We start from the raw sequence: 112,070 nt of genomic DNA, 5'->3' as shown, positions 1-112,070 counted from the left end.
GATAGAAAACAAAAACTGGAATGAAATAAAAAAAAAAGGATATACAGAATAAAAGGATAACCTAAAAGTATACAACAACAATACCAATAACAAACAATAAGAATAAAGAATCGGGCAAAAGGAAGAGAACAAAAAAAAATTCATTAAAAATGCAATTTCAATTTTACAACAGTTAATGGATTACTAATATGATGTGTGATGCCATATATATATATACAGTTATACCCACAGTGCATACAAATATGGAAGGCGCTGGTTGGGAAGGGGTTGGTTGAATTTTTGCCTGCGATGTTGATGTTGTCTCATCATCTACACAATATAAATTGTTAAAATTTTCAAATGATTTTTATTTTATATATAAATATTTATGTGGATGCAAAATTTACATAAAAAATCATAAAATCAGAAAAAGAAAATGAAATTTAACATTTAAAAACGATTTGAAAAGGTAATTAAATTTTGATAGGTTTTGCATTATTTGATTTTTTTTTTTAATTTATTTCTATTTTTTTTTTTTTGTTAACAATGAAACACTCTATTGTCCATTATAAATGCTATAATATATAAGATATATCACAATATATTTAAATAATATTGAATTTAAATTGAATTGATTGGGTATATGATATGGTAAACTGTTATACTGATAGATTAATATTGATTGATAGATGAACATCATAAGTTTATGCATTTTTCAGCATTCTAATGTAAAGGCTTTAGCTATATATATATATATATAGGTATACACATAATTATGTAAAATGCATTATTGCAAATCAAAATTAATTGAATAAAAAACGAGTATATAAGAGAATCGGTGGAAAAATTCTTCTTAATTTTTCAAAATAACTAATAATAAAAAATTATTTTTTATAGAACAAATTTTCTAATATTATACATATCCTTATAGTTAACGTAATAAATTAATAAATATTACAATCAATAGATGATTTATTAATATTATGAATATTCACTGCTGAATTTTCACAAGCAATATTGTATATAACGAGAATAATCATTTTAAATATTTCATTTATGATCCTTCTATGATGAATTCCAAATAACCACAAAAAAAAATATTTGTGAAGATTACTGTAGGCTGAGAACTGATCAGGATCAATAAATATAAAATTTTACATAAAAATTATTTTTAATCTGATCGTTTACTGGAATATTCAGTATAGTAGTGTATGGCAACTAAATTATTTTAAATAATTTTTATCTATATTCGATATTTAAATAGAAATATCAAAATTTTCAACGGCAAAATTGAATATTTTCTATACATATATATGAATTTTTGTATTCCTATTGAATTTCCTATATGAGTTGAAAAATTTTCTCAAATAGAGAGAAATCAGTCTAATAAAATTTCAAAAAAACTCATTTACTTTTAAAAATATCAGAAACAGTAAATAAACAGTAAAGTAAGTAAAATTGCATAATTTTAGGCTATTTATTTATTAAGATGAATATTTAATTATTTTTTGTCTTCAATTTTTTAGGTCAATTTAGAGTATTTTAATTATAAAAAAGAACGAATTCCTTAATTACTTTCTAGCCATATTTAATATAACCATTCATAATTTCCCTTTTATTCCGAAAAATATACTATAGTATAGATGCCGTGAAAATGAAAGAGAAAATAAAGAATTGCAAGTAAAGAATTAAAGGCATAAATTTTATCATTAATTTAATTAAAGAAATTAATAAAATAAAAAATTACAGATTTTTGAAAAATATTCAAGGAAAATAATTGTATTTCAGAGTTGAAAAATTATTAAGTTTTAAAATGAAATTATGTAATCCTTATGATTTACATTTATTAAATTATTCACACCTATATTTAATTAAAATGTTTAAGCCACTCTTTAAATTTATTAAGCTTATAAATTTAATTAACAAAACAAAGAAAGTGTTATTAAAGTTGCCAACAAAATTTATTTGCACTACAATAAAATTTATTAAAAATATTTTTGTTATAATAACGCTTGTATTCTTAGGCTTCTTTAGAATTATTAATTTCTTCTATATTTCATTAGTATCTTAGTAAAATCTTATACTTTATTTTATACAGCATAATTTCGAATATTTTATAACTAACTCATAGTGTTATGTGGCATTTTAGTACATTAAATTATTTTTTTTAGAATAGTTCTATAAACATATAACACTTTCTATGAGTATTCATCATTATACGACTATATATGTATATATTTTTTTGTAAATGCTTGGGCATTATAAAATTACACCATCATAAAAAATTATAATTTATACTTATGGTGTAAATAGACTGGCTATACGTACCGTATAAATAATATAAACTATTGTAGATAAATGTGAAAAAAAAAAAATAGAAATAAGATTGTCAACATTTTACTTATAATTTATATTTCATTTTAGTAAATGATAAAAAAATTTCTTTAATATTTGAAACAGTATTAAAAATTAGAATTTTAATTCGGAATATTTTAAAAATAAAATGTGTAAATTTGATATGATATTTTGATTATATAAATTAAATTCAAATGTTCTTCCAATATTTAGAGTTTCGTGATTGTAGCTGAAAAAAAATAAATTAAATTATAATAAGTATACAGATTTGAAGCAGTCGCATAGTATACATGAATTTCTTCGAATATGAGGAATATGAAATAACAAATTATAAAATCTTATCACAATAAATACGACTGTCATACCTTAACTATCAGCTTTTGAGCAGATCGCATCAAAAATAAATTTTTTCATAATTATAAATAGGTTACAATTTCTAGTCGATAAACTTTCATATAACATTTTTCTTAATTTAATTGAAATTTTTCTAAAATTTTACAATAATTAAGTTATACCCCTTATTTGTATGCTTGCATATTGAATTTTTTAAGGCGTATAAGGCAATGGAACAATTATCTACTCTTCTTTACTGTAGTCATATTCGCAATATTATTTTAGACCTCTACACTGTCTTTTTAATTATATTTACATTAACTCAGTTCCGTACAAGACTGTTGAGATAAACTACGGAAATCTTATTCAAAATAATTGCAATTATTAAAATTCTCTGTTTCTTATAATTAGCAGGCATAAATATTTTCATCTAGTTTTTTTCTCTTAAAAAAAATATATTTTAACTTATTGCTATAAAATATGTCATCAGATTAAATGTCATTTTTATTTTATATATTTTAACATTATAATACAAAAAAAAAGAAAACAAAATTTTGGTTTTTTATTGTAATTGAGATAAAAGTATTCAAGTGGCTACCGGAATAATAATTGCATTTTACATAATTTTTCATTGCACACATACCTTAATTTATATTATATGAAGACATAACTAGGCGCGTATTATGATATTTTATTAACGCTTCACAACACATATGTATATAATGTATGTATATTCTGTAATAATATAAATGTGAAAAAAGAATAAAATTTAGTCATCATAAAAGTTTACCATATATTACAAGATTGTCACTAGATAGAGATTGGGTTGAGATAAAAATGAAAATATCGTAAAAAAAACAGTGACATAAAATGTATATGATTGCACTTATAATGTACTCAACATGTACGTATATATAATTGAATTGTAAATTGAATTGTACTTCTTGTTTTAGTTTTAACTTGAAGGCTTATATGCATATACTTAGCCACCTAGCTTATTTATTGTGCAACTAAATTTATAGTAATAATAAAAGTTATAATATAATAAAACGTTTACTACCCCCTGATTTATAAATTATTTTAGTTCAGTATATTTATTTTGTAGAAATAAAGAATATTTTAAGAGAAAACACTATTAAGCAAGTATATATGGGAGTATATGGAATATATATATGTTTTGTCTGTTGGTAATTAACAAATAAATTGGGTGCAAACATTATTTCATTAAATTATAATTAATAAAATTTTGAATACAATTGTTCAAATGTTGTATTTAAAATTTTTTGAAAAAATTGAACAAAATTTGTTAATTACAATACATCATTAAAAAATAGTGAAAAATTCACTATGTAGCACAAATTAAGTGCTTCCTGTTACAAAGTTACTTGAATTATTAGAAATTTTACAATTTATACCGCTAGTGCCTATGTTTTAAATTCTAAGTAAATCATTGAAAAGTAATTATTTTACTGAAAAAATAAAGAAAATTATTCCAAATATGAAATTTTTTCCACAAGGGTGATTTTATTTGCGCATATCGGGCAATATTATACTCGCTCATGGAACGAATTTGCGTTCCGAGTCCTCATTTTAAATTTAAATTTTTAATATATGATTGTATATGTATAAATTTTCACTATAATAATAAAATTTTTCTATTACTATTTTTGTACATGTCCAAATTTCTTGATTATTTTAGTATTTCTGCACAAAAACTGCAATTTATAATGGAATTTATACCTTATATACTATAGGTTTTTTTAACATATTTTTATTACAATTGCTTTTTGTATGTGTCTATGGTAGAAATTTTGAAATCCTAGTCAATAATATAATAAATCAAGTTACGTTTTTTAATAAACTAAATTACAATTTGTATTATTAGAATTTTAGGTGCTTATTCTTATAATTTTTATAATTTCTGTTATAATTTATTCTACATTAACAATTTTTCTATTATAAAATCAAATTTCTTGGAATGAAAAATTTTCTTTGATCTTCTTTCACATAATAATAGGTAATAAAAAATAATGGTACTTGTTAATTTATTTCTAAAGTAAAATATAATTTCTTTTTTCACTGAAATAAAAAAAAAATTCGCACAAATTGTCCATCCAAAAAATACGTGGTTCCAAAAATAAAATAGGAAGCTGAAAACAATTAAAAAAAGCACTGTTTTTTTCATAAGAAAAAACTAGATTTTTTTTTTTACAAAAAATACATACTACCTTTACTTACCTATAATATTAAATTAACAATGTATGTGGTAAATTCTTTTTCTTACCGTTATTATAAATACTAACATTTAATCTTGAAAATGTCTTAAGTCATCAATCATGCTAATTTTCATTGGTATTGTTTTCATTTAAATTTTAAGCACATTAAAAAAATGGACAAAATAAAAATGCTATTCTTCTCTTTTTATTTGTTTTATACATGACCACTCAACTCAATTCTGGTTTCTTGAAACATATTGTATTGCTGCTCTATATTTCATCATCTTTGCCATAATTTTTAATGTTTTATAACCATACAAAATTTTTATTGGATTTTGTTCTTTTTTGTTTTCATTGCAAACTTTTTTTTTAATTGTTCTATGTTTGTTTTTTTAGTAAAATGAGAGTTTCCCTTTGAAGTTCATGTTTTGATCCCAGTGCATTTAATCGGCTTTAGTACATTTTCAAATTATTATTAAATTTAAATTTCATATTGTCCGTATAGCAAGAAAAATATGTGGGTATAATTGCTTCATAAGAAACTTCTTTCATATTTAGGATAATTGGAAATTGTGTAATTAATCAATTGAAAAGATCTATTTTATGATTGGAAGTGGCGAGACATTGACATGACACATATACTAGAATACTTAGAATCAAAAAGAACTTTAGTTTTTAGAATGTTAGCAAGTATAATTTAATTTTTCATATAGATCTTATGTCGTAATTTTTGAATATAAAATTGTAAATGTTTTAAAATATCTGTGATATCAGCGCCGGATCTATACCATATATGCAAAGTAAGCATTTGCAATGGGGACCGGAAAACAGAGGTGTCAGAGTGAAAAAAACTAAATTTTTAAAAAATCAAAATAGTTTCCAATTTTTTTCTATTAAGTGTTTTCCAAAAGTTTTTTTGTTATTTAAGGTTAAATTAACTTGAAAACATATACTTGTTTTACAAATATTGTAAAAAAAAACGTAAAAATTTTGATTCCCATATGCTTTGATTTTATGGTTTATCTAGCTTTCCGCATGATAAAGTCACAAGAAATTAATTTATCATGTGCAAAGTGCAATGTTTATTGCATATTGATTCGAAAGGGGAAAGCGAACTTAAAAATCTCAGATAGGGCACCGAACAAGTCGTGTTACGTTTTATCATTAATTTTATTAATCTTTGTTAAAAAGAGAAAAACTACTTATACGAGTACGCGAACTAAAAAATCTTTACTTCTGAAAAATTTTCAAGGAAATATGCCCTTTAGGTACGCCATTCAATAACAGCTTATTTTCAATTTGTCATTTTTATGTTAATTTTTTTTTTATTTGCTACTGTTTTTTCTTTTAATTTAATTTTGTCTTTTCATGTATCACCAAAAGCTTGCTGAAATCACATAAAACATCTTAAATTTTTTTTTCTTCAATTGTTAATTTTTTTAAATTTTTGTCAAAAAAAAATGTAAAGTTTCAACTTATTCAGAACATCTGATCTTATCATCAAAAATGGACAATTTCATAAAATAAATAAGAACAAAATAAAAGAAATTAAAAAAAAAAATATTCATACGAAAATAAAAAAAAAACTTTAAAATCTTATCTTAATTTAAAAGATCTTGCAAAAGTTTTGGTTTTAAAGTGTGGAGCGTTTCTTATATGTATGTAATGTTAAGGTATACCTTAAAAATTAAATAAAACAAAAGAAGAAAAAAAAAGATCTTAACAATAGAAAATGCAAAATTACGTGTTCTGAATCTTGGTGGACCAAATTGCCATTAACATACTTACTTACATAATAAACTATACCGTCATCATTGTTTTGCATATATGTGTACATTTGTGTTATTTTATATGAAGAAATATAAAAAATATTGTAACTAATTCTTCTTCTGCCGTGATATACTAACGTATATAGCGGTCAGCACAAAAACTATACACTCAATTCATTAAGCTTTAAATACAGCGACAATCTTAAATTTTTACATTTTTTTTATGTGTGTATGTATGTACCAAGTGATTTTTTAAGCGCTTGGTTTTATTAATTGAACGAAAAAAAATCTGGTGTGATCAGCACATAATCGACCGAGTTACAGAATATTTGCTTTACAGAGTTTTGCTTTTTGCCATCCGGATTCTCTTAAAAGTTCGAAAGTTAGTTTCGGTAAAAACCAAATAAATTTCAAGGAATTCCATCAACTAGTTCCATATAGATTTGGTAAAAAATGCATAACCCCCATATGGTCTGAACCCTGATTTTCCCAAAAAATTAACATCCTAAATTATTATATTAAATTTTAAGGAAATTGGTTGATTATTTCGCTTTATATGCGCAAAAATGTAAAATCGGCCAGAATCCCGAAAGATGGTATATCCGTGACATTACCGAAATAAATTCACATATAGAATTTCATCAAAATCGGTTCAGCTTCCCTAGGGAGGAGTGCGTTCCCACTCAGGAGAACATTTGACTTTCGTTTCGCCTTTAATCTATGCAATGTCTAATAATACTAAGTCGTTTTAACAGCTGCAATCATAGCAGATCACGTATATAGAATGAAAAAATTAAAAATCAAATAGAAAAAAAATCACCCGTTACATCATATCAACATAATTATATACCCACCATTGAAGTTCCTACATATATAAGATGTGGATATACGGTACATGTGATATTGTAGAAGTAAGCAAAACATTTTAAAATATATAGTGTTGAAACAGCACGATTCATTTTAATTGTTTCAAATGAATATTCTTAGGAATTTTAATTATTACGTAAGATAATACACTAAAACACTAGTAAAAAAAGAAATATATACTTTGTACGCAATTCATTACGAGTATAATAAACAGCGCGTTTAGGTGAATATGTATACATGGATGTTTAAACAGAGAAGAGCACGAAAAAAAAAATGTAAGTGTATGACGATCACATGATTGATTATTCAATTTGAAAATTTAAAATATGCCAATATTTTTTACCGGAGGATCACTAAGTCGGAATTCAGAAGGAAATCTTGTTAATTCTAATTATATTATCAACTAATTGTGGAGTAAGTTTTCAGAAAAAGTATTCGATGATCACAAAATTTCCATGCCTATATCAAATATTGGGAAAAATAAATGCAAAAATAATGATATTTGTCTTCTTTTGCCATATTCAATTGACTCTAAAATAATATTGTCATTCAATCCTTTTCACTAACCCCCTTTAAACATAAGTGTACAAATTTCAAAAATAATTTATTGATTAAAATTAATAGGAAACCCCATCTACCAAAATAAAAGTCCTGCAGTCAATTTTACGTTATTAATTTTGATACAATTTGCATTTTTAACAAAAGTTTAAGAATGTACCAAATGCACTATTTTACGATTATCTCAAAAAAAAGCGAAATTTTACATATTTTTGTAAACAAAAATTTCAGTATATATTGAAAAGAGAATTCAGTATCCTGCCGTCCGTACAAAACTTTTACACCCTTGAAGATAGAAAGCTGAAATTTTATACGTACATAGATCTTTACTAGAAATCCTTTTCCGTAGAAAAAAAATTTTCACCTCCCCGCCCTCCCTTCCTCTAAAAATTATACCTCCCTAAAAACCTAAAAACGGAATTTTTTAACGATTTATTGCAGTGAAGCCGTTAACATTTTTCAAATTTTACAAAAGCAGAAAAATAGTGATTGGCTTCTTCTATCGCGGCATACTATTTCTAAACTTTAAAAAAAACAAAATAGCGGTTAAAATTTACGGTTATCTAAAACTCGTTTTTTCAAAATTTTTGGTGCCGTTTTTCTATATCGTACGTTAGGGGGAGACTGAAATTTTAGTTTAGATATTCATAAATGGTTTATTTCGTGAGAAGAAAATTTTTTTCCATCTTCATCCCCTCTCAAGCTATCACCTCTTGAAATTTGTAAAATTTGAATATTTGGCACCTTATATTTGCGAAACCACAAGCTTTTTCAAATTGTTATAATCGCAAAAAGTTAACGGTAAATTCCGTGTCATTAAAAAATATAATTATTTCTCTTAACTCACACAATTAACCCTTCAAATCGATCATCATGCAAACCTTTCCTTAAATTTATTTTTGCTTTATTTTTAGACTGCATAAATCGTTCATCCTAAATTTATGCAATCCTAGAAATAGTTTCGTACATGTATGAAAATAATTTTAATAGTTTGGTATTTAAACATAGACTATATTAATTAAAAGCAGTATTTTCATTTGTTGAATGGAAAAATACTACACCATACAAACCCATTGCTATATTATCCAACTTTATTGAAATTTTTTACTAGCAATGTTGTAAGAAAATTGTAAAATCAAATTTACATGTTGTCATTCGAAATTTTCAAATATTTTATCAAAAATTTTATTATCAATTTTGAAATCAATGTTGATTCCAAAAATCAACCCTTTACACTTAAAGTTAATTTTATTCGAAATTTTCAAATATTTTATCAAAAATTTTATTATCAATTTTGAAATCAATGTTGATTCCAAAAATCAACCCTTTACACTTAAACTTAATTTTATGACCTTAAATTCTTTACAAAAAATTTTTCTTCTAATTAAAAAGGTTAAAATTTTAAAATTCTAATATTTTATGGTGTACTACTAATCAAGATTTAGTTTAATTTTAATTTGTGAATTGTGTATATGTGGATATGCAAAAATTATTATTACAAAATACCATTCATGTCCTTTAAAAAACAACAACAACAAAACACTATAAAAAGAAATTAGTATTAAATGAAATTATTTTATGTAAATGGTTACAAAATATGTGAGACAAATCACACTTTAATTGCATGTGTGTATACTTATATGTTGCATTTTTAAATCTAATTGGCTTTTATATTTTACAAGTACTTATATCGCAAGATATTTTGTAATTATTATTAAAAGATTACACAAATATTTAATTTGAAAATAACACGTATAACTATATATTGTGAATATTTTGCTCACATTTGAAAATTTATGGTAGAAAATTTTGTTGGCATAAGAAAAATATTTCCGTAATTTTGGTGTTTTCTTATTTTCTAGCTTTTTTTTCTGAAAAGATTTCTTTATATTATATTATTATCCTTAAATACATAAATAAAATAAAATTTCATTGTTTTCCTTTTTATCCAATATCCCTATAATGTAAATCTTAAAAATTTTCTTTTTAATATTTTACATTTTGAATATTTGGTTTGGTTTTTCTTTACAAATTTTCAGGATGACAAAAACTAAAATTCTTTTATTTTTATAGCTATAAATTTTTTATGAATTCAATCGTATTGTACTCGTAGACTATAGATATATGTATTTGTTTAAAAACTTTCCTAGTTTATTGAGAGTAAAATAAGGAGTTTTGAACAGGAAATGAACCCCACTTACATATATTTTTCTTTTGTATATTTCGGAAGAGTTAATTTATGTAAATTGTTCTTGTTTTCTTAAGTATCCTTTCCTTCTTATTTTATTGTTTTTTAATCACATTATTATTATATTATTATTGTTCTATTTACAGGACATTTTTGTGCTTTTTTTTTGTTTTTATAAAATGTCTTTTGAATTTTGTTATAAGACAAATAACTTTACATGACAAACAGAAATTACAGAAAAATAATAAATAATTCAAAGAAGTTAAATTTTCAAGTTTTGCTTTCTCGCAAAAAAAATTTAAGAAGAAAAGATTTAATAAGTAGGTGTATAACTTATATCAAAGGTGTAAGTAAGAAATGAATTTGAAATTATATAAGATTTTTCATAGTTTATAGAGAAAAATTCGTAAAAGAATGTTAATGCTTTCGCTACAAGTGGTTATATATTATGTATTGTGATAGTGATAGCGGATATCAAGGTTTTTCTAGAATATAGGAAAAGAATAAAATTTGTATGTTTATGAGAGTATTCACTGTTGGTTAAACTAGCCAAGTTAGTAAACTAAATATGTAGATGAAGATGTAATTTAGCAATTTCAAAGTTTTTTACTACATTTATTAGTAATTTACATTTTTCTGAGTAGAGACAATTTATTTCAAAATTTTAAATTGTCACTTAGTGCCAAAAAAAAGAAAATATTAAATTAATGAAAGGAAAAAGGACTTGTCTGGGAATTGTTTTTTTCACTACCAATATTTCTGAATTATTATGTATGTTGTTCAAGGTTTGGTTTTTCGGAGAGAGCAATGTCATTATTATTACTTTACCAATTTTCTGTCATATTTCGACGTCCCAGTGCTTGGCACATATGATATATGCATAAAGAATATAGTTCGTTTATTATAAAGCTGTATATGAAATGCACGCTTTTCCTTTTAATGTTTTTTCGGAAAAAATTTATTCAATTTTCGTAAACAATTTAATTAAATGTTAAGAAAATACACACTTAAAATATACATGCACTGTTTATTATTTAAAAAATATATATATATTAAAAAAATTTATGGAATTTTATAGAGAGCACTTATACGACATGTTCTAAATATAATCGTTTATATAGATTTGCATTAATTAATTTAAATAAAGTTGTAAGAAATCTATTTTATGCAATAATAAGGAAATTTAAATTTGTTTTTTAATTTTAAAATTATTAAAATTATTGTTTAATTTAAAATTTAATTATTTTCACTATAAATATTAAAAATTTTGAACAAAAACTCTTATTTCATTATTATTTAAACTGTTATACACATTTCAATAAAACTTTATTTTCCTCATTAAAAATATAGTTTAGCTTTAGTTAATTTTTTATTAATAACTCTAGTATTCGAATATTTTAAATGAATTTACTTTCATTCCATATAAATATTAGGTAATACCCGTGTAATATGAAAATGTGTATAATAATATTTTTTTTTTACAAATTATAATAATATCGAAAATTTGATGCAATTTTTCAATGCTCGAATATTATAATCAGATTATTTACATAAATATGTCTACAATTTCAGAAATATATAGACAGTATTTCAATAAAAATAACACCCATTTTAAATACAATAAAATTATAATAATAATATTAAACAATATTTCCTATATTATATACATATTCCATTAGAATATCTCCCACATAAAAACAAAAAAAAAATTCTAAAAGAAAAAAAAAAACAAATAGACCTTTTTTGAATAATTTAAGAGCATTTTACCAACTTATCAAAATAATAAAACCTATAATATTATATACCTTAAAAATAAATACTTGCAAAAAAAAAATCGAATCCTTAAAATCCTTAATTAAAATGTAAAGAAAATGATAGAGATCTAAGCATAAATCAAGTAAGACCTTTCAAATAAAAAACGAAAGAGAGAGAAAAAAAAATAAATTTTATCTATTTTAAAAAAATTTGGATATTTTTTTTTTTGTCTTCAAAGTATACTAAGTACTTACCTATGACATGTTGGTAAAGGTTAAAATATATAAAAAAAAAAATTTTTTCTTTGAAAATTTTTTAATATTTTATCACATTCAGGACCTAATTTACATTGTACACAGATTTTTAACCTTATATACTTTACCTATAAGATGAAAAAATAAAAAAAAAAGCAAAAATTTTTCCTTCTCTGACATGGATGAAAATGTTAAAATGCCATTGACATTTTTCTTTCGAAAATTTTCTTTGTTTTTTTTTGTATAAATAAAATTTAACAAAAAACTGAGTGGTAATAATAAGAATAATGGCAAAACAACAACTGAGCCAAAATTTCACATTTTTAATTTTTGAAGAGGGTTGAATCCTGTTTTCACAATACATACATATAATAACTATCTATAGCAATAAGAATGATAAACAAGGAAAAAAAAACAAGAAGAAAAGAACTTAAAACTCACCGCTTTGTTCACCGCTATGCCCTCTTTTTTATTATAAATTTGGTGTAGATTAAAAATGAAAATTCAGAAAAAAAAAATTTTTTAGCGTTATTTTTTTTTTTTAAATAAAAATTTTACCATCAAATGTCGCTAATAATTAATCCTAATTAGCTAGACAATCATGAGGCAAAAAAAAATGTGGGTAAATCGTCAAAAAAGACACTGTAGAAGAAGAAGACTGAATTTGTTGTATAGCTTTTTAAAATTTTATGTGGTAATCTGGGTAAAATCACAACTCATTTTGACATAGATTTCTTCTCGTTCACTCTCTCTCTCTCCATCTTTAATAAATTTTAAAATTTATTTTAAAATTTATTAAGGATTGAGAGAGAGAGAGATTAAGAGATGGAGAAATATAACTGAATAGGTGTGAATCTCAAAAATGACAATATTGTGGCGGTCTCAATTAGAATAATGTTGTTGTTAATTATTGTTATTTCGATGAAAATAAATATTTATATATATATTTAATATTATCCTTTCTTAATTTATATATAATTATTTTGAAAGTATTGTAATATTGTTGAATATAGTGTTAAATAAATTGGAGAACCTTATTATTTTAAAAATTGTAAATGTTAACAAATATTCTTGTTACCAGCAAAATGCCTAGCAAAGTCAGTTTTGTTGCGAGCCTTCATGCTTCTATCATAGAGAAATTAATGTAAAATTGATTTTCACTTATTCCAATATAAAATAATTTGCGTCAGATTGAACATTTTGAATTTCACTTTTAATTAATGGTGAAGTTAGTTTTTTAAAATAAAATTTTTTTTTATAATCTGTAGGTATTTTAATCGAACTGAAGAGTAGTCGAGTTCTGCAGTCAAGTACAGTAGCCAAATTAATTTCTTTAAGAAATCTGATATTATAAAACCTTTTGTGAGCAGTGATGATTTTCCATTATGATTCTCAACAATTTTAATATAAGAAATAAATTAAAATTCTTAAACTTGGTATGTGTACAAATCAATTTGAAGTTCTAAATAATTCCACAGCAAAAAATTATTCCTTTCCTCTCTATATTATTATTTCGAAACTAAAAATAAAAAAACAGAAAAACTTTTAAAGAAATTTTCAACTTTTTCTTTTAAAAAAGGAACTTTGATTACCTGAAAATTAAAATTATAAAAGTTTAATTTTTGTTTTTGTTTAAAAACAAAATTTCAAATGAAGTGTGGAATACCGCGAAATAAAATTTAAAAGATTACCCTTTTTTTTATATTTTTGTGCAGTTATTAAAGAATTGGGATTATAAGAAATTTCAATTTCCATTTGTAATGTTATTATTTAACAAGAACTTAGATTAAAATACACATTTTACAAGATCTTCCAAAACCTGCATACACAATCAATTTCAAGGTGTTAATAACTTTTGAAATCCATGGCTTTTAAATTTGGAATTATTAAAATTCACTGGAAAACAATCTCTTCGTAACGGAATGGATTCGACATACAAAAACTTTTCAGTTCAGAATAACGTTGATTGTTGATAAGAAAACCAAATTGGAATAATTTTGCTCTTTTTTTATGTATTTTCTATTTTTTTTTAATAATATCGTTGTAGTGATTAAAAAATTTAAAAAAGTTTTCAACTAATTTTATTTATTTGATTTTTTAATTTTTGAATGACATTTTTCAAATGAAAATAACAAACAAAAAAAGCAAAGCGACAGGAAATAATTTTGATTTTGAATTTTTTATTTTTTTTTCTAAATTTTATTAATAACACTAATTATTTTTAAAAGTAAGACGAAAATTGAAAAATTTAAGTGATTTACACCCATAATTAAAGCACTTGTATAAGAACTCAATTTATATTCTGGCATATATTTATTTCAGGCGCTCAATTAAAAGCATGTGCTAAATTATGGCTAAGGTTTTTTTTTAAATTTTTTAATGATTTTCATTATTTCATATAAATTTTTAATGATTGAAGCTGAATTTTGAAAAAATTGAATTATGGGGAGACCGTCATGCTCTAGCTACAATTATTAAATAAGTTCTCTTCTCTTTCATTTTCAGCATCCAATATAGCCCTTTGTATATTTTTCATAGAAATATTTTTTTTTGAATAAAATTATACTTACACATAAGATGAAAACATTTGCATATAACCAGAAAATTTAAACAAATACGACCATTTAATACAAAATTTTCATTTAAATTTAACTTGATCAGTTTGTACACCATATAAGTATCCTTGTACGCTTTCATTTGGATTGAGAAAACACCAATCTGACTATGATAAATTCAAATACAATATGCATATTTGAAAATTCATATTTTGTTTAATAAATGCTCTCTATCAACATTGAAATGTTGCTAAACATTTTAAAATTCTGGTATTATATGAAAATAAGTTTTTTTTTCTTTTATTGTACAAAATTTTCAAAATGATGTAAAGCACTTTTAATTTATTAAAATACTTAACATAAAAAAAAATGTTAGAACACTTTATTAGAATTGAAAGAACAATTTCGTTAATATAATTTTAAATAACTTTATAACATACTTGCTATGATATTATACTAATGTTTAGAGATGCTTCAGATTTTTGGGTATGGTATGCTAAATAATATACATTGCTCTTAAATACATATATAAGGAAGAATATTTAAAACAATATTCTTAAGTTTTGCATTAAATAATTTTGCATTAATCGCATATACTGTACTAAATGTTAGAATTAATCGGATTTTGAATTTTATTTGTCAGAAAATTTTTCATGTTCTATTGGCATTTTCAATATTAAATGAAGTACAAGAGTGAAATGGTGGGAAATTTCAAATTGAAATTTATCCGAAAATTTTAATACAAGTTACGTTTCTTTTCTCTTAAGTTTAACTAAGAATTATTCGAAATTTGAATGGATTATTCGAAATTTGTATACGTATTGAATTAATACAGCAACATTCCTTCATTATGGGAAAATTAGTCGTTATAGGGAGACATCATTTTTTGTGATACCAATTTACTATTATTTCTCTTCTATACGATTTTGGATATTTTTTTAAGGTTTTAATTTTTGTTTTTCTGTAGTATCATAAAACTATTAAATTTTGAGCGATGTTCTCTTTATCAAATATATATTAAATATAGTTACTTGTTAATTAATTTGTATATATGTTTTGAAATATTCTTTCACCTTTTATTATCATGCCTTAATCAGAAAATTATCCCTTTTCAGAAAGTTTTGCCTTATCAGAATAATTTTAAAAAACATTCTTTAGAATCTTTAAAATTTTCAATTACCATTCAAAAATTTAAAAATTTTCTAAATGTTTGTAAATTATTTTTCAATTGCATGTCCTTTTATTATCTTAAATAACCTTGAAATTCAAATCACTCAGCATTCACTTCTGTACAAATAAACTTAAATCCATTCAATCAAAATTACACATTATAATTGTTGTCATTGAATTAAATTTTATTGATATTTTGTATAACATTAGTACAACATTTGAGAAAAAGAATCTTAAATATAAAAATAATATAAAAACCTTAACAGTTTCTTTTTCTGCTATATTTTAATTTAAAATGATAAAAAAAAACCATATAACAAAATAATAAAGACAAACCCCGATGCATGTATCTATGTATATATATAACATTTAAATTTATTATACAACTATATAGAAATATTATTATTATAGCTTTTTGCCCGCTTTGAGTTTAAGAAAATAATGTTTCAATTCCTATATTGTACAATAAAAGAAAAATCACAAGAAAAATAATAATAATAATAATAATAATGAAAATAATAACAATAATAATAATATTAAAGAAAAAAAAAAGGTGGACAATATCTCAATTACACACTTGGGGTTTAAAAATGTGAATAATATGCAAATTTTTGTATATGAGAAGAGCACATAAAATACTAGTATATATAAGAATGAAAAAAATCATAATAAAAAACAAAAAATTAGAAGAATAAAAAATAAATATAAGAAAAATTATATTTTAAAAGGACAATAATTCTTTTTCTATATTATTTTTAGAAAACAAAAATATAAAGCCATCACAATCAAAAGAACAAACAAATAAAGAAAACTAAATTCTTTTTAAAGGATTATAAGGATATGAAATAATAATTTATAAAAAGAAAAAAAATGAATCCTTTCTTGTATATATTCCGTTTCCATTATTATTTTTATTATTTCTAATGCAAAATTAATTGTTTAATTTTATATTGTTTTATATAAAAAATTGCAAATTAAAAAATAAAATTGTTTTAGTGGCATAATCTACAGTATAGTGCTTGAAATCTTAATATTTTGTTGAGTGTTTAATACTGGGTGTTTTGAAAATTTTAAACAATAAAATATGAAACTTAAAAATTGAATTGTATTAAGAGTCGAATATAGCTTTTAGCTATGTTGTTTGCATGGACGATTCTTAATATTTTACAAAATTTATTTTTGTGTAAATTGAAAAATTTTCTAAAATTCTTGAAAAGACATTATTAAATTTAGAGCCTGATCATCTTCTTCTTCTTCTTTATTTAGGAAATTTTCCTGTTATTTTTACAAAAACTTCTTTTATAAAATCATCTATTCCGTTATATTACTCGGCAAGTGAGAAGAAAGTAAGTAACTATCATATATTTTTTTAAATAATTATCGAGTGAAAAAAATTATTCAATATTGTATATCTCGTTTTTCATTTTCTAAAATGTATACAAAATTTATTCACTTTGAATTCATTCACTTCTTATGAAAGTGAGACGTACAGTCGTTAATTTGAGGACACATGCAAAAATCCAATTAAACAAATGAGTAATCTTATTGGAAAAAAAAAATGAAATACTCATTAGAAAAACATAGAATTCCCATTTGAAATTGATTAAAAAGTGAGTAAAAAAGTGTGATAGACAATTAGGCTGTTAGTGTAATTTAAGTTTGCTTAAATATTCAATACATAATATTGCATATATTGTGTGGGGCTGTTATTGAAAAAATGAAGAGATCATCAAAAAATTTTGTGTTACGGTGAAAATTGCATTAAAAAACCTATTTGGAAAAGATAAAAAAATACTTAAATTTCAAAAAAAAAAAAAGAATTTATGAACTTTGTTTTAGAAATATTTCTAAATTTTGCAATAATTCCCACAAAGCTATACAAACCAAAGCTGTTCCATATATGTTTTAATGCTTCAGAATAAGTTCGGGAAATTACATATTAATTAACTTCGCCTTAATGCACCGCAATTATACACCATCGCTTCTTCCTCCACCTTGCAGTAAAATCTGTAAAATTCAATTTAAAATAAAATAAATAAATTTAATAAATTGCAATTATGTATTGCTATATATGAAATAATGCTTTGTTAATTGTTAACATCCTATATTATAAAAGCAGGTAAATAAAATATTCAATATATATGTATATAGAATTTCACGTTTCTTTTTTTTCAATGAGGGCTTATAGTTGTAGTCAGTATCATTCTAATATAGCATTCTATGCATTTTATTTATCCTTATGCTTTTACTTATATTTCTATATTAATCGATCACTGTTATACCGCTCTAAAATGTAATTTAGAGAATTTTCTAAAAAAAAAATGTACATGTAATATTTTTATGCGCCTGCATTGTATATAAACATATATACACCAACATATGTATATATATGTTATAAAATAACAATATATGCATTTTGAATCCCATATAAAATTATTTTATATATGTACATATAATAAATATAATAAAATAATATGTTTATATAACAATATAAATATTGTATATGAGTATATAAATATTATGTATTTACGTACACTATATAGTTGTTACTTATTTCTTATTTTTGATTTTTTTTTTATAAATATAGAAAATTTTCTCAGCCCAAATATTACTCCCTCGAAACCCATTAAACTTAAAGGAGCGAAATTTTATACATCAACAAAATAAAGAAGACAAAAAAAAAGAAAAAAAAAAGCAAAAATATAATAAGAAAATAAAAATATAACACCCTTCATCCCATCAGTACCATTTATATTAGAGAGAGAGATTGTACTCTATACACCTCCACCCATATCAGTGTCCCCATTTAATTTCCCCTACTCTAAAGTACAACCAAATAAAAAAAAAAAATTATTATTACCGTATGTTCCTATAAAATGTGTGCTATATACAAGTATATATATGTATATACTCGTCTATATCAATATTTTATATTAGAAAGGATTTTAAAACTAAACACGAAAAAAAAAAATTTACAAGAACAAACCAAAATATGAAAAAAATTCATTTTAAATTGCGAAATGAAAGTAAAGGATAATAATATACATGCATATATGTACATATGTACATATTATATATATATATATATATACATATACATATATATATATAATTTAAGGATTACATATGAGATTTTAAAATAAATTTATTTAAAAATTTAAAATATTAGAAAATCAAGAGAAAATAAGAGAATAAAAAAAAAATTTTAATCCTTTTTTCACTGTTTAAGAACAAAACAGAAAAACAGATTATTTTCTTATAACGGTTCTTTTTTCTTATAACTGTCCGCTATAATGATACGATTAATTATATTTTAAATGCATGTAATGTGTCATGTTCGTATGTCTTGTGTTATAAATGATATGGTATGTAAGACAAAACTGAAAAATGACATTCAAGTACATTTTAAACTGTAATTAATGATAAAATTAACACGGACTATGAAATATGGTATACGCAGACTATGTATACATTATATATCATACCTTTTATATATACGCTAAAATATATTCAAAATCTTAATTGTTTTGATTCTCTTTATCCTTAGAACAGAAATTTTTATTTAATTTTTTTAATTTTTCTTTTATCTCCTTTTCTTAAGTATTTTATTTTTTAGTTTTATAAAAATGTTCTAATGTTATGTATTTGTATAGTAGCAGTATGTCCGCGTCTTCATGTATAATATTAAATAAGCTTTTCCAAATAGTCTTTAAATTGCAAACATTCGTGTGGCATTTACACATCATACATTCTTAATTGCCCTAGATTTTATTCAAAAGAATATACAATCTGTCATATGTAAAATTTATAAGATATATTTTATGATGAATGATCTATTTTAAAATTAAATGGATAAAAAGGCAGTTTAAACGATCATCTAATAACTTCATATTCAGTGATTTAGATTTAATAAGTTTTATAATTTAATTTAGTTTGAAAATCGACGAGAGGATGAAAATTAGAGAGGAAAGGGATTCATTCGCATTCATGAACTGGATTCTTTTTATATATATTATATTTTAAATTAATTCGATTTGTATATTTAATTAATAAAGAAAAATTTAGAAAATAATAAAAAAAAAATTGTACTCGTATTGGAAATCAATGTAATATAATTAATAACATTTACAGAATTAAGCATAAGATAACATTTACATAATTATTACAACTGTTTCTTGAATTCATCAATATTTTTTAGACTTCTTTTGAATTAAGTCCTTATAGTATTCATAACATAAATCTATATAGGTTAGGACAGGTAAATAAAACTAAACTCCTTCTAAACTAGCTTCATATATAAGTATATGAAAATAAATTTTTATTTTTTATAATTATAGTATAATAATCTAAATAAGTATAACAATTATGTATAACACTATATTCAAAAAAAAAAAAATAATATAAGAAGAAAAATTCTCCAGAAACCTTAACAAAATTTTCAAAAATAGAAAAAATGAAAAAAAATACGAAAAAATAGGAACAGAAAATAATAATAAAAAAAAACAAAAACAAAAAATGTTTTCCATCTTAATGGTGAATCCTTGAATCCTTTATGTACCATTTCGTAAGCGTATTGGGGAATATACACATGAATATTAAATTTTTCAAAAAAAAAAAAAACATAAAAAAATAAAAATTAATATTACACATATGAACACAATTCTTCCTATATATATATATATATATATATATATGTATATATTAAATGTAAGACTAACTATATTAAACTAAAGTATGTTAAAAAATTCTACTTACAAAAGCACACAAATATTATAATGTGACATATATGGATGACACAATACGATAATATTATATAAGAAGACAAGAAAATTTCAAAAATATTTTTCTTCCTGTGATCTTGAAATAAAAGGATACACAACTAAATTTACTTATTCGAAAAAAAAAAAATTTATATTTTCTTCTGTTTTTTCTTTTTTGGCCTCTTTCTTCTTTTACTTTTTTGATAATAACAATTTTCTTTTTGGCATCCTTTTGGAATATAATATACACATACTACGTACACTATTATAATATTATTATGCCCTTATAGAGACGACGAAAGAAAAAAAAAAATATCAGGAAAAAAAACTAAAACCAGAAGGCACAAGGATTTTTCATAAACACAACATATATAATGTATGTGTGTATCTGTTATACATATCGTAGAAGAGTATGCTAATATCATATTAAAGAAGAAAAGACACAACCAAACAAAAAAAAATTGGAAATTTTTTAGTAAGTAGAAATGAAACCATACGAATAACAAAAAAAAAAAATAAAAAAAAACACAAAAAAACCATAATTTTTTCTCATTTCTCACTTATATGAGCACAAGAACGATATTATTTGTATGTATGTACATACATATATATACATATATATATATTAAAAGGTACTGAAAACATTTCAATATAATATATTTATATACATAAATATATATATATATATATTTATACCTATTATTATTATTATTAAGGTATAAAAACAATAGTGTAGTTTAATATTATATATATAAAGATATACACATATACACACATTTCATATTATATGCACATAATCTGTATATGTATATATACATATCATAAAATATTGAGTATAGGTATTAAAAAGTACACGTAGAAAATTTTTCCCTTTATTCTCTTGAGAATCATAGAATTGTTCTCTAGAGCGCCATAATGCTTCAAAGTGACCCAAATGGATACATGCAATTGGAAATTTATATAAACACATATATATATGTTTATGTATATATAATACAATATGTTGTTATGTTACCTAAAATAAAAAAAAAATATAAAAGAAAACTTTTCTTATATTCATATTCATTATTATTATATATAGGTGTAGAAATTATATAGAGAATATATAAATAGAAGAAATACATAATAATATACCGGCATATACGATTTTTAGGGTATACGATTATTATTGACATGCATACATATGCATACATATGTATATTATTATTCTCTTGTACAATAATTATACACATATATTTTAAAATATTAAATTTTGTTTATCAATGGTAGAAGTAAAAATAAGAGTAGATACATTTATAAATGTAAATATACTGTCATATCATAATATAATAATAACAATAATAACATTAATATCCTTTCTCTCTCTCTCTCCATCTCTCGTTCTCGTTATCTTTAAAATTACGTACATTTATAACATTAAACGCAACATAGAAAATTTTTTTTTTATTCATCTCACTTCTTTGCAACAATAGTTTCTTTAGCTATTTTGCAAAATAAAGGCATTATAAAATATATAATGTTTATATTTTATAGTTTTAATAAAATATTGTATTTTGTATAGTTTTATTAGAAAATTTCCTGTGAAAATAATAATAGTAATAATAATATGATCTTTTTAAGTTTAAGGTATACACCAATTCATAAGTATTGTGTATATATGTAGGATAACATGTGTTATGTGTATGTATATATATACAATATATATAATATTATTTGTGTTAAATCAGATAGTTGATGAAGAAAATAAGATGTATACGGTTTAGAGAAGAAAAAAAAAATGTTGTTTATAATTTTTCTTTCTCATTTTGTTTTCAAAGGAAATTATAATTTTAATGTCCTTAAAATACAAACTATTTTCATTTAAAACATAAAAATGTATAAAGCAAAATTTGAAATATATACTTGTATATTGTATATATATACACCATATATATAGAGTACACAAAATATTTATATTAATAAATTGGTTTGTACACTAAGAAAAAGATGAAAAATTTTTAAACTATGAAAGAAGAAAAAAATGAATAATAAAAATTAGAAAAGAGAAAACAAAAAAAAAAAAGGGACATAATATAAATCCATGAAGGATACATTAATCGAAATTTTATTTTGTTATTATTATTTTTATGTGTATATGTGATGGTTCATATATTAACTTTTGCTTATTGTTTCTGTTGTTTTTTTTTTCATTGTCATTAAACCCATGTTTAAATTTGATTTTGATTATTAACACAACTAATTATTTTTGAAAAATTTTTAAAATTTCAAAAAAAAATTTTGAATTATATTTTGTTACTATATTTTAATATATTAATGAATTTAGTAGAAATTAGGAAATTAAAGCAATAACATACAAGTCCAGCTAGTACATAAAAGAAAATACATATAAATAATCAGAAGGAATTGGCAAGAAAATATTTTATTAATAAAATTAAAAAAAAAATACAAAATTTTTAATAATAATTAACAAGATGTACAAAATTATTACAAAAAAATATTAAATACTCTATAGATGCATTAATACTATATGTGTTTGGGTACAAAAGTAGGTTAATTTTCAAATATTTGCCAAAATTGTGTTAAAACAATTATTGATGCTTATAATTGATAAGTTACCCTTGAAGTTTTAATTAAAATTATATTAATAAGATTATTGATTGATCAATCAATATTATTGATGACTGATAGTTTTTGAGTTCTCTCTAGAATTGTTATCAAACTCTCTGAAAGCGATTTTTTTAAGGATTTTATCAACGAAATTCGTTGTACGGGGGTGGATTTGGAAGGTGAACGAACTCGAACATTTAAAGCAAATTTTGGAGGATTAGAAAAAATCAGATTGAAAAAAATTTTATTTTAAAAAATATCGATAACAGTTTTGAACCTGTTGAGACTAGAGCAATATATTGCTGATAACTTTTTTACGCGCAGTCAATAGACCAACGTAATGTTGAAGTTAATAGTTTGATATTAGACTAACCGTTTTTGATTAATCACTATTCTATTAGAAACTGAATATTTCAATTAGATAAATAGCTTTCATGTTACTTATACAATTGGTCAGGTATATAATATGTAAAAAATTCATATTTTTCAATTTGAATTGACAAATCTGCGATCATTAAAAATAATTCATATAATAATTCATAATAATTCATGAAATATTAATTTACATATTAGTTTTCATTTCATTAATTTCATTATATCGTTTTTGAGATTATATGTCTTAATTATAACATAAAAATTAGTTCAATTTTATTATACTAAACTGCTAAATTCTAAATTACGTATCCTATATTTAATACGATGTGATGGAGATAGTGCATTAAGTGGCTATATGTAATCTAACTCCAAAATCCAAACCTTTGGTATTGGACTCTGAGTCGTGTGGTAGTTAAAACATAGTGAAATATACCTTTTTTCCCAATATACTTTTCATAAATTCCAACATTTTTAATTAATTTTGTATAAGTATAATAGATGAGATTTATTGCTATATAGAAAATTTTAAAATTTACAACTACATACATGTAAATCCACACATAGGAATCAAAACATATAAATGCAGCATATATGATCACTTTATTGTAAAAGAAATAAATAAAAAAAAAAATAAAAAATTTCAACTTATTATTGTTTTTAACTCTCTTTTATAAAACACTTAATAAATAAATACCTTCTTAGATTATATGAGAAAAGTTTCTATAAAATTATTCTTTTTTTTTTCTGTTTGAAGATCTTTACCCCATTCAAACTTTTATTTTTTGTTTTTATATCCTTGAATATGCAAGAGTTTCTAATGTTTTGTAAAAATATTCTCTGTTTCATTTTTATTCTTAGAATTTAAGATTAATGTATAAGGATATGTGTATATAAAAGATATGTTATTATTATGATTCTTATATTAAAATATATAGGGTGTTTCGTATCTAAGCTTAACGATTTTTTTTATTTTCTGAAATTTTAAGTAGAACTATGTGCCGGTATAAGACATTCTCATTATTATATATGATTTGGAAACCTTAGAATAAGGGCTTTCTTATGAATATCTACCATAGTTATAATCTGCTCAGATTTCCAAATTACATGACTTTAACGTTCGAAAAATCTAAAATTTTAATTTTTCATTTTTAAAAAACATTTATTTTCTAGGTGACGCAACACTGGAGTCCAACTTCAATTTTAGTACACCTGGCAACCTTGTCAACTTCAATTTGGTATACTATTGGCTTCATATACCATACTCTTCTGTTATGCAAATGTTCAACTTATCAACCAAGCTTTCATTACATCTGCAAAAAATAAATGTCTAGGAGAATATAATAAGGTGTCATTCATTAATAGAGCCATGTAAGTCAGTTTTGATTTAATATAATAAGATATATGTATTAGAATTTATATGGGCATGTGTATGAAAATATATATTATGATACTTATATTAAAGTATATAAGAACAAAAATAATAATAATAAATAGAAGTAGATGAAAAGCATAAGAAATGAAAATCATTCTTGTAATATTATTTTGTCTTATTTTAAATTGAAAGAATGTAAGAAAAACAAAAACAAATAAGGAAACAAGAAAAGTTTCTCATTTACACACTTCATAATAAAAATGTAGGTAACTAGAGAAGTTTTATATACAAACTTTCCGTATACCTACGGAATTATTTGGTATACCTACGGTATAGGTGAATTACCGTTAAAATACAATTATCTTATAAAAGCATAAACATATTTACGTATGTGCTAGGTAGAAAGTATGACAATATATGAGTTTATACGTGTATTATATACATATTTTTATAATTCAATTTGTATACTAATATCATACATGTAATAATATAAGTTTAACTTAAAAAAGTAAATAAACATTGTATACAAGGAGCATATAATTTTATAATCATTCAAAAAAAAATATAATAATATTGTTGGTATCATCGAATCCTTCAGGATTTTTTCTTGTTTTTCTACTTTTTTTTTTACTCTTCTTTACTCTTCGATTCATTTTTCTTCCTTCTTCTTATTGTACACTTTTTATTTTTGAATTCACATATAATAATTGTACATGTTGATAAAAATATTTGTGTTCCATTTACATATGTGATATTGAGGGTACCCTGAAAAAATAAATACAGTTAACATTTGCTAAAGATTGTTTAATTGGAGTGTTTTAATTCGTCATTCGGAAAAATTAAAAGACAATAATAAATTTGGATATTGATAATGTACAGTGCCTATAAATATACAAAAAAAATAATGTAATAAAGAAAGTTTTGAGATTATACAATTTTTTTTTTCACCAGTTTTATACAATATAGCTGCACACAACTTGACATTTTTTTTCTATACAAAAATAATTAATCCATTTTTCAGTATAATTGTTCGGCATTGTAACTGTTAATTATATACTCTCGTATACTCTAACATAGTCTATACTGTTATTGGTTCGATGATTGATTAGTTTGCTGGTGCAATTAATTAAAACAAATTATACGGGAAATTTTAACTTCAACAACATTCTTGTGTTGCTTAAAATAAGCTATCCAGCAATTTAAGTTGTTGTTTTGTGTCAGACGCAATTAATTTTATATTATTAAGGAATCTATTTTCATGTACAATACTGATATCCAATATAGTTAGTTCTATTAGACCCGCAACGTATTGAATTGATTGAACAAGAATATAGTCTAAAATTCAAAGAGATGATGTAAAAGGGTTTCTATTTTTATTATATATATATAAATGTTCTAATATTACAGAGTCGAAGTTCCCATATATATTAAAAATAAGTTGCTTTTGTTCAGGATTTTGAACAGGATTTTTATATAACTTTAAAAGGAACGTAAACTTTTATAAACTAAATATGTGAAAATACGAAATTTTTATATTTTCATTTATATATGAATGAATTTGTATATACGTACAAAATTGTCTACACACATACAAACAAACATACACTCATATGTATTGCAAATTTTATGAGAAATTTAATTTTTTCATCCTTTTTATTTATTTATTATTTTTATTTTTTGTTTTATATTTTTTTCTCAATTTTTTTTTTTTTGGTACTTCTTCTTTTTTTTTTTTGTTTCTCTGCGTTGGCTTTTTATATAGTAAAGTATTAATATTTTTCTGTTTTTCCTTATATTTTTACTTTTTTGATTATTATTTTTGTTTTTTTGTTGGTATTCAAAGGGCAGTTAGGCCATATCAAAATAGCTCTCTTGATACAGGAAGAGAGCACCCAAGAGTGTCGTGGCCAAACTGAATAAAACACCCCAAACACCAATTGGGTAAAAATAACATACAATTTCAGGAATAAAAAAAGAAAAATTAATAAAAAAAACAAAAAAAAAAATAAATGAGAAACTTTTTTTATATTAAGTATATAATAATATGTGTACATATATCTACTTTCATAAGTATATGGAAGTTGAAAAATAATTTCACATATATATGAATACAATATATGTGTATTAATTTTAAGTTCTTAAATGTGTATATAATAATATAAAGTATATAAGGATATTATTTGAGTATATACGTGTGGCTTTTTGTGATACTAAGTGTGATACTAATGACACCTTTTTTTTTAAAATGTTATAAGGTAAAAATTATTATTTGTATGTTCAGTTTGTTTGAGTTTTTACAATATGTGATTTTTTGTTTTTAATCCTCCTTCTTCTTTTATAACATGCACATTCAATAAGAAGTAGCAAAAGTTCATTTAAAATTTTCTTGGTTTTTGAGTTTTCTATTTTAAGTCATAAATTAAAAGTGGTGTACTCCTCGATTTCATTAATTTGTAAATTGGATAATTAAAATAAAAGTTTTAAGAATTTAAAAGTGAATTTTTTAGTGAACGTTCTTCATATCATGCAATTAATTTGTGCATCATTAACAAAAAACGATATTTGACCTAACATAAATTTAATGTATACCATTCACTTCATAGATAATTTAGATCTTAAGTAATATATAATTTTACTTGTTAAACAATATAAAAATTGCAGATAAGCTTGAATTAATTTGGAAGAGTTTCTATAGTCTTACATCAGAATTGTATAATATAATATGCTATATTATTATATAATTCAAGAATTTGTACTTATAAGCTGAATTTCTAAGTAATTCAGAAGTAATATATTTCCGATTCTGCACAATAATTCTTGTTATATATACGGTACTTTCAAAGAAATATAAAATCTTCCGGGGAAAATTTGTAAACGCAGTATTGTGTTATATATAGAAATTCCGTTAAAAGTACAATAAAAATCCCGTTAAATAAGAAAGGTATATATATATGAATTTTCAACCTTCAATTTTGAAGGTATCTTAAATATTGAAGATTTGCATTCAATATGAAAATTCAGAGAGGTTGTCTCTTTGTCTCCATATAATTTTCAGGATGTTAGCGATTCCACCTCAAGCTATATCTTTTACAATATTGAAAAACTCTTCTCGAATAATAATTGACATGCTCCGGTTCAGTTCTTAATATTTCGCATCCATGACATTTGCTTCCTCTCGATACCAACAACCAACAAGTAACATCTCATATTTCGGATTTCTCATTATATTTCCTAAAAATAGCTTACTTTTCTTCTTTTAATTGTTAAAAGTAGTTCCCTTTTCATATTTAGCCTTCTTAGAAACTCAATATTTGTGACTTTATATCGATATATGACATTATGAACATCCTTCGATAGCATTATATTTCGAATGCTTTCAACCTATTCATAGCTGAAATCTTTAACATTAAGGCTATCTACCAGAATATATGTGAATATCTCTATTCCTCTTAACTATATCCTTTTATAAAGGTTGGTGTATTTACGTTTAGATTATTATATACTCTTGAATGGAACACAATAAATTTAAATAAAATAAAAAAATTTCAATAATGTTGCTATACAATTGCTATATATCAGAAATGTTGCTAAATATTTTTAGAGAAATAATGAGTCTTATTTTATTGTTATTTTTAAATTGAGAACGTGTGAAATTTTTATTTTAATTTTTTATTCTTTTGCTTACATACTTGGATTTTTTATGAAAAATAATCAACATTTTTATATTCACACATTATTATTTTTCTAATTTTCTTAAATTTTGTTTATGATACTTTGTTTATTTATATACACGTAATATACTTTACTTTTTTGGACAATAGATTATTATATTTTTAATGTAAATAATGTAGATTATATAAATGCTTGGTTCATATCACATAGATACTATATATATGTATATATACGTATGTATATAAAATGAGAATAAGAATAAAATGAATAAATAAGGGAGTCCTTTAAAAATTCTTTAACATTATCACCTACCTTTTCTGATTGTACTCTTGTTGATAATATATTTGTATAATATATTAAAAAAAAAATAAAAACATGAGCAATGACAGGAGAAAAATTTTGGAAGGAGGTTGAATATTGAACTGAAAGAAATAAGAGTATGGAATAAGGTTGAATTAAAATTTATAATGTAAAAAAAAAAAATTTTTCTTTTTTTTGTTATACAAAATTATATAACGATAATGTGTCGTTGTTATATGAAAAGTTAATTTATTTTTACTTTTTATTTTTTTGTTTCTTAAATTTTTATAATTTAGTTTTAAATTAGAAAACGAAAGAATTGTATATAACAAGTGAATTGACCGAACAAATGACCAAAAAATTTTTTTAAATAGATTGAGTAATACATGAGAACATTAATAATGGTATATTAATAATTTAATAAGTATATGAAAGGATGTAGGTATGGACTCCAACATACTCCATTAATATCACAACATTCCTTGACTTGTAGCTTACATGCCAGATATTTCAACAATTGCAGCTTATAAGTGCAATTCTACTTCCTCACCTTTTCGCAAATTACAAATTTTCAAATTGACATTTTCATTTGCAGTTTTCGAATTTATACGCTGTTGTATTGTGAAGTTTTAGATTGGAAATTAAGAAATATTAAACAATAGTATTTCGCTTATTCTAACCAATATTCCAGAAAATTCTCTAACATGCTTTATTTTTTTGTTTTAAATTTGTGTTTCTTAAAAATTTTTTTCAATGACATCTTAGATGTCACTCACTCTCTTACTCGTATATCAATTTCTCTCTTCAAATGGTAGGCAAACTTTTAAATTAATAAATTTGGTTTCTTCTCAATAAAAAAAAATAAAATTTTGTAACATTGATATTATCTATAAAAATGTCCTTAATAAAGGGTTAACTAAATTTTTTTTTATTTTATACAAAATTTTACTATTATACATAATATATACAATTGTACATAGTTCGTTTAACTAAAAAGGATATTTTTAAATATTCGAATCAAATTTGAAAAACTTGTTGAATTAAACAATTTTTATTACTGATTTTTTTTTTATGTATTCTATATTTTGTATACATTTGTAAAATGTTTCCCTTTTGAATTGGAAAATAATAGAGAAGGATTAATGTTAATAGTGAATTTCGTATTCAGTATACATTTTTGAATTAGTAAGGGGAAATGTCCTTGATTTTAAAAAATTGACATAGAAAATGCTTTTTTTTTTTTTGTTATTAATTCTTAAATATCGTTAATGGGATTCGGAAGTGAATTTCATTTTAAATATAAGAATTTGGAAAATTTGTTAAATAGATGTTGATAAATAAAATATAAGATAAAGCAGCCAAATCGATTAGCAATTAATCTGTTGCATAAAAAGAAAAGGAATCGTTTTTAAGGAATTAAATCATTGGTATTACACAAAGATATTTAAATTTAAATCAAAATGACGTCATATTAATAAAAATCCTTCCGGATTATTCTATTTTACGCGATTCAGCCTATTGTAAATTTAGCATTTCATTTAAAACCCAGTATATATATATATAGTTATACATAGAAATTCAGTGAGAAACAAAAAGATTTTGCAAGAAAACAGAATGTGAATTCAAAAGTAGAATTATAACCATAGTAACATTGTCTGGAGTATATCAACGGAATTTCTATACATATTTGAACCCTGATTAGAACAATTTAATAAACTTTAATTTAATTTAAAATATGAGTAATAATATGCTACTTATTTTTCAATGGAAATTTGAAATTAGTATAAAATTGTAGGTTGCATTATAAATTTAAACATTCGAACCCGTTGCAGAAACACAAAGAGGACATAGGAAAAAAATTAAATTTTGAAAATTTTGTGTTTTTTTCTAAAACAAATTCAAGATACCTTAATTGAAGTAAATTTTATTGTATAAGGCGATTTTTCTTATTTAATTAACAATTTATTAAATTTGAAAAATTTTACATTTCATGATTTTTTAATAAATTTATAAAGGGTGTTTTTTGTTAGAATAAAAAGATGGATAGCGTAACCAGAAGAACGAGTAAAAGCAGAAAAATTAAAAAAAATATTTTCTTTTCGAACTTGAAGCGAACCAGTGACCTATCACTTTCTAGACGGACGCTATACCAATTGAGCTACAAAGGTATGAAGAAATTACCGGCAAATTGTTCTCTACATTGCTTGATACCGAAATGTTTTATTGTTTTTATTTATGAATGACATTTAATAATTGAATAACCTTTCTCTTGAACAGGATCCTTACTGTGTAGTTCGATTTTTGTAATTAAATTTGTAAAGAAAATCGAATTACATAGTAAGGCCCCAGAACTGTTTTACAAATAGTCGTTCCACCCCAAAAAAAAAAACGCTTGTTGCGAATTATGATCTGGTAATGTTACTAAATTTCTTGAAATTTTATAAAATGAAACTGCCGAAACCATTATAAAATTAATCATTGTAGACCCTTCTCATTAACCTTGTAATTAAAGGACTTGTAACTGAATTATTGAATATGGTGCTAGTGTGTTTCCAAAATGATTTACGGAAAAGCTTGTCGATTAAAATTGTAAAGGATTTAAAAAAAAAACACCCTATATATTACGTGTAAAATAATTTATTAAATAAAAACTTTTAAAGTTAATGACATTAAAAAGTTGCTAAAAATTAAAAAATCATTATAAAAGAAAATTTTATTTTTCGTTTTTGTGACCAAAGCAAATAAAACAAAAACAATTAAATTACTTTATATAACTCCAACTTTATTTTGGTATACATGTACATACTTATGTATATATACAATACCAAATGCTGTCTATCATATGTCATGACAATTAGCTATAACATTAAAATAACACAAATAGACATTTTAAAAAGGATTTAAAATTCATACAATATAAGAGTCAATCTAAGACCGACACAAAAAAAAAAAATAAGAAAAGTAAAACAAAACTCTTTTCCACTGTAAATGTGTGTATGTGTATAGCTAGTATAAACCGCTTATTTAACATTTTATCACCCAGAATTGTTTCAATTTAAACTTGTCCTTTTTGTAGGAAAAAGGAAAAAAAATTAGAGAACAAAAAATATGAGTGCATATTAAACGTAAATTTCTCGAGTTGTTACCTTTATAATTCACCCGAATTCAATGAAATATATTGCAAAATACAAAAGTGTATTACAAAATATTAAAGTGTTCGATTTAAGTAGTATGGAGGACATCACACCAATAAGAACAGTTTGTTTTTTGAGAAATTCACTTTGGAATTAGAAAAAAATCATAATATCTTCATAAAACTGCAGAACAGATAGAAGGTATAGACAATAAATTAACTCAAAATTCTTAATTTTATTAATTAATCGGGATCTCATCTTTCTTAAACATCAGGAACATCAGGAACAAGAATATCTAAAGAATTTTCTTAATTAAATATCGGGATACAAGAAGAGCATCCTATTTAATCTTAAAATGAAGAACCAAGGATTTTGTTTAAAGTACTCATTACAGAAACTCTTCTTTTCTTTCTAGTAATTTCAAAATATCATGTGAAAATCTCCATTTTTTCGAAGAAGTAGTACCTATTTAGAAAATTCCTTTTATTGTAGATTAAAGCTCGAAGCTTTCATTTCGATTAATGTTGACTATGAAAAGTTTTCAAAATTTATTTCTAAAATTTCTTAAATAATATGAAATTTCATAACCCGTTCATAATATTTTCCCTACCCAAAATAACAAGCACTAGTAAAAGAAGAATATATCATAAATGAAAATCAAACCATCACCATTCACTACTCTTATATGCAATATATACCACCATTTATATATGCTTATATATGTATGTATATCACATGCAAGCTTTTGATATAAATTATTGCTCTTATAAATTCTTAGTGAAATGTGATGCGGTAGCTATGATGAAAAGTAGTCCTTATTTTATTATGGTCATTTTATTGTTTTTTTTTTTTCTAAGTTACTTAAAGTTAGTTGAATGAAAGGATGAATGAATAATTTTAACTTTAGCTATTGTTGTTTCTATTACACATACATTATTATTGTTATTTACTTAAATGTCAACTTTTCACTCAGATATTAAACTTTTTTGAGTGATATATGGGAGTACATATTATATGAGAATAAGAAGAGGAATAAAAGAGGGGATGAGAGCATTAAAGTGAAGAAGAGAAAATAAATTTGTACTTGGTGAATTTTTCATTTGAAAGAGTAGAAATTTTTTTTTCTCATTCTTTTTGGATTTTATTTTTTTTTTAATATTTTTAACATTTGACTGACAAAGGACATGATAATCACATATGCACAAAGACAATTTTATCATTTCTAAAGGACTCATATCAGCTACATATTATACAGTTTTCGTTTTTTTTTTTTCTTCTGAATTGTTTTTTTTTTCTTTGGTCTTTTAATATGTATGAATGTTTATATAGGATATGTGTAATATGCTGCGATATGGTGGATACTTTGAAGTTTCTACGTATATGTACGCCGTATATAACTGAGAAATTTTTGTATTTAGGTGGGGGATGATTAACTTAAACACTTTTCAACAAAAAAAAAATTTTGAAATTTTTGAAATTTTTTTTTTTTTTTTGGTTCAATCATGTCATTATTAAAGGTGATGTTAATAAAAATGATAATGATGATGATGAAATTGTATTATGAAATTGTGCTCTGAATGATTGTGATAATATTGGTCCTGTTGCCATTTTTTTTTTTGCTGTTCTGTTTCTTTTATTTTACCGTTTTTAATATTTAAATAAAAAATTAAATATATGGATTTTCTTATTCACTTTAATGTCCTGTGTTTTGGGGATATACTAATAATTTAAAAACAAAAATATAATAATAAAATAACAAAAAAATAAAACAAAGGAATCAAAAAAGGCAAAAAGAGAAAATCTTTTCTCTTAATTTGAATTATTTATTAAAAAATTTTAAAGGACTCGTTTATTTTTTAAACTCACATTATAGTTGGGCAGGTGATGAGAAATAAAAATTTTTTTTTGTTTTCATTTTATTTTGTTTGTTTTGTTATTTTTTAGGACAGGTACATGTATATTGTATAGAAAATTTAAATCACATTATATGGATAATGGTTCCTTTGGAAGACGCGCAATGTCCTTTTGTAATTTTTGTAATGTAATTATTAAAAGGAAAAGTCAAAAAAATAAGTACAAAAAATAAAATTATAAAGAACAAAATTATGAGAAGGTCTAAAATTAAAATAGAACTAAACGTTTTTAAAAAAAAAGATGTAATAAAATATGTGTGTAGTATATGTATATAGTGTTGGGTAAAAGTTTAAAAAACAAAAATTCCAGGTTCTGTACAAGTACCATGTTTTTCTTATTCCCTCTACGTTTGCAATATAAAATTTTTGAAACCATTCTACAGCTAAGCTATATTCTACTATAGTGCAAAAAAAAAATACAAAAAAAATTTTAAGATTTAAATAATAGTTCCGAAAATTACCTGCATAAGGAGAAAATAAATATCTATGTTATTAAGAAAAAATATTAAATAAAATGTTTTACATAGCTTATGATCTTTAATATTCAAATTGCTATGTATATACAAACTAAACTCTGCAAGAGCATCAGTTTCAAATATGGTCTGAACCAACCAATATATGTGACCTAAAAATTGAAAAATGGTCTGGAAACAAAGAAAATCAAAAAAGAAAAAAAAATTAATAAAAAATTGAAAATATTTCCATTTTAAAATAAAAACAAAAACAAGCAAATCAATGAAAATAAAAGTTTGTAAAAGATTTTTGAAAATTCAATTCTAATACAAATCAAGATTGCTGCCATAGTAGCATAATTCTATACAGCATAAATTATAATAGCAAGACATTCCAAAAACTATATAGCAAGGCAAAAATATGCTTTTCAAGATTTAATTTAAAGATGCAGAGATAAAATTATTGTGACTGCAATAATTGTGTATTATTGCAGTCTGTAATAATTGTATTGTACAAAATTATAACATAAATGAATTCATTTTTATAAGGAAATTAATATACAGACTATATTTTTGGAAATGGGGATATCTCCTCCTATTATATAAAAAAATAATTATAAGCAATATTATAATAACTAGCTATTAAAAATATAATCTTTAACATATTGTTTTTGTTTATATTTAATTGGAATGAAAGTTCCTCTGCATTATAAACCTTATTGAAAGTTAGAAAATCTTTTATTTTTCCATCAATTATGATGTCAATTCTTATCTTAAAATTCTTATCCGATTCTTTTGTGTAATTGAATAGAAAAAATTACTAAGGGGATTTTCGATATTTCAATTTTAACTTAAATCTTAATATTATAGCACATTCGATAAATCCAAACTGAAAAATTTGAAAAAAAAAGGATTTTCGAAAATGACACTTCTTCTTAAGGAATTGAATTTTTTTTTTAAATAACTAAAGGAAAAAATTTTTATAAATTAGAAGAAGAGCATAATGGGAAAAATGTTTGATATTGAAGAATTATTCGAGTATAATAAAAATCTGTAAAAGCAAAATTTTCAGTTTTTCGCAGATTTTTTTTGCTAGAGTAGATAAGTATGTGTGAGTAGACATTTAATATTTAATTTGAAACTTTCAGTGGATGTTTGAATTATTAAAAATCCCTTTTAAACTATAAAACATTTAACATTTTTTTTCAAGATCTATAATCAAACTAAATACAATTTAAGTCAATTAATATGAAAAATATGAAATGCTCTGAATTATTTCAATATGTGAGAATTCAAATTCAAAATTATTTTCAATATCATCATTTCACCATAGTTTAAGATTTTCGTTTAATTTAATTTATATTATAAAATGTTTAATTAAAAATTAACATATTTAATTAAAACGGGTAAATTATGAAAAGTGATCAAGCACAACTTGTAGTATGTTCAACTATTTCTTTTTTATCCTATTTTGTTCCATAGGGAAGAGCAAAGGGCTGGTGGTGCATGATATTGTAGATAAGTATGAATCAGTTTTTTGTGTCATTGAGTTTTACTAGGTAAGTAACAAGCCTACCGTAGTTTTTTCTTTATATTAAATATTTATTGTTTTATTTTGCTGATATTTTTAATATTAGATATTATCAAAATATTACAATTAATTAAGATTATTTTTTTTTATTTTATATGCATTATAAAGCTATATAATATTGAATGCCATTTTTATAGTGACCTAACCAGACTTTGAACTCGAGACTCTTCATTTAAAGGACCAGTGTAATAGACAATGCACCATATTGGTAGTGCTTAACTATAGTGTGTTCTTATTTTGTTTTTTTTTTCTTGAATTACAAAAAAAATGGATTAACAAAATTTACAACTGATCGCATTAGAGTATGCCCAATTCCAAGATATTCAAATTATAAATTCTAGTAGCTAAATTATTAAACATGTACGTTTTGGGTATACGCATAAATTTCGGATATAAAAACAAAAATGAAAATATAATATTATTATTATTTACATTTTACTACTGTATACAAAATTTCACAATATTTCATAAGTTGCACTCTCATAATATAATAATCGTGCTGTATAAGCATAGAAAATTATGTTGAAAATAAACATAACAAAAAAAACAAATATTTATTAGCGGATCACGTTACATAATAAATTTATACAACTTATTTTTGTGGACAAAATCATAATAAATTTTTGCATATCAAAAGTAACCGAACCGAAAATAAAAAAATGAATTATTTCGTATACAAAAAGAAAAACTAAAAAATTATGGCAATCTCATATGAAATGCAAGAAACTATTTGTTTTTTTTTTTGTATTTTTGTATATTTAAGAGTAATAAAACCATTGGTACATAACTATATATATTTTTTTATAATATACTTAGGTATTATATATGCTGTTTCAAGGTGTATAATAATTTTGAAAGGTGTTTTTATAACGGTACAATAAACGCGTAGAAAAATATTATTTATTTTTGTTTCTGCTTTTTTTTTCTTTTTTTCATAAATTTTATTTTAATTTTTATAAAAATGTATGACGGCCTATAATATACTTATGTATGTATATGTGTAATTCATAGTTTTTACGCTAATATTCTAACATTTGACTTATATTATGATGAAACAAAATTTTATTAGATTTACATACTATCTACTTATGGAATTAGAAAATTATGGTTTTATATTACTTATAGTAAAAATAATAATAAATATATATACAAACATATATATTTATTTAATAATAACACTAAAAATGAAAAGAAAAAATAAAATATAAAATAAAAATAAGGGATAATTTCTATGCGTAGGTAAATATTTTTTCATATTTATTACATATAATAATATAAATGTGGAGCATGTAATTTTAATAAATTCAAATTAGTATAAGGTTAAAAGTATATACAAAAAATAACAATATATGCATATGTATGTAGATAGTTATATTTTAAGTTAAAAATAATATTTTGAATTGCCCCCAAAAGAAATTAAATTTTCTTTATTAAAAATTTTATTGCATATCCTTTGGCACTTTTATTCCTAAAACTTTCCCTCGTTGATCTAAATTTCTTATACGTAAATATAATTAAGAGTATATGTAATATAAAATTTCTATTTAACTTAATTTATATAATTTTATATAAATATATAATACACATATATGTATATTTTCAATATAAAAGATAAAGTTGATTTTACAACACTAAATCCCGATTTTAATTCGATTAAGCTTAAATGTTTAGAATATTGCAAAATTTTAATTGTATACGAGTACTATTAATTACAAAAAAAATAAATTAATTTATTTTCTAAATAATCACCTACATTCTTTTTTAAAAAAAATATATAACATCACGTCACCTCAAATATGCCTTAGTAGTAGTCGTGTCTATAGACGCGATAAAAAATATTTTTAGGTTTGTAGCAATAATAGCTGACGTCACAAATAAATTTAAGATTGAATGAAGTAAAAAATATTTTGGTGATTTGCATGTTTATTTTCATGAACAAAGAAAGTTTTAAAGTAAAAATAGTTAGCGGTTTTTTGAATTCCTTGCAACTTTCTACTGCATTTCAAAGAAATTTTGTTTATATTTAAATATTAAAACGTATGTTATTTTTTTTACATTTCCTTTTACTTACTATTTTATTTATGAATTGTTTAAATTAACTCGCTAGTGCTTGTTTGAGTATGACGACAAAACCTTCGGCTCCCATTAACATTTTCTACCATTTATATAAGAAGCTCAAATTGCTCATATTTGTTTTCTGTTCTGTAAAATAAAAAAACACCAATTATGAATATAAAAATAAGTAAAGTAAAATTATTTTACTATAATATTAATTAAATAGTTTTCGTAATTACTAATTTTTTCCAATTTTTCTATTTTATTTATACATTTAATATAGGAAAACATTGACGTAATGGTCCACTGAGTGCAAATTTTGAGTTGATAAAAAATGATTATCAAATTGTATGAAAAGTTTTACAGAAAGAGTACACATGATGATTTTGAGATCCGCTATCACGTTAAGATTGATAACACTTTTTAATTATCACGTCTGCGACTACTAGAATAATACATAGACGTGAGAGTATTACTCATTACATGCGATATTTGGATGCGATATGACTGCCAGGGTGAATATGTTTTCATATATTTCAAAACTTGCAAAATTTTCAAATACCATTCTTTAAAACTAAGTAAATTAATTAATTTTGTGTCTTTCTTGTAGTTAATATTAAATTTTAGGCCCAAGTTATAGTAATTGCATAATATTATTATCGATAAAATTAAGTTTTAATTATATAGATTATTTATTACTTTCCTAAAATATAGTTCTTACTTATTTAAAAATTTTAATTATGGTAATAACTTTTCTTAATAATATTAGGATAAAATACGAATTCAAATGCAAAGTTTTCTTATTCATAAATTTATTTTCCAAATGATGGCCTGATGATGATGGATTGGATGAAATTAATTCATTTGTAATCCATTAGAGTGTAATAAATATTCTGGTACCTTGATTTAAGGGGAAAGAATTTCCGTCGATTAGTTCAAATACATATATATTCTGACTACATTTAAGTACATCTGAAAATATTTATTGCATATTCTTGAAAAAGATCCTAAAATTTTTGGAATTTATTATTAAAATTGTTTTTTTATTTTTGAATCAAGAATCAACATAATTATATGATTTATAAAACTTTGGAGTATTTACAATTGAATAATATTAATTTTGTAGCGAAAGACTGTTAGTCATAAACTGTTAGTGTATAATTGTAATTATTACAATAATTGTATAAAATACATTATTGTAATAATTACGAATATAATCTTAGTTAGATTCACTAATGATCCTTAAATATGATTAGCTACAATTTTCATTTAAATACATCCATACTGAACAAAATTATTAAAACATAATTGAAATTTTATTAATAAAATAAAGAAAAAACTATCAATTTATTTAATATATATAAGGAAAATTTTTAAATATTTAAAAATTAAAATATTTTAACGTCTGTCTGTTAATTTAAATTACCACAGTTTATTTGTCAAAAGTAATAGCTTCAAAAAAAATTTTCATTGCGTTTTTGTATAATTTTTATGTGCTCTCACATATACAATGACAAAGAAAATCTAGAGAAAAGAGAAAAGAAAATTATTTTCACTTTCTCAATTCTCATATTTTGTTTTGTCTCTTTAAATTGAAAAATCTCTCGGTTCTCTTTTTTTTGTTTTTTGTTTTGTTAATTTTATTTTTCTTATTCTCTTTATTTATCTCTCTTTTAGGAAAAAATTTAGAGAATTTAGTTTTTCCTCAATTCTCTAAAAACATTCAAATCTCAAATTGTTTAAATGTAAAATATATTTACAGCATATTTACAAACATATTTTATAATATATATATATATATATTTATATTATTTATTAAAATAACATTATACGTATATATATATATATATACATATATATGTGTATTATAGAAGTTTATTTTAAAATTAGGAAATATTTAAATTGACAAAATGACAAAACGTTTTATAAAAATATTGACATATTTAAATTTTCATTATCAAAAATAAAAACGGAGAAAAAAGAAAAAAACGAGGTTGCATAAAATTAGGCGTTTGCATTATTATTTTAATGATTTAATTATGTACGGAAATTTTCACATGTAATTTGTTAAAATATTCTTATATATGGTAAATGAAAAAATTATAAAAATTAAAAAAATTATTTAAATTTTATTTTTTCTTTAAATATTTTAATCTATACATTAAAACATAAGCAAATGAATAATGAACGAGTTCTAAAATTATAAAATAATTTTAATTTTAATACTAAATAAATAGTTTTAATTAATATTACTTGTTTATAAATTAATTGAGGAAATAAGATGAAATTTATGGTACATAATTATAAAATATTCTGTTTATTTGCGCTAAACCTGAATTTATAAATTTATGCCTTAATTAAGATTATGCTAGTAGAAATTTGAATTTTCTCAAAGATTGTTTATTAAATTAAATAAAATTTAGTTAATAAAATTTTCCAAAAACTTTGATAACTAACTAAAGATAATGAATATTTTCTTATTTAGAACAAATTGACGAAATTATAATATAAACTTATTAAAAGACGATTAGTTAATTAAATTTTTATAAAATTAACAATATTATTTTTCTAGATTTTAGTTATAATTTTTCTTAATGTCAATATATTAAACAAATATTATTAATAACTTAAAATTATAATTTCCGAATAACAAAAATTTTATAAATATTAATATAATAATATATTTAATTATTACACATTAATATATAAAAATATATTCTAACAAAATGTTTAAATATTATAATAAACCTATCTATTTACATATACATATTTATTCTTTTTGATTGATGCACTCAAATGTAATAAATAAATTCAAAAAATATACCGTTGAGATTAACGCACACATTCATATTATAATTATATCATAAATCCGTGTATGTATATGTATTTATGTGTATTACAAAAATATTACTTAACAATAGACAAAGTATCATCCAAATAAATTCCTATAATATTCGTATTTTCTTCATGATTTATTTTTCAAATAATAAAATTCCTAAAAGTATGCAAAAATTAAATTATTAACTTAAGAATATGAGTATTTTTTTTTTTCTTAAATTTTCTTTTTATCTTAACTAAACGTTTTTATTTTAAAATTAAAATACTTTTAATCGTATATACCCAAAATATATATATATACATAAAAATAAATTTACAAAAGACTTTTAAAACGAACATTTATTTTAAATATAAATTCATGCATTTCATACTGTCTTATATTTATATTAATATTTGTATATATATATATTTGTAAAAAAATGTCCCATACCACCCATTCATAAAAGAGAAACAAAAAAAAAAAAAATAATAATATTGAAAGAAGACGAACAGCAAAATATAAAAAAAAAACAAAAAACACACAAAACTTACAATGTACGTGAATTCCCTTTTGCCTTTTATTACATGTTGTTGCCACACTGCTTCAAAATAATAATAATAAAAAAGCAAAAAAGAAAAAAAGCCCAAAACTAAAAAAAAAAAAAAAAACAAAACAGTAAAACAGAATTGGAAAATAAAAAACAAAATAACAAAACAAAATAGAAAGAAAGAAACAAATCCTTCGAATAAAATATTATATCCTTTTTGCTTCTTAAAAACTTATATTATTATATATTACATATATATATATATATATATGTCATATGTGTACATAGTATGTATATGCATTTATATGAATTTATCGAAATCCTAACGGTATAGTATCATACAAAACTCTAAAACTGTAAAAATATTGCTCTCACTAATACAATATTATATAATAATAATATATATCCTTACTTATATATACATATATATATGTATGTGTTCAAAAAATATAGTACGTAATATGTAGGTTTTTTTTTTTTTAATATATTGTGCATGTGAACATTTTATTCGTATAACAACTCCTCATAGAGTTATTTTCTCTTCTTCTTCTTCTGCTACTACTGTTTCTTTATTTTTTTCTCTCTCTTTCTCTTTCTCTTCATTTCCCTTGGTTTTCTCATTTTTATTTTTATTATTATTATTTTTCGTTATTTTCATATATTTTTAACTATAGTTTCATTTTATTTATAATTTTTATTCTCATGTTTTTCACATTTTATTATTTTCTCATTTTGTTATACTTGTTATATTTTTTTTCGTTTTTCTTTTTTTTTTTTGCTTCTTTCTTTTTATACTTTGGAATTTCCCATGGGAAATGTTTATTTCCCAATGTTATTCCCTTCAGTTATATAAAAATGCTACTGTTCAAATCCCATGCTGCTATACTGGTTCTGCTGAAAAATTTATTTGAGTTCCCTATATAGCATAAAACAAAAAAGAAAAGAAAAATTATAATAATAAGAGAAAAAGTAAAAGAGAAAAATATTATAATAAAAAAAATTTCAAAAGAAAAGGAAAATAAAAAAATATAAAAACAGCAAAACTAATACACATAAGAACATAACGGTATACAATATTACGAGTATATTGTATGGAGGAAATATATTTATATAATATGTAGGAATAATTTTATACTTGTATATATAATTTTTATATTTTTTAATTCCAGTATGAAAAATATTTTTTATAAGGATACAAAAAAATTTTTTTTATTGTATAAATGTTGAAAATATATTTGTAATGTTTGAATATAAAACTGATATACTGATATAACAATTATACCGTATATATAGTTAGTAATATAAAATAATTTTAATTCAATAGAGAACAATACACACTTTTAGTTGATACAGTAAAATTATATAGAAAAACTTGAAAAAAAGTAAACAAATATTTCAAAAAAAAAAAAAAAACAATTCAAAATAACAGTAATTTTTTCGCATTTTACTATACTATTTGGTGCACAGGAATAAATTTTTTTTTGAAAATGAAAAGAAACAATATCTGAATGTCCTTCGCTTTATAAAAATAGATAATAATTTATTTTTTAAATAAAATGTGCATTTTATAAAGAGAAAATTCATTTTGACATTACAACTTACTGTCATTCTTATAAACATATGATCTACAGGATGGGTATCACACATATATGTATACCATATATGTTATACCATTCATATAACATTCACTGGATATACATATATGCACTTTAATAATAAAATTATTCAAAAATTTTGTTTTTTTGGTATTTTTTTTATTTTTTTTTTTATAATTACGCTGATAAATACTATTATTATTCATTGCCCAAAGGAATTCACTAAAATATATATAAACATATATAATTTGTATTTATATGTGTGTTGGTGTGAGAGTTATTGTAATAAGTATGTAATTTAAGTCTCATTTGAGATTTAAATTTTTATGCACTCTTGTATAATGATATTATTGTTATTTTAATAATATAATATACATAATAAATATAAATACAATAAAATATAATATATAACAATATTATGATATATATACGTATATATATAGTAAATCTCTTATATTACAATTTTAGGGATATATATGTAATTACAAAGAATAAAAAACTGTTGAAAAACACGTGCTTTTCTTTATACATATATTATGTATGTGTGTATACGAATAAAAATACAAATTTTTTAATACAAATTGCATGTATGTACTATACACAGATTCATGCATACATATATGTTTTTGTGATCTTTGAATTTCGGTTATACTTATATATGTATGTATATCAAATTGTTATAAAATATTAATCAAAATAATTTTCATTTCAAAATTTTTTTTTCAAATTAATTCAAGTTGATATTTCGTATACTGAAAATTTTGGGCGCCAGTACAATATTGGTTATTAAGTGCTCTGGTTGAAGTTTAAGAATAAAAAATATCAGTAATACATTTACAGAGTGTTAAAAAATTTTCGTTCACTTCAATTCTATATGCTTTATTTTTCGTGCTTTATTTATTATATATGTCATTTTTCGTGTTGTTATGTTTTATAACATAATATGGCAAAGCTCCAACTTAAAATTTTAGTATACTTACCAAATTGAAATAAATTTCAAAGTATAAAATTTAAATAAAAAAAAAAAACTTTTCTTATAACGTTTAATTCCGTTAATAGCGGGAAATAGTAAAAAGAGATTTCAATTCCTTCAATTGTTTTGTTCTTCCCGAAAATATTAACATGTGATTGAAATCAGTAATCAAATTTAGTACTTCTGACCTTACAAAGAAAAATAAAGTAACAATTTGAGCAATGAAGCATGAAGAATTTCCCAACAAAATCAGCTGCCGAAAATCCTTCCGGTGAATGTCAACAAAACTAAAGATACTACTTTTTTAAGATTTGACAGAATTTTAAGTTTTCCAAATGAATATTTTAGCATTTACATAATTTTAACTCAAAATTAAATATAAAATTTTAAATTTTATTGAATTTTCATAAAAAAAAGACATTTATTAATAAATTATAATAGTATACTAACAAAAGTAATAAATTTTTAACATTTTCTAAAATAAAATATTTATGGTATTTTATTTTATTTCATTTTATATATAGAAACATTCGCAATTCTGAATAATTTTAGTTGATTTTGATTTCTTTCTTTAAATTTAAGAGAATTTTCTATAAATATGTATATATATATACATATATATAATTTTAAATACACATTTAATATACCCACATAAATATTATTATAGAATATATATATATATATCATAATATAAATATATATATGTAAACATATATTGAATATTAAATAAGAGTAGAATATAAAAATTGTGATGAAGAGTATTGGATAAGGCGATAGAAATTCCTATGGGAATATATTAATATCCTGAGAGTTATACGGGTTTTAGCTTTGTCTTAGATTTTCTCTTGGGAGAATACCGACGTTAATGCTGTTTTATATATAAAAAGAAATATATATATATATACATATATAGTAAAAATATAAAGATATATAGAAAAAATATTATTCTACGTTATATTCAAAAATGTTTGTATTTCTGATATTAATAAATAAATTATGTAGGTGTATTTATTTGCATATATGTATATACACATATATGAATATGAAATATAAAATTCATATACATACATATATAGATAACAGTAATGTTGGTTTTTTTTGTATTCCTAAGGAGTTTATATAGAGTTTCTGCTGTTTTGTGTTAAATTTTTACTTTAAAAAGTACAATTTGTTATATATATGGATGTACGTGCATGAATATGTGCTTTATTATGTTTGTTTGTAAGCTTTTTACTTTTCAAGAGAAAAAGGATATGAAAATGTTACGAAACTAATATTTGAGAATATGTTTAGTTCTTTTTTGTTTTTGTTTCTGTTAAGTTTCTGTTTTTATTTGTTTTCATTTTATACATACACGTACGAATACATACACCTACATTTGTAGTACAGAAATATATATTTTATATGCATTTAAATATGTTTAGATGTATATAATAAGTTTTGTGCTTTAATGCTCTTGATGATGGTTCAATTGAGAATAGAGTTTTTAATATTTTTGTTTTATAAATTTTATTTTTTTTTTTATTTTTCTGTTAAACAAAAATAAATGGCACTGAAGAATAAAAATTGGGTCCGGATATTTTAATGTATATATAAATATGTTTAGAGTATATATGTATATATATATTTGCATACATATTTGAAAGTAAAATATAAGTGTATTAGGAATACGGTACATAAAAAAAATTATAGTTTATTTTCTTCTTATTATATTTGTAAATTTTTCATTTTTATTATTATTATTAAAGAGACTCTTAATAAAAAGGATAATATTGCATTTTTGAATTTTTCAATATATATATACGTAGCTATAAATCCTTAAATCTAAAATCAATAGAATAAAAATTTGTCAACATGTCATAATATAAATTATAATAATAATAATAAGAGAAAAAAAAGAAGATAATAATTATATTTTGAATTTAAAAGAAAATAAATACAATTATTGCTACATTTAGAGAAAAAAAAAATCAATTCTATTGCATACTTTCGGGAGTTATTGCATAAAATAATCTATGTAAAATAAAAGATTTCTCAATGATCAATGAATATCAATAGTTTTGAATACTTTTAAAATTTTTCTTTACAAGTTTCAGATCTTTGTTATTCCTGGTCCCATATGAGTTTTGTTTTTAAAGTTTCAAAAATTACTGAGTTTTTATATTTTTAAATATTATGCGTTTTATATTGATTTCATTTTAAAGAAATATTATTTTGTGAAATAAAAATAAATAGAGAAACAGATTTTGTTTCTAAGTAAAGAGTAATATTATCTAGATAATAGTTTTAAGGCTCAACTATTAATATCGACAACAGGTAAATTTCTTATGAATATAATCAAAACATTATAAATTAAGTTGTGCAGGTCTTAATAATTAAGTTAAAACACTTTCAAAAATTTAGTTTTTGACTTCTATTATAAAATGTTGAAAATGAAAAATATTTTATAGATATGCTTAAATTAAAAATATAATTTCCAAAACCTTACTGATAAGTAACTTTTATTATGAAAAAATTAAAATAATGGTCATACACTGATAAATTAAAGGAAAATAAATTAATTTGTAAGTGTATATTAAACGAGTGCTTTGTTAACGTTCATAATTTGTATTTTCAATGTAACGAATTCGTAAATTTGAAATTAGGAGGAACAGCAAAACTGCAATATGTAAATATTTTAAACATAATGATCACAATATATACAAAGATATAATAAGATAATTCGTAATACAATTCATTTAAAATAGAAACACTTTCTTACGAAATTATATATGTATATAACCCTTTTGCCATAGCAATACTATTTTTGTAATGAAAATAATGATATATTTGTTTCGCCTTTTAATTAAACGTATATAAAATTATACAATAAGTAATATATTAATAAAAACATTTCTGAAGCAATCCTCCTTGAAAAAAAAAATTATTAAAACTGAATATTTAAAACTACTTTTAGTATATGGCCAATTAATTTCCAAAACTCTTTCAAATGTTAGCATACATATAAATATATAAAGAAATTTAATTTTTTAATAAATTTTGCATTCCACATAATTAACGAATAGATTAATTGCTATTGCTAATAATTATGAAGTCATTTTTGTGTTAGTGCCATTAAAGGCTGAATAAATTTTGTTTAATAAAAAAATATCTAATATCCGTCATCTTTCTGTAATTCTATTCCCAACACAATGATTTCCTAAAGAGAATAATAATGTTAATTTTATACATTAAAATTTTTAATTTATTTAAATTATTAACATTCTATATCTATAATAAAATATTCATGATTATATTTATATAAAATATTTATATTATAATCGTATGTTAACACCTATAGTATAAGACTTTACAAGATTCTAATAGTATTTTAAGGCGAAATATATGAATTGAATTGTATAATAATCTAAAAGAACAGATTTGTAAATTATAATAATAATAAAATCACTCAACAAATCTCAATATTTTTGTTAAAACGAAACGTTCAAATGAATTCTAGAGATTTTATATATAGATAAGATTTGTACTTCATGTATTATATGCACATATTCATATTATAACATATAATATAGAAAAAATATCCTTCCAAAATCTTTATCAATTTAAAAAAGCAAAAACGAGATTTCTGTTTTTGGGATTTTTTTTTTTATTCTACATCTCCTTCTATAATATTCTGTATACAGTAAATTCCATATGATTTATTTTTTTCTATTAACTATTTACGCACTCCTGTTTATGAAAACTAATTGAATTCACTTTTTCACGAAATAATGGCATGGAAACTTTTAAGTATATATTTCTTGCCATTATTTTTATTTTTATAAATTTTTTGAATTTCTTTTACTTATGTTTTCTCTATTATTTTGTTTTTTTTGTTGCTCTGGACATTATTTTTCATCTATACCAAAATAAAAATGCTGACACACAATTTGTCTTTAGGAATTTTTTATTTGATTTCCTTTTTTTGTTATAGAAAGAAAAAAAGAATACAAAATCTTTTGTTTTTCAAGGAACCCTTTTGTTGTATTTTTCAACAAAAATACAAAAAAAAAAACTAAAAAAAACTAAGAGGTTTCACTTAAATTATTAGCTAAAAGGATATTCATCGTTTTATAGATGGCTTAAAAATAAAAAAAAAACACACATACAATCCGAATTAATGAAAGAAAGAAATAATGTTAACACATTTTTATTAAAGAACTTTTTAAGGAAACCAAAACTTTAGATTTATTTTATTGTTAAAAAATCGATAAGGTTTTACAATACTAATATTCTCTTAAATCTTATGTATGAAAATATTTTCTTATAATAAACAATGAATTTTTAAGTACTAAACATAATTTTTATAAATTTATCTGAACAATTTAAATTCAAATTCGTTGCTATACAATTAAAAACTTTATTTTTGATTTATTTTTAATTTTCAGAGTGGTGTTGGACAGTAAAAAAAAAAACGGAAAAAGGTGTATTCGCGTAATTGTTTATGACAAGAACAAAAAATATTGCAAAAGATTTTTGTTCCATTGTTGGTAGATAGGTATAATATGTTGGTTAAGAATGTAGTAAAATACAGAAACCGTTATTTTAAACCGTTGTAAATGATTCTATATGGGAATAGGTAGGTAAACACTTTATTTGTAATATAATAATGAAATGATTATTCGGGTTTTACCATCTTTAATTATATGTATACATGGAAAAAGAATTTAACTGGAGCTATAATAAAATTTTTTAACTTAATGCTGTTCTTATAAAAAATGGATCTAAACAAAAAAATTAAAAAGTAATAAGCGATTATTACTGTAAAATTTGTGATTATCTATCTGAAATTGATGGCCAAATTTAATTAAAATTTTCTAATAACTGACATGGCTTATTAAAAATTCTTCCAATTGTGTTTTAAATATTCCTAGATTTAAGTAAAAACTTTTGCGTAAATCTGTGATAAAAAACTCCACCCACTTTTCAAAAGTTGCAAAACTAAACCTGCAAATGTATTATGCATGTTAACGAGAAGGAACATATTCCTACATATTACTTGATATATAATAGAATGATATTAATTAGGTATGCATACCACGTAATTACATCCGTAACACTTCAGATATTTTCTGGTTAATCCATCGTTCTCTGTTCTGATCCATTTTTTAAGCTTTGATATTTAAAATATTGAACATCATCTTGCCAAGAAAAACACATCAATGTTAAGCTTGAAATAATTTTCTCTTTGCAAATATGCACCGGTAAATGCAGTTTTCAGCTAAATTATTTATATTCTTTCCTTTTTTTAAAATTTAATTCTTGGAATATTGTTTTTGTAGGCCGCTATGCATTTATTTCTATATTTTTTAACAATGAACAAAATTTAACCCACCGTTACCACCGTTTAATCAAATTGATACATTAGCTGGTCAAAGTTTAAATACAACTGTTTTCCAATTTTTATGATAATATAGAAACTTGCCAAGTTTTATTGACTTTCACTATTTCTACTTCACTACTTCGTTGTAGTTTAAACTGAACTATTTTAATTAAAGTCGAACTAATTCCTTTCTTATCATTTATCGATTTTTTTCTTATAAAGTATTTTACTTTATTTGATATTTTTAACAAGAATTATATATAGTTTTGGTGATGGAGTATATAAACAAATAGCAAAATTGACATTTTATAACCTAACCAATGAATCCAGTCTTACAATCATAAAAATAATTTATAATTTGTGTAATCGTTTTTTAGCTAATAAAGTTACCGAAAAAATACAATTTATGAATATTTAATTAGTTAAATACAGCTACTTTTTTATTTACTACATTTTAAAAATAAATGTAGCAAAGTGATACGTAGTTTCTCTTTGATTATTTATAAGCGACATAACTATTAATTAATCAAATTTAATGTCAAAATGACAACGAGTATTTAACTTCAGAATTTAGTAGTCAGCTGACAAGTATTTTTTTGATACATGCATTTTTCTTTCTTTATTATTTGTAATGAATTTAGAAAAGTTAAATAAATTAATATTAATTAGTTATCGAATAAATAAATAAATAAATAATTGCTGAGTAATATTTTTTGGATAATTTCAATTTTCGTATTTTTTGGATTAAGTATTAACAATGGATAGTAATAGAGATGAATCAGGTAAATATTACTATACATTCATGTTATACACATTATATGTTAATTAAAAATCGATAAATTCCGTTCTAAATGTATGAACAAATAGAAATAAGAAAAAATTAAGAACGAGTTTAATTGTTTCAGAACGTTGTATAGATATAGCTGTCGAAGCCTTAAATGCTAGTAATTATGAAAAAGCTGAAAAATTTTTAAGAAAAGCCCAAATTCTTTATCCATCACAAAAAGCAACCGATTTATTGCATCATTTGAAAAAAATTTATAACCCAAAAAATGGTGTACATCAAAGAAGAAAACCACAAGAAGAAAAAAACAATACACCACCAGATCAAGAAAATTCTCAAACTTATACCAAAGAGCAATTAGATTTAGTGAAAAAAATTAATAAGGCTAAAGATTACTATGAAATGTTAAATATTACTAAGGAAGCTACAGATTCTGAAATAAAAAAAGCATATAAAAAAATTGCTCTTCTATTACATCCAGATAAAAATAGCGCTCCTGGTTCATCAGAAGCTTTTAAATTGGTGGGAACTGCAGTAGCTACCTTAACTGATCCGAAAAAACGAAAAGAATACGATTTTGTATCAAAAAATCCGTACATTACAAACAGAAGAGAAAATAATTTTAGCAACGGAAGCGGATTTTCTGGCTTTCATCACCATTTTCACAGTAATTATGAAAATGATCGTTTTGAATCTGAAGTATCACCAGAAGAATTATTCAATATGTTTTTTGGAGAATTTCCATCTCAAGAGAGAAGACGTTTTAATAGTAGTAATCATCAACATCACGAAACTGGTCCACAACCTAGTTTGGCATTTGGTCTCATATTAGTTTTAATTCTGATATCGATGTTGTCGTCGTTCTTTACATCAGACCCACTATACAGGTTGTCATATTCAAAGTAAGTATCTATTATTTTAAATTGGATGTTGTACATAGCGGTATACAAAAATTTATTTTAATTGTAAATTTTAGTAATTACAATGTTCAAAGACACACAGTTCATTTAGGAATACCGTATTATGTAAAACAGAGCTTCGCTGATGATTACCAAGGTTCTGTAGCGCGTTTAGAAAGTTCAGTTGAAGAAGACTATATAAATACTATGAAACAAAATTGTTTCCGAGAAAAAAATTATCGTAAGTAAATTGTTATTTAACGTTCAGTTTTTGAACGATAATTAAAAAAAAATCTAAAAATTTCAGGTGAAGCTATGATATCAAGAGCTCGGACATTTGGTTCGCGTTCACAAATAGCTCAAGCTCAAGCGCTAAAAATACCATCCTGTGAAAATTTAGCAAAAATTGGATTGACAAGATATGCAATGTTTTAATACAAGATACAGTATTTTCATTTGCTTATGCGACACAATATGAATTGAAAGAATGTATGTATTATATGTACAGTACAAATTTTTTTCATTTTCATTTAATTAAATTTTTACATATTCATATATTAAGTTAAATTAGATAATTTTGTAACAAAAATGAATCAGTATTTTAGAAAATATTGTGTCATTCAAATGAATAATAGAGCTTCAGAAGATGAAAAATTACATGTATCATAAGTTTATCAAAACAAAAGTGAAAGTATATCAACATTATAATTGTGGACGTTCATAAAAATTATTTTTTTGTTATTTTTTGTTGTAAAATATTGGTTGTTAAATTTTATTATTTGCAAAAATTAAGACAAACTTAATTTATTTATGTATCTATTAATTGTTGAATTTCTTGTTTAATTTAAAATAAATCTTTTAAATACTGAATAAAATAATTTGATGCCTTTCTTTTTTATCGCATTTCATTTTTTCAGTTTACGTGTTGATGCGCTAACGTTTAGAGATGAACTTTGGGCAATCATATCTTAATCGTGTTTTGGAAATTAGCGATTATGTCAATGACTAAGTAACTAATCAAAAAGATTACAAAAAGAATTATATAAATTGAAATTCAGATCAACCTTGTGAAAATAAATAATTCAATTTTAAATATTTACATTATTTTGTATTTTACCTACAAATTCTTATAATTTTTAAATATTTTTTTCATCAAAACTTTTTATGTATAATGAGTTCAAAATTACAAATCATCTATCATTTAAAGGTATAACAACAATATTAGAAGTAAAGATACAAAAAACCTTTAAAATTTTTTAAAAATAACATATTCCAATTAAACATAGAAAAACAAGGGTGAAAACATAGAAATTCTTTTATAAGAAATGATTAAAATTAAAGAATCCAAAAATATAATACACAAACGAAAAATATTATTCCGACTGCTGCTGCTTTCATATACATTGATTTACGATTTAAATAAGTTGCGTCTTTTTTATATTTTTGAGACATCATTGATAAATTTTGTGTCTTTGTATCCAATTCGGATAAAACAGCGCCACGCTGTAAAACATCATCTATGTTTTGAACCTAAAATTTGATATACATACTTAGAAAATTAATTTTCAATGAATTTTTAAATTGTAGGAAGTCGCTAATCTTTACCATTATTCTTTGAACATCTTGTAATTGGGTGTTTATTGTATTAATATTCCTTCTACGATCGGTTAATTGTTTTTTAGCTTTCTGTATATAAACATCAAATTCTATGAATGCATATGGTCTTGTCACAGTGTTAACTCGTCTTCCATAACTGTTATGAAATTCTTGTGCCAAGTCTTCTAAATAATTAAATGCCAATCTTTTGGAATACATCTTATCACACATAACTAAATAACATACGTCATTTTCTATCAAATAACTAAATTACATTTAAATAAATTATGTGATAGTTTCGTAACTCAATTTTGTACTTACTGAAAGAGATATGGACCAGTTTCAATACTACATCTTGAAGGTGAATGTGAACTTAATTTACGAAATAATAGTTTGGCTTGATTTTGATACTCTAATATGCTTCTTCCAGTCTAAAAAAGAGAGCAAAGAAAAATTAAATGATAAATGGTAAAAGTTTTATGAATTTTTCTACTTACATTTTCATCATCTTGCATTGTACCGACCAGAGGAAGTCCGTCAATAACTCTTGCAATCATTGTAAGTAAAGCCATGGTTTAATACAATTTTTTATTGTTTGTTTTTACTAAAATCCTATAAATTAAATATATTCTTCGATATACTATCTCTTAAGCATACCAAAGTGTATAAAATTTAAAAAATAAATCCCAAATTTAAGTAACGTCAACACGTCAGCAGTTGTGATGGGACAAAAATATCGAAAATGTGTTGGTGAAAACCCTAAGGTACAATCGATTATTTCTGTTTTATAAAGAGAAGTATAAATCGATTTATGAATAGAATTGTTTGATTTGAATTTAATATAACAAAAATGTCTATTCAAATATCAAAAATACATTTTTGTTAGTCGTGGCTTTTAAATTCGTTTTTTTTTTCATATTATGTTAGGCATTAGTTTTGGCTATATTTACATATCAAATATTGGCGAAGATTACAAGTCGAGTGTTCAAGTCAATTTAATTTTTTATTTTTTTAGCTATTAATTCTTCAGTTAAAAGTTATAGTGTAATTATCTATCACTTTTTCAACAATAACCTGTAATGCGAATACTGAATGTGTAATCTTCTCCATTGTTCATGGATTTTTCTCAATCTAAAGAAAATTTGATAAAAGTAGTATTTGTAAATGTTTTTGAATTCTATTCAGATATTGTTTCTTTGACAAAATAGGCAGTTTAAAATGGTGGAAATTAGAATTTTTATTGTTTTCCTTTGTAATTTTATATTTAAACATTTGTTCAACAAACATATTATCATATGTTTTTTTTTTTTGAATATTTTCCCTTGAATTGCTTAATAAAAATGTTTAATGCTGATGAAATTTTGATTTTGATTCATACCTAAAGCAGTGGGCTATATCAATGTTAACAAATAAAAAGTATATTCGTTATGTTATTTGCAAACATTTTTATTCATTTATTATTTACTTTTACAAATGACGTTTCAGTTAAGGGCGCATTTTAATTGAAAACGAAGATAAAAAAATTTACTTATTTAGTAAAATTATATTTATAAAAGTAAGTTTAGCTTCACCTCTTGTCATATATTTAGAATATATATTATATTGTCAAATTGTACCACAATTTTTTTTAGCGAAACCTGGTTCCTCTATAAAAAGTCATTTTTGACAATTAAATGTCATTATAATAACGATAGAAAGATAGTTGTCATTTGTCATTAGTCGGGCATTTGGTATCATTAAAATATATAGTATAATTGTGTGTTTAGAGTGCAGTTCTAGTTAATTTTATTCATTTAATTTGTAAAAAAAAATTGTTCTAAACAAATTTTAACCATAAAAAATTCACATTATCCGATTAATATTTCGGTAAATCGTGTGATTTTTATAAAAATTTAATATTAATAACAAAGAAACAGGTTTTACAGTTCACACCTGTATTAAAAATGTAGTTTTCTAAAAATTTTATGTTAGAGAAGGACAAGTGTTTTTGTAGTATGTTCATTTATTTTCAATACTTCAACAATTCGACTAATTTTTAGTTGTCAACCTGGCATTTATATAAAAAAAAAAATTAGTAGTAAAATTTTCTAAAATTCAATTTTATTGGAATATATAAAAAAATTCATGAAAAATTATGTATTAAATTATATAACCAAATTTATCATTTTGGCTTGAATATAAAACAAATTAGTAAAATAATTTTTAATTAGAAAATAATAAAATTAAACAAATAAAACAAAAAAAAAGTTAGGTGGAGACAGAAAACGAAAAAATATTCCACGTAAACGACTGAACTGTCTAAATATGTATATACATATGTAACTTATAAACGTCACTATATACAGTGGCCTAAAAGGAGACAAAAAAGTTGCAAATAATTGTTTCTTATATAAAATTTTTTTAAAGTGATAAAGAAATAATTTAAAAATATAAAAAAGAAGTCACATTTCATAGGTTTTAATTGAATTTGAAAAATTCTTTTAGACCACTTTTAATAAAAATTATAACACTTAATAAATGCGAAATTTATTGCAAGAGAAAGGAATCAATAAATCAATATGTGGATGCCACAACAACAAGAAAATAAGCAGCAGTATCAGCAGTCTGCTAATATGGTACCCGTCAGCGAAGTTGGCTTAAATACATCTAATTATGTACAACAAGAGGTAAAAAAATAAAAAATAATTAAATTTTATTAATTATTTACATATATGTATATTGAATAACTCTAACTACATAGATATATATTATATTCATACATATATAATTATTGGCAGAATTGTAAATGTAAATGAACGTATTATTTTTTAATATGCCTATAGAAATTTATTATTTTCATACACAATACATATGTATGCATGCATGTTAGTATATCTATCTGAATCAAAATATAACTAAGTATAATCTGATTGAAATAAATATGTATGTATTTATATATTATAATAAATTTCTTTGTAGGAAAATTCAAATATTGAACTTTAGGCAGGTACGGGAAATTTTTCTTTTTATAGAAGGAAAAAAGTGAAATAACTACGTACATATATAATTTTTGTTAAAATAAAGATCAATACTGGCCAATATTTCTGTCGATCTAGTTATTCTGGTCCACTAGTTATTTAATAAGTATGTATGTATGTAGGTACATACATAGCTACATACTTACCTACCAAGTCATCGATATAAAAATTATTAATTTTTAATTAAGCGGGGAAGAAGATGGTCTTATTTGGCTTTTTATGTTTTCATGTAATTAACAATTATATTGATGGCACGTTTTTGAACTAATTATATTTTTGTATACCACATAAATAATTTAGTTTTTTATATTTTTATAAAATCAAGGATTATTTGGTGGTATATACTTTTTATATTGAATGAGATATTTTTATATTGGTTAATAGCGATATTAATTTTAAATTTAAAATAATTTAAATTTGCAAAACAGTGTAATCAGCCCATATCTTCTTATAAACCTATATCGAAAATTCAAATATATATCGCAATTACATGCATCTAATTGATTTAATGGAATTCAAAAATGTTGAAAATTGATATATGTATATAGGTAGGTAGGTCCCTATATAATAAATGGAACAAAAGTGCTTAATCTGCTGTTTGATTTGTATTTCTTTTTTGTGTGTAAGCATTAAATATTTGTGCATAAATACCTGGTTAAATATATATCACACTCGTATTTCCATTTTATAAAAGAATTACCTAAGTATAAGAAAATTTTAATTATGACCTATACCTATATTATCTATCCCGCTAGGTACTTTTGTTATAAGTATTAAGTAAAAAATAATTTAGGAATAAGTAATGTAGTAATATAGTAACCTACCACCTCCCTATCTACTTATACTTAAAAAATGTATTTGTACTATTAGAAAAGGAAAGCATTTTTTAGTAATTAACAATGAATATGTGTAGGTATATATGTAATTCAAATATTGAGTAAAATTTTGATGTCTGTCTGCCAATGTACGTATTTTTAAATTTGCTTCTTTGACTTCTGACTAACACTGTTATACTAGTCTTAATTCTTTAAGTGCTTAATATTTTAAACCAAAAATTTTCTTCTTGAAATTAAATTTACATACTTAATCCGGTTTTTAAATTCATTGACCTCTTTCGACGTTATTTTTAATATATACCAGCTTTATTTATCTTGTCAACATCGTATAAAATTGAATTAAGTAATCGATTGCTAATTTTTAAATATAAATGAAAAGAAAAATTTACCTACCTATACTTATGCATTTTCTGGAGCATTTAAAATATATTAAATATTATTTTTTCGTTGCAATTCTAGACTTGAGATAAGGCAACATTTAAATCATATGGATTTTTATTATTTTATATGAACTTACTCGAAATTTATTTTTTTCTTTGATTATTTATGAATACATACTTGTTTAAATAAATACTTTGTCATATCAGTGTTTATAGGTATTTACTTTTTTTTTTGAAACAAAACATATAAATCATGCATTTTTTTTTTTATTCTAGATTTACTTTTTCATTTTAATAAACTGATTTGAGAATTTTACGTATGTTGTGAACTTAATGATCTAAAGTTAACTTTATTATTTAAAGATAAATTATTATTTGTACAAGTGAGGAAAATAAAGAATTTTCGAAATTTTATTTATATACTTATATACATATAAGATAATATTTTGTAAGTAGATACCTATTTAGCTTCCAAATAATATTATTCAAAACCTGTCTATTTAAGTACCTAATTTTAGAAATTACTTGGATATTTGTTTGTTAGAAATATATAATAACGTTTTTAAAAATGACACCCAAAACTTTATATTTTTACATATAAGTATATTGTGTAGTTGATCCTAATTGCATAATATGTAATTTTATTAATTTGAAAAATTATCAAAAAAATTTTATAATATTCTTTTAGTGGCAGTCACAATTACCGGTTAATTATGCTAATTATCAACAACAAACCAGACAACCTCAAGTGCAAACACCATATCAAACCAATGCAATGAAACCGCCTCATATGCAAACGCAAGGGAATTGGCAAACACAACCTTTACAGGTTCCAACACCATTACCACCACAATATGCTGATTTTGTTCAACAGCCACATCAGCCACAAATATCAAATAATCTATTTAAAAAACAACAACAGGAATCACAACAGCTACAGCAATCGCATTCGCAACAATCTCATCAACCGCAACAGCAACCTCTACCTCTTCAACAGTCACAGCAACAACATCAACAGCAACAACAGCAGCAACAGCAGCCGCAGCAGCAACATTTAATAACATCTCAAACAAGTACATATTTTCAACAACAACAACCTATGCAAGTTCCAATGTATTCAATGTCATCAATAAAGACTGAACAAAATAATATTCTTTCTATCAATACTGATCCAATAAATAGCTTTTCCAATAATTTTGCTGTATCTTCTGATCAGCAAACTCCAGGAAACAATAATACACCAAAATTAGAAAGCTTTTTTGAAAAGGGCAATAAAAAAGATGGGGATGGAGTTGATGGATGGGATGATTGGGAATGGAACGATTTGAATATACAGAAAGAATCTACAGAATCTACATCGAAAAATCAAACTTTCAATAGCAACTTATTGGAACAATCCTTTAATCAGCCACAAGATCAGTTACAACAAAATCAATATCGAAACACACAACAAGATCAACCTCCTAGATCTCAAAATCAACAGGAGCAGCAAAAGATAGCGCAATCCCACAACATTTGCAATTCAAATGAAAATGATGATAAAAATCAACAAATACAAAATTCACAATCCAGACCAGTTTTAAGGGATTTAATAAATGATAATTGGCAATGGGGATCTGAAGATTCTAGAGAGCATTTTGTCAAAAGCAATGACAATGTTGATAACAAAAATGAGGACGCATTTACTATTGAAGACAGCTTCAAAACGAATAACAATAATAACTTTTATGTTCCAACATCAAATCCACAACCACAAATTGTTCAAGAAAATAGCCAACCTCTCCAAGAAAAGCAATCTGCTCATCAACTACAACTATTAAAACCTAATAATCAGTCCAATCAACAACAACAGAAGCACACTAGTTCACAAAATTTAGAAAATGTTCAAAGTCCGCTTGGAAATAATCAAGTGTTCATATCACAAGCAAAACCAGTTTCTCAACCTCCAAAACAGTTTGCTAGTCCTCCTGGGCAAAATCCTTCTCTATTTGGTCAAATGCAAGTTCCGGACATATCAAAAATTCCACCGCCACAAATGCCTTTGGAACAAACTATGTGTCAGGAAGAAAGTACCGCAGAAAATAAAATGATGCAATTGCCTCCGCCACCTTTGATGCATCAAAGTCAAACAGCTTCTAATCCGTTTAAACGAACAGGACCGGCCCATCATGGAAAAGCTGGTGCTTTACTACAAGCTTCAACAAAATCTAATAACTCAATACAGCAACCATCTGTTGGAACTCCTTTTTTCAGTCCACCGCCTCCGGAAGGTTTTCAAAATTCTACACAACAAAATTATTCATCATTGCAAAATCAAGAAAATCAGGAAATTATTTCACCCGAAAATTCTGAAATTATTAATGATGTTAATGAAAACGTTGAAGCAACAAGTGATAGAAATCGTTATATGCAAATATCACACTTGTCTGAAGACGGTAGTGAATTTCATCACTCTAACCCACAGTCGCAACAGTCAGGAAGAAAAAATGAAGATCAAAGTAATGAAAATGATGCATTTCCACCACCAGGTCTTTCCAGACTTGTGTTAGGTCAACCTGAAACTGAAAACACAACCCTACCTCCTCCTCCTATATCATCTATTTCACAAAACACTTCTTCAAATTATATTCCACCAGATTTTGATCGAATGATCCCAGGAACTGAGTTGGCTTCATCTTCAACATTAAATTTGGAAAGGCAAGCTGATGGTCAGGATACAATACCATCTCCGATTTCTGCTTTTACGAACGTCCAAGTGCAAAGTGCAGACATTGATGATGAAATAACATCAGACAGAAATCTCTATCAAGTTCCTGGGAAAAGCGAGCACAACGAGCATCAACAGTCTCAAATTTTCGTTCAAACTGTACCACCAAATAACGTAGCATTGTCAATGCCGCAACACCAAAATGAAAGAGTTGTAACTGGCGTAGAAAATAATAATTCAACCAATCAGATGAATAACAATCAGCGGGAGTTAGAACTAGATGGGGAAAACTTGGAAGATGAACAGCAATTCCATCAACAACAGCAATTAAATAGTGGGAAAGTTTTTGGTTCTAATCAAATAGACCTTGAGATGCCATCATTGCGAGATGAACCAATAGAAGGTAAAATTTTTGATTATTTTATAATTCCATAATTCACATTACATTTTTTAAATTTTTAAGGTGCAAATACTCAAGATTTTATTAAAAAAGCTGATGTGAATAAATCTAACGAAGTTGAATCTAACTCAACAATGGGTATAAATGAGAAGGTAGTGCAATCTTTGCCGTCTACAGCAAATGATGAAAGTGATGAAAAAGGTGAGAGGTCAAAAATAGGGCGTAGGAATTCTCGTCATTTAGATGACAAGAGATCAAAAAGAAGCAGTGAAAATGAAGCTCATATGGAGTATGATCCAGTGGAGGACAAGAAAAATGATCGCTTCTTTAGTGATGGATCTGACAATTCCAGTGATAACAGAAACAAAAAACGTCCATATCGGGTCGAAAATGCTAAAAATACTCGTGAAAAATACAAAGGAGGTAGAGGTGAACGGAAAGAAAAGCAAGGTAGTGGACTTTCTGCCAAAAATCGTGAAGTTGGTAGAGATTACCGTGTCCCGAAGAACGAACGAAGTGATGATGAGCGAAACGATTTCGAACGCAATCGTCGAAGAAATAATGAAAAACAACGAGATCACCACGAGAGAGATCGCGATTTTAAAGATAGAAAATCTGAAAGGAATCGCGACCGTGACCGTGATAGAAATCACGAGCGAGGTCATAGGCAAAGGCGTTATGATAATGATTCTCGTTATGAAACTGAAGGGTCACGTTACTATCGTGGTGGTGATAGCGATCAAGATTATATCTCAAGTAATCGTCGAGACGAAAAGGATCGCCGTTATAAAAAAAGAGATGAGAAGGATGATCGAAGAGAATATGGTACCATTGAAAATCGTAGAAGAGATCGTAGGAGAGATCGTGATGATCGAGATGAATATAGTTTTGAGGAGAGAAAAGATAAACATCGTAGAAGTAAAAAGGAAAAAGGAAACCGATCAGATTACGATGATGATTATCGAAAAGGTAGCAGCAGTCGTAATGCAAGCGAAAGGGAAAGAGATGTTCGTAGTTCCGGACGTGATAAGGATCGTTATTCACAAATGTATGGTGGTTATTCAAATGTGTATGGTTATGATCCTTACACTTACTATCAGCAACAACAACAATATTACGAGCAGCTGAGAAGAACTAATCCTCAGGCCTATATGGAATGGTACAATAAGTACTTCTCCGAAAATGGAGGTCAATTACATCCAGATATCTTAGGTGCAGTCGCCACTAGTACAATGACTGTCGGAAGTGGGGCAGATGGTAGAGAATCTGTTCACTCAGGTAGAAGTTCTGCAAATAATGAAAAAGACAGGTATACTAAGATTTATTAAATTATATTAAGAATATTTAAATCTCAATTATTCGGTTTAGAGTTGATAATTTATCTTTAACAATTGGTGATAGTGCCTCTTTGACTCAGGAGTTACATCGATTAACTCCTCAGAAATTCAATAATGAACATGCAATAGTTTCATTGTCAGCTGGAGTCATGGTTTGTGTTAAACCTAGATATATGCAGAAAAATGGATCTAGAGTAGTCAAAATTTTCAAAATTGGTTGTAATGACTCTACGCGTCGTTTATTTCAAGCATTTCCTGGACCTCTAGTGCGTGGAATCACGCATAAGAAAACCATCATTGAATTTTGTGAAGATCAAATACGCTTGGGACCACCATCTTTGCAAAAAATTCACTCTAGACAAAATTCTATGTCAAGTCTTAATTCCCTTAGTCAATCGAACAAAGCGTCTTTCGTATTGATGTACAATTTACTTATTTTGTTGTTAAGACAGAACGGGGTAAATTAAGATTTGCAGTTCATTTAGATATAAAATATTACATTTCTTGAAAATATTTCAGGTTGTTATTGGAACAGATATAGCAGAGTTGTTGATTAGAAATCAAAAAGAGTTTCCATACGAAAATGATGTTCGTTATACAAGAAAATCTCTTTATAAAGAAAATTCAAATGATTTCCATAAAGAAGAGAGTTTGGATGATGAAAATCCTAATGAATTTAGTAAAAGCGAAATAGATACTGATACCGACAATCAGGAAAACTCTGGGGATAATGAAGATAGTTTAATTAAAAAAGTTAAAAACTTAAAATTAAATTCAACTAAACATGGTAAACGTCATGTAAGCGAAGATGAAGTAACAGATAAATTTCGAAATTATTTACTATATGGGAATATAAATGAGGCTTTAGAATGGGCCACAGATAATAATTTATGGGGCCATGCCCTATTTTTGGCATCAAAAGTTGATCGTCGTTTATATGCGAATGTTATGATGAAGTTCGCCAATAAATTACCATTAAACGATCCGTTACAAACTTTGTATCAATTAATGAGCTATAAAACACCGGCAAGTGTAACAAGTGTTCTAGACGAAAAATGGGGTGATTGGCGACCGCATTTAGCAATGATTTTATCAAATACCTCACAAAGACCTGATCTGGATCGAAGAGCTATTACAACATTAGGCGACTCGTTATATAATAGAGGAGATCACTTTGCAGCGCATTTTTGCTTTTTGATGGCTCAAGTTGGCTTTGGTACTTATAATGATGCTGCCAAGCAACATGAGACGTCGTATATGTTAAATTCACAAAACGCTGTCAGGTAAATAATAATAAAAAAGAAAAATATGATTTTAAATTTTCCAAAACCTTTTTAGGTTGATTCTTCTGGGCTCACCCTTCAACAAAAACTTCAGAGAATTTGCTTATAACGAGGCAATCATGATGACAGAGATTTATGAATATGCTTGTTCATTAAACGATGATAAATTTTCGATTCCAGAGTTTCAGGTAAAATGTTATATCCTATTCATAAAATTATAAAAAAATTTGTAATTTTCATTTAATTTTTTTACAGCCTTATAAATATTTATTAGCTACGCGCATGTTGGATTATGGTTTCCAAATGAAGACTTTAATGTATATGGAACAAGTTTCACTACATATACAACTTGATCCATCTCGATATGAAATGTCATTTATATCAAAAATTTGTGATTTTTCTGATAGATTAAAATTTTATGATCCAACCATAGAAAAAACGCTGGATAATTTAGACCCAAATGACCCTAAATTTGCAGAAATCATTGATCAATTTGAAAATCAAAAATGGTTGCAAAACTTACAAAATATTTTAGGAAGTTATAAGGTAAAATTTATTTTATCCTTTTTATTTGAAATTATTTTCAAATGATTTGTTTTTCAAATATAGCCTGATGTAGTTGCCTATAGGCACCAAGATAGTTTCGATGGAAGTTCAACTTATAGTAATTACGAATTAAATGTTCAAAATCAACCACCCCAATATGATCAACAAAGTGAAAACATTAATGATCAATTTCGAGCTATTAATCAGCAGTTCTATGAATTAAATTCTCAATACAATAATATTCCCAGTTATTCAGTAGATTCATCCAATAATCAACAACAATTAAAACAAGAGCCAGCTCAAAATTTGAATATGGTGAGTCTTAATTCAACAATAGGCGCCGAATATCAGCAACAACAAATTGAATCCTCTCAATTTTATGATCCAAGTAAAATGCAACAAAATCAAGAAAATAATGTAGTTGACAATAATAGTTTGCAAAATGTACAATTACAATATCAGCAACAGCCACAGCAACAAAATGCACAACAATTGCAACAGATACCACCACAGCAACAAGAAATACAGCATCAGCAACAACCTCAAATAAATCAAAATATTAACTTATATGGAGTACAAGATACAAACCAATTAAGTATCCAATCGCAGCAACAAAATCTTATGAATAATCAAAATGGATATGATTATAACGCTTGGAATCAGTCAAATGAACAAGGAAATGATGAGGTAGGTGCATAATATTATTTTTTGGAAAATTATAAAATAACAAAAATTAAATTTTGGATTTGGGGGAATTTATTTCGTATGTAAATATCAATATTTAAATAAATACTAATATAAAATCGTTTTATGATTGATGATTTTAGTTTTTGTCATTGGGTATTGTTTTTTTTCTCTTATTTTACGATAATCTCATTATCATTGAATTCATATATCTTTTTAAGCTTTATATCAAAATTATTTTAGAATTTAATTATTTCTTACCAAAAAGATTATCTTTAAAAATAGAGAATTTACAAAGACCAATTTTTAAATGAAATAAAAACAAAGATTTCGAAATGTGAACCAATTTTTCTTATCAAGTATACTTACTTTAATATTCTCTTGTATAATTTGATGCCTTTATTATAAATAAGAAAAATATTTCTTTTTGTAAATAGTCATTATTTTCTTATAATGCAGCTAAAGGATTCTATATCTAAAAATATTGCACCTGTAATTGAGACCGTTAAAATTAATCCCATAAAAAAATCAACTGCTAAAGATATTATAGAGTCTGTAAAAGATAAAGTTGTAACAAATAATTTTGATCAGCGTAACTATGATTTTGATCAAAATCAAAAACTTTCATGTAGCGAAATATTAGCAATTAAAAAATCAATTGATAATAAATTTCGAAACGATATCGGTGCAATTAATTCAGGAACTAATAGCAAATTAATTTCAAAAGTTAATTTAACAAAACCTTCTTCGGTACAACAACAACCAAAAGACCGTGATAACAAAATAAAAAAAAGTTCATTACAATCAACAATTACCAGTAAAAATGTTATGCAATTAAAACAACATGGCCTTAAAGAAAGTCAACAATTATTACAAAAACAGCAGCATCAAGAATCTCAATCCGTACCGCAACAATTCAAATTGCAACAGCAGTCTGTAAAAGAAGATGTAAGTAAAATTGAAAATAATAAATTTACAATGCCGGTTGATTTAAAATTAAATAAAAAAAAATCACTGATATCAAAAAATAGTAATAATAGTAACACTGACAATAATAATATACCGCTTGCTATTCGATATAATCATAATATTAATTTTTTTGATAATGCAAAATTAAATAAAAATATAAATACTACAACAGCAGCAACATCAATAACAACAACAACAGCATGTTATTCTATAAGATCATTGACAAATGAAAACAAAAATTTTATTGTTAATCAATCTCGTTCTCATATGGAAAATAGTTCTATTGCATCATCTTCAGTTGCAACAACTTCAGCAGCGTCATCCACTAGAATTATTAGTACTTTTACAAATAATCATCAGGATGGTATTTATGAAAAATCAATGCAATCAAAGTTATCATCAAAAGATTTTTTAGCAATAAAAGATGATAATAAAAGTAATAACATTGAAAATGCCTACAACATAAGTTTTAGTAAAAATGTAAACCAAAGTATAAAATCAACGATTGCTGCAACTTCTTCGAGTTCAACATTACATTTTCGACCTAAAAATTCAATAGATTTTAATAAACAATTAATACCATGTAAAAAACATCATTCATTTTTATTTAATAATCAATCCATTATATATCAAAGTATTAATAATAAAACAGATGATAATAATTGTAATAATAATATTGCTAATAATAGAATTAATGATAATAGTAATAATAAAAAATGCTATAATTTTCATCTTGATAATATTGTGAATGATGATAACAATATTATGCCATTAAAATTAAATAATGAAACAAATAGATTTCAATTTAAAAATATTGTTTTTAATGGTACATTTCCAATTGATATTCCAATAAAAACTGTTCCTTGTAATATTGATAAAAAAATTAATAATAACAATAATAGTAGTATTAATAATACTAAAAATTGTAATTATGATGATAATAGTAATAATTTAAAAATAAAATCTACCATTGAAAAACGTTATCATATACCAAATATTATTGAATTAAAAGATCAACAACAAAAACCAAATTTAAATCATTGTAAAACATCTAAAAAAATCGCTAAACATATAAAATCTTATAGTACTGAAAATCTCAATAAAATTGATAAAAAATATGAAATTATTCAAGAAATCATTGATGATGATCATTCAATTAATAAAAATGAATCAAAAAATGTTGAAGGTGACGATAATAATGTTAAAAATGATAATTTTTATGATTATCGAAATTATAATTGTTATAATAATAATGAAGAACATTATGATGATGAAGATGATGACGATGATGATGATGATGACTATGATGATGATGATTTTATTGAAGAACATGATGACGATGATGATGATTTTGATGAACAAAATCATAAATCATATTCAATACAAGAATTAATTAAGAATCCATTAATTGGGGAACGTTTAAATTATGCAAAGATGTGCAGTGATGTTGAAAAAAATTTAACAAAATTTGAAAAATATTTAGATCATAAAAAATCTAAATCGGTTCGAACCTATGCAATTGATGATCCATTATAAAATTTTCGATTAAGAAAAAAAAAAAAAGAATAAATAAAAGTATTTATATTCAACATATATTTATTCATATATGTATATTTAACCAAATATACTTATATATTGAATAAAAGCAAAAAAAGAAAAAAATTAAAAAATCACGTATAATTTTGAATACTAATTAGCGTTTATCTATAATAATAATTTTCGCACCATAACTTTTTATTTTTTTTTTAATTTCTCTTTTTTGATTTTTCCTATTCTTTTGTTCATTTTTGTATATTTAAAATTAGTTATGTATATGTTGATATATTTTATTTAAATCCGTACTTTTATTTTTCTATATGATTTTTACTTATTCATAAAATTTATTTTTGTCTAACCATATACTTACCAATTATCAGTTAATGTATCAAAATAATTATATAATTTTAATGAAAGTAAGAACATTTAGAAGTTAAATAAATTAGTATTATTTGTGATTAGTATTTATTAGGATTCAGTTCAATCTTATATAGAAACGCATTTTGTTATTAGATATAAAATATGAAAAGAAATCTAATGTTAAACATTTCCCAGCTGATTTAAATCCCTAAATATACAGATAAGTATGTTTAAAATTTAGCCCAAAAACTCACCTATACGCTATAATGATACTGTGATATGATTTGTTTTTGTAATTTTCCTTGATTGCTGCAACTGTGCCGCAACTTTTTCCCATAAGTGAAAACAATACAAAGAAATTTTCAAATATCTTTTAAAATTGATAACTAAATAAAAATAAATAAAATTCCTTGATATAATTAAATAAAAATTAATTGCATTTCCTTATACATAAAGTGTTATTCTTCATATTTAGTGTTATTTAGTGTGTGTGAAAATAATGTATAAAATATAAACATTGTTTAGAGTATTAGATGAATTAGGTGTATAATGTGCAAAATAAAAGAAATAATTAGAAAAAAATTGTCGATCTCCATAAATTGATGTAACAGGTATTACAAAGATATAGGATTTTCAGCAAATACCATATAAAATTTTATATGGCCAAATGTAGACTTCAATGCTATTCTTCTGAATTCGTAGAAAGTATTTAAAGCAAAAAAATACTTTAATCTTTCAGATGCACTTAAGGCACTTCTCGTTATAAAAACTATATTTGCAAAAGTATATATACTCGTAACTACCTTGCTTCATATTTCACACTAATTTTTCATTAATTTCATTCAATTTTAAATATTCTTTTACTGCAGCGTTTTTTCTAAAAATTTTAATTTTGCTTGCAATACTAATAATTAAATTTATTTTTAATTGGGTGAGCAATATCATGCTTTATTCTAATAAGCTCTTCACGTTATAATTCCAACTCATCAAAAATTTTTCGTAAATACTACGGTACAATACTAACCCATAAAATACTACAGTGTACATGACGTAAATAAAAGTAAATAAAAACTTATTACCAAAACTTTTTTAAAACAGTTTCATTTGTAGATAAAATGAAATTTTTGAATGAAAGGCTTAATAATTTTGAAATGTAAATTATCAATGTTGATAAATATTTTAAATTTCAGAAAAAAATAAGTGTTATTCTTATGAATTTAGAACAATTTGTCAATTTATATTTAATTAATGTTGTAAAAAATATATGTATATCATAATTTATTATGAATAAGTTCTTTTTTAAATAAGAATTAAATGGCATGTAGATTGTAATTAACGTTTTATATTCTGCAAAATATTTGAAAATAACTATTTGTTTTTCAAGTAATCTAATAATTTAGCTAGTTCACTAACTTAACTAACATATTTTTTTTTCTATTAAATTTTCTGTTACCTATACATTTTATTTTTTTTCTTTATTCTACTTTATTTAATTTTTATTTCTTCATTGTTTTGTTTTTTTCTTTTTTGTTTTAATTTTCGTCAATTAACACAACCGGCACTTTTTGAAATGATTTTAATTTTTATTTTATTGCTACTACTTTTGTTAAAACTTAAAATAAAAATACATACATATTTAAAAAATAAAAAAATTAATAATAAAATTCAATAAATAAAAAATTGAAAAACCTAAAATGAAAAGGTTGCAAGGCCATCAATATCATTGCCAAACGCTAAAGCAAATCAAAATTCAAAAAGTTATTATGAAGATGATATTGGGAGTAGTAGTGGTGCACCAAAATCAAGTGATTTAAATAAACCAGACAATAATAAAGCAAAAGACGAAAGAAAATCTACAAATGTAAAAAAGGATCCAAAATTACAAAATAAAAGGTTTTTAAAATGTTTTTAATTTATATTTGAATGTTATTCAAAATTTGTTATTTTTATTTTTTTAATGCAGTTTAAATAATTCTTCACAAAATTCTGGTTGGTTTGAAGGTATTTGGAGTAAATTATCATTAAAACCAAAAAATCAAATGATATTACCTGATGACAAAAATCCGACAATCGTTTGGGATCCAGAAAAGAAGCGTTGGGTAAATACCGAAGGTGATGAAACTGAATCAGAAAGTTTTAAACCTCCACCAAAAATGTCTGATTTAAGAACATCAACGATGCCAATATCTAGCGGTAATACATTTAATACACCAGAACAACAACGGCTTCAACAGCCACAGTCACAATTGCAACAACAACAACAACAATATCCCCAATTGCAACCCCAACAGCAACAACAACAATTTCAACAACTTCAACAACCCCAACAATATTCTAATTATGATCAAATGCAATATAGTCCATCAACTTCACCATACCAAGAACAACAACAAGAACAACAACAAATTCAACAGCCCATAAATGAAAATTTATCTGTTAATAATTTATCAAATGATAATAATTCTGTTGTTCAACAAAATGTAAATGTTAAAGCAAATCAGGCTGGTGAAACAAACAAAGTTCCTAATTTGCAATCGAATATGTTTAAAATGCAACGTAATAGAAGTAAATACCATAAAGACGACAAAAAAAAAATTGAATTATTAATTAATTTTAATTTTTTTTTAGCATTAAAAAAATCATATGTTGATGTATTTAATCCATCAGGTGCTCCCCCACCAAAACCAGCTGAACCTATTTTAGCACCAGTTATACCTATAGCTGTACCTCAAAGTGGTTTCTTTATTCCAGCTCCAGTTGATGTTGACAATGATAATCAATCACAAGAGGTGGGTAGTAATATTAATAATAATTGAAAATTATTTGTTTCAAAAATAATTTCTTTAGATTTTCATTTTTTAATATGTTAAATCCATTATTTAATATTTATTAAATATTCAGTTTAATAAATTTATATATGTTTAAAAACAAAAAAAAGCAATTTTTTTTCTCTTTGTTAAATTTTCTGAAATAATAAAAATTTTCTTATTTATCCTTATATATTTTAAATGTTCCTTTTTGAAAAAAATAATTCATTTTAATTCTAGTTTATTGGAGAACTAAAATGTTGAGAGATTTTTATTTAAAAATAATTTTCCTAATATAATTTTATTTCTATTAAGAAAAAATATCAAATTTTGATTAGAAATTTATTTATTTATTTTTTTTTTATGTTTTTTTTTTGTCTCTTTAATACATTAAAGATACAGAATACAAATTCAATAGGTTATTCTATTTTTTTCAAATTGATGAAAATGAGCATTTCATTAGTAAAAATTGTGCATATATTTTTTAATATTTATTTCATATAAAAAAAAAAGAAAAAAGAAAAAAAATGCCAAAGAGACGGGGAAGAATATTTTTCATTATCATTTTGGTTAGTGAGTTTATTAGAAATAATATTTGTCTGTATAGTTTTTTTAAATTAAAATTTTTTAATTTCAGATAAAAAAAAATAGTTTCTTTCAATACTTTGGGAGATAATTAGCTTTCTTTACATACAACATAAAATTTATCTAAAAAGTATTTTATTAATCAGGAAAGAAAGTTTTCTTTAAATTATAATTTAAATATTATCGCTTAATTAATTATTTAAAAAATGTAAATAATTATATTTATATTTAACCATTTTTTTCCAATTTTTGATTAGAGCAATTTTTTCTTAAATTATTCTTGAGTCCTTAATATTTCTGTAGTTAATCATTTCATTTAAAGTTAAATTAAAATATTTAAAAATTTTTCAATATTATTAACAGTTGTTTTTAGAGTGCTTTTTTCCCTTCTACCCTCAAAACTTCTTGAAAACTTGTTTTGCAACTTTAATTAAACAAAAAAAAAGTCAAAACGTGAAACCAAAAAATAATAAGAAACAGATTTTTAAAATTAAATTTGTTTTGTACTAAAAAAAAAATTGTTTTAACATATTAATAATTTTTTTTTTTCTTTCCGAATTTGTCCCGAGTGAGATTACAAATTGACAAACTATTAAAATATTCAAACATACTATTTGAAATGATCAAATTATCATTATTTTAATATCATCATTATTTTAAATACGCTAGGCTTTTTCAAAATATTCATTTAGTAAAAATTCATATATGTACCTTTAATAGTTTAAATAGTATGCTAAATATTTTTTGAGTTATGTATATGTTGATATTATTATTTTGTGTTGATTAATATATAATATATTTTTTTTTTATTCTTTTCCATTGGAATTGCAGGGAGGTGTACCACAGTTCTATAATCCAAATCAATTTGGTGGTCATCAACAACAGTAGATAAATTTAAAAAAAAAAAATTTATATATATTTAAATAAAAAATTTGAAAATTTAAAATAAATAGAAAAAGAAAACTAATAAATATTTAAGTTATATAATTAATTAAAAAGAAAAATTTCATGTGTGTTTGTCTTTTGTTTTGTTATTTCCTTATTTTAGTTATTGTATTCATTATCTATCAATTCAAAATTAAAAGTATGAATAGGCTGTTATAACATAAAAGAAAAATAGAAAAAAAAAAACAAAATTAAAAAAAAAGAAACCGAATAAATAATTGTTATAGAATATTTAAGTTGTTATACATGAATAATGCTTAAATATACATTATGTATAAAAAATACTATTACTACATATTACCTACATATTATTATGATTTAAAATTTTGTCAAAAAACAGTATAAAATGTTTTATGTTTCCTTGTATTCCTTATGTGATTAAAAAATAAATATATATAAATTTTTATTTTAATATTCGAAAAAAGAAAAAAATTTTCATAAAAAAAACAGAATCATAAAAACTGAGATGAAAATGTATTTAATTTTTTTTTTTCCCCAAACCTAATGAAACATTAAGTAAAGTTCATCTAATATTAAATTTTTACTACAAAAAAGAAATTTAAAAAATAATTTAGCTTAACCATTTTTAATCCATTGTGAAATTTAATCATTGAAAAACAAAAAAGAAGTTTATATAGTTTAAAATATGAAAGTTAATTTAATTTACCTAAAAATGTTGTTTAATTTGTGCTTAAATTTGTTCTAATTAAAATAAAATATTTGCATTTAAACCAGCTATTAAATATTAAATTACATTAAATTGAAGCTGATACCATTTAATTATTAGTTTTCATTGAAATATTTGTAATATTGTTTTTTTTTTTTTTGTATAGTTTAATTTTTATTAAAATTTTGTTTTATTTTCATTATTTTAAGTTGATATTATTTATAGGTTCTAATATCCATGATTTTTATTTTAAAATGTTCATAATTATATATGCATATACTCTCAATTATATATTTACTTTTTATTAAAACAAAATTGGTGCTGGTCTCAAATTATCTGAAATAACTTTTTTTTCTTTTTTTTAATACAACATTATAAAGCAGTGGGAGTTTAAAATAAAATAGATTTAATTATTAAATGGTTAACGATATAAACTGAAAAAATAATTCATTAGTTTTTGTCTTTTGTTCTAGTTTGGCATATAAGAAACATATTCGGAAAGTTTATTAATTGAAAAAATTTATTATGTACAATATTGTTTATTATAAACCTCCAATATAATCGAACACGATAATTCATTTGCATGCTATATCATCAGTGCACATAAAACTATTAATTACATAATAGTCTTAAATATTTTTTGCATATTTATCTTAGATGTTTTAATAAGGTAAATTTTGCATTTATTGAAAAAAGAAAAAATATAAAATTATAAAATAAAAAACATCTCCCAATTGTTTCCACAATATTACAGTTTTTTTTTGTTTAATTTGATCTATTCTTAATTTATTCTTTTATTTTGTTCGAAGGGAAACAAAAAATGAAAAAATAATATGTAAAAGTATAATTTATAATAATACTATAAGATAAATCTTATATAAGAGATTTTATTAATTTATAATATTAAAACTTTTGCATAAGAGAACGAAATTTTCTTTAAACATCCTTTTTTTTTTGTACAAAATTTTTCTTATTTTCATTTTTTAAATATTGTATATAAAAACTAAAATGTTATTGTAAGCCAAACAACGTTGTATTATTGAAATAAATTAAAAGACAAATAATTTTCATAAAAAATTCTTTAAAATGCGTAATTTGTAAAAATAAAAAACGTACATAAATGAAATTTATTAAAAGAAAAGATGCAATATATAAAAGAATCGTATATGTATAGTATTTTTAGAAAATTAAACTTTATAAAATTAAAAGAAAACTTAAAGAAAGAACAAAAAAGTTTTCTTGTAAAATTTTTGTATATTGAATATTCGATTAATTATTATCTTATAAAATTCTTTTGTAAATAATATAAATATTTAAAAGGATAATAAAAATAAAAGTAATATAATAAACTAATTAAAGAAAAGTAATTGTCATATTCGATTAAAAAAACAAGAATATTGGATTTAAACAAATGCAGTAATGCTGTACTACTATATAATTAAAGTTATTATCTATAATAACTTAAAAATATAAACTTTATTCAGTCTAAAAAGTATTAGTATCTTATATTGTAATGTAATATTTGTATTACTGCATTATTAACAAAATTTATTTAAAGAAAGGTTACTTTTTCCTTTCGACACAAACACGTTGTATAAATAGTGTTCAAATATAATATCTATATCAGAATATATATTAAATAAATTGCTTCTATAAGTAGTTTTTCAATTCATTTTAATAAAAACTTTTTTTTTTTCTTAAATTCATTTTCAAAACATTTTCTCAGATTTTAAAGTTTTGCTTTATTGAACAACGGAAAAATTTTAAATTTTAGTAAAAAGATATCGAATTAATAAAATTATAATAAAAATTAAAATAAAAATTATAATAAAAATTAAAAAAAAACGAAACTGTCTCCTTGAACAGACTGTAATAATTATTACAGTCTGTTCAAAAAATTGTATAAAACTATGATAAATCAAATTAAAAGATTGTAATTTATTAACATCGTAAATTAAAATTTAATTTTTTTTTATTTTTATTATTTCTTTTTTTTTGGATAGAATTGTATATCTAGTTCAAATTTGTAGCAAGTACTTAGGTCCTAGATAGAAGTGTTTTTTAATTAATTTTTCTTTTGAATTAAAGTGTGACCTTAACACAGAAGAAAAAAAATTGAAAAAATAAAATCAAAAAAATACGAAATTTTATATTCGATAATATAAAACTGAAAATAATATATAAAATATATACCAGAAAAAAAGACCAATATTAAAACAAAAATTAATTATTTAGGGTCAAAATTTGTTAAATAAAAATATGTACCTATAAAAATCAAATCAAACAAAAGAAAAAGTTTAAAAATGAAAAGAGAAAGTAAGAACAATTTAAAATAAAACTCAGTTTCTTGTCATCTTATAAAAAAATTTATTAATTATTAAAAAATAATATAAAGCAAAAAAAAAGTAATTGTTTTATTATAATGGTATATAAAAAATTATATAAATAAATGAATAAATGAATATTATTTTGAAAAAGGAAATTGTGTTATTTTTTTTGTAAAATTTATTAAATTTATTTTTTTTAATTTTTTAAAATTTTCAGGTTTGAATATTATTGTGAAAGTGCGATATATCGTTGAATAAGAACAGTTACATCAATTGCATTTTCAATAATTGGTTAAATCAAATATTTGTATAACAAAAATATTGGGATATGAAACGTTATACTAGTACTAATGAGTAGAATGAATAAAAAGGAAAAAATTTAATTATAATTTTTACATAGACCAGTTACTCTAAGAAATTGAAGAAAAAATAGATTAAAAATGGAAATGTTTCTAGTCTAAGATTAAATTCTAAAAATAATATTTTGTATTCTTTGATTAAAATGGTAATTATTTTGAAGCATTTAAAACTTATTTGCGCTTAACGTATAAGGCTATTTTGAAAATACATTATTAAACCGATTTAGCTAAGTTAGAAAAAAAAGTTCAACAAGTTTTTTAAAAAAAATAAAGAACTTCTGTATTTTTAAAAAAGCTTTCACATTTGAATAAGTTTATACATGTAATTATAGTTGTTAGCAATTTTATGTTTTTCGTAATTTATAGCTTTGCAAAAAAAATTGAATTGTACACTTAAAAAAAATAAAATTTTCTAACTTAATCAATTATAACATTAAATGTGCGAATAAAACAAACAAAATTTTCAAAAAGCTTTATTATGATTTTCCGCCTACTATTGGCTTGCGAGCTGAAAACTTATTGCTGAATTATCTTATTAAAGCTTTTAAAAATTAAGTATTAATTATACATCAAATTTTTGGTTTTACTGTGTTCAATAAGATTGCTTGCAGCTTAGTGCTTTCTTATGAATGTATATTAAAAATTTGGATTAAAATTTAGTGAAGAAATTAAAATAAAAGTTTATTGTAACAATCCAAGATTAGAAAATTGAAAATCCAGATATTATGTACTTAAATTTATTTGTAATAAAACAAAATAATTTATGTTGTTACATTGTATATATTATTTATTTTTATTATTCATTTTTAATAGAAATTTTTATTTATAAACGGTTTGATTACACATAAAGATATAAGAAAAATTTAATTACAAAGTTTTAATGAATTCATTTTAAATTTATTAATTATTTTCTTTTTTATTTTGTGTTTGAAGCATTTATAATTACAATCACTGGACGGATTAATATTTATTATTATTTGATTAAACTTAAATTTCTATTGTATAATTTCCTTTAATGTTGTATTTATAGTTTTTATTAGCAAATTAAAATAAAAAAAAATTACATACAAAAATTAAAACTTAAAAAATAAGAATAAATGACAGAAATGACAATATTTTAATTCAACTTAAGCAAATTATCAAAATTATGCTTTAGTTGATAAAAAAAAAAATAGTTTTAAACTATGCCAATTGCCATTTCTAACTTTATTCCAGGAATGTTATATAGTATGGATTGTAAAATTGAATATTTAGAAATAAAACAAATTTAAAATTTTTAATATTTTTCTATACTAATTTATAAATTCTATATTATAATATTAATTGTAGAATATAAAATATTTAAAATAATTGTATTTTAATTTTCAAATTTGAGTAAACAGTATCAAAAAAAAAATTAAAGATTCCATATGAAAATGTGTCTATTATGAAATTATAGATTTTTTTTTTAGTCATTATTAACATAATAATTATGTATTCAGTATTTAATTTTAGGAAAATTTAATTTAATTTAATATAATAAAATATCTATACGAATACTTTAACGATATTTAAATAGATTAAATTAATAGTTTGTATGTAAATTTTCAGTACAAAATTTAAAATTAAATAGAAACAGAAAAAGAATCGTTCATTTTAATTTTATTAAAATTGAATCATCAATTTTTTATTTAAATTAGATTATTTTATTTTGAATTTGTTAAATCTTGCAATTAAGGTACTGATACAAATTTATTTTAAAAATGATAAAATAAAAATCTAAATTTAAGAAATAATATAGACACAAAATATACACTATATTGGAAAATACCCGCCACCTATCCAAAAATTTATTAGGTTTTAATTTAAAATTAAATTTATTATTAAATTAATAAAAATTAAAAATACAAAAAAAATTGTTTTTTAAACTCTAATTTATTTTAAGACGAGTATTTATTTATTATAGGATTAATTTTAATTATAAAATATTTTAAAATTAAGTAAATTTTTATTTGAATAACAGTTAATAGCTATCTATTTAATTATTTTTTTGTATATAAATTCGTATAAATGTATAATTAATTGCAAATAGGCAATTTATATTGTCATCTAATTTGTATACTTTTGTAGATCAAAAAAAAAATCCAAATTTTGTGCGGAATAAGACTATGAAATATTGAAAATGTTATTGTTATTTGAATGGTTGATAAATATCAGATTTTTAGGAATCATTATGTCTATATATTGCATGTACAATATATGGGTCGGTTTTTTGATAGTTAATTAAGTTAACAACTGCTCAAATCTATTCGAAATGAAATTTTTTATTTGCAATTGTATTTGCAATCTACATATCCGACTGTACAATCTTGTCCAGTTAATAATTGCACAGCAATGATTTACACAGATAGCTATTAAAATTTATTCTATTTTATAAAATTAAAAATTAATTACATAAAAAAATTGTTTTAATTTTCTTAATTCTAATTTTAATATAATGTTTTACATTTTAAGCTGTTATTTAAGTATACAATGCGTTTATTATTTATAAAATTAATTTACATTTTTATTTTATTACAGCAGGGTTTTTTTTCACTTGTTCATTTAAAATAAAAAGATTCTGGTACATTTTTTTTGTCTTCATTTATATCACAGTAAAATAATTTTTCTTTTATTTTTTTTTTTTTAATATTGGCAGATATCTTCTTTATTTTTAATATTGCGTATACATTTATTAATAAAATTATAGTACAAGAAATGTAAAATTAATAGCGAAATTCATGAGGTGGCGTTACAATTAATTTTAGCAGGGTTTTTTAAATTATTCATTATTGAGTTTGTATTCAGTAAAAGTTCTTGTTCTAAAAATTCTTTGTGGTGATAATCATAGCAGTTGAATTAACCAGGAATATGAAACTTGAGGACGGGTGTTTTAGGGTGGAAACAACTTGTGTACTTACTTTCTTTTCGTTCAAAATAATTAAATGATGAAAATTAAATTTTGTGTAAATTTTGAACATTTCTTGAACTATAAAATAATATTTTTACAAAATAAAAATGCAATTTAATATTTTTAATTTTAATTTTTGTTGTTTTTTTTTTCTTTTTTTTTAAATTTTTATATATAATTAAAGCGCAGTATTAGTGTATTAAAATAATTGGCACAATTTAATTGATAAAATTCAAAAATTTTTTAATTATTCCAAAATAAAAATTAAAAAGATTAAAATTTCCAAAGAAAAAATTAAAATTACTGAATAAAGGTGTGATTTGTTAATTTTTCTTTATTTTTAAATTTCTTTTTATTTTATTAATTTTTAAATTCGTTTTTATTTTGGAGAAAATTTTTCTATTTAAGAATGGCGTGATATTATACATATTTGAGTTAATTTAAAATTAATTTTTTCAAATTAAAATAATAAGGATTTGAATATTTCAACAAATATTTGAATGTTTTTTGTATTTATTTTGTATACATTGAATAATAGTAAGTTGTTCAAAAATTCTTATATCTTTTATACCATATTCATTTAAAATAGAACGCCATTTATATTTGTATTATATTTGCTACAAAAAATTGTTGTTTAGTTTAATTTTAAGAAGATTTCTTGTCTATTTAAAATATTTCATATTAAATCAAAAAATTAATAATAATGAAATTTGTCGAAGTTTAGGTTTATGTATAAGCAGGCAACCACTTACAATTTAATTTTTCTTTATGTCTTCATTCTAATAATTATTTTTATTATTACAAAATATCTTATCATTACAGTATTAAAATTAAAATATTACAATAAAGGCAATATATTTCATCTGTAATTTTATTAGTTTTATTTTTAATAAAACTGCCCTCTATTATTGAATTATTAATAATATTATAAAAATTCAATGTTAGTATTTTTTTGTTTTTGTTAATATCTTACTGGAAATTTCACATTATGTTTAATTTTTTTACTATTATTGTGACTATTATAATATTTAATATAATATTACAGTTTAAAATAAAAATTTTCATTTCCTTTTTTTTGATAGTAAATGCATTTTATGCAAAACTATCAATTTGTGTTTTATATTATAAATTATTTTTAGAAATTTTTTATTTTTCAATACAATTTGTATTTTTGACTACCATTGTTGAGATGAATCTCTCGGATGAGTTCTCTCCTGTGACTGATATGTATTTAATCTTTCTTCATGATATTCTGATCTTGTTATTGTTGTACCTCGTCCGGGTCTTGGAGGTGGTGGTGGTGGAATACGTCTCTGGTTGAATGGCTAAAAACAAACAAATTCAAAATAATTAATTTTAATTTAAGAATTCCTGTAAAAATAAATTAGTACCATAAGTCTGCGACTTTGTCTCGGTGATCCTTCGTCATTTGATGATATATCTGAAATATTATCAGCAGCAATCCAATGTTCAGTGAATTCACTGCCAGATCTTGCTAAACTTGGATGACTAATTGAACGATGGAATGATCTACGATCATAACCAGGTTCAGAATCAAAATAACCACTTTGTGGTCTATAATAACTACTAGCTTCAGACATATTATCTGGTCGACCAAAATCTACAGTGACTTCAGACATTGAACGGAAATCAACATTATCTGGTCCATATGATGATGTACGTGATGTACGTCTTGAGCGATTACTAACTGGATATCCAATTGATGTTATTGGTTGAATTGGATCTTGACGTATTGTACGTACACTTGAGCCACCATCACTGTCATATTCATATAGTGTTGGTAATGAACTACGTCTTGATCTTGTATCCCATGGTTGTTTACGTCCATTTCGTTTTGGTAATCTAAATTCAATGTCATCGTCAGTTGGGGCTAAAATTCTTATAATAACATCCCATGTTTGTGGTTCGAAAATTGATTCGTAACGTGTATCTTTTCGTATACGTTCAAAATCTTCTCTTACAACAGCTTCAGTTAACATAGTTCTTAAAGTTGATTCAGTGGTAATGATTTCTTTCCATTTAGTTTTATCTTCATAACTTATTTGTCTTGTCAATGGATGTGAACTAGAATGAACTGAACTTGTATCATCTGGTTGTGGCATATCTGGATCCTCCAAAACCCTTATTAAAACATCCCAGTTTGGTACAGTCGTATCTTCAGGTGGTATTTCGATTGGTTTCATGTTGACGACAAGCTCTGGACTTAGTAATTTCTTAGATTTATCAACAATTTGATCACGTGGTGGAAGACTCAAAACACTTCTTTCCATTTTCGGAGTTAAGCTTATTCCAGAAGCACTAGATATATCAGAGAAGTCTTCCCATTGTGGGCCAGGTTTTTCCGGATAATTTCTAATAGTAACATCCCATGTTGGATCTGGTGGAGGTAATTTAGCTTTGTATTCAGTAATTCTTCGTTTATGTGTTTCAATATCTTCAATAGTTTTCTTTTCTGTTATAGTCCTCAAAAATACATCATCGACATTATGTTGAGAAACAATCGGACTCTTCACAACAATAGGCGGCTCTGGTAGTCTTTGAGTTTCATAATAATGAGTTGTATCAACCATTTCTGATAGCGAATGTGTATCTGTCATTTCGGTACCGAGTGAAACCAAGCTACGTGTTTCACTGATTGGTGCGGCATCAGGATAATCTTCAGACCATGTTTCTGGTGGACGTTCTTCAATTTCGCGATGAGTTCTAGTATAAACAGAGAAGACAGGTTGTGGTGGAGCTGGGGCTGGTGGTTCACGAACTGGTACCGGATGAATCTCAGGAACATATGTAAATTGGGTATGAGCTACTTCATGAGGAGGCAGTGAATCAACAGTAATAATACTTTCACGGTCTTCAAGAGTTTCAACAATAGTTGAAAGATTATTTCTTGGAACATTAGTTATAACACTTTCAGTATCAGAGGTAAGAGGAGACGGGGGTGGTGGTGGTGCAGCATGCTTAACACGGACATGAACATTGAATTTAGGAGATGATTCTTTAGCAGCAATTGGTATTGCAGTGGTTGTAACAGGATTTGCTGCTTGTAATTCTTGAGTATGAAGATAATGTTCACTGTAAATACTTTGTGCATCTGGAATATAAGCTGCATTTTCAAAACTAGCAGCTGAACTAAATGGCAGTGATCTAAAATGAAATTTTTTATATGAATATAAACCAAGATAAAATTTAAAATAATTATTTAACCTGGTATCAAGCTCTTCAATTTCTGAATGAGATTCACTTGGATAATCTGATGGTATTGTATCAGAAATAACAATTTCTTCACTTCCAGACGAACTATGTACAACTGCAACTGGAGGATGTGCTCTAGGTATTTTAAGTCCTTCAAATGTTGATATGTTACCCATACTGCTACCACTAATTTTAGTAATTTCTGATCCAGTACCCATTGACATTGGAAGCCGTCGAACAACAGGAATTGGTCTACGGCGTAGGCAATAGTACGATACACCTAAACCAAGTAACATTAATGTCAGGAACATAATTGCACAAATAATTAATAATATCTGAAATCCTTTTAATGGTGGCTCCACAAATGGTGTTGTAATCAATTTATTAATCCTAAATAAATGAAATTTATTAAAAAACTGATATATGAAAATTTTCTTCTACTTACAATGGGATTGCTGCTGGAACTGATGGTATAGGTGGTGGATAACGGCAAACAATTGTTATTATTTCATCACCATCCATTTCTAGACCAGGATGAAATCGTACCACAATATTATTAGTAAAAACACGTTGTGGTTCCTATTATTTAAATCATTACATTATTTTTAAAATATTGAATTAATTTTTTTTTAATAAATGTGTTTTAAATTTAATTTACCTGAATTGTACCACATCCTTTTAATGGTAACTCAAGTTGATAACTTAAATCACCTTTACCAAGTATTTGGCAAGCGCTATTTCTATCGAAATCCGCATATGCTATCCCAAAAAATGGTTGATCAAATTTTAAAGCAATTTGCATTGAACCGGCAGCACAATTAAGGGCAGCTTTCGTTCGATTTAAAAATATAATTGGACTTAAATCATCCAATTTCGTTACCTATATATATACAATTAATTAATTATGAAAATATATAATTAATTATAAATTTTATATTAAAAATTATTATTTTAAAAAATTAAATTAATTAATTAATTACTTTGCCATCAAGTGTCGCTTCTTCTGGTAAACCTTTACCCTGATATTCAATATTATTGGCATGGGAAGCGTAATTTGATTGACCGGTAGTAATACTTATTAGGGTACATGATATCAATAAAAGGCCAATCATATATTGGCCCGGCAGTAATTTCGAATATTTCATCTGAAAATATAAAAAATAAAAATATAATAAATTAATTAAGAAAAATTTGATAAATTTTATATGTAAATCTTATTATAAATTTAAAAATAATTTGAACTTTGAATTGTATAACAGTTGTAATTTAGTTGGTGAGAGTTAAATTTTTTATTCTTAACCACCACTTGTAACTGATTAATAACAATTAAATAACTTTACTTATAGTTAAAGTAAGTACATTAATTCCGATCTGATATACTTGAATTTTTTTAATCTAATTTAATATTTAAAATAATTCCATATAGTATTATACTCTTTGACAAAACAATCTGACATCATTTATGGTCGTGATTGACAAAAGACAAAAAAATTAAAAAGGACCTTGAAATTTAATGTTTTTGTATTTTTAATTTTTTTCTTTCTACTTTTTTGCTACTTTTCATTTTTACAGTTAAATATATTGTTATATAAGAATGTTTGTGTTTGAGTAGGAGTCACTCAAATTCATTTTCATAATCACATTCACAAATTAAAAAAGATTAAATGGGTAAAACGTAAAATAAAACAAAAAAATATTATTATAGTGTATGATAGGGTTACATAAAGAAAACCAGTAATAACAGTAATGAAACAAAAAAAAAAAAATAGATGTATTACTGGTTATATTTCTACATATGTGTATAACTTTAATTTTTCAAAGTGTATAATATGGTTTTAAAAATATAACCAATATTCAATATTTGAGTGGTATAAGATTGCATAAATTCATTATATCGTATATGAATTCTTGAAATTAATATTGAAATTTTTGAAAAATAATTTTTGATATCAAAAAAAAATTTATACATGTATACTAGTATAATTGATTTGTTTATTTCTGTGGTTTTAAGCAAAAAAAACTCTTGTTAGGTCATAAAATCGTCTTTCAAGTCAATTCAGTTCAAAGTTCAAAATTAATTTTTTGAAAATAATTTTCGATATGCAAAGTGGTTTATATTAACAATAGTTTTAAATAATATTGAAAAAAAATATTAAATTTAAATTAAGGTTGAAAAGAACTCCAATTTAGATAACAAAATTTGTTTGAATTTTAGATTAATTGCCTTTATTTTGCACATTTGTAAATTGCTTTGGAACTAGCTAAAGTGGGTTCACTAATAAAATTCAAAGGGAATTTACACTAACTAATCTGTAAAGAATTCGGACTAAAATATAGTACTTTTCAACCTGGTTTCGCCAGTTTAGTTATGATGCACATATGACCATACATAGGTCGATTCTTGCGTTATAAAATTTATGCAATTCATATAAATTATATAAGTATTAAAAAATACCATTCAATAGAAAGATTATAATAATATTTCGAATTAAAATAATTCCTAAATCCTATTGCAGAAATTTATTTATAATTCAGTCGGAAATTCAAAAAAATTTCTTATAAAATATAAAATATTTGTTTTTTAATTAGTCCAGGTTCAGTTTAATAATATGTGATGCAATTTTATTTAATAAATTTATATAGTTCTATTGAATTGAGAATTATCATTTTATTTTTTGTTTGTTATACCTTATAGTTAAATTTAATATCAATTGATATATAACCTATCAATTGAGTTCGCTAACAGTGCGAATAGTTCGATGAAAATTCTCATAATTATAGAACAAAACATATACACAAATATTTTTAAAATTAAAATCATTTTTAGAAATTGTAATTATTATTAGGAAACCATAATTTATTTAAAACTATATATGCATGTAATTATATTAGAAATTTTCATATTATTTATTAAAATGAATTGCACGTAAATGTAAAATTATCTGTCTATATACGATATTGATAGAATTTCAGTAAGCTATTAGTACAAAAGTAAATACAAATGCAACTATGTTATATTTATAAACATATGTACATATATATATATATATATATATATATATATGTGTGTACATACTACTAACATAATAATAAAGTGATGATATATTTGAAAAATTATAATTATACATGCAAAATACTTTTTTACTTTATTGTGACTTTGAGTCTATTTTTAATTTGAATATAATGTATATGTATACTATATAGACCTTGTTCTAATGGATTATTTAACAAATTTAAACAATATAACACATAAGTATAAAGGTAATAAATGAATACATATGTTAATATGTAATAGATAAAAAAATATAATAATAAGAAAATTATAATTATAGTATTTACATTGAAATTTATGGTTTGCAACCAAACAATTAAAACCTAAAAAATATGCAAATTTATAAACAGGATGATTTAGAAAGCTATACAACAACATATACCATTGGTTAGAAGATCGAAAATGGGTAAAACTTTTGTTCTGGACTGGGTGGAAAATCTCAAAGGTTTCCAAGTTTCAGGGGTTTTAACGAATTTTCACGAATTTTTTACTTATCAAAGTTTTTTGGATTATAACTTCTATTCTGAAAAAGATAGAAACTTCAAACAAAGACTGAAAGTCCAGAACAAAAGTTTTACTCATTTTCGATTTTCTAACCAATGGCATATGTTGTTGTATAGCTTTCTAAATCACCCTGTATATATAATATGTGTATAATATAATGGTGTATATTAAAATAAAAATGTCTATATCTAAAAATATAAAATGTATCATCTTTTATATATGTATATTATTGTATATAAATAAAAACAATTAAAAGAGCATCAATGATATTTTGAGTAGTAGGCAAAATGGTTGTAGTTCACATTCATAAAATATTTTTCGTTTTGTAATCATCAGTTCAGAAATTTGCTACAACCATTTGTTCATGATCTATATAATCACATCTATTGTCAATTTTTACATATACATTATATAGTATATGGACTCCCATATGTGTATTGAAATAATAAAATAACACTCAATAATAATTCATAAGTTTTTAAAAAATTAAGTTATACGCCTTGCAATTAAAGTCTGAAATTTAATATGAATCGATTAAATTATTTAATTAAATTCATTTTAGTGTTACAGCAACGTAACTAATCTGATATCAAATTTAACTAAAAGATCATTTGTAATTAATAAGAATGTGTTTTTAAAATGGTGCTGTTAAGATTTTAATTTAATTTTTCAGAACTATCACAATTAATTTTTTGTTTTGTTTTCAATGGCGTACCTGTTTTCTAGCGCACTTTGCAGATGCTTACTTTGCTTGAATGGTACATTCGACACTGATAATAGCTATATTAAATACTCTGTTAAATGATTTTTACTTAAAAAATTTATTAGTTTTACAAAAGATTTTCTTATAATATACGGGGGGAATATAAACAAGGAGATACAAACAGCCTCAATGATAAGATGTTTAATTTTGACTTTTGTGGTATTTTTATGACGCAGAAATCATTAGAAATTATATTAATTGCTTTTATTAAAACCAATATAAAATTAAGGATTATTTTTTTGGTTTTAAATAATACCCCAATTAAATATAATTTAGTATCAATAAGAATTAAATACTCTGGTATCTAAACAATGTTAAATAGAATGCGTGTGGTAATGGGACCGTATATAAAATTATTTCTTTAATAAAAATTATAAATTTTAAATGACATATTGTTTTTCTTTAATGATTTTTCAATTTTTTTATTTTAAGTAATAAAAAATATTTTTTCGATGATTCAGCAAGCGTTGTTTAGAATTCAAAATGAGATACACCTATAATATTTTATAATTTTAAAATTCAAGGAATGAATTAGTTGTTATAAGATTTTGATATTTTATTTTCTTAGAATGATTTTACTTGGAAATTATCTGAATCATTTTTATGTTATTCTCGCGGATTGCTTATATTTTAGTGTGCTAGAAAGATATGTGTATGTATATAATAGGTCTAATTTTTGTAAATATTTAAGTAGCAAATTTTTTATCATCTACATAATAAAGAAAAATTTCATTTTAAAAAATTATCACATCCTTTGATGATGAGTAAAAAATTTGCAAGTTTTTCACGTTTTAAAAATTTGAACTTTGCGTATTGTATATTTTTTTTTTTTATATATACATATGTGTATATATTGGTGTGTAAAAAATAAATAAATATTCTGTTTTATGTTACATGTTAATTGAACAACATAGCAGAAGCATTTAATGCACATCCTATAATAAAGAGAGTTTATAGAATGTAAGATAATGCTTAAGAACATTGTTATTTATTTTGCACACATATTTTTTTGAATATCTTACGGAATTAAGATTGAAACTCGAGGCTATGAATGTTAGCATTTAAAAAATTTTAAAAGCTCCATAATTTTCGGTGATTTCGAACTCAGTTTCTATTATATTACGTTTTTACTCTATTTTGAAATTGTTTCAGGTATAGTTAAGCTTCTTCGGCTATTTTATAGATAATTCGTAATTTGGTTAAAAAGCTCTTTATAGAAATATTTTTAGAATGTTTTTGTTAAAACATGAATTAAAAAATAATCTCAGTTATTTAATTCGCGTTAATTAGATGTTGTCATTTTAGATTCGTGTTCTGAATTAATATTTAGAGTGTAAAAATCTAAAACAGCTATATTAGTTCTCTTGTAAAATAATTACGAATTCATTCTGTACTATATAACAGTTTACATTAATAATATTATATAAAAAATATTTATAAAATTATATAATTTATATTTTAATAAAATTTTTCAATTATAAAAAAAAAATTATAAATTATTTGAATTATTGAAGAAATTATTAAATTGGCATATTTATTAAAAATTTTACTACTCGCATATGCTTGTAATATTTTTAGTATAATTATTAGTTAGTTTATTACAAGCATTAGTGTGTAAATGTTCATATAAACGCTACGCATTATTATCATCAATTTATACATAACTGAATATATTTATATATAAACAAATATTATATACTATCATGCAAAACCAGAATTAATGTTTATTCAATGGTTAATAATTTTCGTTTCGTTATTGCTTAATGTATGATACCGCATGATGATGCTGTAATGCTATTTTACTTGTACTTGTTTAATAAAGCAATTATTGCAGCACATACAAATGCATTAATATACATAAAGAGATACATATGCTTATATAGAGGTTTTTAGATAAACAAGTATAAAAAATTTACCTAATAACGTTAATTACTATTATGTATGCACATACATATATATGTGAAATTATATTATTTAAAATTGCATCATTGTGATGATATTTTTCATAAGCACGCATATATAATGTATATAAGAGCTCAAATTTATATGTAGGTATTACAATGGAATAATAAGTATTTAGAGTGTAAAAATCTTTTTAAATTTGATCTAAGGTAATTTAAGTATATATTAAGTTTATATATAGAATAATATTTTCTTTGTTTAATAGTGAATAGACTTCAAATTTCACAGAATTTTTACAAATTATTTTTATATCACATATTTAATTGTACTTGGTTAATTATAGGAAATTATTTTAAGCTTATATAAAGCTGCTAATTTTAAAAATTAATAGAAAATTCAAGTAATTTTTATATATCAATATTATAATGTAATTATTTCGAAAATATTTTTCTTTAATAAATTCGCAATATGAGCTATAAATGACAAATTTATGTGATGAAATAGATTTTGAATAGTTGATTGTGAAGTTTAAAATTTTATTATATTAATAAAAGACCAGCTCTTTAAAGTAAGAACATTTTTTTCAATTTTCTGAATTTTGAAAGCAGGAACTGGAAATTGAGTTAAAATAGTCAATTGAGAAATTAGCTATATCGTGCGTTATAATAGAATAAGATCATTTTTCTATAGAAAAAACTGAAGTATTATTAAACTGTTTATAACTGCATCCAGTGCTAATAGAGGTGATTTTAATATAAATAAAGTACTGATTTACATAAAAAAAACTGCAAATTTTAATGATTAATAACAGCATATTTCGCACAGATTTTTTTTTTAAATAAATAATCAAAACTTGTATAATATTCAATTTATATTTTAAATATAAAACATTGAGGTCAACTCTTGAAAGAATGCAGGGCACAAGAATAACCTAAATTTGCAATTATTCAGGCAATAAGATTTTCTTTGTAAATGAAATGAAGGAAAGGCATTGAAAAATCTTTCTAGCGATTGCTAATTTTAAAAAATAAAATTTATTGTTATTAATTTTTTTTATTTTATAATTAAACCTTTGTTCATATAGCACAATGCAATGTAAAAAAATGGTCATAAAATTTAATTTACACCTTGTTCAATTTTAAAATGGAAGATTTTTTTGTTTTTGTTTTTTTATAACATTTAGGAATTAAAAATATCCAAAAAGAGTTCATTAGTTTACTTAAAAATTAATTTACTTTATTGTTTAAAATGCAATGAACTCATCTATTGCACATAATATAAATTGTAATTGCAATAGAAATTAATTAACACAAAAATAAAAAGGTGTTTTCTCTTAAGTAAATTTGAAAAAAAAAAATTTAAAAAGTATAAAATGAATTTTAATTTTTTTTATTTGGTGAATTTTTTTTTCCATTCTCATTTCTCACTTATCATTGTTATAAAAAATTTTTTGTTTCTCTTGATTGAAAACTTGAAAAATTTTAACATCTTACACAATTTACATAAAAATTGTGAATGAGATGAAAATTTTATATATATGCTTTTTTAATATAACAGGTACGGTGTGTAGCGTATATACATGTCTTACGTTTACCGTTAATGTTATGAGAAAATTTAAAATTATTTTGAACTTTTTGTTTTTGTGTCATTTTATGGCTTCGTGGTACAGTACAAAATTTATTTGTTTCTTATATGTGTTTTATAATATTAAAAATAAATTTAAAGGAGGAAAAATGTAAAACGAAACTGGTTTGGATTGACAATTAAATATGCAAACGAGTATAAACTCTTAATAAACTACGTAATTTCGAACCCAGTTTAAATGCAAGTTTAAATCGAAAAATACAAGTAATTTAAAAAAAGAAAACATTAACAATTGTTGGTACGTAGATCAAATTTTGGGTTTTTAAGAGATTTGCCCCTAAAAGTATGCGATTGTTTAAAAAAAAATTCATAGGAAAAAATTACAATATTTATAATATGTGACAGGGGCTCAATCTCAGATAAGGTGATGTTAAAATAATAAAAGAACATTTTCAGTTTATATTTTGGAATTTGGTGAAAATTTTTTTTTGAAATTATAAGGTAGATGAGAAGAATTTTTATTATGAATGGTTGGTTTATTGTATATGAGTAAGCAAGTTTTCTTGACATTGTTTCATAATATAACAGCATATTTTATGGTTCCAATTTGCATAATTTTAGGAGGAAAATCTTTAATTTTATAGAAGAGCAGAATTTTGAATGTAATACAGGTTCGAGAGTATCTTTGTAAAGTATACCGATTTTTAAAATTAATATTCGAAAGACCGCCAGTTGATTTATTCAATTTTTAATAAAGAGAATAAAGTTTTGGATTAATTCTTAATTTTTTTTTAAATTCCACAAAGAAATTACAAAAAATTAGGTGAATTGAGTAAGTGAGTTATCGAATGTATAATGAACTCATTAAAGAATGTCGAATTTAAAACTGTTGTACTTAAATTGAGCTTACTTATACTATAAAATAATATTATTTAAAAAAGTGAATGAACTGTCTTTAATATAAGTGAAATAAGAAAAAAAAATTATCAATTAAAAAAATAATTCCCAAAACAATTATAAAATATTTGTTTTGTGAACCGCTTTAAAATTTCAAAAAAAAAATATTGAATGCAATTATTATTAAAAACACAGTTTAGAAGGCATGTTTTTTTTCTGCATACAACACTTTAATTTAAAACAAAATAGATGATTTAAATTAAATTTTACATTTTATTGTTTAAATATTTTTATTAACACCTTAAATATCACACGTAAACAAAAAAAAAAAATCAAAAAAAAAAAACAAGCTTAATTTATTTAAATAGTATCTTTCACTTTGTATAACAAAAATTACATTGTTTACTTATGTGAAATGTGTATTGTGTGTTTATAGACTTAAATATACATATATAGAAATGTGTGTTTGTATTATAGTTTTTAATATGATGAAATGTTGTATGTACACTAAATTAATTATGAGAAATTTTTGTTTTTTTATAAACAAAAGTATTAACAAAAAAATTTCTTTTTTATTTTGTTCTTGTTTTTTTTCTCAAATTTAATTATACGATATATAATATGGAGAGTAAATAATTTATATTATACTGTTTAGTTAGTTTATAATTACGTTATATGTGAAAAATGTATATGTACAATATATGAAATGCCAGAGTTACTAAAAATATTCAATTAAATTTAGAAAAATTACATGTAATTTTTCTAGATGTAGCTTGACTTATATTTGATAAATGGATGGTATTGCAGTGTATATACTTCTTAAATGAAAATATTTTAATTATTTTTAAATATTTGATTTATAGAAAATATTATCTCACACAATAAGTGCGGTCTGGTGTGTTTAAAATAAAACAATAAAGGTGTTAATTACAATTTGTATCTTCTTTCAAATATATAGAATTTTAATATAAGAATTCGACAATAAAAGATATGAAGGTTATTGATTTATTTAATTCATATGTTTTAATATATTTGTTAAAATTATGAAAGTAATAAATCTTTTAGCACATGAAACGTAGGGAAACCTTTTAAAATTTTCATAAAATGTAAAAGAATAATTGTTCATTTAACAATATTTTATATTGTGACCGTTACAGCAAAAAAATTTGAGAAATATAAGGAAAAACGAATTGGGAAAGAAAGAATTCATGGGTATAACAATATCCATATATTCATGTAGTTTTACAAGACTATTATATCATATATATATTTTGGTTGAAATGCAGATTTTATTTTATTGATTGAAATTGATATTAAGTTGCATTAGCATACTTCGTATGCTATTAAAATTACTTGTACGAGTATTATACTCTTTACTATTCATATACTCACGAATCTATAATATATATTAACCCAAATTTTAGCATGTGAAAATTTAATGTACGATATATTTAAATTAGAAATAATTTTAAGTGTAAATTGCTTTAAACTAATATTACTATTGTGAATATTTAATTATGAGACAATTTTTTGTCTTTAAATTTAATGCTTAAAATGTATATAAATGTTTTTCCTGTACATGTTTGAAGAAGACATTTTATAAGATTTTAAATATAATTTATTAATTGAGGAAGAAATAAATCTATTTCAGATGTCAAATATAACAATTGAAATCTCTAGGACATTTGCTATTTTTTTCTCTATTTATTTGTTTTTAAAATTAAAATTATCGTGAATTTAATTAAATATTCATTAAAAATAATCATAGGAAAATAAAAATGTTGGACAATGATATTATATTAATTCTAATATTAATTTTAATATTAGAAATAAATTAAATTATTTGTACAATATGTTGTGTCATCATTTAATTTCAATGATTTTCTTATGAGTTTTAAAATGCATTGATAATAAATACCCTCAAGACAACATTTTATAACCTGTGATCTTAATAAAAAAAACTAATGTATTATATGGGATGAATGATTCAAAGTGATTGTGGACTGACAATTTTAATTTTTCATTGTGTATTATCAAAGTAGATGGGGCTATAAAATTCAATTGATTTTACTGAAATTTTTTCTTATATTCAGTATTTTAAAGTTTTAAGCAATTTATATTATATAGGTATATAAAATTTGCTATATGTATTCCTTTTATCTTTAGTATTTTAACGATCAGAATAAACGATTTATGTAGGAAAATATTTATTGCTATAGATTGTAGTTATAATGATATTTATAATAAAAGAAATAATCACTATTGAGAAATTTAAATGTAATGCATTTTTCCTTAGAAAATATAGAATAAAACTAAAAATATTTACTTCAAAATCTTAGACTACAGTTTATAGTTAATGAAGTGAATGAAAATTTTATTAAATGTGGAATATTACTGATGGTATATCTAATCTTACAAATTGTACTTATACGATAATACGAGTACCATTACTACTTTATTATTTCATATAGGTAGCCTGTGAATTTTATTGCTAAAAAAATTTTATTTTAAATTGCATTTTAAATTCCAAATAAAATAAAATATAATATTATTAGGGATAAGTAAAAGATTAATAAACGTGTTTTAATTTTTGATATTTCCGATATTCGATTGTTCCAGCATTCTCTCTGATAAAGGAATTTATGAAATTCTGTAGAAAAAAAAAAACAATAAAATTCAATAATTTACTATAATTGATCACGTTTCGTTTATTATTTCCAGATAAATATAATCTTATATATAAGTATATTAAAACAAATCAAGGCGAACCAAAACTATTTCCACCTGAAAAATCTCAAAAAATTAAATGAAAACTTTGTTTCACTAGAATCTTAGTAAATTAATTTTTTCTCAATTGCATATCCAAAAATTTTCAGTTTATCAAAGAATATTTTTATGATTGTTATAATATTAGATTTTTGAGTTACATAGTACTTGAAGTACTTCCCATAGTAGTCGGTATAAAGAAATCTTACAATTTAACGAATTCAGCATGAAAAAAAAAATATTTAGTCTTTCATTTTCTGTGTAGAAAAATAAAAGCTAACTATTTTGGTTGCCACTAATCATAATAAAATCGTATTGAGAGTGGAAACGAAATTTTAAAAAGATTTCTTTCCTGTAAGCACATATATAAAAATATTCAATGAGTTTTACATGGTCCTGTATCAAAAATGTAAAATAATTCGTGTAATACAATTATTATTTAATGCAATTGATCTAATTCAAATTTTTATTAAATATTGGACGTAATGATCTAAAATGAAAACAAATTTAAAAAAAAAATTGTTTAAATATGAAGCAGAGATCGGTAGTTCCTTGACTCAAAAATGTTTGAGAGCTATTTTCATATATTTTACGCTCGACTTCTCGAAAAATTCTACAAATTTGTCGATTATTCAAAAAATGTTTCAGTCAATTATTTAAAACTTATTCTTGTCAATTATTTTTCATTGTGTTATTGTTGTTTAAAGCTGTAACTTTGTTTGAGACTGCTGTCTTGCCGATTATACTTGCTTATTTCAACTAGTATCATTTATAAAATATTTGAAAATATTTAATTTTCATTTTCTTTTATTAATTGTAAAATATTGCACCAATATTGTTTTTCATTAAGAATCGATTATTTTTATCATTTTTATTATATAAGAATTAATTGCATACTTCTTGTCTTTCGTGACACAACATTCTTATGAAAAAAATATCCAAATATGGAAATATAATCGATGACTCACTCAGATAAAGATATTTTAAAAATGGTAATAAAAAATATTGTTGTCAATATATTTTGATATTACAACATAATTGAATTTTAATTAAAAACCAAGAAAACAAAAAAAAAAATATATAAGAAAAATAATAAAAAAACATTTTCTGTTATTTACGATTATATAACATATTTTTTTTTCTGTATAACCGAGATATTTTCAGTTCAGGAGTAAGAGAAGAAAAAAAAACCAGTCAAATTGAATCAAATTGGTTAAAAATTAAATTCTATTTTTATAAAATCTATATGAACAGATGTATTTTTATGTAAATATATTATTACTTTGTTACAGTTTAATTTTATTTATAATGTTATAATTTTTGTTGTTATGGTTTAACATTTTGTTTCTTTTGCTTTTGATTTTTTAGTTCATGTATGCGCGCTGTGCAGCGCAGCTGTTTTTTTTTAGAGTTTATACTTTGTTCATTTTTATTTTGGTCAGTAGAAATACCACAATTCATTGCATTTCGACACGATTTTTTTTGAAAATTGAAAATTAAAAGGAAAAAAATAAATGTTATTTTTTATTTATTTATTATGTCCATTTATATATTTATGTGTAATTGTATATAAAGTGGAAAATTTACTGACATAAATTTTATAATTTTTTTTTTTATATTTTTTTTCAATAGTTGTAAAAATTCTTTGTTTTTCAGTTCAGTTTTAATTCTTTATTTATTTCTTTGAAGGAAATTAGAATTAATTGGATTGTATTTTTTGTTGAATATAACAGAAAACAAAAAAATATATGAAAAAAATATTATAAATAAATTAAAAAATTAAAAAATTGAAAAAGATTAAAATCGAATTGTGAGAGAAAGAATAAAATAAATTATAATTTTTTTTTTTGTAAATTTAAAACACCGATAGGAGAACTGGTTTTCTTTTCTAATTTAAGATATCAGCTTTATAGTGATTTTATAAGCTTAAAAATTCGCCATATTTTTCATACCTTTTTTTATTATTTATATAGCTATAGCATTTATTGTAAAACAAAGGGTTAATATTGAGTTAAGTTAGATGTTTGTGCATAATTTAAATTGAATATAATAAAAAAGTTTTGAACTATGTAAAGTAAATATTCGGGTTACAATAAGCGATAGCTGGCTGTGGTTGTCGTAGATGAGGGATTATATTGCTTATGTCTCTCTTCAATATTCCACAAAAATATAAATAGTAATTGTAATTATTGTATTTTAATGCTTCACATTCAAAAAATTATAAATTAATTAAAAATTTCAGATAGAATTAGAGGAAAATTTAAATAGTAAAATTATTCTTTTATAAAATTATATTTCAAAATATATTTCTTTGTTAAATTTTGTTTATATTTTTTGTTATTTAATCAAAATTGCTTTTTAAAACAATTTTACAATATTATATTTTTCAAATATTCTAAAATTATAGGTTTTGAATGGTGTCAGGCAAAATTTTTCTAGCAAAATGTGGCCATATATTAAGGTGAAATTACGAAAAAAATTATAGAAATATAAAAAATTAAAGTGTAGTTTATCGACTTTTCTCAATAGCATTCTTAATAAGGGAATTTCAGTAATTATTCAGTAAGATGAATTTTTCATTAGCATTCATTCATAATCTGTTTAAGCAGATACATTTGGTTATTCACTTATTCTCGGTTAAATACTGAACTATGTGAAAATTTTTATTTCTCAAATTGATTTAATAAATTAAAGCAATTCGAAAAATTTGAGAATAAAAAAATAATTATAAAGAAAAATTATTACATATGTGTATACGTTTATGGTAAATAATAGCCACCATTACTTTGGCTATGCTCTGTTGTTTAACATACTTATTGGTAATACAAAGCAATAGTTTAAATCTAATATAAAAACAGAGGTAGTATGCAACTATAACTAAAAAATATTTAATTATTTATTTTTGAATTAATTAAAAAAATATTTTTTCAATTCAATTTTATACAAAAAATAAAATTCATTAGAACCGATTATAATATTTTTCATTTATTTTTTCAATTAATTTTAATCAATTCAAAGTCTTTTGTTTCGGACATGGTGCAGCTGTGTTAACTTTTATGTTCTGGATTTTTATTTTTCTTTCATTTATTATTATTTATTTCTTTATTTTTTTAATAAAGACTTAAATATCTGAAAGGAATTTTATTTTTAGATTTCATATACTTTATTCTTTTTAAAGTCATTTTTTATGTTTTTGCATATAAACTATAAAAAATCTGTATATATATGTACATACTTATATAAATAAAAGGTAAGAATTTCAGAAAATAAAATTAAAACAAAAAAAAAAGCAAAACTAAAACAAAAATTTATTTCTTATTTTTTTTAACTAACTTTTTTTTTTTTAATATGTTCATTGAAGCAAAAAGCGTACATTTTTATTAGCCCTACCCTATATACACAATATACAAAAGAAAAAAAAAAGAACGAGAATTGAATGTCAATAATTTTGTAAGTGTATTTCATTTTTTTTTTTATTAAAACTTTTTCTATATAGAAAATGAGATAGAAATATTTGTAAAACATACAGAAAACATTGAAAAAAGAAAAAAAGGAAAACAAACCAAGTCAATAAAAAAGACAAAATCGCTATCTCTTGTTACAGAAAAAAAAAAAACAAAAATAATATTGAAAAATAGAAGAACCGAAGAATTTCAATCGCGAATAAGAAACCTAAAAATATTATTATAAAAGTGTAATGCAAATATCTTTGAAAAAAAAAAAATTTTTTTCTTTCTTAAAAGCAAAAAGATATCATAAAAATGCCTACGCATTGAAGTCTTTTGATTTTTCATTACTCAGATTTGGTTTTTTCTGTATTGAAATCCGACCATTTTTACTTCTGTTGTTTTATTTTTCTCCATATCTTTTAGTTTTTTATTTATATAAGTATATTTAAAGCTTGTCCACCTCTTTACAAAATAATATGTTCGGTTTATTTGAGTATAACAGGGATGACATAATTTTTAAGTTTTCGTTGTCAATTTTTAACTAAATGAATAATATTGTTACGGTTTAATTTAATTATAATAAAAATTTGATTTTATTTAAGTTTGGGTTCAAAGTTTCCATAAAAAATTAAATTATCTGCACTATAATTATGAGTATTTTAGAATTTCAACTATATTATGAAATTTTTAATTAATTTTGCTTTATATTTAATTAAAAAGTAAAGTTGTGCTCGAAAATAAAATTAAATCGAATCGCAGCGATTTTAGCCGAGAAAAGTTTTTTCAGTAAAGTGAGGAAGTCAATGGAGAGCAATACTACATAAAAAATTGCGTTGTCAATTACAAATTTGATGTAATGGTGTAAAAACTAAATTTTACTCTTAGTGAGAGAGCATTTATTGTGTGAAGCTAATTTTAATCGGGGTAATATTATTTTTCTTCGAATGTTTCATTCGAAAATTAATATAAATTTTTGTGCCAAATTTAATCTACAATCACGATAAAAAATTTATTATAATTTTTTTTAATTATTTTCTAATTGTGTTATTTAAATATACTATTGAGTTTTTTTTATCAGAATTTCACTTAGTTGGTACTATATAATTTAAAATATTTCTGAAATATGCATAAAATAACGTAATTCAGCAGTTTCGGAACGACCTATTTAAAATTTAGTTCTCAAGTTTTTTTTAGAAATTCGAAAGTGGTATATATGATTGCAGAGACAGGAGCAATTTCCCTTTCTCCACTTCGGAGCATTAGGACCTTTTTTGACTAACTTGGCTTTAGAATCAAGCTTCAGTTTTAAAGGTTATATAAAAGTCATATTAATTATTTTTATAAAAAAGAGAATGTTTTTTAACTCTTCTTTTATTGAAAACAAAAATTTTTTATGAGGTTCTAATATGTTTTTTATGTTCAAGCAATATCCAGAGGTTACGTGACCAATATATTTCCCATCCCTGGAATAAATCAAAATTAATTTACTTATGTATATTAAATATTTTATGATTTTCTTATTCTTTTTTAATTTTTTTTTTTTAGCTTTGGTACAACTTGGTACCACCAATATACAACTAGTATAAATTTTAAAATATAAAACAGAAAAGAAAAAAATAACAGCGATAATGTTACGTCTAAATACGAATTTTATTTTTTAAAGTTACTTTTATAGATTTTTCTACCTTAAAGTTTTGCAAAATAAGAAAAAAACCAAAAAGAGAAATAAATAAGAAAAAAGATACAAAAAAAAAAACAAACCAGTTTAGAGCGTTAATATGCCTGACTGGTGGGTTACTCAACTCAACTCTTTTTAAAATTTTGTTTTTTTTTTTTTTTTTGGTTTTTAGTAATTTTTCTTCGTATATTTTGAGATTTTGATTTTCTGTTTTTTTGTTCGTTGTATGATTTTTTAAGTAATTTTTTAACCATTTATATTTGCGAATATAGCGATAAAATACAATAAATTGAAAAATGAAAAAAAAATTGAAATAAACCCGAAAGAATTGGATAGCGAAATGATGTAGTCAAATCCGTCTGGTTTATATATGTAAAGTCTATATATGAAGGCAAAATCAAAAGAAAAAGAAAAAAAGGAAAAAAATAAAATACAAAAAAAAAAAAACGTGTAGGTTTTCTTAAGTTTTTTTTTTATTTCTGTTTGATTTTTTATCATTTTGGCATGTTGTTTGTCATACAGGTACCTTACTTTACCTGTATACGTTCACTTTATTTTATTAACTTAGGTGGTTTAATATTTATTTTTTTTTTTTTGTAGAATTATCTACCATAATAATAATAATAAAGTTACGGGTGTTATATACATACATGTATATATATAAACATATTTATGTAAACATTTTATGTATGTAAGATAAGAAAAATGCGAAAATGTCATTCAAAATGTACATAATTTCGACTTTTATTATTGTTATTTAAGTCTGTTATTTCTTATTTTATTTTCTCTCTATATATACGATTTGTTTTTTTTTCCAAAATAGATTGAATTTTGTCGATGGGAAATGTTGATTATAGAATTGTTATACTCAAAACATATACAATAAATTAAAGGGATATATATAGTTTAGTTAAAATATATTATATGCGCACATAGAGGAAAAATGAAAAAAAAAATGTAAAATCAGAAAAATAAACAAAAATTGTTGACATATCACGTATTGTATAGAAAAGTTTAAAATAGAGGTTAATTGGTTTTATAGTTACAAAAAAAAAAAACGAAAATCGATCAAATTTACTTTATTGGTAAATTTTTGAAATCATTTTAAAAGGTATGCTTAATAGTTATTTTCCAAATACACAGAAAAAAAAATGTTATGTCAAATTTAAAAATTTTGAAATTTTAGACATTTTAAAAAGATATTTTTTTATTTAACATTAATTATAAATAGAAAAAAAATATTTAAAAAAAATTTTTTTAATATTCCTAAGAAATTTAATTTGAAATTTTATTGAAGTTTTATTTAATGTCGAAATTATTTAATATCCAAAAAGTCGATTGAAATTTAAAATAAGAATTTTGACTGCAAACATAATTACTCTAAAAATTTCATAATTTATAAATTTCGAAATAATTATTAATTTTTTAATTAAATTAGAAAAATTTTAAAAACAGTGAAATCTCTATAATACGAACAATATGTTTTCCGTATGGTATTTTTGTTAAAAAATCTTTTTATACCATGAAATTCTTGTGAACTTAGGATATTTTTTTTGTAGAAACTCAACATTGTAAATTAATTCTTATATATTTTCAGACTGGGATAGTGATATGTAAGCTTTTAAATCACAAAAAAAAAAAAATCTGAATCTGAAAGTCAGCCCATAATCGACCACAATTTGTATTGTCTAGTTATGCGAAAGTGTTACAGACGATTATGAAAATGTCTTTTAAACACCTCTTTCAAATTTTAAGAGTGTTAGTAATATTTTAGTAAACATACCTAAAAAAATATAAATTTGGCTCTTAGTAGAGTTTCTCTTTGTGCCAATCGAGTTTTCTGAAAAACCTTGGCAACTAGTTTCGGTAACATCCAGAACTCAAATATTAAATCCTAAATTTAAATTAATTTAAATATCATGAATAATTAGTTAGAACGAGAGATACATGCATGCACATACAAATCTACAGATCGAGAGACCGATATCTAACTAAAAATAGATTACTTACACTTTCCTACTATGGAGAAATGCGTTCCCATCGAAAATTCGAGAGGTAAAGTTGATTGCCATCACATCACCCCCCTTATCGTATGCAATATGGTCGGTAATAATCAAAAATTTTTTTACTGTGTATAATATAAAATGAGTAGCATATACAATGATGTTTAAATCGTAAACGATATATTAAGTATATTTTTCATGGAGGGGTGTGTATTGTGCATACCTATATTATATATACCCACTGTATATACGTATATACAAATTTAATGTTAAACATTATTTGAAATTAATTAAAATACTTTGAATTTCAATAGAAATTTAATATTGTCAAAAGTAATTTAATTATTATGACTTCAATATGTAGGACAAAAAAAAAATTCATTTTATTTAAATGTTAACTTTAAAATATTTAATCAACTATTATTTATGTATGTATATGGTGTTACAAATTCGTTCTGATATTACAGATGTATGTTAATATGAACGGTATGAATTATTTTATGTTGTATATTAAGAGTGATATAGCTAGTTATTGCATTATAAAATTAAGAAAAATTTGCCTTAAACATATTGTTAAAGAGTTCAGATAAAAAGTGAATATTGTTATTATTAACGCAAAAAATATTGGTATAACCAGCAAGATTTAGGAAGAATAACAAATCTGTTATTCTTATATCAAATATTAATATTATAATCTGTTATTCTTATATTATTCAAATCTGTTATATTATACATAGCGTTATTCTAGAAGTTCGGAATATTAAATTTTAAACAATTATGCGTCATACCGATTTTGCAGTATTTTTAGACTATAATGTTACATTTGTATTGAACTTTCATATGATTCCCAATATGTTTCGAAACTATTCCACGGCCCCCTTTGGATTTATACATAATATTAGTTTTGACGATAAAATATTTTACAAATTTTATTTTTAAATACAAAACAGACCCTATGATTGTCAATAATAATTTTCATGTATTATAAAATCACATACCTTTATAATAGACCCCACTTTTTTGATTCACTTGTTTTTCTTCAATATATTTTTTAATGATTGATTCACACATCAATGAATCTTGAAAATTTATTTTTTAATGTAGGAGTGTATTGAAGGTAAAAATATGCGTAAAAAATAAAATAAAAACTAAATATCATTTAAATTCATTCCATTTCAATATTTATTAACTTCAATAATATATACGTAAGTGAGTATATGTGATTTTGTAAAAAACATGTAGGTATATATGGGGCTTATATAATTTTGCATAATTTTGAATAAATTCTGTAATTACACCTGTACTATAGCCACAAATTGGAATAATATTTATGAAGTACACCTGATAGGCATCATTAGATATAACAAAAAAAATAGGAAAAAAAAACGCCTTAAGGCAAAGCATATAAGTAAGAAACAATAATTGAAATTAATTTTTTTTTCATGAAATACTAAGTGTCTATGTTTGGAAAATCATTATTTTACTTATTATACAAGCACACATAATAATTTATAGAATTTTAATTAATTTTGATATTAACATAAAATTGAATTGGAATAGATAGTTTTTTTAAACAAACTTAACGAACATTCATTTTAATTATAAATTCATTTGTATATGAAAGAAATTAAATTAGAAAAATCTTAAAATCATTCTGGCATACGTTGGTGAAGATCAACGGAAAAAAAATCTATTAATACTAAGAATTTTATGTAAAGAAAAAATTAATAATGATTTTTGAAATTGCAGAAATAGATTTTTTATTGAAATTATACTTTGACATACAAAAGAAATATTTATTAAATTTTTATTAACAATTTGTTTTAGAATTTAAAATTTATTTAATAAAATGACATCATAAACTAGAAATTTTTATTTTTCTCAGATAATGTGGTTTGACTGATTTTCTAATTAATACATTTTTTTCTCTCTTTTGTGTATTGCTTTTATAAAGATCACAATTTGAGTTAATTTTTATTGCGTTAATGAAATGAAATTTTAAAAAGCTTGTATATGAATTCATAGCTTGTATAAGAATTTTGAATTTGACATTCATGAATGTCAAAATAATTAGCTTTATTTTTCTGTCTGCAACAATTTAGTGGCCTATTCAATGAGAGAAATGAAAATCGGTGCAAAATATAAAAGAAACTTGAGAACAAGTATATGAAGAAATTAAAAATAAGTGTTGCAAATCTGGCCGAACAATGGCCGAAAAATGGCAATATTGCTTATTAAGTGAAAGCAGTAATAAGTTAAAATGCATTGCTAAAAAACTTACACTTTTCCGAATTTATAAAGGGATTTATAAATGAATAAATGAATATTGAAAAATAAATGAAATGAAGAATAAATGAAATTATTAAAATAGGTACCCTATTTTTTACTTCTGCGTCCTGAATGAAGGATTTTTTTATACTATCATTTAAGTATAAAGGAAATATCAAAAAAGTTCAATATAATGAAATATTTCAAATAATGGTAGGTAATGTTGGTAGATATTTTATAACATATTTTTAAAGCCATGTCTAATTATTAAATAAATTAATTTTTTAAAGGTTAAAATTTTATACCTTCAAGCTTTTTTAATAGTTAATGCTAAACCTAATTTAAAATTAATATTTTCAAGGATAAATAAGAAAATAAAATATAAAACAATAAAAATTTAATTATTTTTGATAAAATTAAATGTCATTCAACTAAAAAATTGCTATTAAATTAAGTATTTGACAAACATAAGAAATGCAAAGTAATTAGCCCTTGCAACACATTTGTCGTTTCTACAATAATTTAGTGTTTTTTTTAAATGCAGTTGGCCTACTATATTAAATTCAAAAATATTATGTCTAAATGAGCTTTTGTAAGAGTTTATATAAAAAATTTTTTAATTTAACCATTACCATTTGTAAATTTTAAAAACTAAAGTTTTATTCATGGAAAATATTTCTCACTTTTAAATTTATGACAACACTTTTATATTTATTTTTAAAAATATGTTAATATATATAGTATTTTTTTTCAATTAAAATATTGAATCCATAAATATTATGTCAAAATAATTTTAGTTTTTAATTTTAGTTCATTTTAGAAAAAATGGTGATATTAAATATTGTTAATTCTTTAAGGCATAAGAGCGAGTTAAAGCATAACCATGTTTTAGTATGAATGTAACTATCTTTCGGAGTTGCGGTCTGGCGGACCTTCCGGAGTTACGAGAATCTATCAGGAGGTATTTTTGAGGATTATACCAGACCTAGTTGGGGGTACTTTTAAGCTGGTCACGGTACACATTTACCCATTTTTTGCAATCTGCAATCTACAATCGTTCGAAATTATTTAAAATTGCTATTGAAAGTAATTTCTGTTGGAAATGTAATGACTTATTTGCTAAGCTAGTAAAAAAAACTTAAATAAAAACAAAATTTTGCTTTCTTTTTTAATAAAAGTTCATAGCTTCTGCTAAAAAATACATTACAACGATAAATGATTTATTTGTTAAATAAATAATTTTGATTATAAACTCGCCCAATGGCCATTAGGTTGTCATATTTTTCATTCAATACTGGACAAGGGTTAATTAATTTTTTTTTTGCTATACCATAATATGAAATGGCTATCTAACTCAAATGTGGGTATTTTCTATTATGTCATAAACAACAAGTATAATATATACACTTTAATATTGTATTTATTACCGGTTTGTGATTACAATGTGAGGTGTTTATTTTAATATTCGCCAATTGTCTGTATACAAATTAAAAAAAAAAAGTCTCTTTTATTTTTGGAATTTCATTTCTTTTCATATACGAATTCGTTTTTCTTTTCATATTAATCTTACATAATAATTTCCAATAGATACATATAAGTATGTACATATATTGCATATGGATAAAAATACAAATTCTATTATAAATTACGTATATAAAAATAATTCAAATTTCCGGTCAATAATTATTATTATTATTGTCTTATATGTACTTTAGTATTTGAATACAATAATTGCATACAACTTATATGATTTTTCATCTTTAATTTTCGTATTCAATTGCAAAAAAAAAAATTTTAATTTTATAATTTTATAACAAGTGAAAAATTAATTACTGTGGACTTGCTTATTTAAATAATGTTCGAATTATTGTGAGAGCAGTTAAATAGGCAAAAATTTCTACTCGCATATACAACCAAAATTTAATAAAAAAAATGTTAAAAACGCTGGTTAAAATAGCTTTGTAAACTAACAACTTTGTGTCTAAAATCTTTGTGTATATGGGCACATATAAAAACTTAAGTATTAAATTTTAAAGTGGTGTTTTGCAAATATTCGCATGTCATTTAATAAAATAATATCTGAAATAGGTGAAATTTTAAATTTTATAATTTACTAGATGGGACACAAAAGAAATTTAAATTTTCGATTTGCATAATCAGCACAAACAAACAAACAATAATGTTTATTGTGCAGAAAAGATAGAAAATTTTTAAAATTTAAATAAAATGTTTTTTTTTCTTTAGAAAGTTTTTTTTTCTATTTTTTAACAAAAATATTTTGGATTTTGTTAAGAAATTATATAGGAAACTAGTTTAGAAATTATTAACCATTTTGGTATAAGATTAAAAAAAAATTATAATTTTAATTCCCTCCACTTATTTTTTTCCTTTTTTTTGCATAAGACAAATTTATAGATCTAAAATAGTTAAAGCTAATTTTAAATAGAGAATAAAAAAAATTTTTTTTATTTATGTATTTGGTTTATAATAAAATTTTATATTCTACTTCTTTTAGACATGCAAATGAGAGCATGTGTGGGGCTAAATAAAAAAAAATATTATTTTTTTATTTTTTTTTGTTTGATTTATTTTAGAATAGTAAAATCTACCACAGCAAATCTATTATTTTAGTAGTTGCTATATAGGCAAGTTGGTTCTGTAATATTCAATTGTTCATTATATTTATTCATTTACGAACTAAATTATGTATGTTTGTTCAATTAAGAATGTAAATGAATTGTCAATATCCTACACATTTTTTAAATTTACATTAGGTATATGCTATGAGTACTGCGTTCTAATTGCATATATGTATATGTTGTATTATGTGTTTAGAAGCGAATATTGTATATATATACATAAAACAAATTTTGTACTATTAAATTTTATTCAAATTTGCAAATTTGTTGCAATATGATTAAAGTACCCGGATTTATTTGGAAATTATGTGTGGAAATTTAAATTTAATTCAACTCACAATACGATTTTTTTCCAATTTTGTAATGTTTTTGTAAAATGTTGCGAAAATAATTCTAGGTTTAATTATATTTCATGTTATTATAAAATTTGCATCGGAATTTATTTATATATATCTGTCATAGTGTGAATTCATTCATATTTTATATTAGCGCACAAATTAATGAAGTTACAATCAGCCCTATCATGAATTCAGTTTGCAGCCCTGAAATTCGGAAAATTACGAACATCATATTGTTAATTCCGATTTACTAAAATTCTGCTCCGAATATTCGTAATATGGTAAATTCATAAATTACGTTCATTGTAAAAATATGTGTCAAAAGACTACGAAAGAAATAATTACACGTAACAAGCAATTTAAAGAGAATGGTAGTTTTAAATTTTTTTCTAAAATTAAAAATTCTTTGTTTCTTTCTTCCTCTACCGCAGCTATAATTAAGGGAAATTTGCTGATTGCTGATATTTTCAGAATTTCTATTGCTGATATTTTCAAAAATATCATTTTGTATGAAAATTGTTTACCCAAATAGCAACAAAAAAATATAAATAAATATTTGATAGTTGAAACATAATACTGATGCTGACACTCTGACAAAAATTGTGTTGTCATTGCTGGTTCATAATCTATTTGAAAGGAATTTGTGATCATTCAAAAGTTTACGTCGCGTAGTATTTATTGTAGTACTACGTAATTCGTAGTATTTATTGATAAATTGTCATTTTTTTTACATATTTCTGAATTTTATGAAAGATGTTGACTGAATAAATGAGCAATAAATTATATTTTAATGTCAATCGATTCGCTATATACCTAAAATGCTTCTATACAAACATGTATATAAAAAAATTTAAGTTAACCTTGTCAATACAATATTAAAGGACATAAGAAAAGAAAAAAAAAATGTTGATAAAATTATTTTTTTTAAGATTTTTATTTTAAAATTTAATTCAATATTATATGTGATAAGATTATATAAATAATTCTGCAAATTTTAAAAGAAAAAAAGTAATCAAAAAATCTTTAACAATACAATACAAAAAAATTGTTTATAAACTTGTTTAATTTTATTTTTTCTTATAAGTGAAAGCAAGGTTAAATCACAAATTTAAAATAATTGGTTCTTATTACGGAATTAAAGCAGAAACTAGATTTATAAATCATATATACACTTTATGGGTACCGCGGTTACCGATTTAGTGTACACAATATGTGCATAATGTATGTTTATTTACTTACATATGTTTCTGTATATTAATTCTGCCCATTATTCTAAAAATATGAATATGAAATATAACAGTGTACATATATAATTATAATGGTGGTAACAATATTACGGTTAATTTTACAATTGTATAAATTTTTTAAATCAGGTCGTTTTTGACTTTATCATTGTTTTATAGTACGAAAACTATTGGGTTGCGGGCATAGTTTAAAATTGAAATATATATTACAATTTATAGTTATATTGTATCAGCTGCAATTCGGATTTGAGTTTAAAATTTTTCGCCGGAATTTTTCTTTTGTTTAATACGAATTGTTGATGGGTCTAAGTTCGCGTTGGAGTCACATGTTCAGGCTCCGTTTAATTTCGAAGCACTGGCCATACATTAAAATAAATAAATTGAATTTATACACATACATACGTACATAAATAATTTTCAACAAACAGGGGATATAGCACCTTCTTTAACAATGAAAAAATTCAAAGGTATATCAGAAAATGTTTTAAACAATAATGGCATAACACTTATACACGTACTTATTAAAAAAGTTCTACATAATAAAAAAAATTATTTTTTTTTTTATTCTTAACCTATTTCTAAAGATTTCCTCTTTGATTTTCTTTAATTGGAAATGTTGTGTCATTTATAAAGAACATTGGCCTTTTCGCCGCAATATTTTTTGTAAATCAAAGAACTTTTGTATAATATTATATGATTATACACTGTATATATATATATGTATATATATACCATTCAAAATAAACTCCTTATATATTATATTAAAATTAAATTGAGAAAAGGTTATCGCCTTTTAATTAAAAGAATTTTCTTTATAGAAAACAAAACAAAATAATGATTATTTACATATGTAGTATATGTATGTATTCGCATATACATACATATATATAAATAAAAAATTTTAATTTGCTTTAATACTTTTAATTGTTTTTTGTTCTATATAATGCTTTTGTAAATCTATTCTTTCTTATAATTTGTGAAGAGCTCTTCTACAGTACAATACCGTTCTTTCACAATTCTTTTATAATCTGTTCTTTTATATGTTATACTGTTCTAATATATATATATGAGTAGTATAAAACTGTTTTATTATAATAAAAAGCTGTTCTCAAAGTTCAAAAATTTTTGTAAGATTAAAATTTACTAAAATATATGTACATATTTGTTTTTTTAAATATAGTGAAGAATATAAAAGAAATTAATAAACTTACCATAGAAAATTTTATTATTCTAATTCTTGTAGTTTTAGTCCCCTTTTAATTTATATAAACTGAGGTCTGTATTTTGGAATGCAGTGTTTAAGAAACAAAAAAAAAAAATGAGAAAATCTGAAATTTTTTTTTTAAATTTTAATCTAGCTCTTTTTATGTCAACTCATTACTGAGAGAACGGATTCTGTTATATTTTTTTCCTTTACTTTGTTATTTATTTTTTTTTTATTTAATTTCTTTTTTTATATTTGTTGTAATTATATTTATTTAATTTTATGTGTTTTTATTATATTCCATTTATTATACAAAATATTTTTTAATTTGTTCTTCAGAGTTCGTTGTTCACCTTGATTTTTTTTTTGGCAAGAGAAGAGTTAAAAATATTAATAAAATAAAATTGTGGTTATAATTATTATTTTTTACAAATTATACACATATACGTTGTAAATTTGTATATGTATATAAATAATAAATTGTCATACAGGTTAGTTACTTCGTATAAAAATATATAAAAAAATTTAAAAATTAAAGCAAAATAATCTTATAACTCTGTTATTGAGCTGCAAATAAAATTGAGTTTAATAATGAGTTAATCTTTTAAAAATATAATTATTTTGTTATATGCATACATGTAAATGTATTGTATACTAATTATGCGAATATATTTAACTAATACTACTATAGATTTAATTGACCATAAATGATACTTAAAAAAATTTGAAATAAGTATTAAAAGTATTTTTTTTTATTAAATTTTATTTTGTTTTTTTTTACACTTAATAACTAACTTTAACTATGACGATATTGTCTTTCATTGAAAATATTAGTAAAAGATTCGACAATAAAAGAGAAGGTAAAAAGATAGAAATTAAAAAAGAGTTAAAAGAGAAGAGTAAGAAAATGTTTGAAAGTAATGAGAAAATAAAATTTACAAATGAGAAGAGAGTTAAAGAGATAAATTAATAACATTGAAATTATAATAAAAAATTACACTGTGGTATTAGTTAGGGTTTGCACTGTTTGAGACAAAATAATTTTTTTTCTGATTCAGCTACATTTTCGCAAGAAAAGGTATCAAAAATTAAAACTAGATAAATCAAAAAAATTTGGATTTTTGAAATATTTGTATTATATTTTATTTTTCGATTTTAGCTTTTTTCACATTTTTGTAACCTATGCAAAATTAGATCGATTTGTTTAATTTTTCATGCAAAAATTTTGAGTTACAGAAAAAAAAAAATATTAACTTTGCACTAATCCTCTCATTTGCATGGGCAGTAGATGAACTGTCTGTTAAAATCATATTACAGCATTTGCAAAGAAAATTTTATAAAATTAACAGCAAAACTGATAAATGACTGTATAAATTGCAACACTTATAGGTAAACAAAATGCCAAATTATTTATAAGGAATTTAAATAAAAAAAAAATGTTGTGGGCTTTCGAACAGATGTAGTTGTTAGGCTACAAAATATTTAAATGTAATAACACTTTCGTATATGGTAGTGTGCGGTAATCGAATAAAAATTTTCTTTTTGGAATAGGAAATGAGTAACAAAATATAAATCTATGTATATATTTATTTTTCTATCATTAAATTGTTAATATAATTTAAAACAAATATAGATATTTAAAAATTAATAAATTTTTTTTTAAATTAATTAAACTAACATGAAGAAAAAAATATTCATGAATAATTTTATAAAATTTAGAGGGTTATTGCGGAATTTCATTATAAAATTAGATATATTAGATTATAATAGAATTCTTTACTTATTTGTACTTGTAGCATAGTTACTATATTATTTTAATACAATGATTCATGAAAATTCCTAAAAGAGTTGTACATAAAAAACAAAATTACAGGAATTTATAGTAAAACTATGTACAAATAAAATTTAGTGGAAAAAGTATAACAGATATAAACTAGGAAAATCATTAATTATTTTGAAATCTTATACCATAATAGTAAAAAAAAGTAATTTTTTTCTCAAAATCTTTATCTTATACTTTAATATTAAATTCACAAAAATTGCATTTGTATATGAATTTCCGGAATACTTTTAAAAATTTCAAAAAATTTTTTTTTTTTTTTTGTTCACAAAACTATATAATTTACCTTGATCTATGTTCCCTTTTTTAGTTTTATATATACATATAGTTATTTCATGTATATACATTTATATTATATACATAATAATAATAACAATAATATTATTATGACGCGATTTTGTATGTACTATAAGTTCATACACTGTTTTTAGAGAGTAAAATATATTTATTTGAATGTAAATGCTTGTATATTTGTTTTGCTATATAGTAGAATTAGTTTTTTTGTCGTGTTATTTTTCTTTTTATACATTAAAAACATTTCTGGGGTGTTGAATACCTACAATTTGCGAGGTTAGTTTAAAATAGATTGGTTGTAGTTGGTGACGAAGTAATAAAAAATATTAACTTATTCTTTATTGTACTAATATAGAATATTTTGTATAGATTTTTTTTAGTCAGTAAAATAATATTAAATCTAGTAGTCCTGTTACTATAAAATGCTGTATAGTTTGCTTTTTGTACATATCATCGATAAATTCGGCAATAAACGGAACGAAGCCGCAATAAAAATGCTGTGTGTCTTTTCAGTAATTTAGTATTATTGAAATGGCGGTTAGTTAAACAGGGTGTGTCGTATAATGTGGATTGTTTGAGTCGGGTGCAGATATACACGTTTTCGAGCTGCAGCTTGTTGAAAAGGTAACGTAATATTATACACCCTATTCGAAATTACAAAGAATATAATTTACACTACAATTGTAAATTTGCTATCATATTATTGGGTATTTTTGGTATATATATTTTTTTTTTAATTTTTAATAATAATTATTTTTTTAAATTTTAAATAACATGTAATTAAATATCCAATAAATATACAAAATAAATTGTAAAATAAATTTATTTCCAAATTATTAAAATATTCGTTGTATTCCAGTGATTCATGTAGATAAATAACATATTTGGACTTAATAATGTCGAAATCTATTCAGATAAAGTATGGTATATTATTTCAAATAAAAAAAAAATTTTAATTAAATTCCAATCAAATAATTATTTCATGATAGAAATTTATTTCATAAGCAATATTTTTCTAATTCTAATCTAGGAGTGCAATTAAGAATAAAATTAATTGAAACTAAAATACTTAGTATAAAATTCATTCACCGAGTCATTGTGTATAATAATTTCCAAATAAATTTATAATTTTATACTCAAAATAAAATTATCAAGTTATAATATTCACTTATTGTATATACATTTTAGTTATAGCATGCAATATTGGTTATTTTAATATAATTAAAAATATTAAAATATAAGACAATTTTTAAGCTTATTAAATTACCACTAAACTATTATAATGTACATATTGTATAGATGATATAGCAAATATCATATGCAGCTCAATTAATTTTATACAAGTATTTAATATTTTAATAGCAAAATTATATTAAAATTGTAGAATTAAAAATAATTTGTACTTTTAGAAATAATTCATATTTAAGATTAAATTAGTATGAATAAATTGTTATAAATAATAAATAAAATATTTTCCAATGTAATAAGCCACTCATTAAGCGTTTTATTATTTTTAATACATAATTAGCGTATATCACAACAAATTTTTGTTTTCATATAGATATACTTATATGGTAATCATATTTTTTTTTATATAATTTTATATAATTATTTTTCAATATGATTTAAGAATAGGTTTGTTATACTTTTTTTTTTATAAAATATTTAATACTTTTATGGAATTCTGTTATATATATATTTTTTATTAAATTTTCTGTTTAAAAAAGCACATTCTTTATTTTTTATGTTATAAATTAATTTGCTCTAATAATTTTTCAATTCGCCTTCAATATAATTTTTTATAACATTTTTATGGTTTGTTTTTTTTGTATTCCACCTTGAGAGTTGAAGTGTTAAAAGTATATTAAATTAAGAAAAAAATAACTAATATTTTTAAAGATTTTCATTAATTTTTTAAAAATTTAAAGAGAAAAAATTTTGTTACTTTAAACATAAAAAAAATTATTTAGTTTAGTTTCTCTATAAAATATTTATAACAATATCAAATTTTGGTAATTATTAAAAATAGTTCCAAAAATTTTAAAAATTTTCAAAAATTTTTGTTTTATTAAATTTATTTTTCTTCTAATATGGCGTCTATTTTTTAAATTAATAAATTTATTATTAAAATTTTTAATTATTTTATAATTTGCATCATTTTATTTATTATGTACTACAAAATTTTTTGGTATATTTATAAATTTAAATATAAAAATATATAAATTACATATATACTAAGTATGTCAAAAATTAAACTCACAAAAATTAATAAAATTTATTTTATTTTTTTATGCAATCTTCTATATATGTACGTATATTTCAATATGTTAGACTGAAATAGAAAAATTGTAGAAAAAAAAAACTAAAAATTTTTTTATTTTACGCCACCCGCCACCGAACCAGCAAAATACAAAAAAAAAAATTAAAGGCTTTTTACTATTAATTTATTTTTTTTTTGGCTAATCTGAACTTTTAAAGCGGACACAAAACTCTTAATTTTTACGCGAAATTATTTTCCTTCTTTGCGTTTTCTTTTTAATCCAAACAGTTTCATTACCTGTTCTCAACTAAGTTAATAGTTAAAAAAAAATTTTTTTTTTTAGTTAGAAAGTTTTACCTGTTGATGTTTTATTGTTTTTTTCTCTGTTTGTTTTTCTTTAACCACATTATATTACATATATATGTATGTATGAATGTATATTACAGTTTAGCTTAGGAATTATAGTGAGTGGTTAAAATTTTATTAAAAAGTTGAACGTGATTTTTTGATATTTTTTATTATTCGTTTGAGAGAATTGGAATTAACTGAGATCAAATGAGATGAAATTTTTATTATTGTTGTTTTTGTTTTCACATTATATTTTTGCTGAATTAATGAGATTTTATAACTATTATTATGAGCTTAAAAGGTGAGATATAAAGATAGAGAAGGCGAGAAATGTATAAGAAATATA

The 112,070-nt window shown here is 22.8% G+C and overlaps 4 protein-coding genes across 12 annotated transcripts; 2 read left to right on the top strand and 2 right to left on the bottom strand.

Annotated features, from left to right (window-relative positions):
- The first annotated feature begins 50,111 nt into the window (after window positions 1-50,111).
- Window positions 50,112-52,307, top strand: LOC129611325 (dnaJ homolog subfamily B member 14-like). Of its 3 annotated transcripts, none has more exons than XR_008697155.1 (5): window positions 50,112-50,307; window positions 50,431-51,211; window positions 51,286-51,449; window positions 51,516-51,697; window positions 52,126-52,307. XR_008697155.1 is itself a non-coding variant. In XM_055524409.1 (4 exons), the coding sequence occupies exons 1-4, from the start codon at window positions 50,283-50,285 to the stop codon at window positions 51,641-51,643; spliced, it is 1,098 nt and encodes a 365-aa protein (XP_055380384.1). In that variant the 5' UTR covers window positions 50,112-50,282; the 3' UTR covers window positions 51,644-52,097. The 3 variants fall into 3 exon arrangements, 1 of the variants encoding a protein (XP_055380384.1); XR_008697154.1 differs by lacking the exon at window positions 52,126-52,307 and adding an exon at window positions 51,806-52,097; XM_055524409.1 differs by lacking the exon at window positions 52,126-52,307 and having other exon boundaries at window positions 51,516-52,097.
- Window positions 52,308-52,409: 102 nt separating this feature from the next.
- Window positions 52,410-53,520, bottom strand: LOC129611326 (vesicle-trafficking protein SEC22b). The gene is made up of 4 exons (XM_055524410.1): window positions 53,302-53,520; window positions 53,126-53,235; window positions 52,814-53,069; window positions 52,410-52,738 (listed from the first exon to the last, which is right to left on the bottom strand). The coding sequence occupies exons 1-4, from the start codon at window positions 53,374-53,376 to the stop codon at window positions 52,544-52,546; spliced, it is 636 nt and encodes a 211-aa protein (XP_055380385.1). The 5' UTR covers window positions 53,377-53,520; the 3' UTR covers window positions 52,410-52,543.
- A 1,057-nt stretch (window positions 53,521-54,577) lies between these two features.
- Window positions 54,578-71,584, top strand: LOC129611490 (uncharacterized). 6 transcript variants are annotated; one of them, XR_008697166.1, is made up of 15 exons: window positions 54,578-55,470; window positions 57,726-60,147; window positions 60,208-61,453; window positions 61,513-61,939; window positions 62,001-62,764; window positions 62,820-62,952; window positions 63,020-63,310; window positions 63,374-63,997; window positions 64,454-64,942; window positions 68,562-68,752; window positions 68,823-69,424; window positions 69,488-69,648; window positions 70,180-70,235; window positions 70,304-70,398; window positions 71,084-71,122. XR_008697166.1 is itself a non-coding variant. In XM_055524670.1 (13 exons), the coding sequence occupies exons 1-13, from the start codon at window positions 55,363-55,365 to the stop codon at window positions 71,137-71,139; spliced, it is 7,515 nt and encodes a 2,504-aa protein (XP_055380645.1). In that variant the 5' UTR covers window positions 54,578-55,362; the 3' UTR covers window positions 71,140-71,584. The 6 variants fall into 6 exon arrangements, 3 of the variants coding, with proteins under 3 accessions (XP_055380645.1, XP_055380644.1, XP_055380646.1); XR_008697168.1 differs by lacking the exon at window positions 70,180-70,235 and having other exon boundaries at window positions 70,304-70,459; window positions 71,083-71,141; XR_008697167.1 differs by lacking the exon at window positions 70,180-70,235 and having other exon boundaries at window positions 71,084-71,127.
- Window positions 71,585-75,309: 3,725 nt separating this feature from the next.
- Window positions 75,310-111,676, bottom strand: LOC129611318 (uncharacterized). 2 transcript variants are annotated; one of them, XM_055524401.1, is made up of 8 exons: window positions 111,554-111,676; window positions 106,990-107,335; window positions 81,672-81,836; window positions 81,350-81,571; window positions 81,137-81,270; window positions 80,704-81,081; window positions 78,870-80,643; window positions 75,310-78,803 (listed from the first exon to the last, which is right to left on the bottom strand). In XM_055524401.1, exons 2-8 carry the CDS (start codon window positions 106,990-106,992, stop codon window positions 78,654-78,656), a joined length of 2,826 nt encoding a protein of 941 aa, XP_055380376.1. In that variant the 5' UTR covers window positions 106,993-107,335; window positions 111,554-111,676; the 3' UTR covers window positions 75,310-78,653. The 2 variants fall into 2 exon arrangements, with proteins under 2 accessions (XP_055380376.1, XP_055380374.1); XM_055524399.1 differs by having other exon boundaries at window positions 111,377-111,670.
- Between the last annotated feature and the right edge of the window lie 394 nt (window positions 111,677-112,070).

The sequence above is a fragment of the Condylostylus longicornis genome, unplaced genomic scaffold (assembly GCF_029603195.1).
Source record: "Condylostylus longicornis isolate FDR11 unplaced genomic scaffold, ASM2960319v2 ptg000049l, whole genome shotgun sequence".
In the NCBI taxonomy this organism is placed as follows: Eukaryota; Metazoa; Arthropoda; class Insecta; order Diptera; family Dolichopodidae; genus Condylostylus; species Condylostylus longicornis.
The sequence above is the reverse complement of the archived record's forward strand: the minus strand, read 5'-3'. Positions and strand labels throughout refer to the sequence as shown.

Excerpts from the sequence above, each read along its gene's own strand:
- LOC129611325 (XM_055524409.1), top strand. The coding sequence starts at position 50,283 with ATGGATAGTAATAGAGATGAATCAG. Across the intron at positions 50,308-50,430 it reads TAGTAATAGAGATGAATCAG|AACGTTGTATAGATATAGCT; the intron begins GTAAATATTACT and ends TAATTGTTTCAG. Across the intron at positions 51,450-51,515 it reads TTTCCGAGAAAAAAATTATC|GTGAAGCTATGATATCAAGA; the intron begins GTAAGTAAATTG and ends TAAAAATTTCAG.
- LOC129611326 (XM_055524410.1), bottom strand. The coding sequence starts at position 53,376 with ATGGCTTTACTTACAATGATTGCAAGAGTTATTGACGGACTTCCTCTG. Across the intron at positions 53,236-53,301 it reads CAATGCAAGATGATGAAAAT|ACTGGAAGAAGCATATTAGA; the intron begins GTAAGTAGAAAA and ends TCTCTTTTTTAG. Across the intron at positions 52,739-52,813 it reads AAGATGTTCAAAGAATAATG|GTTCAAAACATAGATGATGT; the intron begins GTAAAGATTAGC and ends ATCAAATTTTAG.
- LOC129611490 (XM_055524669.1), top strand. The coding sequence starts at position 55,363 with ATGTGGATGCCACAACAACAAGAAAATAAGCAGCAGTATCAGCAGTCT. Across the intron at positions 64,943-68,561 it reads AGCAGTCTGTAAAAGAAGAT|GTTGCAAGGCCATCAATATC; the intron begins GTAAGTAAAATT and ends TAAAATGAAAAG. Across the intron at positions 69,425-69,487 it reads TAAAATGCAACGTAATAGAA|CATTAAAAAAATCATATGTT; the intron begins GTAAATACCATA and ends ATTTTTTTTTAG.
- LOC129611318 (XM_055524401.1), bottom strand. Across the intron at positions 81,082-81,136 it reads GTTCCAGCAGCAATCCCATT|GATTAATAAATTGATTACAA; the intron begins GTAAGTAGAAGA and ends TCATTTATTTAG. Across the intron at positions 80,644-80,703 it reads ATTGAAGAGCTTGATACCAG|ATCACTGCCATTTAGTTCAG; the intron begins GTTAAATAATTA and ends ATTTCATTTTAG.